At 38.4% G+C, this 126,537-nt stretch overlaps 3 protein-coding genes across 4 annotated transcripts; 1 reads left to right on the top strand and 2 right to left on the bottom strand.

The window, feature by feature from the left end:
- The first annotated feature begins 12,218 nt into the window (after positions 1-12,218).
- Positions 12,219-14,518, top strand: LOC104228765 (early nodulin-like protein 2). 2 transcript variants are annotated; one of them, XM_009781298.2, is made up of 4 exons: positions 12,219-12,637; positions 13,038-13,499; positions 13,631-13,759; positions 13,882-14,518. In XM_009781298.2, exons 1-4 carry the CDS (start codon positions 12,466-12,468, stop codon positions 14,289-14,291), a joined length of 1,173 nt encoding a protein of 390 aa, XP_009779600.1. In that variant the 5' UTR covers positions 12,219-12,465; the 3' UTR covers positions 14,292-14,518. The 2 variants fall into 2 exon arrangements, with proteins under 2 accessions (XP_009779600.1, XP_009779599.1); XM_009781297.2 differs by having other exon boundaries at positions 12,222-12,637; positions 13,879-14,518.
- Positions 14,519-45,909: 31,391 nt separating this feature from the next.
- LOC138870481 (uncharacterized) lies at positions 45,910-46,874 on the bottom strand. Its single transcript, XM_070148289.1, has 2 exons — positions 46,432-46,874; positions 45,910-46,258 (listed from the first exon to the last, which is right to left on the bottom strand). The coding sequence occupies exons 1-2, from the start codon at positions 46,872-46,874 to the stop codon at positions 45,910-45,912; spliced, it is 792 nt and encodes a 263-aa protein (XP_070004390.1).
- A 61,442-nt stretch (positions 46,875-108,316) lies between these two features.
- Positions 108,317-118,080, bottom strand: LOC104241650 (uncharacterized). The gene is made up of 12 exons (XM_009796595.2): positions 117,772-118,080; positions 117,211-117,275; positions 116,258-116,356; positions 115,698-115,830; positions 114,879-114,938; positions 112,962-113,021; positions 112,451-112,573; positions 111,115-111,186; positions 110,902-111,039; positions 110,332-110,487; positions 109,146-109,253; positions 108,317-108,695 (listed from the first exon to the last, which is right to left on the bottom strand). The coding sequence occupies exons 1-12, from the start codon at positions 117,994-117,996 to the stop codon at positions 108,660-108,662; spliced, it is 1,275 nt and encodes a 424-aa protein (XP_009794897.1). The 5' UTR covers positions 117,997-118,080; the 3' UTR covers positions 108,317-108,659.
- Positions 118,081-126,537: the final 8,457 nt, after the last annotated feature.

Raw genomic sequence — 126,537 nt, 5'->3', positions numbered from 1 at the left:
GGTCCCAGGGGCCTCAGGTGAGTTTCGGGTGGTCAATCGGACCATTCCATGATGTTTGGAATTGCACAAATTGCTGATCAGTGTTGCAGAGAAAATGGCCTTCGCGTTCGCGAGTAGGCCCTCGCGCTTGCTAAGGGTTAGCTGGTGAAGGCTGGAATTTTAGCCTTCGCGTTCGCGAGTGAAGGGGTGCGTTCATGAAGAATTGTCTGAGGAAGCATCGCATTCGCGATGGGCAGGTCGCGATCGCGAAGAGGAAATTTTGGTCAAAGTTGATTTGTGCTTCGCGAAAGCGAGGCATTGACCGCATTCACGAAGAAGGAAATGAGGTCTGGGCAGAATGTTTAAATAGTCGTCTTGTCCGCAATTTTGGGGTTTATTTCTACCATGTTTGAGCATTTTTGGAGCTTTTTGAAGTGGATTGAAGTTAAGATTCATGGACTTAATACTCGATTCTAATGTGAAATCTACCTAATTAATCATGGAAATTAAGCTTAAAATTGAAGAACTAGGGCTTGAAATTGGAGACCTAGAAATTGGGATTTGAGGGGTCGTTTGTGGTTGGATTTTTGTGCTTTTGGTACGAATGAACTTGGGGAGTGATAAGGAATCCATTGATGTGAATTTTATCGACTTCTGAGACGTGGGCCCAGGAGTCGGGGTTTGGTAATTTCGGAATTTAAGTTGTAAATTGATTATTTTCGCTTGGGCTTCGTTCCCTTAGCATATTTTGACGTCGTAATTCTGATTTTGGATATATTCGACGCAAGTGGAGGCCGATTCGAGGGGCAAAGGCGTCGCAGGCTAGAGTTTAGACCGGATTGAGGTGAGTAATGATTATAAATGATGTCCTGAGGGTATGAAACCCCGGATTGCACATCGTTGTGCTATATTGAGGTGATGCACACGCTAGATGACGAGCGTGGGGTCGTGCACTATTGGGGATTGTGACTTAGTCCGTCCCGAATGGCTAATTTACTGCGTAGTTGACTGAAATCTATTTGTGAACATCATGTTTTGGGTTGAACGCCATATTTGGGCCTCGTGCCAACTATTTGAACCCTTAGGGGATTTTTATTGATATTTCCTTACTGTTTTGACTTTATACTTGAACTCAGTCATACTATATTCTACTGTTTTCATAACTCAGCCATGTTTACTTTGGTTTAATACTTAAATGACATTTTAAATGATATTTTGGGCTGACCACTATGTTTTATTGTTGCCCGAGAGGCTGAGAGATTCTGACTGAGTAAGGTTGAGGGCCTATATTGTGAGGAAACATGGATAATGATTATGAGGCCGAGGGCCTGAGATTTATATGCCACGAGATGGCTTGTTGATATGAGGCTGAGAGCCTAGTGATGACGCCACGAGATGGCTTGATATTGCGCTTGGGCCGTAAGGGGCCCATCTAGGAGTCTGCATACCCCCAGTGAGCGCGGGTACCCATTGTGATGTGAGATATAGCCCGAGGGGCAAATTTATGACACTGTTCCCGAGGGGCAATCCTTTATGTGTTTATCTTTCCTAATTGCCTGTCATTTACTTGCTTAATTGTTAAAAAGGCGTATTATGAAGTTTAAATTGAACTAAAATGAATTTTTGCATATTTTCACTGTTTCCTTACTTTTACTGGCTTTTACTGCTTCACTATAGCCTGTTATGTGTCTTACGTGATTTCATATTTCTCAGTCTTTATTTATGATTATTACTCACTGAGTTGGAGTACTCACATTACTCCCTACACCCCGTGTGCAGATTCAGGCGTTGTTGATCCTGCTACCGAGAGTTGAGAGCTCCCGGCAGATTTCAGAGTTCATGAGGTAGCTTCTTAGCGTCCGCGGTCCCGTGTTTCTCCCCCCTTTATCTCATTTCTTTTTCCTTATTAGTGACTTTGTAATAGTTTTGTAGACTTTTCAGACTTGTACTAGAATTGATAGATGCTCATGACTGGTGACACCCCGGTATCGGGCTGTGTTGGGTTTATTTTTCCGCAAACTGTAATGTTCACTAGCTTACTCTTGGATTATTTACTACGTTTTAGACTTAATTCTTATTGTTTAACTGCTTAAAACTGAAATGGGAAAGTGTCGGTTGGCCTTGTCTTCACGAGAGGCGCCATCATGACCGGGTCCGGGTTTAGGGTCGTGACAAAACTGGTCCCCATGCCTGGATCTGCATAATTAAGTACATAGTGTAGTATGAGTACAACCGACCCAATGTACTCAATAAGTATCGTAACTAAACACGGCAAGATAAAAGAAGCACAAATTATTAATGATACTAGTTATCACCTGTGTAGTTTCATCTTTTAACAATTACAAAACAGTATTGAAATCAAATCCTCATGTTTAGTAAAAAGACATCTGTGTGTGTGTGTGTACAATTTATCAAATATTCTGCTCAGTCAATATCTTGGCATATAAAGGTGATGTGCAATTAAATCAGATAAATAATTAAGGAAATTACAAGTAAAGATGAAATGAAAAAATCCAACAACAAACTGGCCAGATTCCCTCACTTTTCCATATCCCTTCCAAACCACTGATCAGTATTTCCAATATCCGCATGTACACCATTAAGAGAGAAACATGAGAGGGTGACTCTAGGGGGATAGATACATATCCACACGCTGTACGGACAACTCACGTGCTACACAAACAACTCATGTGCTAATAATAGAACCCGCACGGACATCTCACATGTTCCACGGATAACTCACGTGCCAATAACATCAATATATGGATCCGCACGGACAACTCACGTGACAATAACACAATTCGCCTGGTATGGTCATAGGCACAACAACACAATCTGTCTGACATGGGTTTATCCCCACGCATGTGCTCACCAAATAGCATGTAGTATCACAACAATTTAGGCAATAGTGCCTCAACCGAGTTTAAATAAGATAATTACCTCAAATAAATCAAATCACTCCATGCTAGCAAGCCCTTCCTATGTGTATCGACCTCTAGAAGGCTTGAATCTAGCCAAAAATAATGTAATACTATCAATAGAAGCTATAAGAATTAAGTCCAAATGAAAAGGCTAAGATTTTTAACCAAAGTCAAATAGTCAACCCCGAGCCCACGTCTCGGAATCCAACAAAATTTACAAAACATGAACACACATTCAATGGTGAGTCCAACCATACTAAAATTATTCAAATCCGACATCAAATCACCTTTTAAACCCCCAAAATTTGGCCTAAGAAGTTTCACCATTTTCCCCCAAATTTTCCAATTCAATAATTAAATGACAAAAATAACGATGCATTCATGTACAATAGCCAAATATGAGTTAGAATCACTTACCGCAATGAGTTCCTTGAAAATCCCTCGAACAATTGTTATAAACTGAGCTCTCTAGGTCCATAAGATGAAAATGAATTCAAACCCTCGAACGCACCTTAATTGACCAGTGATTCCGCTTTCGTGACCAGGAGGTCCGCTTCCGCAGAACTGCTCCTACAAAAAATGGAGTGCACCTGCGCATCCCACTCAAGACTAGCCACTAAACTTCAGCGAAAATACGCCTGCATCTGCGCACATGTGTTTGCGGAGGAAATGTCGTACCTATGACCATGCCCACTCCTACGCTTCCTTTCATCATAGAAGCGACTTCGTTTCTACGGAGACTTTCACGCTTCTGCGGACCTAGCGTCTCCCACACACTTCCGCACCTACGGCCACTCCCATCACATATGCGATCATACCAAAAGTTGAGCAATCTCAGCAATGTTCCAAGTCCAAATTTCGATCCGTTAACCATTTTAAATCCACCCAAGGCCCCCAGGATCCCATCCAAACATATCAACAAGTCCTAAAACTTGATACAAACTTATTCGAAACCTCAAATCACGTCAAACGACATCAAAGACACGAATCACACCCCAATTTAAACCTATTAAAACTAACAAATTTCTAACTTGTACAATCAATACTGAAATGAATTTCCAACAGACATATTAGAACTTTTGAAACCAAGATCTAGGCCCGGTAACCACATAGCCAACTCTCGGTCAAACCTCACAACTCTCCAAATTTCAACTTTTTCAATTTTCACCAATTCAAGCCAAAATCACCTATAGACCTCCACATCAATATTCGGACACACTCCTAAGTCCAAAATCACCATACAGAGGTATCAGAACCATCAAAACTTCATTCTGGAGTTATTTACACATAAATTAATATCTGGTCAACTCTTTCAACTTAGGTTTCCAACCTTGAGACTAAGTACCCAATTCATTCCGAAACATCCCCGGAACCAAACTAACAACCTCGGCAAGTCACATAACAACAAACAAACACAAAACAAGCAATAAATGGGAGAATGGGGCTATAATACTCAAAATGACTTGGTGGGTCATTACAAGAAGGATCCCCAAGAAAAGAAACAAGCTAAATACCAAGAAAGGAAAACGGTTCTGCAAGAATAAGGAGAAAAGCAAGATGAAGTGCTACAATTGCCACGTTCTAGGGCATTTTTCTCGTGAGTGCGTTGAGCCGAAAAAGGTAGCATTTCAAAATGCATCTCTTAGTGCTATATATGTTTCTAGGCTCTAGCACTGTTTTACCAACTGAACCTTATCTTGTGTGGATTGAAGACTCAAGGGCCACCGACTATGTGAGCCGTGATAGAGAAGCATTTATAGAATTTCGTCGAATTTCACCTGGATCAAGGCATGTATATGTGGGAAATAATGCAAAGTTTGAAGTCAAATGGATAGGCACTAGTAGAATGGACATTCGTGGTAGCCGATCTTTAATGGTGCGTGACGTCCTATATGTTTTAGAGATTCGACGAAACTTAGTCTATGTGTCTGTTCTTCTAGATTTTGATTTAGATTTCAATTTGATCTTTAGTCACAGTGGTCTTAGAATTACTCTAAACAATATTTGTTATGGTTTTGGACATTGCTATGATGGTTTTATATTGTTATATTGTAATCCTTCTACGTATAATTATTATGTTGATTGTTGTGTTATGACATGTTATTCTCGTAATAATGGTATTGATGTTATTACATGGCATGCAATATTAGGTCACATAGGGTAGGCTCGAATGAATAGAATGGCTAACAAAGAACATTTAGGTTCCTTCTCCAAAATTAAAATGTCAATTTGTGAAAATTGTCTTGCGGGAAAGATTATACATAAATCATTTAGAAAGGCAAAGAGAGCTGATTTTACATTGAAATTAATCTATTCTGATATATTTAGTTCAATGAATATGAGGGCTAAGTCTGGTTTTTATATTTCAATACGTCTATTGACGAGTTCAACCGCTTTAGCTATGTCTATTTGATTTCTCATAAATCTGAAGCACTAGAATGCTTTAAGACATATTTTAATGAAGTTGAAAATCAATTAGACAAAAGGATTAAGACCTTAAGAACTGATAGAGGGTGTGAATATCTATCAAAACAATTTGGAAAATTATATAAGGAAAGAGGCATCACAAGACAGTTAACTATTCCTTACATACCTTAACAAAATGGTATAGCAGAAAGGAGTAATAGAATGCTATTGGAAATGTTAAGATCCATGATAGAATAGACAAATTTACCTATCTCTTTTTGTGTTGCATATGTAAAAGATTCTATAAGCAAATTTTGTAAATTAGGTCCAAAAGGCAAAAAATATATCTTTATAAGATATTCAGAACGCTCCAAAGGGTATGTGTTCATTGGTGAATTAGAGGATGAGAGTGTTACTGGGATTGAATCACGAGATGACACATTTATAAAAAATAATTTTCCAAAGAAGGGTGAGGTAAAGAATGGAGAGCCTCTTTATGAAATGTTGAACTCATAGAGTCAGCAAGTGTCGTCTGACATAGCTGATAATCAAATCGATCAAGATCTTGTTCTTGATCCGAGTGGGAGTTCTCAATCCCAAAATCCTTCTAAAGAATATGAATTTCAACTACGAAAGAGTACCAGGAAAAAACATACCTAAACATACTTATGAGATTGAAGATTATATTTTCTTTGTATCTCCCACAAAAATGGATGAGCCAAAGTCTGTGACTGAGGCTTTATCGAGACTTGGAAAAGATGAGTGGATGAAAGTAATGAAAGAAGAATTATATTCCATGAAAACCAACAAAGTTTGGGATCTAGTTGACCTTCCGCCTCGGCTTAGAGCCATTGGGAACAAATGGGTGCTCAAAGTTAAACGCAAAGTGGATGGGTCAATAGAAAGATACAAGTCACAGTTAGTGGGAAAAGGTTTTACTTAAGGATCTAGAATAGATTATGAGGAAACATTTTTGTTAGTTGTGAAGTTTACCTTAATTCACTTAATTTTGGCTATTGTTGCACGTTTGGATTTGGAATTACATAAAACGGATGTGAAGATAGCTTTTCTAAATGGAGAACTAAACGAAGAAATCTACACAAAATAACCTGTAAGATTCATTGTTAAAGGTAAAAAAGAGAAGGTCTATAAATTGAAAAGATCTATTTATGACCTGAAGCAATCTTCAAGGTAATGGTATTTGAGATTTCACAAGGAGGTGATCTCGTATGATTTTACCATGATCAATGAAGACCATTACATTTATGTGAAGAAGTCCAATGGGATATTTGTAATTCTTTCTCTTTACATGGACAATATTTTATTTGCCGGAAATAATTTAGAATATTTGAAAACTATCGAGTCATGTATTTCAAAGTCATTTGATATGTGGTGTAGACTATATCCTTGGAGTTAAGATCCAAAGAGACCATTTTAAAAGTTATTGAGTTTATCTCAAGAAACTTATATAAAAAAATTTGGATCATTTTTGCATGAATAGTTGCAAATCCATGGACACTCCTATAGCGAGAGGTAAAATATTAAGCCTTGAAATGTGTCCCAAGACTGAAAATGAAAAGGAAGACATGTCTCGAGTTTCGTATTCAAGTGTTGTCGAGATCTTGATATACGTTATGACGTGTACTCGCCCAGACATTTGTTATGTCGTAGGTCTAGTTAGAAGGTATCAATCTAGTCCTGGAAGAGATCATTGGAAAGTTGTAAAGAGAATTTTTAAATACCCTAAGAGAACTACAGATTATTCACTATGTTATAGTGGAAATAATTTATAGGCCAAATGGACTCCTGACCGCTTAAATTTGCATCAGTTTGCAAATCCGATTTACAAACTTATACTTTTCTCATTTGAACACTCCAACTTAACGGAATGAGTACTAATAAACATATTCAATAAAGCGTGTATATCAATTGCATTGACATATACAACATGTCATGTGCTAGACTATTTATTACTTGACATGTATTATTTGTGGGTCCCATTTTTAAATTTATTCATCGAAATTTAATTTTACTTTTTTACTTTTCTTGTCCACTCAAACACCTCTCTTCAAATCAGTAAAAGAAGCTACTACAGAAAAAAATCCGACAAACCCTAAACCCAAAATAGTAGACAGACCCTTTTCCTCCATAATCTCCATAATCATCATCAGGAACCCATTCTCCAATAAAATCTCAAGAACCCAAATCAAATAAGAATAACTTGAAAGTTTCCAAAATAAAGGTTCTAAAACTCATAGACCCAATAAAGATCAAATTTTCTAAAAAGTTCTTCGTCAAATAGTGGTTGGTATAGCAGTGAAGAAAGAGATTGAATTAGTGGTAAAAGAGATGATGCTTTTTTCAGCTTGTCTTCAGTCGAAAAACAACTGAAATTCGTCTGAAAATTATTCCGGTAGAGAAGTTTGATTATTACAATAACTTTACTTATCGGGCTACAATATGTTGTTAGAAAATTAGCTATATCACAATGTATATAAGATTTGAAAGATAATAAGAAGAACATGATAAAAAAAAGGTGTACTGACATGGGATAAAGGGGGAGGGTAGAAGAAAGAAAAGGGAGGGGAGTCCTAACGGGATCCTTTTATAACTTTTTTTATTCCTTTTAATTTTATTATTTTTTAATTAGACTATTATTTTCACACACATTTTCTACGTGATGGGCACTTATTTTGTCCACATCACCTATGTCACTACCACATAAGCATAGTCAACGATCAAAGTAGTTTATTCATACTCATTTCGTCAAGTTGGAGAGTTTAAAGGGTAAAAGTGTAAGTTTATATATCAGGTTTACAAACTGGTACAAGTTTAAGTAGCCACAAGGTCATTTGGCCTAATTTATACTTGAGAAGATATATGGATGTCGATAGGGCTGGTGACCAGAATAATAGAAAATCAACATCCGGTTATACTTTCTTACTTATTGGTGGTTCTATTTCATGAAAAAATCAAGAAACAAACTTATACGGCCCTTTCGACGATGGAAGCTAAGTTTGTGGCTTGTGCGTCTGCAGTACAAAAAGTTATTTGGTTGAAGAAATTATTTGAGCATCTAGATATTACAAAGAACTCTCAAAGTCCCATAACTCTATATTGCGATAGTCAAGAGGCTATTGCATACACAAAAGATCCTAAGTATAAAATCAAGAAACAACACATTGATATCAAGTATAAATTTGTGATAGACATGGTAGTAAGTGGAGAGATAACTTTACAGTACATTCCTAAATGTAGTATGATAACTGATCCTTTTACAAAGGCGATATCTAGAGACCTTTTTGAGAAACATGTTATGGCTCTAGGTTTGTGAAGGATATGACCAGGTTTATGTATTTTAAAATGACTTGATTATTATAATATGCTCATCAATATTTGACTCTTGAATTTATGTTCATATCTAGTATGCATGTGATGATATTTTGTTGATAAAGTGTGTCAAACAAGTCACGAGATTGACTCTCTCACACGAGCAATCGCCTATTACGTTAAGAATCGTGAAGAGATGAGACCTTATAGAACCTTGGACAATGCGAGGTTATATTTGCTTGTAAAGGTAGGTCCTGCCAACCAGTCATACTTATAAATTTTTTCATTCGATTATGACTTGTTTTGTAAGCCAGATGTGAGTTTCTCCTAAAGTTAGATTTGAAGATTATTGAAGTGAGAAACTCGGGCGGGCAAGACATTTAAAGGTGTCTAGACAAAAATCTGAACGGTGTTAAATGATTAAAAGAATAAGACACACGCACCAATATAAGGCGAGAACACCGTAACATATGTTTCATATCATATGTATTATCGACTAGTAGGATAATGGAAGAATGAATCCTTGCTTCTTCATTATGTGAGATCCCACAGAAGTTATATTAACTTTTATTGAAATACTATTTTACCTTTTACTGTCTCTTGAAGTGACAATCAGTGTTCCTACTTTAACATGTCGCTAATAGCCATGAGTTATACGCCAATGCAGTGCATGGCAAGGAAAGTTGTTGATTTGGAATGAAAAGATCCGAGTACAAAGGGAAGACAACTAAAAATTTAGTAATTTAACTTGTATTCATAGGTCGATCATTACACCTACATTAGGGTATCAAATCGATACAAAATTAAACATAAACTCGAGTTCACCTCTTTCGAGGATGATGGATTAGATAAATAGCTATGGGAATAGCAAATAATGTTTGGGTATTGTGCGTAATAAGATCCTCATGTTAGTAGTAAATTCCTTCCGTATGTGATATAAATTTCTACATGGAGCTATTAAACAACCTTAAAGGATTAATAATATTATAGCTCTCGAGCTCGCAGGTCGCACGAACTATTTGTCAGTATAAATTACGTGTGTTATTGTCATGGTACTAGTTTGGGTCAAGTCCACCATATTCGAAGTGGGAAATATTGGATATTGGGTTTGGGTCGCACATATGGACTGACCCGACCCGTTTTAAAGGAGATATGATTAAAGAAAGTTATCTAGGGAAACTTTAACCCCTAAAAATAAAACTACCGTACGTTGCAAAGAAAGTGGGAGTGTGGGAATAAATTATCTGATCGGTAGTTTTTCTTTGACAACTTTCCTTCTCTATATAATCAAGGCTCTACTTCAACGAAGATTTGATTCTGTATAATTGTCCCTAAAAAGAAAGAACCACACCAAAAGAAAGAAGAAGGCGTCTAGTTTGTGAAATAGTATTTCGTTTTCAAGAGAGACGAAGTCGGACTTGAGCAATTGATCGAAGAATATTCTGCAAAACTTCTGCTACGGTTAACAAGTACAAAAATCGATGTTCTTGTTACTATTTAATTTAGTTTAACAATCTAGTGGTAGCATCATTAAAACCCATGTTGTTACTTATATCAATTGTTTGAATTTGTACTTACGATTGCCGAAGGTGATTGTAATGGGAATGAGAAATTATGCATACGGTCAAAATCGGGGAGTTCGACTTTGGGGCTACTATGACACTCCACGCCTGACCTCGAAAAACTCGAAGCAGAATTTAAAGTGTGACCCCGAGGTTCGTCCCTCAAGGGAGCATATCGAAGGTTCACTATGGTCAATCTCGGAGCAGTACAAATCGATGATCGTCATGGAAAGGCGAGAAAGCTCCCAAGGACACGTGGTTAGAGCTGACCAGGTTTGCAAGGATAGTACAAATCCGTACTGAGCCATTATACATATGTACCAATATCATTTCCTCATCATTATTAGACATGTACTATGTTGGGATTCCCCCTCCTATATAAAGGGACCCTTGTCATTTTGTAACGGGTGGATGGATCTTGAATACAATAGAACATTTTCTGCTTTTCTCACGCTCAATACTGTCTTTCAGCTTTATTATTTTTTGCTCATTATTCTTCATTTATTGTTCTTCATCTACTGCTATTATCGGACCCGAGGTCCCTGATTCCATTGAGTTCGAGATCCCAGTCCTTCATCTACATTGGTTTGGCTATCTTATTCTCTTTACTTACACTTAGCATCTATTGCCTAACAACTAGTATTGAAACAAATCACATATTTTTAGAACTACAAAATCAATATAATTGTTAAGACCATTTTCACGGAAAACAAATTATTAAGACAATTTAACATGAATACTTATTTGAAGGTTTAATTGGATACGAAGAAGTCTTACTTATAAGCTCAAATTGAAAATACAAAATAATTAAATCGATTAATATGAAATCGAACTTTCAAAAATCAAACCAATCCGAGCAGATTTAGTTTGGTTTTAAATTTTAATCTGTTTATTCGAAATTCGAAAAACTCAAACCAAAGTTTCCATAATCCAATCCAAACTGTCTGAACCAATCCCTAGAAAATGCAACAACTATTATAAGAAATAAAAAGATTAGTTAACAAGATTATTAGCTTATTAATTAATTTAATTGCATAGGAGTAACATTTTTCACCAAAATAGTTTCGTGGCTCAAAGAGGATAACGTGGGAAATACGAGTGAGGATGTCAACTACATTACTATCTGTACTAGAATGGAACAAGGCATTAACCAATTGGGCTAATGTAACAGCAATCCGCGTCGGCTATATAGTACAAGCAATGAGTCTTTGACATAATCACATTCGTTAAATGTCAATTAATATGGATAAATAATAAATTTCAAAAAAAAAGTATATATAACTATAAAAAAATAATACTACTAATTGAATTTTACACTTATTGATAGTTGATGAAAATAAATTCCTAATTAAATACGGCTTATCCCATACGGTTGATATGTGGACAACTTTTCTCCACGCGTAATATTCTATCCATGAGATTTCAAACATACCCTTCCATTTTACTCGGGCGCGTTGCAATTGGTACACAGGTATAGATATTATTTTTGCCTACCCTTATTGGCCCTCACTCCTTACATTTTTCGAAATTCCTTTTATATTATCTTCACCTCACATGTATTTTTAAATTTTTTAATGTTTTGACGAATAAAATCTTTTCACCCTTAATAAGTGGACTCGAACTCGAGTCATGATAAGGAACGTTACCATCTTTAATGAACCCATGTGACACGACTCCGGATTAATAGAAGCTCTAATGCAAATGTCGAACATTACAACAATAACAAACACAATATAATCTCACACGTGAAGTCTAAGAAAGATAATGTGTACGCAGATACCTCGAAGGTAGAGGAGTTATTTCCAATAGACCCTCGAACATCGAACACTAACAAAAAATTTAACATATGCTTTACTTCTTAAACATATAAAATTATACTAAGAGTATTTATCTACATACTTCAACACAAATTTATTACAATTTGTATTTAGGAGGGTATATTAACTCTTTGCAACGGTAACCTCAACTACTAGGTCCTCTTTTAACTCTCTTTAAGTGTTGGTCAGTCTATATAAACTTCGTCGTCAGCCTATAATCTTTCCTTCAGCTACCAAACTTTCCTCTTTACTGATTTTTTAGTTCCTTGTCCATATCTTTGTTCCCCCTTTTTGCATTTCTATATTTCTCGTGAAAGCTTCTCTTTCCCATTTCTCCCCTCTTTCCTTTCTCGTGTGCTCGTGATCACTCTTTTGTGTATTTATACATTTGCACTTACAAAGTCTCCTACTTTTGTATAGCTCCATTGGAACAGAGAGAAGAAAATAGCCATGGCTTTGCAGAGACATTTTTCAGTGTTGCTTCTGCTCTTGGCTTGTTTGATTGGATCTTCGCACTCTTATCAATTCACAGTTGGTGGTAAAGATGGTTGGGTTCCTAACCCTTCTCAAAGTTACAATGAATGGTCTCAACATATGAGATTCCAAGTTGGTGACACTGCTTGTAAGTCTTCTCCTCCCTTCCAGTTTATGTAGAAAACACACAAACTCACGTACTTACACACTATAAAATAACTTTTCATTATCAAATATATATAGTCGCTCATAAAAAGTGAGATTACAACAACAATCATCCAGTAAAATTTCATAAGGAGGGTTTGAGGAGGTAGTGTATACGCAGACCCTAATTTGTCTTATCGACTCAAGAAGACAATAGATAAGTGTCAACAACGGAAAAGCAAAAAAAATAATAACAGCATCTTAAGATCTCCCTTAATTTTCAAATTAAGGTAGTTTGTGTGCTTAAAATTGTACTCCTAATATGTGTTAGTAAGTTACTATTATATGTTACGTGCAACATTTGATAGTTGTTAATTTTCTTGTTTGTTGCGTGATTATAATAGTGTTCAAGTATAAGCAAGGATCAGATTCTGTGTTGGAAGTAAACAAGGATGATTATGACAAATGCAATACACAAAGCCCAATCAAGAAGATGGAAGATGGCAACTCCGTTTTCACTTTGGATCACCCTGGTCCTTTCTACTTCATTAGTGGCAACAAAGATAATTGCAACAAAGGACAAAAGGTGCAAATTATTGTAATATCTCCTAGAGGTAAAACTCCTACTACCCCTTCTTCACCCACAACTCCGTCTCCTTCTGGTTCCGCCACCCCTCCGTCTCCTTCTGGTGGTTCCGCCACCCCTCCGTCTCCTTCTGGCGGTTCAGCCACCCCTCCGTCTCCTTCTGGCGGTTCCGCCACCCCTCCAACTCCTTCTGGGGGTTCCATCACTCCTCCGGCGGCTGGTTCGCCTAAAGGATCATCTACACCATCACCAGCGGGATCACCGCCATCTCCTTCTGCAGGTAAACATCACAATATCAATTTGATTGGTTTAAGTATTAGGTTCTTTGCATTGTACGCTTTAAAATTATGAGTTCAAAATTTAATATTTATTGAAATTTTAATGATTTTTCGCGTGTGTACTACTATGCAGGTTCTACTACCCCACCACCCGCAACTTCAGCACCTTCAGCCACCACTCCGGCAGGTGCTCCGTCTAAAGGATCGACCACACCCGGTACATCATCACCCAATGGGGCACCAGTAGTATCTCCACCAGCAGGTAAATAGAAGCGGTTTAGAATTTAAATTTAAGAAGTTTCGTGATTTTTTACACACACACTTATATATACTCAGTAAAATAAATTTTAGTTATATATATAAATATTACATTCGCCTCAGCAGGTAAATCACCAACCTCATCTCCTGCACCTGCTGGTTCAATCGTATCTCCGGCAACTAATGCTCCGGTGCCGGCAACAAGTTCTATGACTCCAACCGGATCTCCGGCACCGACAGGAGGAGCTTCTGATTTATCGCCTTCACCATCATCAAGCTCATTAGCACCAGGTTCATCTGCTCTTTCGCCGGGAGGTATTGCACCAGCCGGAGGACCAACTTCATCAATGGCGCCGGGAAGTATGGCTCCGGGCGCCGGCGCCGGTAGCACTCCGGCGGACATTAATTCGCCAGCTGGCGCACCATCCAACCCAAATTCATTTGCAGTAAAGGCATTTACTCCATCAGTTGTCCTTTTGTCAACCGTTTCACTCATCTTGACCATGGCTTTTGGAGAATTTATTATTTCACCTTAGGGTAAAAAAAATTTAGTAGAATTACTGTGAAAACTTCGTTCTCTATCTTCTGGTTATTTTTATTTGGGTTTTTCTTTTTTTGTCTCCTATTGTTTTTATTTCTTTAATAATTCAGAGATTGGAGATGTGTTTAGTTGTTTTTTCTTTTTATTTTTTTGTGGGTGACAAATTGAATTTATATATGCGAGTATGTATGAACTTAATTCTAGTCATTTTTTTTTCGGCAATGTATTTGTCTTTCACATATAAAAGATAATTCATTTTATATCACATAACAAATAAATGTTATTTATGAGCCATTTTTGTTGCTTGACAAGTGGGATTGTAGATTTCACTAGTTTGCTGAAAATAAATAAGGCATGTGGTTTGGAAGGAATGGAGTTTAGTGGATAAATTCTGCAGATAAGCAGTAAATTAATATTTCACACATTTCTCTTAGCCAAGAAATCTCATAAGAGATTGTTTAGTGAAGCAACAACAATAATAGTACTTTATGCAGTGCGGTCTCACAGTGTGGTCCCATAAATTGATATATATATAAACTAAGACATTGTTTTCAATAAATTATCGGCTCAAGAATTTAGTGATTGTTTTTAAATACTTGATTGTTTTAATTTGGAAAACATTAGATATTTTTGTTTCCTTTTTAGTTTTATCTCAAGTAAACAAGGCATTTTGTAGGTTAATACGCTTTTAAATTTTGAATGCAAAAATATTGCTTACTTTACTTGTATTGCTATTCCCTATTAGAACAAGGTACAATAAAATAGGAGGGATACAAGTATGTAATATGTTTCAAATTTATGGCAAAATAAATAGCTATAAAATTAAATTCATTAAAGTATCGAAAGTTATTTTCTTCATCTAATATTTTTCGTGCTAATAAAGTAGTAATAATAATAATACGACGCAGAGGAAAACCGCTTTTCGTTGACCGACCTTCCTAAATTTAATGTGATTTATTGATCATAAAAATGGTCCAACGATAGCAAGGGGGTAAGAAACTACTTCATCTGTAACAAAATTTTGGAATTTAATTCTTCTCGAAAAATTAGATGAATAGTAGTAAGTATTTTGAAAGGTATTCTTAATAGGAATTTACTGCTTTTTTTGACTGGCCATCCTAGATTTAATGTTAATTAATTGCTCATATAAATATTTCAACCATAGCAAGGGCATAAGAAATACTCATATTTTCCCTTCTCAGATTTATATTAGATAAACTTGGTCAACGTAAATGTATTCTTTCATCCTTGTTATATGAAAAAAATAATGTTAAAATGTTATTTATGTTCACTTTCGTTTATCTTCTAAATACCTAAATTTTGATTTAAAAAATGAATTAACCGTATTTTTTTCAACTTAAAAAAGAGAGTGGAAAATATTTCAGTAATACTTGCCGAGCAAATAATAGGAATAATTAGGGGTGGGCGTTCGGGCAGTTCGGATTGCATATGAAATTTTGGTTTGGATTTTCAATTTTCGGATTGACGAAATGAAAATCTAAATCCAATCCAAATAAGTTCGGATTGGATCAGATTTTTTAAGCTCGGTTTCGGATCAATCGGTTTGGATATTTTGGATTTTCGATTTTGAGCTTATAAGTTGAAATGTCTCTTCTTTTTACAAAAATGAATATCCAAATGAAGTACTCATGTTAAATTGCCTGAAAAGTTCTTCATTCTCACCACAATCATCTAAATGAAATATTAAAGTAATGAAATTATTATATAAAAAATAAAAAAAATACAATAGAGACGTTAATACGATAAATAAGAAGTGAAATAGTAAAAACCATATCTAAATAGAAAGTATTCTCATAATAACTTAGTAACTAATATTGAATATATATGATAATCTTTAATGGGTAGGGTATTGAACTTAGTACTATTGACATATGGATAATGGACTAAATATAAAGTATAAGAATTTCGGATTTTCGGATATCCATAAATTCGAAGTACCAAATCCAATATCCAATCCGAAATCCAAAAATTTTAAAAATTAAATCTAAAATCCAATCCGTAATCCAAAAACCCAAACCAAAAATCCAAGAAATTCGGATTTCGGTTTTGGCCAAAGTATGGCCACCCCTAGGAATAATATCAGCTAGCAACAACTCATATTTTGGTTCCTGTCCTTTCTTCCGTCTAACTTTCTTACTATTAATTTGGTGGATACAATCTTTATTATAGTGCGCCACTTAGGTTTGTGCTAGATATAGGTCATAAGAATACATTAAAAAATATTCTGTAAAATACACGGTGAAAAAGAATAAATAAATGCAACTTATGGAACTAGATACTCCTACTTGTATGGTGGCACGTGGATATCAGCTCCAAATTTCCATGAAATTATCTAAGTTTTTAATTTCTTTGATTTTAATCATTGTATAATTGAAATTTATTGGGAAAAAAATCAGAATAGTCATATTTACAACTCGTAATTAAAAAATAGCCAAAGTTTCAAAAGTAATCGAAATTTAGTCATTTTTTCATGTAAAGATAAAATTTGAACAAAAATACCTTAAAAATCCGAAAATTTACAGCATAACATGTTGGAGTTCGAACTTTTTACATATGATATTCCAACACATTGTGTTGGAGTTCCAACATAATATGCTGGAAGTTTATACACATGAGCTTCATAATCCAGCATATTATGCTGTAACTTTTCGTGTGCTGGAGTTTTAACATATATGCTGGAAGTTTATACACACAAGCTCCATAATCCAGCATATTATACTGGAACTTTCCGTGTTTCATCAAAATAATAACTATTTTTCAATAACTTTGCAAACGATGATAATTTTTCAATTTACCAATTCAAAAACTAGTTAGCCCGTTCTATTTACACAAATTTATTGGCTCTGGTAATTTAAATTTGCGTGAAAAGACCTATTAAGCATATTTTGATCGAACTCAAAGGGAATCCTATTCTCGAAGGCATTCTATTTGACAAAAGGCATGAGAAAGCACTTTTAGAAAAAGAGCATCTTCGTTAATTCAAAAAAAAAGAAGCATTAAATAGGTAAGAAACATTTATTTAACTTTAGCAGGGAACATTAGGAAAAGTAAAAAAGCAGTAGAGGAACGCTTTTCTTCGGTATTATTGTCTCAGTGAAGGAGGGTGCCGACCAGAACCTTACTAAAACATACTGTCTCGTTCACACTTTTGTTTATTCAATTTGAACTTTTCAAGCCCCTTAAAAATAAATAATTGTAGTATGTACAATAACAATAATAACAACTCACTATAATCTCACTTAGTAATAGAAACCTGGTATCCTTCCCTCCAAGAATTTCCCACCTTGCTTTTGGGGAGACTGGACTCATAACTTCTTAGTTAAAAGTGGAGGTTGCTTACCATCAGAGCAATCCATGTTGTCTATATTGTAGTATGTATTTTATTATAGTATACATACATTATAATATGTATTTTATTATATAATCATAATAATGACAGCATTTTAAAAAATCTTGGAAAATAAATTGGGGAACGAGTGATTCATAATAAGGGTAAAACAAGAAAAAAATTATTTTTCTCTTGATTTGCTAAAATGGACAAGTAAAAGTCAAATTTATTTTTAGTATAATGGAGCAAAAATGAATGGAGGGAGTATTTTTTTTTTTTGTGCTTAATATAGTCCTGGTGCTTGCCATTCCTTTATGGGTCATTTGGTACGATGGACAAGCAAAAATAATCTTGGGATAAGTTATTCTATGATTAAAAATAGTATCAGCATAACTTATATCTGCCAAATGGTGGAATAGTAATCTCAGAATAAGTTATCTCATGATAAAGCTGTAAAATTGATAATCCTAGAATTAATACAATATACCAAATAATTAATAAGAAATAATATCAGAATAATTAATCTCAGCATAACTTACCTCAATATAACTAATTAACTTGTCTTCAAATCAAACGACCCCTTAGTTAATTACTACAACCAGTCTATGTTATCTGTCTTTTAAAACTTTTGTACTCTTGAAACAGGATATTCAATTATAACTTTAATTACAAGAATATTTATCTACTCTATCATTTTTCTCTTTTGAACGACTAACTCAATTAAGACTTCACTATTAGAGCAATAACAGTAAAATTAGAAAATATAATAAACACACCTTTTATTCTAAAACGTCACATATTTTAAAACAAATTCAATCTATCAAATAAACTAATTCATTTCAAAAAGAAAAAAAATCCATTCTAAACTCAAAACTAATTTAGTTAAATTTTCCATTTTATTCATAATGAAAAATAGAGTCACATAAAAGTTACTATATGTTTAAGACTACAAGTTTTAACGTAATTATAGCCACATAAATACTATGACATGCTTATGACAAAAAATTTAAAAAGCTTCTTTTCTTTCTTTAACTTCATATTCAATCAATTTGATTCACGTAATGAAACCGAGGATACAGTATTTAGCTATAACATCTTTGTACTCCTTGTATATGTATTTGTTTGCCTTAATTAGTCGCTAGGAGAAAAAATCTCAACAGAAATGCAACTATCAATGATTTGGATCTTGCGATGTCGTGACATGAGAGTGTTACACATGGTCTAGAGAGGTAACATCAATAGCAATATAGCTTTTACAAGTGGACAAATATAAGCTATTGAGATGAATGGGGCGTCTCGACTATTGATTGACTTGTCATAAATGGTACCCTTTGACGTGTTGCTTCCTATGTGAACTGTCACACTGTTTTCTTCTAACAAAAAACAATAATCAAGATGCCCTACTTTCTTAAAGGAGATTAGATATGCACCTAAAAGTCCAATGGACATTATCACATCCCTTTTCTTGAAAATTTATGTCAAATTCACTAGACCTAAAATTTACACCAAGGGCGGCAAACGAGCGGGTCGGATCAAATATTGATGGGTCAAAACCAGTAATAAAAAAATTAATAATTTATCCGCTTCAATCCAAATTTAATACGGATAGAAAATAGGTTAACCGGCGGATAATATGAACGCTTTGAATATGATTATTTTTGGGAGAATTTTAGTCTCCCAAACTTGAGGAATCCCAATTTGTGTCTTTGCAAATGTAATAGTTGCTTTCCATTAATTATCTATTTTTTAAGTGGATAATATAAATCTAGTCCATATTTGATCCATTTTTAAAAAGTTAATTATCTAATCTATTTTTTAATGAATAATATAGGTCGATAACTAATTTTTTAATTTATTTTGCCACCAATAATTTACATCGATGTGAATTGTGATATTATGTTGATCACAATATTAATTAATGATCATTATTGTGCACTAAGTAACTTAATAGATTATAGGAGTACTAGATTTGATAAGTTATATATGAATGATTTTGATGATTTGTCAAATTTCATGGAAGAACCAGATAGGAACTTAATACAATCAGATTTTTTGTACTCATTGCAACATACCTTGTTGTCTGGTTTCATTCTCAAGATAAACAAACAAGGGAGCTGCAAAGGGAACAAATAGGATCATGTCTTCAGGTCAATGCGCAAGTCAACTCTACAGCTCTTAAAGATGTTATAATGTACTTGCACAACTGCAATTTGCTAGAAACTAAAAATGCCCTTGCAACTACTCTCGTGATCTCACATACATAAACAACATGTTACAAAATTTTGACCTAACACTTGCAAATACCAACATATATTCTATCAAATGCGCAGCCAGCTCCGTTTCCTCAGGTGCAATGAAGAACAAAGTTGCTACAAAATAAAAGACCTGATCCCAGCATTGAATATGTCTTATGTCCTTTAGTTTGTGTATCTATGTCTTGTGTTATTTACTTGTATTCCTATACGACTTTTTAGAAGCATTTAGTAGGACATCATTTAACCAATATTGTTTTTGGTTGTTTGACTAAAGCTAGTCAAGTGTGTGGCTTTGTAATAGAGTTATTACAAAGAGCTTACAATAGAGTTATTGTAAGAGGTGAGAGATTAAGAGCTTAATTTCTAAATTGCAGTAGGTTGTAATCTGCAGTTTGCTCAGTTAGTGAAGTTGAAATCCTACTAGGGTAGGTCATGGTTTTTAATCCTGTGAGCAGAGAGTTCTTCACGTAAATATTATGTTCTTTATTTACAGTTGTTTGTTGTGGGAGCTGATAGAGAACCTGATTTTCTATACTGTTTGGTAGACCCTTAGTTTCTATCAATTGGTATTAGAGCAGGTTCTTTCTAAAAGGTTAATACCTAGAAAGGATCTTCATGGCTGCTCCACCAAACTTCGAAGATAGACAACCAACCGATAGACCACCAAGATTCAACAGCTAATACTATGGTTAGAGAAAAACATGAATGCATGATCATATCTGAGGACTCAGAGCTGTGGGATGTGACTTGTGATGGTCTATCTGTTCCCATAAATATTATTGGTGAGGAAATAGTTACAGTCCCAAAGACAAGAACGGAGTACAACGATATTGATAGAAAGGCCATTGAGAAGAACTTTAGGGCAAAGAAGATTCTTGTTTGTGGGATTGGACCAGATGAATACAATCACATCTTTGCTTGTCAGTATGCTAAGAAGATTTGGGAAGCTCTCCAAACTGCCCATGAGGGAACTACTCAGGTTAAGCAGTCCAAAATAGATATGCTTACTACCGAGTATGAGTTTTTCAAGATGAAGGAGGATGAGTCCATTTAGTACATGTATACACATTTTACCTTTATTATCAATGAGATTCACTCCCTTGGAGAAGTCATCCAAAGAAACAAGATGGTCCAAAAAATTCTCAGTGTTCTACCAGGCTTGTGAGAAAGTAACGTAAATGCTATCACTAAAGCCACGGATTTGCAGAAGCTAATCATTGATGAACTCATTGGAAATCTCAAAACTTATGAGATGAAGAAGAAGAAAGATCTTGAAATAAGAGAGCCCAAAAAGGAGAAGAACCTGGTTCTCAAGACTAACAATAGTGACTCAAGTGGTGATGAGACAGACATGGCCTATCTTACTCAAAGAGAGAAAAAAGATAATTAGAGAAATATCATTGATAAGATTCATCCACAAAACATAAAAAGAAATAAAGTACTGAACCATGAGAAAAAAGATAAAAAAAAATCCCAGTTGGGTCACTGGTTACAAACTAGGTTAGGCAAGGTTTAAGACTGGGAAAGACCAGGTTCATGGTTTTTGGCCAGAAGCAGCTTCAACATGTCTCGAGGAATGCCATCATTCTTCTCTTTCTCCTTTACAAGCTTAGACCTGAGAGAGTCTCTCTCCATTTCTGCTGCAGTCACCCTCTTCTTCAGCCTCTCAATTTCAACATTCTTAGCCCAACTATCCTGCTCCAATGCTCTCACTTTTTGTTCCTGGGCACCCTCTTGGATGAACTAGGTTCTTTGAGAGCAGTAAGGACTTCATAGTCACAGTCATTCAAGGTGTTGGCCCCAAAGAAATCTTTACTTGTGCTAACATCCTATTTCTTGAGGGGAACCTTAAAGTGAGCAAGCACAATAGTGAGTATGAACCCATAGGGGATGTCATGAGTTCTAGTGCCACAAACCACCCTATTTCGGAGCTGGATGATGAACCTTGGCCAATTTATCTGCCTCCTATTATCCAATCAGTCCATAAGGATCAAGTCCATAAAGGTGGTAGTGTGCTTTCTCTCCTGCCTGGGTAGAACCATTTTGTTGACAAATTCAAAGAGCATTTTATGGGCAGGTTTCATTTCACTCTTATAAACAACATTGGGTTGTAGCTCTATGTCTCTATCAACAAACTTCTTGGTAATGGCAAGTGAGGTAGGTAGATTATCTAGATTAGGCTACTTCAACTTTTTGTAGTCATTGTAACCCTCAGCGGGTACCCCCATAATCTCTCCTAGCTCTTTATCATCAAAGCTCACCTTCACTCCTTTCACTACAGTATTTACCCTTCCATTCTCTATCTCACAATTAGCAAAGAATTTCACAATTTCAGCTCGGGCTAACCTCCCTTCCAACTAAAGAACCACGTCCTTCCAGCCCTGAATCTCCAACTTTTCTGACAGAAACACCATTCCTTCCTCTTCTAGATCTGTGAGAAGCCTCCCCTTCAGAATTGTTCTTTTCCCAAACTTGACCACCTTGTCCTTTTCTTCATCAGTCTCCTTTTATTTAATTTCTTCCTCTACAATTTTCACTTTCTTAATTTCCTGGTAGACCTGGTTCTTTTTGCTAAGGCCCAACTATCTGTATCAACAAACTTTGCAGGAGACTTCTTTTTATAAGTCTTTCTCTTTTGGCACTTGGAGTACTTTCCTCTGCTTCATCCTCATCATGAAGGACCGGGTCCATCTCTTCTATCTCAATGGTTTCACTTGGTTCACCCATATTTTTCTTTCTTTTAGCAACAACTTTCTTTTTACTCTCAACTAAGGCCTTTTCTAGGTTAGCCTCATTATGCTTCCTCTAACTCCTTGTAGTTCTTCCTTTTATGGGAGAAGTCTCTACAGAGATAGAAGAGGTAGTCTTTCTATTTTTGCCATCTATAGCAGTTCCAGTGATTTTAACTCTTGAACCATTTTTCTTCTTTGGATTGTAGCTATCATACTCCTTTTCAGTAGGTCGTGAATGGGTTCGTTTCTAGATCCACATGTTCTTGAAACCTTTTCCTTAGCCTAACCAGCCCCATCGCTGCACTTGCATTCCAGACCCATTTCCTCCTTCTTCTCTTAGACATTCTTCTTCCTAAAAAGCCTCCTCATTCCATAACATCATAGACCATGTTTCTTCAGTTAAACCAACAGGAATGGATGAAGAATATTCAACCACTCCCCCTTATTCCTTTCCCCTCACATCTACTTTGACACCCTCATTACTTTTTTTCCTTTTTAATTTTACCGCCAATTTATCAGACTTAGATTCTACACCAGCAATTGTACCAATCAAAACAAAACTTTTCTCAAGATTTTCAGCAACCTAAGAATCAACATTAGAGAATTTAAACCTAGAGGTTACCTGTTCAGCTTCAGATGAAACTGGTTCTTCTCCCTCAATTGCAGACTTGAAGGACTCATCTAATTTTTGGGATTCCTCTACTTGACTGGCATTTTACTTCTCATTTATTTTCTTGGTTTGTTCACTACTAGCAACTATTTTACAAGCAAGCATCTTAACATGCCCTTTCTTAGGGGTAGGGGTGGTTGAAGGTGTGGGTGATGGTTTTTTTGGTGGCGATGAAGGGTTCTCAATCATCTTGGTATTTTTAGATGGGTTTTCCATTTGATGAGTGTAGAAAAGATGAGAGAAGGTTGAGAGAATTTGGAATCTTGATTTATCAAAGATTAAAAGCGAAAAGACAGGTAAGGTCCATTCAATTTAAAGAGGGAAGAGTTAGAGTGTGTAACGACTACTTTTTGGAGTTTAGAAGTCTAATCATCCTAGGAGTGTCAGTTTGAATAGACGTTGGACTCCTCCCCAAAAGTTTAGGTAATTATGGTGGGTAGGAATTGTTTAGTGAAACTGGTGCATACCTACCAGATTGGTTCAAAAAGAGGTTGGGATTGAGTGGAACTTCTTTCAGATCATGATCCAAATATAATTATTCTAAAATATGCGCAATGGAGAATACATACCTTATAATTTTGATGAATCAGGTTCTTTACTGACAGTTCTCTTGTGTAAGACTAAATTTTCCAAGAAAATAAGGATAATATAATTAAAGATCAGTGAGACATTTTAGCACATGGCACAAGAGTATACTAATGAAAGTATGATACTAAGCAATATCTAATCTAATTATTTACAAAATTTACAAATTATCTAACCAATCGTTGAGCTAGAACTAATTTCTTTTAGGTGATATTAATTATCCCTAATTCGAACATTTTCCTTTCAAAGTGATCTCTACTCAAAGCTTTTGTGAAAATGTCAGTTATTTTCTTATCAGTAGCACAAAATTCTATAGTGATCAAACTCTTCTCATAGTTGTCCCTTAAAAAGTGATGCCTAACATCTATGTTCTTAGTTCTTTTGTGATGAACCGGGTTCTTAGTCATACTAGTTGCACTAGTGTTGTCACAAAAAATGGGTATACAACCTACATCAATTACAAAGTCCATTAATTGTTGTTTGATCCACAACAATAAGCACAATATGAGGCAACAACCATATACTCAGCTTCAGCAGTAGACAAAGCCACATAATTTTGCTTTTTGGTGGCCCAAGACACAAGACATGAAGAAAGTGTGCTATACCTGAAGTGCTTTCTATCCACAAGAAAACATGCATAATTAGGATCAACATATCCCACTAAATCAAAATTACTACCTTTATGATACCATAGGCAAAGATCAATGGTGCCTTTTAGGTATCTCAAAATCCTCTTGACAGCTTTCAAGTGAGACCTTTGGATTACTTTAAATCTGGCACAAATGCCTACACTGAAAACAATATCAGGTCTACTAGAAGTGAGATATAACAAAGATCAATCATTTCCCTATACAACTTCTGATCAATACATGAACCTGGTTCATCCAAATCCAATTTTGTGGTTGTTGCAATATGAGTGTCACTTTATTTGGTATCTTCCATTTTAAACGTTTTAAGCAACTCTTTCACATACTTTTGTTAATAGATCATAGTTTTATTTGAATTTTGTTTAATTTGTAAGCCTAAAAAGAAATTAAGCTCACCCATTATACTCATTTCAAAACTCTCCATTAGCTTAGCATATTGTTTACTTAACTTATCTGTAGTTGCTCCGAAGATTATATCATTAACATATATCTGAAATACCAAGAGATCTTTACCTTTTTCTTTCAAGAATAAAATATTATCAATTTTACCTCTCTTGTATTCATTCTCAAGCAAGAACTTAGATAATCTTCAAACCATGCTCTTGGAGCCTACTTGATCGCATAAAGTGCCTTGTTAAGCTTGTACACATGATCAGGACATTCCTTGCTTTCAAAGCCAAGAGGTTATTTAAAAATACTTCTTCCTTTAGATATCCATTGAGGAAGGCACTCTTGATATCTATCTGGTGGAGAGTGAATTTCATGTAAGCAGCAAAGGCTATAAGGAGTCTAATTGCTTCCAATCTTGTAACTGGAGCAAAAGTCTCATCATAGTCTATGCCCTCCTCTTGACTATATCCTTGAACCACCAATCTTGCCTTGTTCTTTGTAACTGTTCCATCTTTATCAAGTTTATTTCTGAAGACCCATTTAGTGCAAAAAATTGTTCTATCCTTGGGTCTTGGTACCATATGCCAAACTTGACTTCTCTCAAATTGGCAGAGTTCATCCTGCATTGCATTCACCCAATCTGCATCCTGCAAAGCCTCAAAAATATTTTTAGGTTCAATAAGAGATAAAAATACATCAAAAGCACGGAGGTTCTTTAAAGAAGATCTGATTGTGATTACCAAGGTTGGATAAGTGATTATGTTCTCAATGGGATGAGAACTTTGATACTTGTAAGGTTTCACAACCAAATGGTTTTCTCTAGATGTTCCTTCAATGTTTTGTTGCTGAGGAACAAGTTCATGGACAGGTTCCCTCGAGGTTTGAGGATCCGTTTTCTCTTTTCAGTTACCCCTATTAGGTTGCCTAGGGTATAAGGACCTGTGAATCACCTGTTCCTTTATGTGGTGCAGCTTCAGGCTGGACTGTTATTTCATTTTAGTTTGTTACCAGCCCAATTACTTCATCATCCGGTTCCTGCCTCTCAGAAAGAATTTTAATTTCATAAAAAAATAACATGTACACTTCTACACACATATTTCTTTTTTTATAGATCTTATAAGCTTTACTATGTGAAAAATATCTCAATAATACTCCCTCATCACTTATGGGATCAAACTTACCTAAGAAGTTTATTCCACTGTTATGCACAAAGCACTTGCGTCCAAATTCCCTAAGGTTGGATATATTTGGCTTTCTTAGTTTAAGTAACTCATAGGGAGTCTTATCAACAAGAGGTCTACTCATGCACCTATTTATGATATAGCATGCAGTGTTTACAGCTTCTGCCCAAAAGCTATAAGGCAATTTACTAGCAAGTAGCATAGTCCTAGCCATTTCTTCCAAAGTCCTATTCTTTCTTTCAACTACCTCATTTTGTTGTGGAGTTATAGGAGAAGAAAAATTATGATATATGCCATGCTCATAAAAAAATTCAGAAAATTTAGCGTTCTAAAACTAAGTGTCATGATCATACCTAATTGATGCAAGTTGATTACCTAGTTGTTTCTGAGTATTCCTAACAAATGAAGTGAGCATGTCAAATGCTTCATCTTTAGATGTTAAAAAAAGTGTCCAAGTAAACCTAGAATAATTGGGATAAAACTCCAGGTTCTACAAGCTAGCCCCTAGATAGTGCTCACACAACCCCTTTTGATCACCCTATTACTATTCCATTGGATATTATTTACCCTAAAATGAGGTCTATGTTTGAGGATAATTCTGGTGAGAGTGATGATGTTATTGATGATCTACATGTGATAAGGTTTATAACTACTAGGGGTGGGGGAAAAGCCAAAAAGAATTCTGTTCTCAAATAGCCTACCACTAGACAGCAGAGCAAGGCTGAACCTGACTATGCTCTAAAGATGAATAAGGAGAAGAAGAAGAGAAAGAGACTTTTGAAAAGCCAGTGGATTGATGAGGAGGATGTGCCTCTTATTGATGTAGTTGAGGTGGATGATGAGGAGCATGTTAAGGAACCCGCTCCTCTTGTCAGGAAAAACTCAAAGAAAATCATTGCTACTAATAAAGAACTTGTAAATGACAAGGACAATGAAGTAGAGGAGGAAGGAGAAGTGGAGAAAGAGAAAGTAGAAAAGAAGAATCCTCTAAGAAAGCGGTAGAGCACTAGTGAGGACCCTGGTTCTTCCAAAAGGCCAAGAAGGGAATTATCTGAATTGGAGAGAAGGGCAAATCTGAAGAAGCAAAAGGTTCTGCAGGGTCGAACTTTTGATCCTGAGATCCTTGAACAACCAGGCATGAGACAGCGGGTAGAAATTGTTGAATTCTAGAAGTTGACCCATCTCTTAGAAATCAAAAGTCCAAAAGTCAATGAAAATGAGGTGAGAAGATTTTATGCTGACTTGTTTGTGGTAGATGGGGATACACTTTATTTGAAGGTGAATGGAAAAGACTTTGTTATGGATGAGGTAACTCTTGGTGAGATCATTGATGTCCCTACTGCTAGGCTGAAGATTGTGGAGAGAACTGGTTCCTCTGACTTTAATTAAGAAGTTGATCATCAAGAAGCAAGCAGTTCAACTGGGGGAAAGAGTACACAAGAAAACTCTTAACCATAATATCAGCTGTTGTTTGAGCTGGTTAACAAAGGGCTATTGTCTAGGGCTGTGAGATATTCTATCATCTTCATTGCGGACCTGGTTCTTCTGGAAGAATTGGGATCTTTCTCCTCTATCAGTCTGCCTGAGATTATGATTGAACATATGCTGAAGGTGGCAGACTTTAAAGATGGTAATCATGGTCTTCCCTATGAGTTTCTCCTAACTAGAGTCTTAGAACACTTTGAGGTTCCTTTGGGAAAAGCATTTGTGGGGACTAGAAAGCAAATGTTCACCATGAATACTCTAGAAGAGTGTGAGTGTGTAGTAAAAAAGGGAGGAGTAGGAAGCAACTCAGCTATCTCTCAACTGATCGATGCTCAAGAGGCTGCAAATGAAGAGATCAAGCGTCTTAAAGTGCAAAATGTCATTCTGGAGTCTAAGCTTACTCAGGCCAGTAAGGAACCTGGTTCCAGCTGTGCTCAAGGTGAAGATATTTCCCGTTTAAAGACTGAGAATGCTGAGTTGAGGAAACAAGTGGAGAACCTGAAGGAGTAGCCGATCAATGATCAAAGGGTTGTTAATGCTCAAATAGATAGTTTCATCAAGTCTCTTTCTCCCTAATCCTTCATGTCCTATATCTAGTGTCCCCTATTTTGCACCCCTTCCCAGTCCTCTCCTAATCACGTCCTCTTTTAATCCTATTTTGTGATTGTGGTACTTTAGATTTTTTATTTGTAATATTTGTTTGAATATGGTATGTTGATACCTAAGTTTTCCCTATAATACTTTTAAGTGCATATATACCTTCAAAACTATGCATTAACATCAATTGATATTTTTTCATAATTTCTATATTTTAAATTAATTTATCCTAATATTTTGTTTATATAAATAATTGCAAAATTGCATCACAAATGACTTTATAGCATTCCATGATTTAATATTACTATTTATGGTCGTATTAAGTTCAAATTATTTCACAAATGGCCAGATTTATATCTTTTGGTTACAATTGCAATAATTTTATAATTATAGCCCATGTGTACATTATCATATTATTTTAACAGAAAATAGCTCATTGTATTTTCTAAATATGTAGTAATTATTTTAAAACATTTCTATGCATGAAAATTATTTTTATAATTTGTTAATTATTATAAAATATTTTTTTATAAATTGTTTGGGTATTTAACAAATAGCCTATTTTATCCTTAATATTTTCCGGACCTAACCCCTCAAACCAGCCCATATAACCCTCTCAAAATTGGTCCAATCCCCTTAAGCCCAATACATATCTGCCCGACCCAATACCCTCATCTAATCCTGACCGTTGATCGTTTGGATCAACGGTCCACAACCCTCTTTCCATACTTAAACCTAAATGACCCCCCTAACCCTCTCATTATCTCCCTCACACGTTGTCCTCATCTCCTTCTTCTCTCAAAACTCTCTCAACTAAACCCTAGCTCCCAAGCACCGTCACCGGCGTATACCTCCACCCCATGAGGTTTCCATGGCTTCTCCGACCAGCCCTGGCCTTCTACACACCATGACTCCTTGATTTCTTGGATCCTTGAGAAGATCTCAAAGAACCTAGTTGGTTCTGGTTTGAAACTTTGCTTGTTAGCCTGTCTCAGGCCATTGTTCGACCATGAGTAAGAAATTTCTTATTATTTTGTAACGAATCTATGGTTTCTAAACTTATGCTCTCATCTCTGTTATGTTTTCTAAAAACCCTAGTCTATTACCTTCGATCATTTCCAGATCTATGTAGATCTGAGATGAATCGAGCACTGTTACATGTTTTTCTCTGAAAATTTCTGGTTTTAATCGACTATTGTTACTTTTCCCTAAAGCTAGGGTTCATTACGAGTTGTTTTTTATAAGGTTTTCTGATTTCTAATGTTTAATCGATCCTCTTTTCATCTTCTTGACTTACTTGTGCAAAAGATACTCAAACCCTAGTTGATTTCATGAGATAATTTGATTTTCTGATCTTTGCTTCGACTTTGAGTCTTTCAGTGTTACCAACTGTATTAATTCACCCTATATTTTCTGACTTACACATTTTTCTTTGTCAAACCCATTATTCTATGGTTTTTGCCCTAATTAATCTCTATTACATTTTGCATCTGTTTCTCGTTAATTTTTATACTTCTTGTGAAGTTTTACTTAGCCTATTTTCTATTTGTGGAAGTTGATATTTCTTTCCCGAAATAAGTATTACTTTGAAATTCTGGCTGATTGATTTGCTCTTGATTGTTTCCTTGTTTATGACCTTAATTTGGTCATTCATGCCTTATTTAACTGGCTGTATAATTGCGAATCTTTGTTGATTCTTTACATACTACGATTAAGGCTATTTCCTGAATTAGGCCCCTATATTACCATTTGATCAAGGAGTCTATTCTGAATTCCCTTAATTGGTTTGAACTCCTTGCCTTATTTAATCCCTATTATTACCGTTTGGCTAATTGCCCTTAATCAAAGGAGGTCTATACTGAACTCTTTTGTATGATTGGATTCGGTGACCCCTTAATTGCTGGTTTCTAATTCCTTTACCTTATTTGCTCTACTCTTGAACTACTATATAAGCACTCTTATTTTACCTTCTCAACACGAACACTAAGTTCAGAACACACTCACACTCAAACTCTCTTTTCTTTCTCTGCTACTTGTGATAACTATTGGTCTAGCCGGCTGAAAGCCAAGGCTAGACATTGGAGCTACACCTGTTTTACACTCTGCACTTTCTTCTTTAACTGGTATGTCTCTAGTTAAATTTTGAAACTCAACTCCATGTGTTCCATTCCTGCACTAGTTCAATTGGCTATGTATCCAATTTGTTTCCCTGTTTGCTGTTTTATTAAGCATGTCTAAATTTTGTTTTCTCTTGTTCAATGTGTAATCAGCATGTATAACTTCACTTGGTTATTTGATACTTGCCCGGCATGTTTACTTAGTCCCTGCTTACCCCACTCCCCCCTTGACTGATGTGATCATGTTAGCAACTTAGCCTCCTAATGTACTTGATTGACCCTAATTGTATGACTAATGCACTCCTGTTTCCAACATGATTTTTTTTGCATTCCTGCTCTATGTTCTCACTGCCTATTATCATGGATAATTTGTTAAGTCTCTGAGTTAACAGACTTCTAAGTATTCTGTGCATTTGTTGTCTATATACTTTTCCCTTCAGGTATCCCTGACATAAACTCTATATGTCCCCAATCCCCTTTCACCCTTGTGTGTAAACTGTTTGTTAAATGGTTGTGATTCTAAGTGTTCTGAGTCTGTGTGATTATATCCTTGCTCTTCTTAGAACTTATTTCAAAATTGTTTCCTCTCTTAATATTTCTTAAATTTTTTCTAAAAATCTTTCATTCCTAAAGGTTATCTCTATACTGTTTTACTAAGCCAATCAAAACTATGTGAAGCACTCTCACTTACTCTTAGACTATTAGGTTCTACCCCTCTGGTGTATGTACTGCTTAGGGATCCTTGAGATCCCTATGAACTCTGGCATATTAGGGCTGGCCCTTCCATACTACACATAATCAATCCTCTACTTGAGAAAGGTCTTGGTGTGAGCACTGCCTGGGATCCCTGAGGTCCTTAGGGAACTCTGACACACCAGGACACACTATTGGCTATGAGATTTTTGGCATCTGAGATTGTGTTGAAGGCCTGGCATTCCCAGCTTTACTTTGGGCCAGATTTAGGCTCCCTATAGTGTAACTTCATTTATTTATGTAATTCATTTGATCCTGGTCTGTAATAATATTCTTTGTAAACAGATATTGGGGTAATTAGTAAAAAGGGGAGGGTTCCTATATATTTTGTGGAAACGGGTAGAAATCCTGTTTTAGCTTTACATTACGATGATTTGCAATAGAAATTATGCTTTAGGATTATGTTGTGCTTATCTGCAATAGGAATCATGCTTTAGGTATGTGTTATTTGCATTAGAACTCTTGCCTTAGGATATTCACGTTTACTACCTTTGCATATTAGAAAACGTGTTACAGTTCATCACTTCTTTTTTTGATTCTGCATAAGTTGGCATCACTTGTAAATCCTGTCATTAAACTACTACTGTAATCACACTTGATAAAATGACCATCTAGAAATCCTGCCTTAGGACTCTATTTGCATTTGCTTTAAATCGTATCTATGTTGCTTAAATGAATGTCTGAATAAAAAGGTTTTAAAACAGCCCAACACAATATCATGTCCTAGTATAAACATGCATGAAATCAGTTTTGTAACATTAATCACCTAGATCAGCATGCATATAGGACTGAATAACTTCAAGTTATTTTAATTAGTTCCCAGACTATGATTGCATACAGACCAGCGCCTAGGCAAGCCTTAGGCAATTAATGGTCTTAAGACTATGAAATCGTACTCTGCTTATTTGTAAAATTATCCAGTTTTAACAGGCTTTTAAAATTAGTAGGCAAACTGATTAGGATTATGTCATTTTGCCTTAAAATAATGCTGCATATTCTGTGTTTGTGATGCTTACCTAGATACCATGTTCTAGGACTTCTTTGAAATTACCTGAATTCTATATTTAAGACGTGCTACTTATTTGTTTATGCGTGGAGGTAAATATGAGCCCCCTGACTGTTTTTCTATTTGATAGTCCTATATGTTCTTTGTGTCACATAGATTTTACCTTTTAAATACCTAGAAGTGTCTAGAACTGCCTATGTATAGAGGTCCTAAACACCTTCAGGACCACTAGAAAGGGACGGGTAAATCATGCTCAAAACCCGTTAATTAAACTCACTTATATAACCGCTAAAAGGAGGGTAATGGGTAATAACAGGATATGATGACATATGCGCTAATGCCATATGTAACCCCTCTATTTGAGGCAGGCTTACCGGGTATTGTACAGATGTAATCCTATAGGCTAACCAACTTAGGACTTCCCTTCCTCAATTCACACATGTGTGCTATGACTGTCTAAACTCCCTTAATTTGCATATGACTGCCTAAAATTTCTTAATTTGCAAATATGTGCTTAGACTGCTTACCTGTTAAATGACTAATTCACATAATTGAGTTTGGCCGGGACCCGCCGTTGTGGACCATGAGGGGTGCCTAACACCTTTCCCTAATCTCTGGTAATGCAAACTGGTTATATGAGTTAACTGCTCTAGGTGCCCTAACGCACCTTAATCCGTTAGGTGGTAATTCTTCAAATATCCAATTCCCAAAAGGAAACGAGTTGTTCCCAATGAATGTCTAACCCCGGACTCCGCGAGGAAAAACGGGGCGCGACATGGTACTGCTACTCTTATATCTTTTTTCTCTCTCTTATAATTAATAGGCATGACTATTTATTTTGCGCAATGTTAATCCTTTGTGTTCTATTTTTAGCCATGTTGTGTGCACACAAGTGGCATGAATTAATGTTGCTAGACTTCTTTTTAAATATGCTTGTCTAATTTTTTTTAATGATGTCAAAAGGGGAAGAAAATTGAAGGGGCAGGAAACTGGTTCTCAGGGGGAAGGCGTCTGATTCGTAGGGGGAACATGTGGCAATCTAGTTCTAGAAATGGGATATCAATTCTAAGTTTATTATCCTCAAAAAGGGAGAAATTAATAAGTTATACAAGAATGATCTTAATGATTGTCGAATTTCATGGAAGAACCAGACAAGAGCTTGATATAATAAGATGCCTTGTGCTCATTGCAAATACCTTGTTGTATGGTTTAATTCTCAAGAAAAACCGACAAGGGAATTGCAAAGGAAACAGATAGGATCAAGTCATCAGGTCGCCACGAAAGTCAACTCTACAGTTGTTAAAGCTGTTGTACTGTACTTCCAATAGTATAGAAGTACAACTGCAATTTGCTAGAACCAGAAATGCCCTTGTAGCTACTCTTATGATCTCACATATATAAACAACATGTTATAAGATTTTGACCTAACACTTGCAAATTAAAAAAAAAAATTCTGCTAAAACTTGCAAAAAAGCTCTACATCTGTCTGTTCGAGTTAGCGATAGGCCAGCAAACTTTGGCTCCCCACACGGTTGTGGCCGGCTAAGTGTGCAGCCGCCTCTGTTTCCTCAGGTGCATTGAAGAACAAAGCTGCTACAAAACAAAGGACCAGATCCGAGCATTGAATATATCTTGTGCCCCTTAGTTTATGTGTCTTTGTCTTTTATTACTTACTTGTATTCCTACACGACTTTTTAGAAGCATTTAGCAGGACATCATTTACCTAATATTTCTTTTGGTTGTTTGACTAGAGTTAGTAAGTGTGTGTATAGAGTTATCACAAAGAGCTTACAATAGAGTTATTGTAAGAGGTAAGAGATTAAGAGTTTAATTCCTAGATTGCAATAGGTTGTAATATGAAGTTTGCTCAATTAGTGAAGTTAAAATTCTACTAGGGTACGTCGTGAATTTTAATCTCGTAAGCAAGGAGTTTTTCACCTAAATATTGTATATTCTTTATTTACTGCTGCTTGTTATGGGAACTGTTGAATAACCCGATTTTTTATTAAGCTTGATGGACCTTAGTTTCTACCAAAATTGCAAAAGCCTTTTAATTCTTCGTAATAGTTGACGAAGAAAAGCTTATAAGGACATAAAGAAAAAAGAATAAAAGCACATTTTCCTACATCTGTGGAATAGCTCAGCGCACAAAAAGAAAATATCCCAATTTAAAGTAGAGGTGTCCACCCACAGCCACACAACACTATACGTGACTTTGGATTTTCTTTTCTTGTTCCTTTCTCTTTTGTCGGAATAGTAACGGGCGAGTTAGAGCGTTTGCTAGAACTTAATTACTAGTGTCTTCGTTTACTTTTACTTGTCTAATCTAAATTTCTCATGCTCCTTAAAAGTTATAATTATAGTACATATTTTAGCAAATCTTCTCATAATGATAATATTTTAAAGAGTCTTGGAAAATAATTTTAGAAATGAGTAATTAACGATTAGGGTAAAACAAGAAAAAAATTGTCTTTGTCTTAATTTGCTAAAATGGACAAATAAAAGTGAAAATATATTTTTAATATAGTTGACAAATAAAAATAAACGGAGAAAAAATATTTATGTGTGCGCGAAAAATAAATATAGATAGAATCAGATATATATATATATATATATATATATATATATATATATATATATATATATATATATATATATATCGTTGATAATTTCTTTTGAGTAAAGCATTAATAATGGTTTCCATGACTAATTGTTCAGTCACGGATTCAAGATAAAAGCATATATACAACTCTAGTAATTACTTCCTAGTTATTGTTGTCTCTAGGGCTGTTCAAAACTGCACTGAAACCGTTAACTGAATCGATGACTTATTGGCTTATTGGTATCAGATTATCAGGCTAATGGGTGGTGAACGGATTGAGATTTTATAATTAACGACTTAACGGTTTGGGGGTGGATTACTCAATTTTCTTATCGGGTAAACCGTTAACTTATTAAAAAATTTTATATTTACACTTTTACCCCTATGTATATAAAGTATTATTGAAGCCCTAAATGGCTAAATCCCTAATTTCTATTTTCTAATTCTAAATTGTCTGCCACCACCAGAGGCAAAGAAGTCGCCAGTCTCGTCTCTCTCTTAAACTGAGAAATGAGAAGTTGAAAAATTGAAATCTGAATGACTAATACGTGTATGTCCATATGAGTAGTCTTGATGATATTGAAAAATTGGTTAATACGTGTATGACACTATGAGTAGTCTTGAAGACTCTTCAATTCAAAAATACCGTTTGGTTAGATCTTAGATGGTATTACAAATTTGGTATTGATTGAATGATTGTTCAAAAAAAATTCTTTAGTTTATTCGATAAGCCGCCCGATAATTGTTAATCTGATACCAATTCGTCCGTTGTCTTATTGAATGACTAGCGGATTACTACATTTATAATCCGATAACCGTTAAGCCGAACCATTAAGCGTAATTATCCGTCTGATCCGCCTGATAAGCACCCCTTGTCTCGTTAGTCTTTCTTATTATATATCCTTAACTATGTAACAGACGAAAAAAGAATTAAATGATAAAATTTCAAGCTAAGGCTTAGTCAAAGAAATATACATTCTTCACATGAGTGTGTCATTAAATTGTAACCCCAAACAAGCAGGCAGGCAGATAGGCAATCCTAACGCTGAAAGAACAGAAAACAAACCGAAAAACAATGCTAAGGTTCTAAAAGGAATGTCTTATACGTAGCCAAGTTAATTCAGCTTGTAGCGGATTCAGGAATTTGAGTAAGAGAATTCAAAACAATATAAAAATCTCACACATAAGATATGAACTTAATTTGTCAAAGGAATTTAATAATTAGATATATGCAACAACAACAAAAAAATCTTACCCTTTTTTATAATGTAAATGGAAATTCAATTGAATCCGTACATAAAAGGTAGCTCCACCACAGAGTTTTTTTTTTTTTTTGGAAAATTAGCAGGAAAACTTGCGGAAGTTGCTGGTGAGAGGAATCGATCCCAAATCTCCGACGTGAGAAATCACTCACCCAACTAACTAAGCAAAAAACGCGTATATGTGAATATATGCATCCTTGTGGGGTGGGACGACAGAAAATGTTGACTGCTGGCTAACTGTTAATGAACAATTGTTTGGTCAAACCTAAAGTTCTTGCTGTCGGCAAGCCAATTAGTAGTCATTTAATTTTGTGTGTTTATGTGTAATTACCAATAATCATCTCTTCTATTGCATTGTCATCATTATTGTAAATGCCTTGATTAGTAGGGTAGAATATCAAGGCGGGGCCAAAAAGTAGGAACACTTTATGGAAGCAATTTGTCAATTGCGTTAAAAGTACACTCTAGAGCCTTCACACTTTTAGTGTTATGATATGTGCACTGATCATATCTGATTCTTGATATGATTCGTTTGGAATCGAATAGATTCACCATCTACCTTTTAGTAATAATACTTAAAAGTTTAAACTATTTCAATATTGAATGACTCAACTTAGTGGAACAGTAGAAAGATGACTGGGATAGAGATTCGTCCCTATTTGATTAAATTGTTACTAAATATAGAAATATATAATAAACCAAATGTACAAGTAAAGCAAAGATCAACTTTGATATTCACAAATAAGAGTTTGTTACAAAGACTCTAGAAGACGTCGACAAAAATACACAAAAGAGTTAAACAAGAACTATTGGCCATCGCCATCACGACCTTCAACATCCTCGTCAGCTCAATCTTCAACGTACCACCCTAACCATCGACACCATCACCATCCCGGCCTCCAGCATCCTCTCCATTATCGCCCTGAGGTAAACATAATTATATCAGGCGTCCTCCTCAAGGCGATCTATGCCATCCTCCTCCTAGTCATCATTATCGCCAGGCCGAGGTGTAGCAGAGCCATAGCCACAAGCAAGCCGAGCCCCGCGAGCCTTAACCCGAGCATCCTTAAGACCCGCCTCAAAAACGGAACTTGTTGCACGCAAGTCACGAAGCACATCCAGTCGGGCCTCGGCATGGATCCACTCTTTGTACAGCTCTCGTTGGACATTAGGGAAGTCAAAAGCATTAGACGAAGAAGGTCGTGCAAGCATTTGGGCTTTCTCGACCTCTAGAATGGCAACTCGATCATAAAGATCAGAGTTTTCCTTGTCTAGCTCTCTGATCCTCTCCTCAAGCCGGTCCTCCTTAGCCCTCGTCGTTCGCAGGTTGTTCTCCCGCTCGGAATGAAGGGTTCGGTTCGCCAGCTTGAGGATTTCCACTTTCCTCTAAGCATCCAATCGAGAAGACTCCGCCTGCTCGAGCTCCTCCTGCTTCTCGGCGATCTCATCCCTGAGAGCCTCCACTTGAAATTGGCATTCATCTAAATGGCCTTGCAGCTGGGCTACTTGAGCTTGAAGGTCACTACATTGGGCCTCCACGCTCTTGCTGAGTTCCAGCTCCTCCTCCTTGGCCCTCAACGTCTCCTCAAGAATGTTGAATATCTCCACGGCTTCCTGATCGAATCCAACCCTACACCACTATAGAGTGGCAAGAGCGGTTGATGCAGCTTTTATCTGAAAAGGACAGGATCGAATTCACAGGGAGCTAAGATATGTTTGAAGTTAGATTCCTATCTAATCTAGCAATGTGCAGTGTTCTTGATTGCACTTCCAATCATTCCTTGTTTGTTTGCTACTTCTAATTTAATACTAATGATGCACGAAATTAAGCTAAGTAGATATTTTTGTAGGGTTTTCTAAATTGGTAAAAAGGCATTAGAGAAGTGACTTACTCCTAGGTGGGTATCTAACGGTATCTAAAACCTAGGGCAATAATATTATAGTTGGGATCATGATATAGCCAATTCACGTAGATACTCACTCTATACCTCTCGGTAGTTTGAGTGACTTTGGCCTAATTGGCATTCTCAAGCCCAATTGGGTGTTCAATTTGTGCAAGCAAAGTTGGCTCAAGTCGGGTATTACTATCTCTAGGTTTAACCATTTAATTGGGGATATCAATCTCTTGAATACTCTCCAATTCCTTGTTGGCCTGAATTTCCTATACTTAAGCTCTCTTTCTCAAGAAGAACCTAAGTCAAAGAGGCACAAATTAGTTTTTGCAACCACCAATTCAACATAAAAGAATCAATCACCCATAAACATCTGAGTCCTAAAATAGGAGACCTATTAAATACCCACACCTGGGTTGAGCCACAACCCTAGCTAATGGGTTTAGCTACTCATAATTGAAGAAGAAATCATAGATTGAGATGAAATAGAAGCCATAAAATATAATTACAAGATAAGAATCTAAGATTAATTATTAAACAAACTCTAAGATTACTCAAAAAGGGTAAAAACGGCGTTCACGTGCTCAGCTAAACAAAAGATGACCTAAAAATCTGAAAAAGAAGTATTTATACATAGCTAAATTTTTCGGACAAAAATGCCCCTGACGGAGGTATCGCTAATAGTGGAAAATGGACCGCTGCAGTGGTGAGGCTACCGCGGCCGCATAAAATCAAGCGCGGACCGCGGTCTTCAACTTTCAGCTCAAGTTCAGACTCTCTGAATCTCTCCTCTGTTGACCGCGATAAAAGGACCTCTGTCGCGGTAGAGGCACCGCTGGCAAAAGCACCGCGGGCAATGGTAACCTGCAATCCCAAAAATACAGCTCTCTGAACCTTGCCACCGTGGACCGCGAGATCAAGACTGCCTCAGCGGTGAATCCTCCACATCCGCGGTTGATTTTCCGTTGTAGCGCTCAGTTGACTCAGCTTTGACTTGTGCAGGTTTCACTCCCTTTTGAGCTGGTTTTGACTTTCTTGTCTCTTTTTGACCAAACACTGCAAGCAAGCACAATAAGTTAGCTTTTGGGAATACTTGTACACACTTTTAATACAAAACTCAAGCAAAAAAGAGCATAAAATAGACTAGAATCCCTGGTTATCACTGCCATTAGCTCTTCGTCTTTCTTTTTCAAATCTTCTCTTAAGGCCAGCACGTCACCTCCTTCACAAAACCGAACTCGAAGCTCCTGGTAATTTCTACGACACACAGTATAATTGTCTTTTAGCTTCACATATTTCTTTACACCTCTTCTCCCGCCGAGTACTCTCAATCTCCAGAATAACCGTCTACAAAATAGAAGAAAAGATGTTAGAACCTGAAAAGAAGGTAAGGCATAAGGAAAAGGACGGATAACGATCGTACTTACCCTAAGAGCAAGACCAGCGATATTGTTCGACAAAGTATTGTCGGTTATCTCCTTGAGGGTCTCTCCCTTGGCTTCAGAATAAAGAAGACCGAAAGCAAGGACTACATCCTCGATAGTCATAAGCAAATTACAATCCATAGGGATCGTGATGGTCCTAGACCCCTCCTCCATCCTCACCTTAAATTGAGTGAGCCCCTCATCAATCATTCTCAGCTCGTCCAGGTCCATGTCAGAATCAGATTTGATGTCCTCTCCGGTGATAGTTTTTCATTGACACTGGTTGACGAATAGACACCTACTGAAGCCTTGAAGGATAAAGCCTCCTCTTGTCTCGAAATTACAGGGCCTGCATCAGAAGCCCCCTCTTCGATCACTTCCCCCTCGAGATGCACCAGTGCGTCCATGTTCGCCTCTTCAGGTTGTGGGGCCTCGGAGTCCACCCCAGTACTTTCTCCAATATGTATTATGGTCGTATCTCGAAGAATGAAGTTGCTCTCCATTGAGTCGACGGCCATCAACATTTACCCCTCCTTTCCCCTACGTATACGACTCTCCTCTTACGAGGCCTTAGATCTCCATCATCGGGGGAGACATCTGTCATAACCCAAACCGATGGGCCGCGACGGGTGCCCGAGTCCTACTTGTCGAACACCCTTAAGCATGTGTTTAAGATATAAACATGAATAAGATATTCGAGGGAAACCTGTCCAAAAGACATATTTACATATATATGTAGAAAATACAGTGAGGTGAGCTGGCAAGGCTACTTACTATCCAGCTATACATAATTGCCAACAGACCTCTAATAGAAATACAACTGTACAAAGATGGGACTAAGCCACGTCATACCCATATATCTATATACAAATATATCTTACCAAAATCAAAAGCAGCTCCAGATCAAGTGGAGCACACCAACTCTCGTTGATCAATGATCCTAAGAAAAGGGATCATCGACTTGCCTACCTGCACTTGCGGACATGAAATGCAGACCCCAAGAAATAGGGTATTAGTACGAATAATGTACTAAGTATATAAGGCATGAAAACCATGTAAATCTGAATAACTATGTAAATTCTAAAATATTTATAATGCCATGCACATGCATATAAATGTCATGTCATGCATAGGTATAGGTGTATATAACATCATCAAGCCACTGAGGGCATCCCATCATATCGTCTCGGCCACTTTGGGCAACATCATTAACATATACCAACTGATCAGGTGGTGGTGCGTATATAACGCCGTAATGTTTTTCTTCGTATCCCATATAAATATAATATACATATATATGTGTATATAACGCCATCTGGTTATGGGTCAATATACATGTATAAATGCATGAAATGCATAAGAAATACGTTAATAAGATTTTCTCGGAATGCCATAAAACTCAATATGACTTTCAGATAAACTTTATCAAATACGCATTTTTCTGAGACCCATGAACAGACTATAGAATAATAACACTTATGGGAGAATAAGAATATACACATTTCTAGAATTTCTATAAATAGATTAATTTATAGAAGTTGTGCATTTGCTCGTTTCGTTTGTGTCGTATAGATCATGCCAAAAAGAAAGAAGGGATAGCCTTAGCATACCCGAGTCAATTCTCTTGAGAAAGATTACACTATACTCCTTTAGTATTGCAAAATCTCACGTAAATTCGAATTTTTGAAAGCTTGGGCATAGAATATGTGATATGCAATATGCATTTGCATATTAGAAATGTTTAACGTGCTTTCTTTGTAAGGAAGCTTGCTGGACTATTACTTTTGAAAGCAAAATTTTCCTAAAGCTTGATGAACCCTTTTCAAAAGATTGTTTAACTTTTCAAAAGAGGTGGGCAAATCTTAGTGTTGACAAGAACGACTTGTGTTCTATGTCAAAAGTGGGCTGTGAGCGGACTGTGTTCATAGCAAAGTGAGGGTCCTTTGTATATTTTCCACATTAATGCAAAGGTTGGGATTTTCCCGTATATGTGTGTGTTCTTATTTGAATTGCTGTCTAAATCTCGTTTAGGCCAAAGGTGCGCGAAAATTGGCTAAGTATTTGGGAAAGGCTGAGTCAAGTGTACGACTTGATTGCCGCGCGGGTTTGAGTTTTGACTGACTAAAATCACCCCCGTGACAACTGGTATCAGAGTGATGAACGACTTGATGCATTTTCACAAGAACGACTTGTGTTCTATGTCAAAAAGTGGGATGTGAGCGGACTGTGTTCATAGCTAAGTGAGGGTCCTTTGTATATTTTCCACATTAATGCAAAGGTTGGTCCTTTGAAAGCTTGGGCATAGAATATGTGATATGCAATATGCATTTGCATATTAGAAATGTTTAACGTGCTTTCTTTGTAAGGAAGCTTGCTGGACTATTACTTTTGAAAGCAAAATTTTCCTAAAGCTTGATGAACCCTTTTCAAAAGAGGTGTGTAGGGAATGATTTTAAGTTTTTGAGATTGTTATTCTTATTTGAGGTGTGTAGGGAATGATTTAGGTGTGTAGGGAATGAACCCTTATTAAAAGCTTGGTGTCACTTTAAGGTGTGATACCTTATCCATCTTTCTTTTTAGTCATTTAGAGAGTTAGGAAAGCTTTCCACGTTTGGGGGGAGAATTTTAATCATTATCCACTAAATTTATTAATTAACTAGGTAATGTCTCGTTACTCGATAATTAACCAATCACCTGCATAATTAATAATAATATCAAATTACTTAAAATACTACTCATTTTTAATATATTTTATACATCATACTATCACGGTCATGATACCTTGTATGGTACTAGTCCATAAACATCGAATATTATAGCTCGGACCGTATTTTATCCCAAATTGACAACCTTTAACGAAACTCATTTTTTTTATTCGTGTACCCTTTATCATTCATGGCACTTACTTATCGCTTGTAATAAATAGCATACATACGTCAACCTCAAAATAATCTTATCCCCGAGTCTACGTCGATTAGCTGAAACCAAAACTTTAACATACGAAATGCGAGATGTAATATCCTTCCCCCCTTAGAAATATTTGTCCTCGAATGTTCAACTCCCCGGGATCTATATAAATTTGTCAGAGTCGCCTTTGTAATAATACTACTAAAAACTCTTCCTGTAGAAACCCAATAATTCAACGCCACATATGACCACAATCATCAATAATGATAATGGCCTCGCACGACCAATGACAATAACTAACATAAGAATTCATACACGTACCTTAAGGTTGTGATATCTCAGTCGGACCCGTCTCTGGAGGAGGAAATAAATAAGGATATCTAGACTTCATGTCTTCTTCGGCCTCCCAAGTCATTTCTTCCACATTGTTGTTTCTCCAAAGTACTTTCACCGAAGCTACGTCTTTAGTTCTCAATCTTCGAATCTATCTGTCTAATATAGCAATGGGAGTTTCTTCATACGATAGCTGCTCTGTGACCTGAACATCGTCAATTGATATTATTTTGGAAGGATCTCCGATACATTTACGGAGCATAGACATATGAAAGACTGGATGTAGAGATTCCAAGTCTGAAGGCAAGTCCAACTCATATGCTACCTGGCCTACCTTGCGTATGATCCTATATGGTCCAATGTACCGAGGGCTAAGTTTTTATTTCATACTAAACCTCATGACAGATTACCTTTAGGAATACCTAGTCATCAATCTAAAAATCCAAGTCTCGCTGTCGATTATCTGCATAAGCCTTCTGATGGCTTTGAGCTGCCAATAGCCTTTCCTGTATAAGCTTAATTTTCTCGATTGCCTGCTATACCAATTCTGGTCCTACTAACGTAGTTTCCTCAACATCGAACCACCCTATAGGCGACCTACACTTCCGTCCATAAAGAGCTTTGTATAGGGCCATATGAATACTAGAATGGTAGCTATTATTATATGCGAACTCAGTAAGCGGCAGATGATCATCCCAGCTACCCTGAAGTCTATCACACAAGCTCGTAATATATCCTCAAGTGTCTGAATAGTACACTCAGCTTGTCCGTCTGTTTGGGGATGAAATGTTGTACTAAGACTTTCCTGTATCCCTAACCCATTTTAGAAAGACCTCCAGAAAGTAGCTGTAAATTGAGCTCCTCGATCTGACATAATAGAGATAGGGACACCATGCAGTCGTACTATCTCCTTAATATAAAGCCTTGCATGATCCTCTGCGGAGTATGTAATCCTAACGAGCAGAAAATGGGGTGATTTTGTAAGCCTATCAATAATCACCCATATAGAATCGAACTTATGCTGGGTAGGAGGTAAGCCTATGATGAAATCCATATTAACTACTTCCCATTTCCAAGTCGGAATCTCCATAGCCTGCAATAATCCACCGGGTTTTTGATGCTCAATCTTAACCTACTAGTAGTTAGGACACTGAGCAACAAACTCCGCTATATCATTTTTCATTCTGTCCCACCAATATACTTCTCTGATATCATGATACATCTTTGTCGCTCCTGGATGGATAGAAAAACGAGAATAGTGAGTTTCTCCCATAACCTGCCGGCGCAACCCTAAAACATTAGGGACACATAATCATCCTCGATATTTGAGGACCCCATCTTCTGTAACCTTAAACGGTGCCTTCTCCTTCTGAGGGATGGTATCCCTATAATGAACTAACACAGAATCCTCGTACTAGCGTTCCTTCACTTCGGTTACTAACGAGGATGTTGTCGTATCCTGAATAGTAATTCCAATATCACCTGAGTCCAGTAATCGAACTCCAAGACTAGCTAGCTGATGAATCTCATGGGCTATTCCCCTCTTCTTTGGCTGTAAATATGAGAGGCTACCCATAGATCTAAGGCTGAGGCATCGGCTACTATGTTTGCCTTCCCTGGATGGTATAAAATATCAACGTCATAATCTTTAAGTAGCTCCAACCACCTCCTTTGATGTAAATTCAATTCCTACCACTTGAAGATATATTGGAGGCTCTTACAATCCATATAGATATCAACATGAATGTCATACAAGTAGTGCCTCCACATATTTAGTGCATGAATCACTGCGGCTAACTCTAAATCGTGGGTCGGGTAATTCTTCTTGTGCTTTCTCAGTTGTCTATAAGCATAAGCTACAACCTTACCATGATGCATCAGTATACAACCCAAACCAACGCCCAAGGTGTCACAATAGATAACATAACCATCGGTCCCTTCTGGGAGCGTTAGAACCGATGCATAAGTCAATTTGTCCTTCAATGCCTGGAAACTCCATTCGCAAGCATCAGTCCATTAAAACTTTTTTCCCTTCTGAGTCAACTTTGTCAAAGGTGCTGAAAGGGAAGAAAATCCCTCTACAAATCTCCTATAATAGCCTGCCAAATCAAGAAAGCTACGGGCCTCCGTTGGTGTTGTGGGTCTAGGCCAAGTCTTTACTACCTCAATCTTTTGTGTATCCACCCAGATGCCTTCACCTGAAATAATATGCCCAAGAAAGCTATAGAGTTCAACCAGAATTCACATTTAGAGAATTTTACATAGAACTTCCCTTTTTATAGAACTTTGAGCACAGTACGCAAATGATCTGCATGCTCAGCCTCTGACTGATAATATACCAATATATCATCGATAAATACAATTACGAATAGATCTAAAAAGGGCCTAAACACACGGTTCATCAAATCCATGAATATTGTTGGGGCATTGGTCAAACCGAACGACATAACACAAAACTCAAAGTTCTCGTATCTGGTCCTGAATGCTTTCTTCGGAATATTTTCCTCTTTAACCCTTACCTGATGGTACCTGGACCTCAAGTCTATCTTTGAAAAATACTTGGCACTTTGCAACTGATCAATTAAATCATTGATCCTCGGGAGCGGGTACTTATTCTTGATTGTCACCTTATTCAATTGTCCATAATTAATACACATCCGTAAGGAACCATTTTTCTTCCTCACAAATAACACAGATGCTCCCCACGGTGATGTACTAGGTTTGATAAAACCTTTTTCAAGCAAGTCTTTTAGTTATTCCTTCAACTCTTTCAACTTTGCGGGGGCCATTCTATAGGGAGGAATAGATATTGGCTGAGTATCTGGTAGTAGGTCAATAGAAAACTCAATTTCTTGCTCTGGCGAAAGACCTAGAAACTCATCGGGAAAAACATCGGGAAATTCCTTAATCACAAGGATGGACTGAATGGTTGGTAACTTTACTTCAACATCCTGAATCCGAACTAATTGATAAATACAGCCCTTTCTGATCATCTTCCTTGCCTTGAGATAGGAAATAAATCTACCTCTCGGCGACGCTGTATTACATTTCCACTCCAAAATAGGATTCCGTGGAAATTGAAATCGGACTATCTTTAATCTACAATCAACGTTGGCATGACAAGAATTCAACCAATCTATACCTATTATAACATCAAATTCTACTATATCTAACTCGATTAGGTCTGTTACAGTAAATCGACTTTGAACCACTATTATACAACCCTTATATACTTGCTTAGCTACCATTGATTCCCCAACAAGTGTAGATACCTCAAAAGGTTTAACCAATTTAGGTTATTCCAAACTTACTAGCAACCAACAGAGTAACATATGATAAGGTAGAACCTGGGTTAATCTGTGCATATACATTATATGAGAAGACTGATAATATACCTGTAAAAACATCAAGCGATGACTCCTGATCCTATCGTCCTGCCAACACATAAATGCGATTTTGAGGACTGCTTGAGCTAGAAGCTTCGCCTCTGCCTCTACCACGACTTATTGGTGCTTGTGAACCTTGCCCAATGGGGCGTACTGATGTTGACAAACCAGCTACAAATCCCGTTGGCTGAGCTATGCTTTCATCACCTCTCATTGGACAATCCCTCAAAATGTGGTTCAGATAACCACAAGTATAACAGACACCCAACCTCATACGGCACTGCCCGACATACTGCTTACCACACTGAGCACATCCTGGCAAGGGCAACCTCATCTGACTTGACTCACCCCTATATTGAGAACCTGAGGCCCTGAAATTCTGACCAGACCTGAATATGTGGAACGATCAAATCTCTTACTACCAAACTGAGAGGGTGCGCTAGCCGAGGGATGGGCTGGATAACTTGGGTATTGTTGTCTCTGACCACCTCAAAACTCACCAGGACCCAAAGATCTTGCTCTCTTATTCTAGGACCTATCATGCTCATGATCCATTATCTACTTCTGCTTACGCTCCTCTACATTCTGAGCGTATTCCTGAATATGAGTAATATCCATGTCTGGCTGAAGTGAGACCGGCATACAATCGTTAAGCAAGTGCGGTTCTAACCCCATCACGAACCAGTGAACCCGATCCTCCATCTTAGATACAATAGCGGGAGCATACATAGCCAACAAATCAAACTGAAGACTGTATTCTCGAACAGTCATGTTACCATGTTGAAGGGTCAAAAACCTATCAATTCTGGCCCGTCTAAGCTCTGGTGGTAGATAATGACGAAGAAAAGCTTTTGTAAACTCCTGCCATACTGCTGGAGGGGCATCCTCTCCTCTGGACAATTTCCAAGACTCGTACCAATTAACTGTGACATCTTGGAGTCTATAGGAATCTAGCTCAACTGACTGAGTCGTAGTGTCCTTCATTACCCTTAATGTCATTTGCATTCTATTAATAAATACCTGAGGGTCCTCGTTTGGATCTGCCCCAGTAAATACTGGAGGGTCCAAATTAATGAAATCACGAACCCTTGCATTGATGGACCTATCTGCATGACCAATACCTACTTCCTGACGCCGAGCCTGCGCGGCTACTAATCAAGTTAATAGCTGAATAACATCTCTCATCTCCTGACCCGGTGTATCTAGCTGAGGGGCTGAACACACAGGGATGGGCGCTGGAGCTGGTGTCCCCCGAAACTCTTCTAGAGAGGGCGGGGTATGTGAAGTCTGAGATGGAATCTCATTATGAGACTCTCCCCGAGCCCTAGTAACTCGTGGTGCTCGACTAGTAGTCCCACCATCCATGGACTTTCCCTTCTAGGCAGCTGTAGTCTTTGGAGGCATCGCTGAAAATGTAACATATTGTTAGGAACATGAATTCTTATATCGCACGATCTAAGATAAAAATAGAGGATAACATCTTATATGCCCTATAGCCTAATGTCTATAAGTGTGGTGTATAACACACCCATAAACAAGAATTTACTAGACACGGTCTGTAGATAACCCTAAGGCTGAACTGCTCTAATACCACTTTTGTCACGACCCAAACTGGTCCAGGATCCTAAGAAGGGGGACCGTGGACTTGCCTACTTGTACATGCGGGCATGAAACGCATGCCCCGAGAAATAAGGCGTCAGTACGAATAATGTACTGAGTATGTAAGGCATGAAAACCAGTACATAAAAGACATAGATGAAACATGGAATAAAGAGATCCATCTGTAAATCTGAATAAATTTGTAAATTCTGAAACATTTATAATGTCATGCACGTGTATATAAATGTCGTGTCATGCATAGGTATAGGTGTACGTAACATCATCAAGCCACTGAGGGCATCCCATCTGTTGGCCCAAGTAAAGGTTAAGTTTTGAAGATTGACAAAGGAACTCAGACATAAACCAAGTCTATCCCTCAGGTGCACAAAAACGGGCAGATTCGAGCATGTGGGTTGCACGTGAAGGAGATAAGCTTAACTTGGTGTATTTAATATCTCCTGATCAAAAAGGTTGCATAATTGATAAGGAGAAGGACTCTTTAATCAAAGATAATACTATCCAAGATAGGGAAGGAGTTAGAAGTTGAAATCAACTAGAACTCTTCCACCAAGGAAGAGTTGCATCAGAACTCTAGTTATTTCTTCATCTACTAACTCTATAAATTGCATGATGTTCTCACATTACAAGTGTTGCATAAAACGCAGAAGTTAAACGTGAATTGAGAGCAAAATAACAAGGTATTTTGCAAGCAATTCGTGTATGATTCAAGTGTGCAAACCTGAAGCTACATGAACCAGATTGAAGAACCAGCTCCATAAAGAGTTTTATGTGTATTTCCTTATTTCTAGTTCAATTGTAGTAGGTGTTTTCATATTGTACCTTTCAGCTTTATCTAGAAGCAATTGTAATAGGTACTTTGAGTATTCAAGTTAGAGTTAACTTGAAGTTGTCGCAACAGTTAGAGGTTGGTTGCTACAATGGGATTAGATGTAATCCTTAGGTTTACAAAGAGTTTTGTAAATGCTGTTTTGGCTCAGTGATTTTAGTGAAGTGTTGGGGAAAATCCTACTAAGTAGTAGGTCATGGTTTTTTCACCTTTTGAGCCGGGTGTTTTCTATGTAAAATCTTTGTGTTCTTTAATTTCTGTACTTATTATTCCGCAACAGTAGTAGTTGGAACATATAGAAGAACCAGGTCCTTCCATAAACAGTTTAATCGAAAAATTGGTCACCACACAAATCACCCCCCTCTTGTGTGGTATTGAAGTCTAAAACATCAACTGGTATCAGAGCAAGTTATCCTTGAAGAGGCTAACACCTTAGGAATAGATCAAGATGAGCGTACCACCTGGAAACTGGGAAGGGTAATCCACTGATAGGCCTCCACTCTTTAATGGCCACTACTACTCTTGGTGGAAAAACAGGATGAGAGATCACATCATCGGAGAAGACTATCAGCTATGGGACATTGTCACTGATAGTCCCCTGGCTACTATGAAGAAGAATGCTGAAGGGGTAGATGTGCCAAAAATAAGAGCTAACTGCAATGCTGAGGACTTGTGGAAATGGGAAAAGAATGCTAAGGCCAAGAAATGGCTTGTGTTTGGACTTGGTCCAGATGAGTACAGTAGATTTCAAAGTTGTACCACTGCTAAGAAAATTTAGGATACTTTGCAAGTGGCTCATGAAGGAACTCCTCAAGTGAAGAGATCAAGAGGAACATTGTTGTATTCTCAATATGAGAATTTTACCATGAAGGAAGGAGAAACCATCTAGGAGATGTATACAAGGTTTACCACACTGACAAATGAACTTAAGTCTCTTGGAAGGGTTATTCTTAAAGAAGACAAGGTTGAGAAAATTCTGACAAGGGTTTTGCATGTTACTTGGGTAAGCAAAAACACTGCTATTCAGGAATCAAAGAACATTTCCACTCTTAACTTGGATGAGCTAATTGGAAATCTCACTGCCTATGAACTTAGAAGGCAAACCATGAAAATGGATACACCCAAGAAGGAAAGGAGCCTGGCATTCAGAATCACTGAAGGTGCTGATCTAGAGGAGGATGAAATGACCATGATCACAAAGGACTTCAAGAAGTACCTAATAAGAGGAAAGGGTCCTTAAAGAAGTGGAAGCTACGACAAACTAGGGGTTCCTGAAAAACAAACCAATAAGGGGTGTTACAAGTGTGGGAAGACTGATCACCACATCGAAAACTGTCCTCAATGGAAAATTGAATGGAAGAAGGAAAAAGCTGAACGAGGGAACAGAAAGAAGGAACAGGTTCACCCCAAGAAGAACAAAGGATCAACAAAGGCTATGGTTGCTTCCTGGGGAGAAAGCTCAGATGGGACTCAAAGGGTGAAGATGGAGATAAACAAGCACTTATGGCAATTGGATAATCCGATGAGGAATCTGAGGTAAGTATAATTCATCTCAAAGACAAGATTAAATTTTTGTCTAAAGAAAGGCTATCTGAGTTACTCCTGGATTTCATTGATGAATCTGAGGATCTAAATAATGAAAATGAATAGTTATCTAAGGAGTGTGTGAATTTGAAAGCTAAGTGCAAAAATCTAAAACTTAGGGCTAGTGAAAGTGAAAGTAAAAATGCTGAGTTAAAGAACCAAGTTCATGAATTTGACACAACTATCCTAGAGCTTAAATCTAAAAATCTAAAATTGAAATTAGGAACTGGTAAAAAGAATGCTGATCACACACAACTCACTTTAGAAGAAAATATAGCAAAAATGAAAGATGAGTTGTACAAAAGAGATGAGCAGATAAGAGTCCTTAAGAAGGATCTAAACAAGGTTAAGCACGAGCTAGACATAACTGTAAATGGAATAGGTCCTCCGATGCACTTTCATGACTACATGAACACCATAGTAGCAATAAGAGGGGACTTGAATACGGGACCCCTGCACCTAAGTGGGATCCCAAAAGCAAGTACCTCACACTCCCTGAGAACATAATTTGCACATACTGTGGTAAAACTGGTCACTATAAATCTAAATGTATTGCAAAAGAAAAGGCTAGTCAAAAGAATAAAGAATTTGTTCAAGGGAAAAATAGGCTGCCAGGTTGGGCTAAAAAGAATCTGATTCACCATTTAGCATATAGAAAGGAACCCAAACTAGTTTGGGTTCCTAAGACTAACCCCTAATTTCCTTTTGTGGGTCCAAGTGAAGGGGAGCAGCCAAATATTGTACATGGATAGTGGCTGCTCAAAGCATATGACAGGAAGCAAAAACCAGTTCCTTTTACTTGAGGACCTCAAGGGAGGTAATGTCTTCTTTGGAAATGGGAAGAAAGGTGAGATCATTTGGTTGGAAAGGTAGGTAAGACTGATTCTCACTCTATTGAAAATGTCTACTTGATAGATGGCCTAAAATACAGCCTAATAAGACAATCACAATTGTATGATAGAGGTAACTTGGTAGCATTCACCTCTACCAAATATTTTGTGATTAATCTTACCACTGACAAGATTGTTTTGTAGAAAAAAAGAGTAAACAATATATACATTGTAGATTTGTCCACACTTTCAAAAAATAAACTCACTTGCTTAAGTGTGTTGGACAATGATCCCCTCCTTTGGCACAAGAGACTTGGACATGCCAGTCTAAGTCAACTCAACAAACTAGTCTCCAAGGACTTGGTGATAGGACTGCCTAACATTAAGTTCAAGGAAGACAAAATTTGTGAGGCTTGTGCAAGGGGGAAGCAGGTAAGATCCTCTTTCAAAAGCAAAAAAATAGTAAGCACCACCAGAACGATGAAACAGGTCCATATGGATCTTTGTGGTCCAATGAGAATATTAAGTAGAGGTGGTAAAAGATATGTGATGGTGCTTGTTGATGATTACTCTAGGTTTATTTGGACATTGTTTTTAACAACTAAAGATGAAGCATTTGACATGTATACTTCTTTTGTTAGAAAAACTCAGAAACAACTAGGTAATCAACTTGCATCAATTAGGTCTGATCATAGAACTGAATTTGAAAATGCTAAGTTTGTTGAATTTTTGCATGCTACATCATAAATAGTTACATGACTAGGCCTCTTGTTAAGAAGATTCTCTATGAGTCACTTAAAGGGAAAAAACTAAACATATCCCATCTTAGGGCATTTAGATGCAAGTGCTTTATGCAAAATAATGACAAAGACTCCTTAGGAAAGTATGATCCCAGAAGTGATGAGGGACTATTCTTGCGATATTCTTCACATAGTAAAGCTTATAAGATATACAGTAAAAGAACTATGTGTGTAAAAAATGTATATGTTATTTTTTAAAAAAACTAACATTCTTTCTGAGAGGCAGGAACAAGATAATGAAGAGATTGGGCTGATAAGAAATTCAAATGGTGAAACCACAGTGTCACGACCCAATTTCCCGAATCCGGTCGTGATGGTGCCTCTCGTGAAGACAAGGCCAGCCAGACCAAAATAGACCACCTCTTTTAAACAGTTAAATACCATAAGTAGTTCTAAAATATGATATTATAACCATAATTTGCGGAATTAATGATAACAACAATAGAAACCATCCCCACACAGCCCAAATCGGGGTGTCACAAGTCATGAGCAACTAATAGTTTCGGATAACAGTCTACTAGATACGAAATTCGTTATAAAAGTTCAAGAACATGAAAATAGTAAGATAAGGGAGGCACGGGGGCTGTTGACGCCAACAGCTACCTCGTAGTCTTCGAAAATACTGCCTGGACTGGGAGGATCATCACTCAGGAGTGGACTCTGCGACACCTGAATCTGCACACACGGTGCAGGGATTAATGTGAGTACTCCGACTCAGTGAGTAATAATCATAAATAATGGCTGAAAGCAAGAAAACACGTAAAGGCACAAAGCAATTCTATATCAAGCAGTAAAATCACTTAAGGCAGTAAATCCATGAAGAAATCAAATGAAGTTCCTTTAAACCAAGTAAAACAGGTAGTTTAGCAGGTGAATAACAAGTAGAAATCCGCCCCTCTGGCACAGTAACAATCACTTATAACAATATCAGCCCCTTGGGCTCACTCTCAGTACAATATCAGCCCCTCGGGCTCACTCTCAGTACAGTATCAGCCCCTCGGGCTCACTCTCAAATCATGATGGGTACCCGCCCTCACTGTAGGGGTGCAGACTCCAGAGAGGGCCCTTACGACCCAAGCGCAATATCAAGCCATCTCGTGGCAATAAAAAGTATCTCAGGCCCTCGGCCTCATATCACTTAGCATATCCTCACATATGGCCCTCGGCCTCACTCAGTCCGTAAATCATCACAAGCCCCTCGGGCATTAGTAAAACAGTAGTTCTCAGCCCAAAACATCATTTAGAAATATCATTTAAGTTCAAATGCGAATAAAAGTGGCTGAGTTTGTAAAACAGTAAATATCAACAGGACTGAGTTCAAGTAATAAGTCAAATAGTGAGGAATTAGTGATAAAAATCCCCAGAGGGTTCAAATAGTTGGCACGAAGCCCAAATATGGCAATCAACCCAAATCATGACGATAACAAATAAGTTTCAGTCAAATATGCGGTAAATTCATCAATCGGGACGGGCCAAGTCACAATCCCTAGTAGTAAAAGACCCCACGCTCATCACCCAGCGCGTGTCTCACCTCAATACAACACTACAATGTGCAATCCGGGGTTTCAAACCCTCAGGACATCATTTACAACCATTACTCACCTCGAACCGGCTAATTCTCTAGCTCGCGACGCCTTTGCCCCTCGAATTGGCCTCCACGCGCGTCGAATCTATCCAAAATCAGAACGAATACGTCACAATATGCTAAGGGAACATAGACCAAGCGAAAACAATCAAATTACCACAAAATTCTAGAAATTGGTCAAACCCAACCCCCGGGCCCACATCTCGTAATTTGGCAAAATTCACAAAACTAGAATCCTTATATTTTCACGAGTCTATCCATACAAAAATTATCCAATTCTGATACCATTTGGTCCTTCAAATCATCATTTAATATTTTTGAAAGATTTCACAATTTTCTTCCCAAATTTCATCCCAAATCATGAATGAAATGATGAATTCCATGATAGATTCATGTACTCTAGCCAAATCTGAGTTAGAATCACTTACCCCGATGAATTTCTTGAAAAACCTTCGAAAAATCGCCAAAATCCGAGTTTCTAGGTCAAAATATCAAATAAAACCCAAATATTTGTAGTTATAGAGTACCCACAGATTTCCACCTCCGTGGGCCGCACAAAAACGACCGCGGTCGCACAAGCTTTCCTCTGCAGTGACAGGCTTTAGTATTTTGGTCAGACCTTTCACTATAGATGTCCAGATTGTGATATCTTTACCTTTATGGAAACTAGACACGAAGGGCTACAACTTTCCTTTCTAAATCATATCAAAATTCCCTGAAGATCAAACGATATGAGCTTCCGAAGTAGGACCAGCGGAATGTTCTTCACCGCGGCCGCACACCATTTTGTGCAGTACGCACAACACCTACCGCGGATGCACTTCATTTTGTGCGGTCCGCACAACACATACCGTGGCCGCACTTATTTTTGTGCGGACCGCGCTGGTGAGTTCTGAGGCCTGCAACCCTTCTGGACCTGCTACAGCTATGATTTTCGGCCTAAAACATCCCGGAACCTACCCGGAACTCCCGAAACTTCAAACCAATTGTACCAACACATCCCATTACATCTTTCAAACTTGTTCAAAACTTCGGAACGCTCACAACAACATCAATCACCAATTTAACATATCATTCAAGCCTAAGGACTCCAAGAACTCTTAAATTATGCTTTCGATCAAAAAGTCTATCAAATCTCGTCCGAATGACCTAAAATTTTGCGCAAACATCCCAAATGACACAACGAAGCTACTGTCACTCTCGAAATTCCATTCCGACCCCTATATCAAAATCTTGCCTATCAATCGGAACTGCCAAAATATCAACTTCGCTAATTTAAGCCTAAATCTTCTCTACAACTCCAAAACCCATTCCGATCGCGCTCCTAAGTCACAAATTACCTCCCGAAGCTAATCGAACCATCAAAACTCACTTCCGAGCCTTCTAATACATAAGTCAACATCCGGTTGACTTTTCCAACTTAAGCCTTCTTAAAAGAGACTAAGTGTCTCATTTCTTACCAAATCCTCTCCGAACTCGAACTAATCAACCCGATCACATAAAACACGGATGACGAAGTGTAAAGAAGCTAAAATAGGGGAAAACGGAGCGGTAACTCATGAGAAGACTGGCCAGGTCATCACATCCTCCCCAACTTAAACAAATGTTCGTCCTCGAATGAGTCAAGAAACATACCTGAAGCCTCAAACAGGTGAGGATATCTGCTCGCATCTCCCGCTCAGTCTCCCAGGTAGCCTCATCCATGGGCCGACCTCTCTACTGCACTTTCACTGAAGCTATATCCTTTGACCTCAACTTTCGAACCTGACGATCCAAAATTGCTACTGGCTCCACATCATAGGTCAAATCATCATCCAACTGAACCGTGTTGAAGTCCAAAACATAAGACGGATCCCCAATATACTTCCGGAGCATAGAAACATGAAATATCGGATGCACATTCGATAGGCTGGGTGGCAAAGCAAGCTCATAAGCCACCTCCCTAATCCTCTGAAGCACCTCAAAAGGCCAAATGAACCGCGGACTCAACTTTCCTTTCTTCCCAAATCTCATAAAACCCTTCATGGGCGAAACCTTTACCAAGACCTTCTCACCAACCATGTAGGACACATTTCGAACCTTCCGGTCCGCATAACACTTCTGTCGCGACTGCGCTATACGAAGCCTCTCCTGAATCACCTTCTCTAAGTCATCCTGAACCAAATATGTCCCCAATAGCCTAGCCTCGCTGGGCTCGAACCAACCAACTGGAGATCTACACTGCCTCCCATACAAAGCCTCATATGGAGCTATCTGAATCCTCGACTGGTAGTTGTTGTTGTAAGCAAACTCTGCAAGCAGTAGAAACTTATCCCATGAACCTCCGAAATCAATAACACAAGCACGCAACATGTACTCCAATGTCTAAATAGTACGTTTGGACTGCCCATCCGTCTGAGGGAGAAAAGTTGTGCTCAACTACACCTGAGTACCCAACTCTAGCTGAACAGACTTCCAAAACTGGGAAGTAAACTGAGTACCCCGATCTGAAATGATAGAAATTGGAACACCATACAACTGAACAATCTCTTGGATATATAACTCTGCTAACCGCTCTGAAGAATAGGTAGTACAGATAGGAATGAAGTACACGGACTTGGTCAACCGATCCACAATCACCCAAATAGCATCGAACTTCTTCAAAGTCTGTGGAAGTCCAACAACAAAGTCCATAGTGATCCTCTCCCACTTCCACTCAAGAATAAACATCTGCTGAAGTAAGCCACCCGATCTCTTATGCTCATATTTCAAATGCTGACAATTGAGACACCGAGCTACAAATCCCACAATATCTTTCTTCATTATTCTCCACCAATAGTGCTGCCTTAAATTCTGGTACATCTTCGCGGCACCCGGATGAATAGAATACCGCGAGCTATGGGCCTCCTCCAGAATCAACTCTCTCGGCCTATCCACATTAGACACACAAATCCGGCCATGCATCCTCAACACCCCATAATCACCGATGGTCACATCTCTGGCATCATCATGCTGAACTCTGTCCTTAAGGACAAGCAAATATAGGTCATCATATTGCTGCTCTTTGATGCAATCAAATAAGGAAGACCGAGAAACCACGCAAGCCAACACCCCACTAGAATATATGCCAAACTTCCCATACTCATTGCCTTTCGGCTCAAAGCATCGGCCACCACATTGGCCTTTCCCGGATGGTACAATATAGTGATATCATAATCCTTAAGCAACTCCAACCATCTCCGCTGCCTCAAATTAAGATCCTTTTGTTTGAACAAATGCTGAAGACTGCGATGATCAGTGAACACCTCACAAGATACGCCATACAAGTAATGCCTCCAAATTTTCAATGCATGAACTCTGGCAACCAACTCCAAATCATGAACGAGGTAGTTCTTCTCATGGGGCTTCAACTGACGAGAAGCATATGCAATAACTCTACACTCCTGCATCAATACACAACCAATCCCAACTCTCGAAGCATCATAATACACGGTATATGAACTTAAGGCTGATGGCAAGACCAATACTAGAGTTGTGGTCAAAGCCATCTTGAGCTTCTGAAAGCTCTCCTCACACTCGTCCAACCACACGAATGAAACACTCTTCTAAGTCAATTTGGTCAAGGGCGATGCGATATATGAGAATTCCTGAACAAACTGGCGATAATAGCATGTCAACCTAAGAAAGCTATGAATCTCTATGGTTGAGGACGGTCTAGGCCAAATCTGAAACGCCTAAATCTTCTTTGGATCAACCTGAATACCCTCGCTGGACACCACGTGCCCCAAGAAAGCCACTGAACTGAGCCAAAACTCAAACTAGGAAAATTTTGCATAAAGCTTCTCCTCCCTCAATCTCTGCAATACAACTCGCAAATGCTCTGCGTGCTCCTCCTGACTACGCAAGTACACCAGGATATCATTGATGAATACTATAATGAATGAATCAAGATAAGGCCGGAACACGCTGTTCATCAAATGCATGAACGCTGCTGAGGCATTGGTTATCCCGAAAGACATCACAAGGAACTCATAATGACCATATCTGGTCTTGAAAGCAGTCTTAAGAATATCTAACTCCCTGATCTTCAACTGGTGATAGCCCGAACGGAGATCAATCTTGGAGAACACTCTCGCTCCCCGAAGCTGGTCAAATAAATCATCAATGCGAGGCAAAGGATACTTGTTCTTAATTGTTACCTTGTTTAATTGCCTATAATCGATGCACATTCTCATTGTGCCATCCTTGTTCTTCACAAACAAAATCGGCGCACCCCAAGGTGACACACTAGGCCGAATGAACCCCTTATCTAGGAGTTCCTAAAGTTGTTTCTTCAATTCTTTCAACTCCGCTGGTGCCATACGATACAGCGGAAGAGAAATGGGCTGAGTGCCCGGCATTAGGTCAATACCAAAATCAATATCCCTGTCCGGTGGCATGCCCGGCAGGTTTGCAGGAAAAATATCGAGAACTTCCCTCATAACTGGGACAGAATCAATACTAGGAGTCTCAGCTCCAACATCCCTCACAAACGCTAGATATGAAAGGCAACCTTTCCCAACCATACGCTGGGCCTTCAAGAAAGAGATCACTCTACTAGGAACATAATCAGTCACACCACGCCACTCGATCCGCGGTACACCCGGCATAGCCAAAGTGACGGTCTTAGCATGACAGTTTAGAATAGCACGACACGGAGATAAGCAATCCATGCCCAAAATGACATCGAAATCCACCATGCTCAATAGTAATAGATCCACTTGTGTATCCAGACCCCCAATAGTCACCATACATGACCAGTACACATGGTCTACAACAACAGTATCACCCATCAGGGTAGATACATGAACAGGTAAAGCAAGAAACTCACGGGGCGTACCCAAATAACAAGAAAAATATGATGACACATAAGAAAAGGTGAAGCCGGGATCAAATAATACAGAGGCATCTCTGTGGCAGACTGAAACAATACCTGTAATGATAGCGTCTGAAGCAATGGCATTTGGCCTGCCTAGAAGTGCATAGAAATGGGCCTAACCGCCCCCTGATCGACCTCCCCTTCTGGGGCGAACCCTGGTTGCCTGACCTCCACCCCTAACTGGCTGGGCGGGTGGTGAAGTAACTGGAGCAAAAGTCGAGGGCTGACCCCTCTGCTGGGATGAACTAGCAACACAATGAGGACACTACCTCTACACATGGCCAAACTCTCCACACTCAAAACAACTCCCAGGTGCTGGAGAAGGGGACTGAAGGGAACCCCTCGCACCGGAGTGACTAGCTGACGCACTTGGCATAGAAGAACCCTAAGTTGACGGGGCATGAGATGAACTCTGAGCTGGGAGGGCACTAAGTGATGACTAGCCCTGTTGAGTACCATGATAACCATGACCCGAAGATGCCCCACGATAACCTGGGCGGGCTGATTGAGCAAGCTTGAAAGAACGACCTTTACCATGCTGGAACTGGCCCCTCGAAGGAGCACCATTGTAACTGCCATATCCTCAAGGCCTATTGGACTCCCTCTCCTCCCGATCCTGACAGCAAACCGTCTCAATCTCGCGAGTGATATCAACCACCTCCTCGAATGTAGCACCCAACACTCTCTCTAGTCATAAGAATACGGAGATGGTAGTTAAAGACATCAACAAATCTCCTGATCCTCTCATGATCTGTCGGAACCATCCAGACGGCATGACGAGCCAACTCAGAAAACCTCGACTCATACTATGACACAGTCATATCCCCCTGTCTCAACCACTCAAACTATCTACGCAGCTCCTCTCTATGAGACTGCGGCACATACTTCTCCAGGAAGAGAACGGAGAACTCATTCCAAGTAAGGGGCGCTGCTCTAACCGGCCTACATCTCTCATACGCCTCCCACCAAGTGAAGGCAGCCCCAAAAAATTGAAAGGTAGTAAATGTCATACCACTAGACTCAAGAATCCCTGTTGTACGGAGCATCCCCTAGCACTTATCCAAGAAACCCTAGGCATCCTCGCCCTCTGCTCCACTAAATGTTGGAGGCTGGAGTCTACCAAACCTCTCAACACGACGCTGCTCATCATCCGGCATAACTAGCACAACAAACTCCTAAGCTGATGCAACCGGCTGGGCTGGAGGTGCCCCCGACGTCTGAAGTCCCTGCACTACCTGCTCAGGTGTGCGAGCAATGGGGGTCTGATTGCCTCCCCCGTCCTGTGAAGTAGCTGCTGCTGTCGTGGTTGAAACTGCCTGAGCCAGGCCAGTGCAAACTGATAAGATCTGTGCCAAGGCCTCCTGAAGACCCAAAATCACGATGGGCACAACTGGTGCCTGAACTGGTGCTGTTGGAGCATCCATAGCTAGAGCTTGATCCGGAGCTAGGGCAGCTGGTGGATCTACAGGTGCTGCCCTCGCTGCTCTGCCTCTACCGCGACCACGACCACGTCCACGGCCTCCAGTGGTCTCAGCTGGTGGCACTGGTGGTCGTCTACCTCATCTGGTAGCTCGCGTCCTCACCATCTGTAAGAGAATGGAGTAACAGAAGTTTAGTACTTGGACCAACAAGTTCGCACGACAAGAATTTCAAGAATATGAAGTTTTTCCTAAAGGTTCTACAACTTCTCGAGGATAAATACAGACGTCTCCATACCGATCCGTGAGAATCTACTAAACCTGCTCATGACTCATGAGACCTAAGTAACCTAGGCTCTGATACCAACTTGTCACGACCCAATTCCCCGAACCCGGTCATGATGACACCTCTCGTGAAGACAAGGCCAGCCAGACCAAAATAGATCACCTCTTTTAAACAGTTAAATACCATAAGTACTTCTAAAACATGATATAATAACCATAATTTGCGGAATTAACGATAACAACAGTAGAAACCATACCGACACAGCCCAAACCGGGGTGTCACAAGTCATGAGCAACTAATAGTTCCGGATACCAATCTACTAGATACGAAATCCATTACAGAAGTTCAAGAATATGAAAATAGTAAGATAAGGGAGACACGGGGGCTGCGGGCGCCAACAACTACCTCGTAGTCTCCGAAAATACTGCTTGGACTGGGAGGATCAGCACTCAGGAGCGGACTCTGCGACACCTGAATCTACACACACGGTGCAAGGAGTAATGTGAGTACGCCGACTCAGTGAGTAATAATCATAAATAATGGCTGAAAGCAAGAAAACACGTAAAGGCACAAAGCAATTCTATATCAAGCAGTAAAATCACTTAAGCCAGTAAATTCATGAAGAAATCAAATGAAGTTCCTTTAAACCAAATAAAATAGGTAGTTTAATAACAAGTAGAAATCCGCCCCACGGGCACAGTAACAATCACTCAAAATAGTATCAGCCCCTCCGGCTCACTCTCGGTACAATATCAGCCCCTCGGGGCTCACTCTCAGTACAGTAACAGCCCCTCGGGCTCACTCTCAAATCATGATAGGTACCCGCGCTCACTATGGGGGTGTAGACTCCGGAGGGGCCCCTTACGGCCCAAGCGCAATATCAAGCCATCTCGTGGAAACAAAAAGGATCTCAGTCCATCGGCCTCATATCACTCAGCATATCATCACATATGGCCCTCGGCCTCACTCAGTCCGAAAATCATCACAAGCCCATCGGGCATTAGTAAAACAGTAGTTCTCAGCCCAAAACATCATTTAGAAATATCATTTAAGTTCAAATATGAATAAAAGTGACTGAGTTTGTAAAACAGTAAATATCAATAGGACTGAGTTCAAGTAATAAGTCAAATAGTGAGGAATTAGTGATAAAAATCCCCGGAGGGTTCAAATAGTTGGCACGAAGCCCAAATATGGAAAACATCCCAAATCATGATGATAACAAATAAGTTTCAATCAAATACGCGGTAAAATCATCAATTGGGATGGACCAAGTCATAATCCCCAGGAGTAAAAGACCCCACGCTCATCACTCAGTGCGTGTCTCACCTCAAAAAGCACTACGATATGCAATTCGGGTTTTTAAACCCTCAGGACATCATTTACAACCATTACTCACCTCGAACTGGCTAATTCTCTAGCTCGGGATGCCTTTTTCCCTTGAATTGGCCTCCATGCGCGACGAATCTATCCAAAATCAGAACTAATACGTCACAATATGATAAGGGAACAAAGCCCAAGCGAAAACAATTGAATTACCACAAAATTCCAGAAATTGGTCAAACCCGACCCCCGGTCCCACATCTCGGAATTTGACAAAATTCACAAAACTAGAATCCTTATACTTTTACGAGTCTATCCATACAAAAATTATCCAATTCCGATATCATTTGGTCCTTCAAATCATCATTTTATATTTTCGAAAGATTTCGCAATTTTCTTCCCAAATTCCATCCCAAATCACGAATTAAATGATGAATTCAATGATAGATTCATGTACTCTAGCCAAATCTGAGTTAGAATCATTTACTCCGATGAATTTCTTGAAAAACCTTCGAAAAATTTCCAAAATCTAAGCTCTCTAGGTCAAAATATCAAATAAAACCCAAAACCTCACAGTTATAGAGTACCTCACAGATTTTCACCTCCGCGGGCCGCACAAAATCGACCGCGGTCCGCACAAAAACGGCCACGGCCGCCCAAGCTTTCCTATACAGTGATAGGCTTTAGTATTTTATCCATAACATTTGTTAAAGATGTCCAAATTGCGATATCATTACCTTTATGGAAACTAAACACGAAGGGATACAACTTTCATTTTTGAATAATCTCAAAATTCCTTGTAGATCAAACAATATGAGCTTCCAAAGTCGGACCAGTGGAATGTTCTTCACCACGGCCGCACACCATTTTGTGCGGTCCGAGCAACACCTACCGCGGCCGCACTTCATTTTGTGCAGTCAGCACAGCACATACCATGGCCGCACTTCTTTTTGTGCGGACCGCGCAAGTGAGTTCCGAGGCATGCAACCCTTCTAGACCTGCTACAGCTATGATTTTCGGCCTAAAATATCCCGGAACCTACCCGGAACTCCCGGAACTTCAAACCAATTGTACCAACACATCCCATGACATCGTTCAAACTTGTTCAAAACTTCGGAATGCTCACAACAACAGCAATCACCAATTTAACATAGGATTCAAGCCTAAGAACTCCAAGAACTCTTAAATTATGCTTTCGATCAAAAAGTCTATCAAATCTCGTCCAAATGGCCTAAAATTTTGCATACACATCCCAAATAACACAACGAAGCTATTGCCACTCTTGGAATTCCATTCCGACCCCAATATCAAAATCTCGCCTATCAACCGGAACCGCCAAAATATCAACTTCGCCAATTTAAGCCTAAATCTTCTATACAACTCCAAAATCCATTCCGATCACGCTCCTAAGTCACAAATCACCTCCCGAAGCTAACCGAACAATTGTAACTCAATCCCAAGCCTTCCAATACATAAGTCAATATCTGGTTGACTTTTCTAACTTAAGCCTTCTTAAAAGAGACTAAATATCTCATTTCTTACCAAACCCTCTCCGAACTCGAACTAATCAACCCGATCACATAAAATATGGATAACGAAGTGTAAAGAAGCTAAAATAGGGGAAAACGGAGCGGTAACTCATGAGACGACTGGTCGAGTCATCACACACAGTCCAGACTAAAGATGTATCACATGAAGGAATAGGTGATGGAACAGGTCCTTCCACCCAGGGCAACATGACAGGGGGAACTGACTAGAAAGGTATTGATCCTCAAACTTCGAGGGAACCTGTCCATAAACCTATTCCTCAGTAACAAAACTAGGAAGGAACATCCAAAAAAATTAACACTCCTATTACAACATCCACGAAATTGGATATAGATGAACCTGATTCATCTGTTGATCAGAAGTTGTATAGGGGAATGATTGGTTCTCTTTTGTATCTTACTGCTAGAAGATCTGACATTGTTTTTAGTATAGGTATTTGTGCTCAATTTCAGGAAAATCCAAAGAAGTCTCACTTGACTGATGTCAAGAGAATATTGAGATACTTGAAAAGCACCACTGACCTTTGCCTTTAGTATCCAAAAGGTAATAATTTTAACCTAGTGGGATATGTTGATTCTGATTGTGTAGAGTTCCTTGTGGATAGGAAGAGCACCTCAGGTATGGCTCACTTCCTTGGTTCATGTCTTGTGTCATGGGCTACTAAAAAGAAAAATTTAGTGGCCTTATCTACTGCTGAAGTGGAGTATGTTGCTGTTGCTTCATGTTGTACTTAATTGTTGTGGATCAAATAATAATTATTGAACTTTGGAATTGATGTTGGTTGCATCCCTATTTTTTGTGATAACACTAGTGCTATTACTATGACAAAGAATCTGGTTCATTATAAGATAACTAAGCACGTAGATGTTAGGCACCATTTTTGAGGGACAACTATGAGAAAGGCTTGATCATTGTGGAGTTTTGTGCTACTGTCAAGCAAATTGCTAACATCTTCACAAAAACCTTAAGTAGAGATCACTTTGAGAGGAACGGGTTGGAATTAGGGATGATTAAGATCACCTAAAAGGACTAGTTCAAGGTTAAACGAAAAAGAAAATTGGTTAGAAAGTCTGTAATTGTGTATAATTAGATTAAATCTTGCTCAATCTCATACTTTTCATAGTATACTCTTGTGCCATTTGTTAAAATTACTCATTAATCTCTAATGATATTTTCTCTATTTTGGCAAATTTAGACTTACATAAAAGAATTATCAATGAAGAACCTGGTTCATCAAGATAACACGATATGTTTTCTACATTCTGCATAATTTGAAATAACAATATTTGGATCATGAGCAGAGTCCTACCAAATACCAAAGTTAATTTGAACTTATCCGTTACAAGTGAACCAGTTACGTTCAAGACTCATGACCGTATTAAACTACCTAGATTTTTTTAAGTCTGCTACTCAGGGGGAAGAAAGTGGTTCTTCCGACACTGAACAGGTATCTTTTGATTCTAAATTTTCTCCTGAGATAATTTCTAAAGTTGCTGCAAATTTGGAAAATAGATTTGTAGGATCTATAGCAGGTGTTGAGACTATAAACTCTGGAGAAGTTGGTGGTAAAAATGAAAAAAAGGAGAGTAAAGGTGCTAGGAGTACTGTGAGGGGAAAGGGGACAAGAGTGGCCGATTCTTTACCACTCCTGTGAGTTTAACCAAAGATGCAGGTGCAATGGTCGGTTGGGGAGATGAGCCTGGTTCATCTGTAAAGGAAACCCTCGCAGACCTGCTAAAAAGTGATTGAAAGTTATAATCCAGCTTCTTGATAGAGTTATCAATGGCACCAAAACTCATACCATTCCATATGGATTCATTCTCACAACCATGCTTGCACATTTCAATATACCTATGAAAAAGTGAGAGGTACCAGTGAATAGAAAGGTCAGAGCCTTGGTGCAAGAAAGTGGGACTAAGGATGCTGAGATTGAAGGGCTGAAGAAGAGGTTGGTTGAGATGGAGACTAAGAGAGATGCTCTCATAATTGAGTTGGCAAGAGAAAAAGAGAAGAATGATGGCATTCTTCAAGGTATGCTGAAACCCCTTCAAGTCAAAAACCAAGCACCTAGTTCTTCCCAGCCTTAAGCCTCCTAGCCTAGTATAGATCAACCTCTGACCCAGTTCGGGACATTTTGTTTCTTTTGCTCATGTTTTCAGTATTTTTAATTCTTCTTATGCTTTGTGGTAGAATCTTATCAATCATCAATGAAATTCACTGTCTTTTGCTCTAACTATTTGTTTATATTTCTTTGATGGTTAAAATTCTTAGCTTGATCTATGATGATTAATCCATGATTGCATTTGAAGTAGCCTCAGTGGCCATGAGTAAGTTTTAAAATATGGTTATCTCACATTTTATGCAACTTTTCGATGATGCCAAAAGAGGGAAAAAGGTTGTGCTTTACACTTTGAACAAAGGTTGTGTTTTACACTTTGAACAGTGATGCTTATAACCTAATGTACCTGGTCCTTGATGATAAGAGAAAAATTTTCTAACTTTACATTGATGTTAAGTTGAGTTCTGGAAGGGCCTAAGTGTATGAAAAGCACAGAGTTTGTCATCATCAAAAATAGGAAATTTGTTGTCCCAAGTAAAGGTTAAGTTTTGAAGATTGATAAAGGAACTCAGACATGAACCAGGTCCATCCCGCAGGTTCATCCCTCAGGTGCACAAAAACGGGCAGATTCGAGTATGTGAGTTGTACGTGAAGGAGATAAGCTTAACTTGGTGTATTTAATATCTCCTGATCGAAAATGTTGCATAATTGATAAGGAGAAGGACTCCTTAATCAAAGAGAACACTATCCAAGATAGATAAGGAGTTAGAAGTTGAAATCAACTAGAACTCTTCCACCAAGGAAGAGTTGCATCAGAACTCTAGTTATTTCTTCATCTAATAACTCTATAAATTGCAAGATGTTCTCACAGTGTTGCACAAAAACATAGAAGTTAAACGTGAATTGAGAGCAAAATAGCAAGGCTTTTTGCAAGCAATTCGTGTGTAATTCAAGTGTGCAAACCTGAAGCTACATGAACCAGATTGAAGAACCAGCTCCATAAAGAGTTTTATGTTTCTTTTTTTATTTCTAGTTCAAGTGTAGTAAGTGTTTTTATATTGTACCTTTCAGCTTTATCTAGAAGCAATTGTAATAGGTACTTTGAGTATTCAAGTTAGAGTTAACTTGAAGTTGTTGCAACAGTTAGAGGATGGTTACTAAAATGGGATTAGAGGTAATCCTTAGGTTTACAAAGAGTTTTGTAAATACTGTTTTGGATCAGTGATTTTAGTGAAGTGGTGGGAAAAATCCTACTGCGTAGTAGGTCGTGGCTTTTTCACCCTTTGAGCTGGGTATTTTCCATGTAAAATCTTTGTGTTCTTTAATTTCTGTACTTATTATTTTGCAACAGTAGTAGTTGGAACACATAGAAGAACCAGGTCCTTCCATAAACAGTTTAAGCGAAAAATTGGTCACCACACAAATCACCCCCCCCCCTCTTGTGTGGTATTGAAGTCTAAAATATCACCATCATATCATCTCGGTCACAATGGGCAATATCATCAACATATACCAACTGATTAGGTGGTGGTGTGTATATAACGCTGTAATTTTTTTTCCTGTATCCCATATAAATATAATATACATATATATGCGTATATAGCGTCATCTGGTCATGGGTCAATGTATATGTATAAATGCATGAAATTCATAAGAAATACGTTAATAAGATTTTCTCGGAATGCCATAAAACTCAATATGCCTTTCGGATAAACTTTATCAAATACGCATTTTTCTGAGACCCATGAATAGACGATAAAATAATAAAACTTATGAGAGAATAAGAATATACACATTTCTAGCATTTCTACGAATAGAGTAATTTATGGAAGTTGTGCATTTGCTTGTTTCGTTTGTGTCGCATAGATCATGCCAAAAAAAAGGAGTAGCCTTAACATACCTGAGTCGATTCTCTTGAGAAAGATTACACTGTACTCCCTTAATATTGCAAAATCTCACGTAAATTCAAATTTTTGAAAGCTTGGGCGTAGCTTATGTGATATGCAATATGCATTTGAATATTAGAAATGTTTAACGTGCTTTATTTGTAAGGAAGCTTGCTGGACTATTAATCTTGAAAGAAAAATTTTCCTAAAGCTTGATGAACCCTTTTCAGAAGAGGTGTGTAGGGAATGATTTTAATTTTTTGAGATTGTTATTCTTATTTTAGGTGGGCCCCTCATTGAAAGTTTGGTGTCACTTTAAGGTGTGACACCTTATCCATCTTTATTATTAGTCATTTAGAGAGTTAGGAAAGCTTGCCACGTTAGGAGGGAGAATTTTAATCATTATCCACTAAATTTATTAATTAACTAGGTAATGTCCCGTTACCCGATAATTAACCAATTACCCGCATAATTAATAATTATCTCAAATTACTTAAAATAATATTTATTTTCAATATACTTTATACATCATACTATCATAGTCATATGGTACCTTGTATGGTACTAGTCCATAAACATCAAGTATTATAGCTCGGACCGTATTTTATCCCAAATCGACAACCTTCAACAAAACTCATTTTCTTTGATTCGTGTACCCTTTTATCCTTCATGTCACTTACTTATCGTTTGTTATAAATAGCTTAAATACGTTAACCTCAAAATAATCTTATCCCTGAGTCTACGTCGATTAACTAAAAATGAAACTTTAACGTACGGAACGCGAGATGTAACAACATCATCGTCTTCATCAACCAACGAGAAGAGTTGAGGAGCAGGAGAAGCAGTCAGGATAGAGGAAGAACCGAAAAGCGCAACAACCGGGATAGGGGCAGGTACAGCAGGCTCAGCAGCCACGATAGGGGTAGAAACTAAAGACGTAGTAGTCCTCATCTTAAAGGAAGGAACATGTGCCCAACTCCTTCGAGAAGACCCCCTACCTGGGAAAGGAAGAGACAAAGAAGTTAGCAAAGAGAGCCAACAAAAAAAGGTGCAACGATCACGGCCAGGGAAGAGAAGTTACCTGTCAAAATAAGAGCCGGGCTGAACTTCTTAAAGAAGCTCGGCCAGTCGTGTATCCCTACGGCATGAGGGAGAATCTTCTCGACCCAATCGGCAATGCGCATAACTAGAGAAGGAAGTTGGTTGTTGAGTGCAAGGAAAGAAAAATAATTTAATTAGATCAAAATAAGCAAAGATATGCGATAGATGAAAAGAGAAAAGCTGAATTGGCGAATTGGCGACTGGCCTTGTCGTCCATATTCACCACCAAGGACTTACCTCCACTGTGGCGAAGGTTCAACATCGTCCCCCTGTAAAAGCTAAGGACGAATAGGTGCAACAAGTGCTGAAGCGTCACTTCGAACCCAACAAACTCGGGAAATTTGGTCAGAATCTTGATGACTTTGAAGACATAAAGAGGGAGCTGAGTGGGACAAATACCATAGTGGCGACAAAACCCTCCCACCAGCGGAGGAAGAGGAAGCGAGTAACCAACAAGGAATGGGTAAGCGTATGGAGCGCAGTATCCAAGGTGGTGAACATGCACTTCGTCCCCTTCCGCAGGGATCCGTTGGATGTGGTTGGGGAGGACGAACTATGCTTTAAATTCATCTAGTTGTTCGGACTCTATCGTGGATATGAAATGCCCAGGTGTCGTGTCCGGTGATCGGTAGAGACCGAACCTGGCTTCGGGGTTGCGGGAAATTATCTCCTCCACCAGCGGAAAAGCTCCATCCTCAACAATGGCAGCAACATTCTCCTCATAAGTAGGAAATACAACCGCTAAGGGAGTGACGCGACTCCCTTCACCAGCATCAGATGATAAGTTTGACATGGTTGTGAGATAATGAAGAAGAGTACTGGAAAGAGAAATTGGGATACAGTGTAGGGAAACAAAGCGGAGAAGAAGGGTTTAGAGAGGAAGTTTGAAATCTCAAAACTTTGGGAGAGTAAAATTTCAAATTTGGATTTGACAACTCTTATTTATAAAAATTGAGGCACCAAATCTGAAACGTTTTGTCTTAGTGGGTAAATCGAAGCGGCTCATCATGATTGGCAACCGGAATCAAAATGGCAGATCCAATCAAAGGTCGCACACAAATTGACACAATGCGTCGGGAACAAGCATCATCATGATGCATGACATCATGACATCATCCCTTCTCTTGGATCAGACGGCTCCAACAAACCACTCGGAAATTTAAGGGATTTGAAACACGCGGCCCACAAAGAGCCACGTCGCATGCTTGCTACAACGACTACGACCCACGGTATCTACTCAGCAAGCTTGACCATGAACGACATTATCCGCTTATCGAGCTCGCCTGCGAGGACGACCTCAACAAGCGGATAGACTAACTATGTGGGCCAAAAATAATAAAGGGGATCCTAGTGATTTTACATTTGAGAAATATCAATATCTATACCAGAGATTGCTTTTAGCTATCTTAGTTATGATTAGACCATATCAGCATTAAAAAGGCCTTCAAGGGCTACCATGTGCCACCAGTATGACTTCGACAAAGGCATGCTCAAGGTCAAAGTGGTCTCATAAGAGATGAAGGGCGGGGTCGAGAAGTCAACGTAGATCAAGGTCGAGGACGAGGACGAGCACTCATCTTAAAAGAGTAATAACGACTAGTTTTAGGATAAGACTCTAAAGAGAATATTTCAGTGAATGTTCTCTGTACCTGTACTATTAGCGTTTTTAGGCACATGTTCTCTTATAAATAGAAAAAGTCATAGTTATAGGAGACATGAAATATTTATTTGTAAGACAACACATTGACATTCTCTGTAGAATCTTGCTTTATTGCACACATACAAAATAGACCTTTTTCTTGAGATTCTTGTCTAACATTTCCCCCACGATCCAAGAACGATCCGAATATTCAAAGGCTCATCAATCCTTCATTATTGTCAGAAAGAATATCCATGAATCTCACCATTAATCTCACCATTTTCGGTGACTCACACGTTCTTATTTGTTTAAATGTCATTCATTGCTATTTATTGTTATTTAATGCTATCTCCTTCCTTTTTGGATCATTAAATATTGCCGGTGTTATCATTATTTATTGCTATTTAGATAATATACGTATTATCTTAGTACAAAATCAGTTAATATATCTTTTGGACATTAATATGGCTAAGATTGACTCTGTTTTATTAAATCTAATTGTTTAAACCCATATCTAACTTTTGGGTCAAACAAATATAAATGTAAAAAAACAGCCAACAAAAAGTCTGTATAGTATATTAGTACAAATCTGCAAAGTGAAACTTATGTGTATACTTCAGATGAATCAAAATGTTGTTCCAAATTGCCTCCTCTGCGTATGCATCCATGCCGTGTAACTTTGTCCTTTACTTGCTCAAGGTTGTAGTATGATTTGTTAACTACTTCTGACGATCCCTTATAATTGTGCATTTGTGAGTTGCCATTCCTTCTACTCATAAGAGACTGCCAATTGATGTTGATGAGATGACTTGTCATGACATAAAGATAAGAACGTCTTTGTCCTCATCTATATATCTATATTATATTAAAAGGAGAGTAGTTTGCAATATGGTTAAGCCAAGTGGTTTATTGAGAAAATGCCACTTGGCATTTTTAAGACAAAATCAAAATAGATTTTAGGACAAAATCTAATACAGATTGACAAGATTAGGATAAAAATAATATGAAATATGATATATTTAGGAACATTATGCTTATTAGAAGAATACCAAATCTGTAAATTTTTCAAGAAATTTTTATGTAGTAAATATTTTTATTTAAGGAAGATTCTTTCTAAAAGTGAAAAACGAAAGGATTGAATTTGGACTGATTTTCCTTCACGATACATTTCCAACTAAAATTTAGGTGATATTATTTTTTTAATTTAGGTACATATTAACAAAATATTTAGTTTGACAAATATGATATGAAATGTCATAATTAATCTCTCTCTCACACCCTCTCTCTCTCTCTCTCTCTATATATATATATATATATATATATATATATATATATATATATATATAGAGAGAGAGAGAGAGAGAGAGAGAGAGAGTTTGCATTGTAATTAAGTCAAAGGAAAAACTACTATAAAGTCACTTAGGATAATATTATTATAATATTTAAATTAAATTTAAGAGTAAAATTATTTTTTGAATTTAAATGAAAAAATATTAAATAAGATTCTTTTGAATCTTAATAGAAAGAAAGTTAATATTTTTCTAAGATACAACATACTATCTTATCTTTACTGATAAGATTTTAAAAAAGATAAAAATAATAACTACAAGTAAGAATAAAAATAATCTATATATGGTCTGTTAATTAATTTTCTTAAACTGAATCAACTCAATTCTTTTTCAAGCTTTTGAATTGAAAAACATATAAATCGGATTATATCCAAGTTTTTGAATATGAAAAGAAAACTTCAAGGATGAAAAAATATGAGCAGATACTCTTTTATTTTTTTAAATATATTATTGACTTAAATACTAAATAGAATAACTTTATAAAATTTATAGTAGGAAAAATAATAAAAGAGGAGGGGGCGGAGATAGTGTGTGAAAATTTATAATTTACATTACATAATAAATAAAATAAAAATAATAAATAATACTAAATAATATTATTAATAAATTTAATATTAATCTAAGTAGTAGAATAAAAGTTAACAAAAAAATTTATTACAGTAAAAAGAAAAACTAAACTCATCTATAATATATTACAATCTATTTATATTATATTAAAAGGAGGGTAGTATGCATCTGTATCTTCTGTATTATCTTCTATATTTGCTTATTGCATGTAGTACAAAAATAATAATTATTAAAAATATATAACTTAATAGTAAAGATCACATTCAAATTCACAATTTAATACTGAATATTGATAGGTGAAATTCTAAATGAGACCAATCAATTAAAACATCATATAAAAATGTACAAAGTGAAGGATAGAGACAATTTGTTGATATTTATAATATTTATTAGTTTATAATAACTTTAGAGTTTTGAAGATGAATGTAACAATGGAATAAAAGTTTCGAGAAAAATTTTAGGAATAAGAAAATAGATATTTATGTTATATTAAAAGGAGAGCAATTGAGAAAAATATTAAGTCAGACAAGCTAATAAAACGTAATGAGATAATATTAAGTATAGCAGATTATGTAATAAAGTAAAATAATGAACTGAAAGTAATTTGATGACTATATGAATCCTTTTATAACTTTATAAGATTCTTTTATTGGGTATGTTTCCTTGGGTAACAAGAAAGTAATTAGAATTTGATTCAAACAATATGATATAATTCACATTCTTTAATATTATCTGCGCACCGCGCGAATACTAATACTAGTATATTATTAAAAGGAAGGAAGTCTACCTAGGATTATGACAAGTGGCAGCATAGGAGAATGTCATGTGTTAGTTCTTAGGACAAAACTTAGTTAATTAGTTGATTAGTTATTAGTTTTTAATTTTAAATTAAAATATTTAAATATCTATTATTTGAAGTAGGGGTAGTTATTTACCCAATTCAAATAAGTAATTAATAATTAGGAAGTTACCATTAGAAATAAAATTTCCATGGTTGCATAAGAACATATTATTAAAAGGAAGGAAGTCTAGCCTAGGATTATGACAAGTGCAGCAGAGGAGAATGCCATGTGTTAGTTTTTAGGACAAAACTTAGTTAATTAGTTATTAGTTTTTAATTTTAAATTAAAATATTTAAATATCTATTATTTGAAGTAGGGGTAGTTATTTACTCAATTCAAATAAGTAATTAATAATTAGGAAGTTACCATTAGAAATAAAACTTCCATGGTTGCATAAGAACCTAAAATTAAGGAGCACATCTCACGAACCCCACCCCCAAAATGTGATATGCTTCCCCTCTTTTTTTTTATCCGTAAAATTTTTTAATACATTAACTAATTATCATTCTAAAAGATATTACAGATTTTTACATTAACTTTTTAAATTTAAAAATAAATTTTAGTTATACTTTTTAAATTAAAGACAGTTACAACTTATATTCACGTTTTAGGATTATCCAAAATCTTATGTACTTGAAGAAAATTGTAGGCTTCTTTCTTATGTTGCTAGATAAGAGCATTTATCAAGAATTTTTAGGAACATAAGGTTAGAAATTTGTGACGACCCGGCCAGTCGTCTCATGAGTTACCGCTCCATTTCCTCCATTTCAGCTTCTTTACGCTTCGTTATACGTGTTTTATGTGATCGAGTTTATTAGTTCGAGTTCGGAGAGGATTCGGTAAGAAATGAGACACTTAGTCTCTTTTAAGAAGGTTTAAGTTGGAAAAAGTCAACCGGATGTTGACTTATGTGTTATAAGGCTCGGAAGTGAGTTCTGATAGTTCGGTTAGCTTTGGGAGGTGATTTGTGACTTAGGAGCGCGATCAGAATGGGTTTTGGAGTTGTAGAGAAGATTTAGGCTTGAATTGGCGAAATTGATATTTTGGCAAATTCCGGTTGATAGGCGAAATTTTGATATAGGGGTCGAAATGGAATTCTGACAGTTGCAGTAGCTTCATTGTGTCATTTGGGATGTGTGTGCAAAATTTCAGGTTATTCGGACGAGATTTGATAGACCTTTTGATCGAAAGAATAATTTAAGAGTTCTTGGAGTTCTTAGGCCTGAATCCTATGTTAAATTGTTGATTTGATGTTGTTGTAAGCATTCCAAAGTTTTGAGCAAGTTTGAACGACGTCATGAGATGTGTTGGTACAATTGGTTTGAAGTTCCGGGAGTTCCGGGTAGGTTCCGGGATGTTTTAGTGCAAAAATCATAGTTGTAGCAGGTCTACAAGGGTTGTAGGCTCCGGAACTCACTCACGCGGTCCGCACAAAAATGAGTGCACCCGCGGTGAGTGCTGTGCGGACCGCACAAAAGTGGGCGCAGCCGCGGTAGGCGTCGCGCGGACCGCACAAAAGTGGGCGCGGCCGCGGTGAAGAACTCTCTCGCTGGTCCTACTTCGGAAGCTCATATCTTTTTATATACAAGAAATGTTGAGGTGATTCAAAAATGAAAGTTGTATCCCTTCGTGTCTAGTTTCCAGAAAGGTAAAGATATCGCAATTTGGACATCTATATCAAATGTTATGGCCAAATTATTAAAGCATGTCACTGTAGAGGGAGGCCTGTGCGGCCGCGGCTGCCTTTGCGCGGACCGCACTGGCTTGCGCAGACCGCGTGAGTTTTGGTGCGGCCCGTGGTAACTGAAACCTGAGTAGTACCTATAAATACGAGGTTTTGGGTTTTATTTAATATTTTAACCTAGAGAGCTCGGATTTTGGCGATTTTTCGAAGGTTTTTCAAGAAATTCATCGGGGTAAGTGATTTTAACTCAGATTTGACTAGAATACATGAATCTATCACAGAATTCATCATTTAATTCGTGATTTGAGATGGAATTTGGGAAGAAAATTGTGAAACCTTTCAAAAATATAAAACGATAATTTGAAGGACCAAATGGTATCGGAATTGGATAATTTTTGTATGGTTAGACTCGTAAAGTTATGAGGATTCGGAAATGTAAATTTTACCCGATTCCGAGACGTGGGCCCGGGGCTCGGGTTTTGCTAATTTCGGTTTTTTTGATATTTTTTCAAATGCTTTCGCTTGAGCTTTGTTCCCTTAGCATATTGTGACATATCTGTTCTGATTTTAGATAGATTCGACGAGCGTGGAGGCCAATTCGAGGGGCAAAGGGCGTCGCGAGCTAGAGAATTAGCCAATTCGAGGTGAGTAATGGTTGTAAATGATGTCCTGAGGGTTTGAAACCCCGGATTGCACATCGTAGTGCTATATTGAGGCAAGATACGCGCTGGATGATGAGCGTGGGGTCTTTCACTACTGGGGATTGTGACTTGGTCCATCCCGATTGATGATTTTACTGAATATTTGATTGAAATTCATTTGTTATCATCATCATTTTGGGTTGATTGCCATATTTGGGCTTCGTGCCAACTATTTGAACCCTTCGGGGATTTTTATCACTGTTTCCTTACTGCTTGACTTATTATTTGAACTCAGTCCTGTTGATATCTACTGTTTTACAAACTCAGCCACTTTTACTCAGATTTGAAACTTAAATGATATTTCTACATCATGTTTTGGGCTGAGAACTACTGTTTTACTAATGCCCAAGGGGCTTATGATGATTTCTGGACTGAGTGAGGCCGAGGGCCATATGTGAGGATATGCTGAGTGATATGAGGCCGAGGGCCTGAGATACTATTTATGCCATGTGGTGGATTGAGTGATATGAGGATATGCTTTGTGATGATGCCACGAGGTGGCTTGATTTAGCGTTTGGGCCGTAAGGGGCCCATCCGGAGTCTGCTTACCCACAGTGAGCGCGGGTACCCATGTGATTTGAAACAGTGGTAACAATGACACTGTAAGATGAAATTTGGTCAGGTAATAATGGCTGACCATTATGCTGAGTGATTGTGAGGTAGCCCGAGGGGCTGATACTGTACTGAGAGTGAGCCCGAGGGGCTGATACTATGCTTAGCGATTGATACTGTGCCCGAGGGGCGGATTTTTACTTGTTAATTACCTATTAAATTACCTGTTTTACTTGTTTTAAAAAGGAATATCATTTGATTCTTCACTGATTTACTGCTTTAAGTGATTTTACTGCTTGATATGGAATTGCTTTGTGCCTTTACGTATTTTCATACACTCTGCCATTATTTGTAATTATTACTCACTGAGTCGGAGTACTCACATTACTCCCTGCACCGTGTGTGCAGATTCAGGTATAGCAGAGTCCGCACCTGAGCGTTGATTCCTTCCAGGCTAGGCAGTGATTTGGAGTTACGAGGTAGTTGTTGACGTCTGCAGCCCCTTGTCTCTCTCTTATCCTCTATAATTTATGTTTTCTTCAGACAGTTGTATCGGATTACGTACTTTGTAGACCTATAGCAGATTCTGTAGTAGCTCATGACTTGTGACACCTCGGTTTGGGCTGTGTCGGGATGTTTCCTGCTGTTATTATCGTTAATTTCCGCAATTTATGAATATTATATTATAAGTTACTATTGTTTATGATGATTAACTGTTTAAAAGAGGTGTTCCGTTTTGGTCTGGATGACCTTGGCTCCGCGAGAGACGCCATCACGACCGGGTTCGGGGATTGTGTCGTGACAAGTTGGTATCAGAGCCTAGGTTACTTAGGTCTCACGAGTCATGAGCAGGTTTAGTAGAGTCTCGCGGATCGGTACGGAGACGTCTGTATTTATCCTCGAGAGGCTGCAGAACCTTTAGGAAAAATTTCATATTCTTGAAACTCTTGTCGTGCGAACTTGTTGGTCCGAGTACTAAACTTCTGATATTCCATTCTCTCACAGATGGTGAGGACGCGAGATACCGGATGAGGTGGACGACCACCAGTGCCACCCACTGAGGCCACCAGAGGTCGTGGACGTGGCAGAGGCAGAGCAACGAGGGCAGCACCTGTTGATGCACCGGCTGCCCCGGCTCCGGATCAGGCTCCCGCTATGGATGCTCCAGCATCACCAGTTTAGGCACCAGTTGTGCCTATCATGGTTCCGGGTCTTCAAGAGGCCTTAGCACAGATCTTATCAGTTTGCACTGGCCTGGCTCAGGCAGTTTCAGCCACTACAATAGCAGCTACTTCACAGGCCGGGGGAGGCAATCATACCCCTGCTGCTCGCACACCTGAGCAAGTAGTGTAGGGACTACAGACACCAGGGGCACCTCCATCTCAGCCGGTTGCACCAGCTCAGGAGTTTATTGTGCCAGTTATGCCGGATGATGAGCAACGTCGTCTTGAGAGGTTTGGTAGACTCCAGCCTCCGTCATTCAATGGTACCGAGGGCGAGGATGCCCAGGGTTTTCTTGATAAGTGTCAGTGGATGCTCCGTACAGCAGGGATTCTTGAGACTAATGGTGTGGCATTTACCACCTTTCAGTTTACTAGGGCTGCCTTCACATGGTGGGAGGTGTATGAGAGGCGTAGGCCGGTTGGAGCAGCGCCCCTTACTTGGCAGCAGTTCTCCACTCTCTTCTTGGAGAAGTATGTGCCGCAGTCCCGCAGAGAGGAGCTGCGTAGTCAGTTTGAGTGGTTGCGACAGGGGGATATGACTGTGTCACAGTATGAGTCGAGGTTTTCTGAGTTGGCTCGTCATGCCATTTGGATGGTTCCGACAGATCGTGAGAGGATCAGGAGATTTGTTGATGGCCTTAACTATCACCTCCGTATTTTTATGACCCGAGAGAGGGTGTTGGCTGCTACATTCAAGGAGGTGGTCGATATCGCTCGCGAGATTGAGACGGTTCGCCGTCAGGATCGAGAGGAGAGGGAGGCCAAGAAGCCTCAAGGATCTGGCAGTTATAGTGGTGCTTCTTCGAGGGGCCAGTTTCAGCATGGTAGAGGTCGTTCTTTCAGGCATGCTCAGTCAGCCCGCCCAGAGTATCGCGGGGCATCTTCGGGTCATGGTCATCATGGATCTCAGCGGGGCCAGTCATCACTCAGTGCCCTTCCAGCCCAGAGTTCATCTCGTGCCCCATCAGCTCAGGGTTCTTTTATGCCGAGTGCATCAGCTGGTCACTCCGGTGTGAGGGGTTCCCTTCAGTCCCCTTTTCCAGCACTTGGGAGTTGTTATAAGTGTGGAGAGTTTGGACATGTGTGGAGGCAGTGTCCTCGTCGTATGGCTAGTTCATCTCAGCAGAGGGGTCAGCCTTCGACTTCTGCTCCAGTTACCTCACCACCCGCCCAGCCAGCTAGGGGTGGAGTTCATGCAGCTAAGGGTCGCCCCAGAGGGGGAGGTCGATCAGGTGGCGGTCACGCCCGTTTCTATGCACTTCTTGGCAGGCCAGATGCTATTGCTTCAGATGTTGTCATTACAGGTATTGTTTTAGTCTACCACAGAGATGCCTCTGTATTATTTGATCCCGGTTCCACCTTTTCTTATGTGTCATCATACTTTGCTCGTTATTTGGGTATGCCCCATGAGTTTCTTGTTTTACCTGTTCATGTATCTACCCCAGTGGGCGATACTGTTATTGTAGACCGTGTGTACCGGTCATGTGTGGTGACTATTGGGGGTCTGGAGACCCGAGTGGATCTGTTGCTATTGAGCATGGTGGATTTTGATGTCATTTTAGGCATGGATTGGCTATCTCCGTGTCGTGCTATTCTATACTGTCATGCTAAGACAGTCACTTTGGCTATGCCGGGTGTACCGCGGATCGAGTGGCGTGGTGTGACTGATTATATCCCTAGTAGAGTGATCTCTTTCTTGAAGGCCCAACGTATGGTTGGGAAGGGTTGCCTTTCATATCTAGCATTTGTGAGGGATGTTGGAGCTGAGACTCCTAGTATTGATTCTGTCCCAGTTGTGAGGGATTTTCCCGATGTTCTTCCTGCAGACCTGCCGGGCATGCCACCGGACAGGGATATTGATTTTGGTATTGACCTGGTGCTAGTAACTCAGCCCATTTCTATTCCGCCATATCGTATGGCACCAGCAGAGTTGAAGGAATTGAAAGAATAGCTTCAGGAACTCCTAGATAAGGGGTTCATTCGTCCTAGTGTGTCCCTTTGGGGTGCACCAATTTTGTTTGTGAAGAAGAAGGATGGCACAATGAAAATGTGCATTGATTATAGGCAATTGAACAAAGTAACAATCAAGAACAAGTATCATTTGCCTCGCATTGATGATTTATTTGATCAGCTTCAGGGAGCGAGGGTGTTCTCCAAGATTGATATCTGTTCGGGTTATCACCAGTTGAAGATCAGGGATTCAGATATTCTTAAGACTGCTTTTAGGACCAGATATGGTCATTATGAGTTTCTTGTTATGTCCTTCGGGCTAACCAATGCCCCAGCAGCATTCATGCATTTGATGAACAGTGTATTTCAGCTCTATCTAGATTCGTTCGTTATTGTATTCATTGATGATATTCTGGTGTACTCGCGTAGTTAGGAGGAGCACGCGGAGAATTTGAGAGTTGTGTTGTAGAGACTGAGGGAGGAGAAGCTTTATGCAAAATTCTCCAAGTGTGAGTTTTGGCTCAGTTCAGTGGCTTTCTTGGGGTACGTGATGTCCGGCGAGGGTATACAGGTTGATCCGAAGAAGATAGAGGCGGTTCAGAGTTGGCCCAGACCATCCTCAGTCACAGAGATTCGTAGCTTTCTTGGGTTAGCAGGCTATTATTGCTGGTTTGTTCAGGGATTTTCATCCATTGCATCGCCCTTGACCAAGTTGACTCAGAAGGGTGCTCCATTCATATGGTCGGACGAGTGTGAGGAGAGCTTTCAGAATCTCAAGACAGCCTTGACCACAGCTCCAGTATTAGTTTTGCATCAGCTTCAGGTTCATATACTGTGTATTGTGATGCTTCAAGAGTTGGGATTGGTTGTATGTTGATGCAAGAGGGTAGAGTTATTGCTTATGATTCTCGGCAGTTGAAGCCCCATGAGAAGAACTACCCTGTTCATGATTTGGAGTTGGCTGCCATAGTTCACGCATTGAAGATTTGGAGGCATTACTTGTTATGGCGTATCTTGTGAGGTGTTCACTGATCATCGTTGTCTTCAGCATTTGTTCAAGCAAAAGGATCTTAATTTGAGGCAGTGGAGGTGGTTGGAGTTGCTTAAGGATTATGATATCACTATATTGTACCATCCAGGAAAGGTCAATGTGGTGGCCGATGCTTTGAGCCGAAAGGCAGTGAGTATGAGGAGTTTGGCATATATTCCAGTTGGGGAGAGACCCCTTGCAGTTGATATTCATGCCTTGGCCAATCGGTTCGTGAGGTGGATATTTCAGAGCCCAATCGGGTGTTGGCTTGTGTGGTTTCTCGGTCTTCGTTATATGATCGCATCAGAGAGCGCCAGTATGATGATCTGCATTTGCTTGTCCTTAAGGACAGAGTCCAGCATAATGATGCCAGAGATGTGACCACCGGTGATGATGGTGTGTTGAGGATGCATGGCTGGATTTGTGTGCCCAATGTGGATGGGCTTAGAGAGCTGATTCTGGAGGAGGCCCATAGCTCGCGGTATCCTATTCATCCGGGTGTCGCGAAGGTGTATCAGGATTTGAGGCAGCACTATTGGTGGAGAAGAATAAAGAAAGATATTGTGGGATTTGTAGCTCAGTGTCTCAACTGTCAGCAGGTAAAGTATGAGCATCAGAGACCGGGTGGCTTATTTCAGCGGATGGTTATTCCCGAGTGGAAGTGGGAGAGAATCATTATGGACTTTGTGGTTGGTCTTCCTCAGACTTTGAAGAAGTTCGATGCTATTTGGGTGATTGTGGATCGGCTGACCAAGTCTGCGCACTTCATTCCTATGTGTAGTACCTATTCTTCAGAGCAGTTGGCAGGAATTTATATTCGGGATATTGTTCGGTTGCATGGCATTCCTGTTTCCATCATCTCAGATAGAGGTACCCAGTTTACTTTGCAGTTTTGGAGAGCCGTACAAAGAGAGTTGGGTACTCAAGTAGAGTTGAGCACGGCGTTTCATCCTCAGACGGACGGACAGTCCGAGCGTACTATTCAAATATTGGAGGACATGTTGCACGCTTGTGTTATTGACTTTGGAGGTTCATGGGATAGGTTTCTACCACTTGCAGAGTTTGCTTACAACAATAGCTACCAGTCGAGTATTCAGATGGCTCCATATGAGGCTTTGTATGGGAGGCGGTGTAGATCTCCGGTTGGTTGGTTCGAGCCCGGCGATGCTAGACTATTGGGGACAGATTTGGTTCAGGATGCCTTAGAGAAGGTAAAGGTGATTCAGGAGAGGCTTCGTACAACGTAGTCATGTCAGAAGAGTTATGCGGACCGGAAGGTTCGAGATGTGTCCTACATGGTCGGTGAGAAGGTCTTGCTGAAGGTTTCGCCCATGAAGGGTGTTATGAGATTTGGGAAGAAAGGCAAGTTGAGTCCTCGGTTCATTGGGCCTTTTGAGGTGCTTCGGAGGATTGGGGAGGTGGCTTATGAGCTTGCTTTGCCACCCAGCCTGTCGAGTGTGCATCCGGTATTTCATGTTTCTATGCTCTGGAAGTATAGTGGGAATCCGTCTCATGTTTTGGACTATAGCACGGTTCAGTTGGATGATGATTTGACCTTTGATGTGGAGCCAGTAGCTATTTTGGGTCGCCAGGTTTGGAAGTTGAGGTCAAAGGATATAGCTTCAGTGAAGGTGCAGTGGAGAGGTCGGCCCGTGGAGGAGGCTACCTGGGAGACCGAGCGGGAGATACAGAGCAGATATCCTCATCTGTTTGAGGCTTCAAGTATGTTTCTTGACTCGTTCGAGGACGAACATTTGTTTAAGTTGGGGAGGATGTGACGACCCGGCCAGTCATCTCATGAGTTACCGCTCCATTTCCCCAATTTCAGCTTCTTTACGCTTCGTTATCCGTGTTTTATGTGATCGAGTTTATTAGTTCGAGTTCGGAGAGGATTTGGTAAGAAATGAGACACTTAGTCTCTTTTAAGAAGGCTTAAGTTGAAAAAAGTCAACCGGATGTTGACTTATGTGTTAGAAGGATCGGAAGTGAGTTTCGATGGTTCGGTTAGCTTCGGGAGGTGATTTGTGACTTAGGAGCGCGATCAGAATGGGTTTTGGAGTTGTAGAGAAGATTTAGGCTTGAATTGGCAAAATTGATATTTTGGCAAATTCCGGTTGATAGGCGAGATTTTGATATAGGGGTCGGAATGGAATTTCAACAGTTGCAGTAGCTTCATTGTGTCATTTAGGATGTGTGTGCAAAATTCCAGGTCATTCGGACGAGATTTGATAGACCTTTTGATCGAAAGCATAATTTAAGAGTTCTTAGGCCTGAATCCTATGTTAAATTGGTGATTTGATATTGTTGTGAGCATTCCGAAGTTTTGAGCAAGTTTGAACGACGTCATGAGATGTGTTGGTACAATTGGTTTGAAGTTCCGGGAGTTCCGGGTAGGTTCCGGGATGTTTTATTGCAAAAATCATAGCTGTAGCAGGTCTACAGGGGTTGCAGGCCCCAGAACTCACTCACGCGGTCCGCACAAAAATGAGTTCGCCCGCGGTGAGTGCTGTGCGGACCGCACAAAAGCGGGCGCGGGCGCGGTAGGCATCGCGCGGACCGCACAAAAGTGGGCGCGGCCGCGGTGAAGAACCCGCCCGCTGGTCCTACTTCGGAAGCTCATATCTTTTGATCTACATGGAATTTTGAGGTGATTCAAAAATGAAAGTTGTAGCCCTTCGTGTCTAGTATTCAGAAATGTAATGATATCATAATTTGGACATCTGTAGTAAAGGTTATGGCCAAATCATTAAAGCTTGTCACTGCAGAGGGAGGCCTGCGCGGTCGCGGCTGCCTTTGCACGGACCGCACTGGCTTGCGCGGACCACGTGAGTTTTGGTGCGGCCCGCGGTAACTGAAACCTGAGGAGTACCTATAAATATGAGGTTTTGGATTTTATTTAATATTTTGACCTAGAGAGCTCGGATTTTGGCGATTTTTCGAAGGTTTTTCAAGAAATTCATCGGGGTAAGTGATTTTAACTTAGATTTGACTAGAATACATGAATCTATCACAGAATTCATCATTTAATTCGTGATTTGTGATGGAATTTGGGAAGAAAATTGTGAAACCTTTCAAAAATATAAAACAATGATTTGAAGGACCAAATGGTATCGAAATTGGATGATTTTTGTATGGTTATACTCGTGAGGGTATGAGGATTTGGAAATGTAAATTTTACCAGATTCCGAGACGTGGGCCCGGGGCTCGGGTTTTGCTAATTTCGGTATTTTTGATATTTTTTCAAATGCTTTCGCTTGAGCTTTGTTCCCTTAGCATATTGTGACATATCTGTTCTGATTTTAGATAGATTCGACGCGCGTGGAGGCCAATTCGAGGGGCAAAGGGCGTCACGAGCTAGAGAATTAGCCAGTTCGAGGTGAGTAATCTTTGTAAATGATGTCCTGAGGGTTTGAAACCCCAGATTGCACATCGTAGTGCTATATTGAGGCAAGATATGCGCTGGATGATGAGCGTGGGGTCTTTCACTACTGGGGATTGTGACTTGGTCCATCCCGATTGATGATTTTACCGAATATTTGACTGAAATTCATTTGTTATCATCATCATTTTGGGTTGATTGTCATATTTGGGCTTCGTGCCAACTATTTGAACCCTTTGGGGATTTTTATTACTGTTTCCTTACTGCTTGACTTATTATTTGAACTCAGTCCTGTTGATATCTACTGTTTTACAAACTCAGCCACTTTTACTTAGATTTGAAACTTAAATGATATTTCTACATCATGTTTTGGGCTGAGAACTACTGTTTTACTAATGCCCAAGGGGCTTATGATGATTTCTGGACTGAGTGAGGCCGAGGGCAATATGTGAGGATATGCTGAGTGATATGAGGCCGAGGGCCTGAGATACTATTTATGTCATGTGGTGGATTGAGTGATGTGAGGATATGCTGAGTGATGATGCCACGAGGTGGCTTGATTTAGCGTTTGGGCCGTAAGGGGCCCCTCCGGAGTCTGCACACCCACAGTGAGCGCAGGTACCCATGTAATTTGAAACAGTGGTAACAATGACACTGTATGATGAAATTTGGTCAGGTAACAATGGCTGACCATTATGCTGAGTGATTGTGAGGTAGTCCGAGGGGCTGATACTGTACTGAGAGTGAGCCCGAGGGGCTGATACTATGCTGAGTGATTGATACTGTGCCCGAGGGGCAGATTTCTACTTGTTAATTACCTGTTAAATTACATGTTTTACTTGTTTTAAAAAGGAATATCATTTGATTCTTCACTGATTTACTGCTTTAAGTGATTTTACTGCTTGATATGGAATTGCTTTGTGCCTTTACGTGTTTTCATACTCTCAGCCATTATTTATAATTATTACTCACTGAGTTGGAGGACTCACATTACTCCCTGCATCGTGTGTGCAGATTCAGGTATAGCAGAGTCCGCACCTGAGCGTTGATTCCTTCCAGGCTAGGCAGTGATTTGGAGTTACGAGGTAGTTGTTGACGTCCGCAGCCCCTTGTCTCTCTCTTATCCTCTATCATTTATTTTTTCTTCAGACTGTTGTATCAGATTCCGTACTTTGTAGAACTATAGCAGATTCTGTAGTAGCTCATGACTTGTGACACCCCGGTTTGGGCTGTGTCGGGATGGTTCCTGATGTTATTATCGTTAAATTCCGCAATTTATGAATATTATATTATAAGTTACTATTGTTTATGATAATTAACTGTTTAAATGAGGTGTTCCGTTTTGTTCTGGCTGGCCTTGTCTCCGCGAGAGGCGCCATCACGACCGGGTTCCGGGATTGGGTCGTGACAAAATTCTTCTCTAAAAGAATCTCTTAATTAATCTTTGTTATTCCTATATCATCATATTTGATTTTATAATTTAATTTGAAATTATTGTCCAGTATTTAGCACCATAATATTTAATTTTTGTCTGCAGGAAAAATAAACTTACAGTCAAAAGATATCCTTAATAAGTGGGTAACCTATATAGATTATTCCTTTTAGATTATTAGGTGAGGTGTATATGCTATTTACATGTAAACAATTTCAAATATAAAAGTCTTTCTATTAAAAGTTTACTAGTATCCGTACTCGCGTGATACGCGGATCGTATCAAAGAATATTAAATTGTGATCGAATTTATTTGAACATATTGAATTGTACTGTTTCAGTAAATTTCCATGATCATTTATCAGTAATCAATAATATTTATTTGTGCTATTTACTTCATCTTTTTAAAAAAAAAAATTAAAATACAACATTGCCATTATTTCTATCTCCTGTTTGTGTATTTTTCCTATTTATCGATGATTATTTTTTTCAGTTAGTTACCTATAATTTAAATAATATGATATTTAAAATCTAATTAAGAACTTTGAATTCTACAATAATGAGATAACAATCCTAGTTCTTTTGAAAAAAACCTTGGTGAAATACGAATTTGAATTGATTCATGCTTAATGTTAAAAATTTTGGTAACCAACTCTATGAAGAAATCTTAAAGTGAAAGCTAATCAGTTGTTGCAAAAAGAATAATTCAACTAATTCATGCACTTATAATATGACTATTGTTTGGTGTAAGTATTACAAATTTGTTCTTCATCTGTAAGATTATTAAGTAGATAAACTTTTTAAATTTGATGTAGTTGATGAGCCATATGAAATTACACATAAATTACTTCTAAAAAGTATAGTCATTACACGTTACCTTTCTTTTTTTTGGTTGTAAATATGAAACTTTATTATAAACTAAGTAACATTACATAGGGATCTATCATCCATCCCATTGGGATCGAAACTGATAGAGCTTACAAAAGTACTAGAATTTTGCATGGCATTTACATTTCCCATACTAGCCAAACTATTACAAACTTCTTCCGAAATAGAACTAAAGTACTGTCTTTCCACAGCATCATTCTTCAAAACTGCCTCCACCTCCTAGGTAGGTGCATGATGAATGATTGTTTTATTCATAGACTTTAGCTTCTTACTATTTTTTGCCAAAAGATGAGCTACAGAGTTTGCTTCACGGAAGTTATGCCTGAGCATTGTTGCTCCCAGCTGTGCCATTAACCACCTGCATGAGGAGATAAGGTGATCATAAACTTGGTGGTCTTTATCAAAGAGAGATATTACCTCAGTGGAATCTGTTTCTATTTCCATAGGATGAAGCCTGAATTGGACCGCCACTTTGAGACCTGTTTCTAGTGCCAGAAGTTCCGCATGAGTGTTGCCAATGACATTAGTTAATTTTTGGTATTCCACTATCCATGTGCCATGACTGTTACGAAGGACTCCTCCCAAGCCACCAATGCTGGTGTTATTTGTGTAAGCACTGTCGCAATTAAGCTTATAAAAGTCCTTAGGGGTTTTTGCCATTTGATAGGAATAATAATGGTATTTAACGGAGTATGGTTGTAACCAGTGAGGTATTTGAATTCAACAGCTTTGTTGAGAGTCAGTGTGACTGAGACCCCATTGAAAATATTATTAATGTTGTTGTTATTGCGGTTGAGCTAAATATTCCAAAGGCAGAAAGGGTAGATATCTTTCCACTTTAGGGATTTGAACGATAATGAAGGATTTAGTAGTCTAATGGATTCTAACCAGTGCCCATCTGTTGAGGATGGGGGAGTGATGCCTAGGTCAACCCAGAATTTTTGGCAATGTGACAGTTTAGAAAGATGTGATGAATGTCTTCCTTATTTTTTCTACAGGCTGGGCACACATCATCTATATTAAGACCTATGTGCATGAGGTAGGATCTACTAGGAAGTTTCTTATGATGGCAAAGCCAAAGAAAGTAGCAAATTTTCCTAGGAATTTTGAGTTTCCAAACCCACGAGGTGTTCATGTGGGGAGCTTTAAGAGGAGCTAGGATTTCGATAGTAGACTTTATACTAAAGACACCATTATTGGAGAGTTTCCAGTAGGCTCTATATTTAGCAAAGGTTGAGGAACTTATATGTGTGCTTAGAATAGCATTTCGAATGTCAATAGGTATAGAAAAAGGAGAGTTTGTCCAGATTCCATTTGTGATCAACAAGAATATCACTTACTAGCATGTGATCCTCATTAGCATTGAGGGGGCCATTTATTAGAGTTCTAAGAGGGGGGAGGTTGAGAATCCAACTATTATCCCAAACTCTAACCTATTACACGTTACCTTTCTACACATGACAACTTGAAAATTACACAATGTACCTCTAATGTGAAGAACTTGAACATCTTTTTCTGACATAAATTGCATAATTTTAAACTCCAGATCCTTGAAATGGCCCATCTTTCACAAATCTTCGCAAAATTAAAACTTTCATACATTAAATAATAGAATTTAGGATGAACATATCCTAAAAGAAACTAAATGAAAGACATCTAGGAAAAGATGAGAGTCTTGTTGAAGATCTGATCTCCATTCATACCTATAAAAGCTTTATTTTTGCAGTGTCCATTAGAGTTTCCTGAACCAAAAAATTATGAATTGATATTATCTTTAACAAAGTAAAAGCCAAAACGATACACAAAGAAAGAAGAAAATATAAGAAATCATATCGAAGCCTCTCTAATTTTGTCATCTTTGCAAATTTCATAACACTTCACTTCATCATGAATTGCTAAAACCACTAACCCATAAGGACAAAACCTACAAAAGACAATGCTAAAAAATAATACTAACATCTACTACTAAATATTATTTGAAAAAAAATTAATTTTCTTGATCAAGATTAAGCCTTTATAAAATCCGAATACGTGTCGATCGTAAGACAACACAATCAATAAGAGAAAGAAGTATACAAATTTGTTGACTTGAGAATTTTGTATGGAAACCACAATAATTGTATAAAATTAAAAATATATTATCTCTTGTATAGCATATCGTTTAATATTACAGTCATTCATTTTAGCACTCAAATTTCAGTAAATAAGTACATGCATAACAATTTAGGCTAAATAAAATATAATGTTTACAGTTCAAATGAAATGAAAAAAATATTTTCATTTTTGTTCTGAAATTTGTTGGCTCGTGAAAGCAGTCAGCTACGAGAACTCTTATTTCAAATTTAGAACTTCTATTACCAAGACGAATTTCAAAATTCTAATACAGAAGAATCAATTTCTTTTTTCATGTTGAATGAATACAACTGTAATCAAAATCCGTTTATTTATCTATTTACTCCGCAAAATCTTCTCGTCCATCTCTTTACCTCTCTCCTTAATTAATGTATCCCGACAAAAACTTTGAAAAAGGATAAACTATTATTGCCGTTGAACTTTTAAACAAATTAAAGAAAAAAGAAAGAGAACGTACCTTTGCATAAAAGACACAAATAGACGTTAAAAAGATTGTGTACATTTTTCACGTGAGAAGGGCAACCGAGATAATGTACTTGGTCTTAAGCATATCGCCAGGCAAGTGTTCAACAGGATTAAGCAAATACATATTATATGAACTTCTATTATATTATGATTATGCCGCCACTAAATTTGTTCAACTAATAGCATAAAAATATAAAAGAAGAATGAAACATTCTTGATGACTTTTTGCATTTTCTGCATTTCAAAAACTTATATTGCAAGTTAATGCATTACAAATCTACCACCGTTATTCATCATCTTATTATAAATAAAAATAATTCCAATCACACAAATTAAAACCTGACCATACTAATTCAAAAGCTAACAATAACAACACTCAAATATAATATTTTTTTAGGAAGGTAACAATGTATAACTATTAACCAATAACTTAAACACCCTAATACTAAAATAATAACAACAATAACATGGCTAGTGTAATCCCACAAATGGAGTCTTGAGAGAGTAAGATGTACGTAAATCTTACCTGTCACGACCCGAATTTTCCACCCTCGGGGTCGTGATGGCGCCTACTAATAGGAGCTAGGCAAGCCAACTTAAATTACCTTCCATTTAACACACATTCTTTTCCATAATTATCAACATGTAATAAAGGCAACATAATTAAAAATTTCAAGCGGAAGTCTTAACTTATATAAAAACTGAATAGAAATGCGGAAAGTTTAACATAATCCTCTACCCAAGATTGGTGTCACAATGCTCACGAACTTCTAAGATTTACTAAATACAATCGTCTGAAAGAAAATTATAAACTGTTTGTTTCGGTATAAAAGATAACAAACTGAATAAAGAGAGAGAGAGACTCTGGGCCTGCGGATGTCAGCAAAGCTACATCGGTGTCTCTGGACTGAAGTCAGCTCCCGATCAAATCCTACTGCTGAGGTCCAAAAGTTACTCCTAGATCTGTGCAAAAAGATGCACAGAGTGTAGCATCAGCACAACCGACCCCATGTGCTGGTAAGTGCCTGGCCTAACCCCGGCGAAGTAGTGACGAAGCTAGACATGACCTACCAAAAACAACCTGTGCAAATATATGCAATAAAAGGAAATATACAGAATTTAAACAGTTAAGAGGGGGAGCATGCTATGGGGAGCTAACAGTTTCAAATAGAAATCCTCAATAACATAAAGAAGTAACAAAGCCAGAATGTCAACAAGAATCAAAAATCAACAATTTGCATGGCATCACCCATCGTGCTTTTACTCTCGTCCTCACCGAAACAGTACACGGCATCACCCTTTATGCTTTACGCTCTTCCTCACCCAAACAACAATCACAAGGCAAACAGGGTAAGGAAATCTATAACCTCGAAGTAAATCAAATAAGAACAAGTAATGAAAGAAACAACATAACTCGGTTATCAACAAAGAATCAGAAAGCAACAAATACACGACATCACCCTTCGTGCTTTACGCTCTCGTCCTCACCAAAGCAATCATAAATAAAATATGCACGGCATCACCCTTCGTGCTTTTACTCTCTTTCCTCACCATATAATCAATAAAATCGGCACGAAATGGTACATCGTGCGGCACGGCATCACCCTTCGTGCTTTAACACTCTTCCTCACCCAAGCAACAATCACAAACAAGGGGCAAGGGAGTAAATAAATAATGATAGAAATCCCGGCAAGGGAATACAAATAAACAGCTAACTCCCAGCAAGGGAGCACAATTAAGCAGTTAAAACCCCAACAAGGGAACAATATTAATAATCGCAGCATCCCGGCAAGGGAGATAGTCAACAAAGCAACAAGTATCCCGGCAAGGGAGCAATTCAATAATTCTTTCTCTTTCTTTCACTTTTACCTCTTATCTCACTTTACCACCTGAGCCAACGCTCCAAAGGGGTTCAATCATTTCATATACTTTCACGCTTTATGATATACTCGAGCCAATGCTCCAAGAATGTACAAATCATAATTCTTCCTCAAACTCTTCACATTATATGAAATTTATCAATTTAAAAAGGAAGAGGTATCACAAAATCCGAATAAACACAAATAAGACTCATGGTCATGCTAGACTCTGGTGTATAGATACTCGTCACCATGACTATATACCATACTCAACAATTAGCAAATAGCAAACAACACTCTAATCCTATTCCCTCAAGCCAAAGTTAGAACAAACACTTACCTCGGTCCAAAGAATAGCAACCAACCCTCAAATACCGCCTTTCCTTTATAATCCGACTCCAAAACAACGATATCTAGGCATAATTAATTCAATAATATCAATAAAGACTCTATAACAAAATCTCATAGCTTAGATATGAAGTTCCTAGCATTCTTCCAAAAATACCAAAATTCGACCCCGGGCCCACATGGTCCAAACACGAGGTTCAGACCAAATTCATATCACCCATTCATCCACGAGCCCGAATATATAATTTGTTTTCAAATTCGACTCCAAAACGAGGTCCAAATCAAGAAATAGTAAAAATCCCTAACTCTACCCCCACTCCCCCAATTTCTACCCTAAATTACATGTTTTAGGCCAAGAAATTCAGTAGATGTTGATGAAAATGGAAGAGAATAAGTTAAAGATTACTAACCCAAGAGTTTATGGTGAAAGAATGCTTCAAAGATCGCCCTAGAACTTTGGAGAAGAAAGAGTTTGTGAAATTTTTTAAGAATCCCGTAAGGCTACTGTTCTGGATTTTAAAATTTAACTGGGCGAATTTAGCCTATGCGATCATAGACAAAGGAGTGCGATCGCATAGAGTAAATGAGACAGGGCTCTGCGATCACTAATGACACTATGCGATCGCATAAAGGAAATAGTGAAGGCTGGCTAACACACTGCGATCGCAGAGGAAATAATGCGATCGCGTAGAGCAAAATATAGGACCTCTCAGGCTAACACTATGCGATCGCGGGAGGAACTATGCGATCGCATAGAACAAACTAAAACCCTGAAAATTTACACTATGCGATCGCGGACATAGATATGCGATCGCATAGCACAAAAGACTGGACACCAGCAGACAGCAGTTCTGCAATTTTTCTAAGTCTAAAACAATTCCGAAACACATCCGAAACACACCCGAGCCCTCGAGGCTCCTAACCAAACACATGCACTAACTCAACAACACCATATGAACTTATCTGTGCGATCAAATCGCCTAAATAACTTCAAAAACAATGAATCAAACCTCAAAATCAAGAGTTTTTTCTCAAACTTCATCAAGTTTCAAATTTAGGAATTCAAGTCCGAATCATGTCAAACGACGTCCGATTTCAACCAAATTTCACAGAAAGCGCTTAAACCACATATAAGACCTGTACCAGGCACCGGAACCAAAATACAGGCCCGATACTAATGCTTTCTAATTCATTTTTATTTCAAATTTTCATATTAAATTTCAGAAAACAATTTCTTTTAAAAATTTATTTCTCGGGCTCGGGACCTCGGATTTCGATTCCGGGCATACGCCCGAGTCCCATATTTTTCTACGGACACTCTGGGACCGTCAAATCATGGGTCCGGGTCCGTTTACCCAAAATATTGATCAAAGTCAACTTTAACCATTTTAAAGCCATAATTTATCAAATTTCACATAATTTAACACATAAGCTTTTCCGGCTACGCGCCCGAACTGTGCACGCAAATCGAGGAAACTAAAAGTGAGGTTTTTAAGGCCTCGGAAGCACAGAAAAAGGGATAAAACCGGTGATGACCCTTTGGGTCGTCACATTCTCCACCTCTAAAATAACCGTTCGTCCTCGAACGGACATAAGAAGGAAGTACCTGAGTCGGGGAAAAGGTGAGGATAACGGTCCCGCATATCTGACTCGGACTCCCAGGTCGATGCCTCATGAGGCTGACCTCTCCACTGAACACGAACCGAAGGAAAACTCTTCGACCTCAACTGGCGAACCTGCTGGTCTAGAATAGCTACCGGCTCCTCCTCATAAGCTAAGTCCTTGTCCAACTGGACAGTGCTAAAATCTAACTCGTGGGATGGATCACCATGATATTTCCGAAGCATGGACACATGAAACACTGGATGTACGGCTGATAAGCTCGGTGGCAATGCAAGTCTATAAGCCACCTCTCCCACTCGATCAAGAATCTCAAATGGACCAATGAACCTAGGGCTAAGCTTTTCCTTCTTCCCAAATCTCATCACGCCCTTCATAGGCGACACTCAGAGCAATACCCGCTCACCAACCATGAAAGCCACATCTCGAACCTTTCGATCTGCATAGCTCTTTTGCCTGGACTGAGCTGTACGAAGTCTATCCTGAATGATTCTGACCTTGTCCAAAGCCTCTTGAACCATATCTGTACCCAACAACCGAGCCTCTCCCGGCTCAAACCATCCAACCGGAGATCGACATCGCCTACCATACAAAGCCTCATAAAGAGCCATCTGGATACTCGACTGGTAGCTGTTGTTGTAGGCAAACTCTGCTAAAGGCAAGAACTAATCCCATGAACCTCCAAAGTCAATGACACAAGCTCAGAGCATATCCTCCAATATCTGAATAGTCCGCTCGGACTGCCCATCCATCTGAGGATAAAATGTTGTACTCAACTCAACCTGGGTGCCTAACTCTCGCTGGACTGCTTTCCAGAAACGCGAGGTAAACTGCGTACCTAAGTCCGAAATGATAGATACCGGCACACCATGAAGGCGAACAATCTCCCGGATATAGATCTCAGCTAACCTCTCAGATGAATAGGAGACTGCCACAGGAATGAAAAGCGCTGACTTGGTCAGCCTATCAACAATGACCCAAACTATGTCGAACTTCCTCCGAGTCTGCGGGAGCCCAACAACGAAGTCCATAGTGATATGCTCCCACTTCCACTCGGGAAGCTCAATCCTCTGAAATAAACCACCAGGCCTTTGATGCTCATACTTAACCTGCTGACAATTCAAACACCGAGCCACATAGGCAACTATATCCTTCTTCATTCTACGCCACCAACAATGTTGTCGCAAGTCCTGATACATATTCGCGGTGCCCGGATGAATAGAGTACCAGGAGCTATGGGCCTCCTCTAAAATCAACTCTTGAAGCCCATCCATATTAGGCACACAAACTCGACCCTGCAATCTCAAAACTCCATCAGCATCTAAGGTAACCTTCTTGGCACCTCCACGCTATACCGTGTCCCTAAGGACACACAAATAGGGATCACCAAACTGTCGATCACGGATACGCTCTAATAATGAAGAACGGGCGACCATGCTAGCTAATACTCTACTAGGCTCAGAAATATCCAACCTCACTAACTGATTGGCCAAATCCTGAACGTCCAAAGCTAGCGGTCTCTCGCCGACCGGAATATAAGCAAGACTGCCCATACTGGCTGACTTCCTACTCAAGGCATCAGCCACCATATTGGCCTTTTCCTGTGATATAGGATAGTGATGTCATAATCTTTCAACAACTCCAACCACCTCCTCTGCCTCAAATTCAACTCTTTTTTCTTGAACAAATACTGAAGACTCTTATGACCCGTGAACACCTCACACGCCACGCCATACAGATAGTGCCTCCAAATCTTCAATGCATGAACGATGGCTGCCAACTCCAAATCATGCACTGGATAGTTCTTCTCATGAACCTTCAACTGCCTCGAAGCATAGGCAATGACCTTGCCATCCTGCATCAGCACTGCACCAAGTCCAATACGAGATGCATCACAATAGATTGTATAAGGCCCTAAACCTGTGGGCAAAACCAATACCGGTGTCGTAGTCAGAGCTATCTTAAGCTTCTGAAAGCTCGCCTCACACTCGTCCGACCATTTGAACTGGGCTCCCTTCTGGGTCAACCTGGTCATCGGGGCTGCAATAGATGAGAACCCCTCCACGAACCGACGATAGTAACCTGCTAACCCCAAGAAACTCCGAATCTCTGTGGCTGATGCTGGTCTAGGCCAGTTCTTGACTGCCTCAATCTTCTTTGGATCAACCTAAATACCCTCTACTGATACAACATGACCCAGAGATGCAACCGAGCTCAACCAGAACTCGCACTTTGAGAACTTAGCATATAACTGACTATCCCTTAAGGTCTGAAGAACCACTCTAAGATGCTGCTTGTGCTCCTCTCGGCTGCGGGAATATATCAAAATATCATCAATGAATACTATCACGAACGAGTCCAAATAAGGCCTGAATACTCGGTTCATCAAATTCATAAAGGTTGCTGGGGCATTGGTCAACCCAAATGACATAACCAAGAACTTATAATGCCCGTACCGAGTGCGGAATGTTGTCTTAGGGACATCGGATCCCTAATCCTCAACTGATGGTAGCCAGATCTCAAGTCAATCTTTGAAAATACCTTGGCACCCTCAAGCTGATCGAACAAATCATCAATCCTCGGTAGTGGATACTTATTCTTAATTGTAACCTTGTTCAATTGCCGGTAATCAATGCACATTCTCATCGAGCCATCTTTTTTCTTTACAAACAGAACTGGCGCACCCTAAGGCGATACGCTAGGTCTAATGAAACCCTTCTCAAGCAAGTCTTGCAACTGCTCTTTCAACTCTGGCGGGGCCATGCGATATGGAGGAATAAAAATGGGCTGAGTGCCCGGAGCCAAATCGATGCAAAAATCATCGATTTGGCTATCGGGTGGCATCCCTGGCAAGTCTAATGGGAAAACCTCAGGAAACTCACGAACCATGGGCATAGAATCACTAGAGGGAATCTCAGCACTGGAATTACGAACATAAGCCAAGTAGGCCAAACACCCCTTCTCGACCATACGCCGAGCCTTCACATACGAAATAACACTGCGGGGTAGAATGACCAGGAGTCCCTCTCCACACTAAACGGAGCAAATTCGGTAAGGCTAAAGTCACAGTCTTGGCATGACAATCCAAGATTGCATGATACGGGGACAACCAATCCATCCCTAATATAACGTCGAAATCCACCATATCTAAGAGCAACAAATCAACACGAGTCTCAAGTCCCCTAAACACCACAACACAGGAATGATGAACCTGATCAACCACTATAGAATCACCCACTGGTATAGATACATCCATAGGAATACTCAAAGCCTCACTAGGTATAACCAGGTAGGGTGCAAAATAGGGCGACACATATGTATACGTAGATCCGGGGTCAAATAGCACTGAAGCATCTTTATCACAAACCAAAATAGTACCTGTAATAACAGCATCAGATGACTCAGCCTCTGGCCTGGCTGGCAAAGCATAACATCGGGGTTGGGCCTCACCTTCCTGAATCACATCCCTGGGACGATCGGCTACTGGCTGACCCTTACCTCTGGCAGTATGAGCTCCACCTCTATGACCTCTACCTCCACCTCTATGTCCTCTACCCCCGCCTCTAGCTGGCTGGGAAGGCTGTAGAGCAACTGGTGCCTGAATCATAAGACGAGGACCCTACTGCTGAGAACTACCTGAAGCTCGAGGGCAAAACCTGGCAATGTGACCCATATCACCACAAGTGTAACAAGCACTCGGTTGCTGAAACTGCTGACCCTGTCACCCTGAATGACCACCTCGGGAACTCTAAAGCGGCGGTGCACTGATGGGAGCTGGTAGTGCACTGAAGGACTGCTGATCTAAATAATGCGTCTGAGAACCACGACCATGTGAGATACCATGTGATACCTGGAGAGCTGACTGAAAGGGCCTAGGAGGATGGCCTCTACCATACAAATCTCTACCTCCAGATGAGGTACCACTGAATCTGCCTGAATGACGGGGCCTCTTATCCGACCCATGACCACCTCCTTGTGCCAGAACCATCTCAACTCTGCGGGCCACATTGGCCGCCTCCTGAAATATGATCTCGCTCCCGGCCTCCTTGGCCATCTGAAGACGAATCGATAGAATAAGACTATCAATAAACCTTCTCACCCTCTCTCTCTCTCGGTGGGAATTATGATGAGAGCATGGTCAGCTAAATCGATGAACCTGGTCTCATACTGGGTAACAGTCATAGAACCCTGCTGCAGGCGCTCAAACTGCCTCCGATAGGCCTCTCTCTGAGTAACGGGGAGAAACTTCTCTAGAAACAATACTGTAAACTGCTTCCAAGTCAAAGATGGCAATCTGGCTGGTCTCGCTAAGTAATAATCCCTCCACCAAGTCTTGGCGGATCCAGACAAGCGAATGTAGCAAAATCAACCCCATTGGTCTCAACAATACCCATGTTTCTGAGAACCTCGTGGTAGCTATCTAGATAATCCTGGGGATCCTCAGTAGATGCACCAGCAAAAGTAGAAGTGAAGAGTTTCGTGAACCTATCCAGTCTCCACAAAGCATAGGCGGACATAGTCGCTCCATTGCCGGTCTGAGCTATGGCACCCGGCTGAACTACCCCAACTGGCTGAACCGCTGGAGTCTGAATCTGGGGAGCTACCTGCTCCGGAGTGCGTGTAACAGGAGTTTGAGCCCCTCCTCCAGCCTGAGAAGTGGCTGGTGCTACAAGAAGCAAACCTGTTCGGGTGACACTCTCCATAAGGCGCACCAATCGAACCAGGGCGTCCTGAAGAACTGGGGTGGCAATGAACCCCTCTGGGACCTGAGCTGGGCCCATCGGAGCTACTGGAGCTGGAACCTCCTCATCATAATCAACATGAGGCTCCACCTCTGGAACTGTTGCTCGGGGCTGAGCTCTGCCCCTGCCTCGGCCTCGCCCTCTGCCCCTAATAGGAGCTGCTGGTGGGGGCTCGGGCTGCTGCACGGTCGATGAGGAAGCGCGTGTCCTCTCCATCTGCGAAATAACGGAGTAGAAATTCAATCGGTATTGGGGAAACAGAACCGCACGGCAAGAAAGAACATATGTGAAGTTTTCCGAACTCAGTAGCCTCTGCGGAATAAATACAGACGTCTCTGTATCGATCCCTCAGACTCTACCGAGCTTGTCCGTGAGTTGTAAGACCTAAGTAACCTCGTGCTCTGATACCAACTTGTCACGACCCGGATTTCCCACCCTTGGGGTCGTAATGGTACCTACTAATAGGAGCTAGGCAAGCCAACTTAAATTACCTTCCATTTAACACACATTCTTTTTCATAATTATCAACATGTAATAAAGGCAACATAATTAAAAATTTCAAGCGGAAGTCTTAACTTACATAAAAACTGAATAGAAATGCGGAAAGTTTAACATAATCCTCTACCCAAGATTGGTGTCACAATGCTCACGAACTTCTAAGATTTACTAAATACAATCGTCTGAAAGAAAATTATAAACTGTTTGTTGGTACAAAAGATAACAAACTGAATAAAGAGAGAGAGAGACTCCAGGCCTGCGGACGTCAGCAAGGCTACCTCGGTGTCTCTGGACTGAAGTCATCTCCCGATCAAATCCTACTGCTGAGGTCCAAAAGCTGCTCCTGGATCTGTGCAAAAAGATGCATAGAGTGTAGCATCAGCACAATCGACCCCATGTGCTGGTAAGTGTCTGGCCTAACCCCAGCGAAGTAGTGACGAGGCTAGACAGGACCTACCAAAAACAACCTGTGCAGATATATGCAATAAAAGGAAATATACAGAATTTAAACAGTTAAGAGGGGGAGCATGCTATGGGGAGCTAACAGTTTCAAATAGAAATCCTCAATAACATAAAGAAGTAACAAAGCCAGAATGTCAACAAGAATCAAAAATCAACAATTTGCATGGCATCACCCATCGTACTTTTACTCTCGTCCTCACCAAAACAATACACGACATCACCCTTCATGCTTTACGCTCTTCCTCACCCAAACAACAATCACAAGGCAAACAGGGTAAGGAAATCTATAACCTCGAAGTAAATCAAATAAGAACAAGTAATGAAAGAAACAACATAACTCGGTTATCAACAAAGAATCAGAAAGCAACAAATACACGGCATCACCCTTCGTGCTTTACGCTCTCGTCCTCACCAAAGCAATCATATAAATAAAATATGCACGGCATCACCCTTCGTGCTTTTACTCTCCTTCCTCACCATATAATCAATAAAATCGGCACGGAATGGTACATCGTGCGGCACGGCATCCCCCTTCGTGCTTTACACTCTTTCCTCACAATAGCAAACAATGCACGGCATCACCCTTCGTGCTTTATCACTCTTCCTCACCCAAGCAACAATTACAAACAAGGGGCAAGGGAGTAGACAAATAATGATAGAAATCCTGGCAAAGGAATACAAATAAACAGCTAACTCCTGGCAAGGGAGCACAATTAAGCAGTTAAAAACCCGGCAATGGAACAATATCAATAATCTCAGCATCCCGGCAAGGGATATAGTCAAAAAAGCAACAAGCATCCCAGAAAGGGAGAAATTCAATAATTCTTTCACTTTTACCTCTTATCTCACTACCACCTGAGTCAACGCTCCAAAGAGGTTCAATCATTTCATATACTTTCACGCTTTATGATATACTCGAGCCAATGCTCCAAGAATGTACAAATCATAATTCTTCCTCAAACTCTTCACATTATATGAAATTTATCAATTTAACAAGGAAAAGGTATCACAAAATCCGACTAAACACAAATAAGACTCACGGTCATGCTAGACTCCGGTGTATAGATACTCGTCACCATGCCTATACACCGTACTCAACAATTAGCAAATAGCAAACAATACTCTAATCCTATTCCCTCAAGCCAAAGTTAGAACAAACACTTACCTCGGTCCAAAGAATAGCAATCAACCTTCAAATACCGCTTTTCCTTTATAATCCGACTCCGAAACAACGATATCTAGGCATAATTAATTCAATAATATCAATAAAGACTCGATAACAAAATCACATAGCTTAGATATGAAGTTCCTAGCATTCTTCCAAAAATACCAAAATTCGACCCCGGGCCCACATGGTCCAAACACGAGGTTCGGACCAAATTCATATCACTCATTCATCCACAAGCCCGAATATATAATTTATTTTCACATTCAACCCCAAAATGAGGTCCAAATCAAGAAAAAGTAAAAAGCCCTAACTCTACCCCACTCCCCCAATTTCTACCCTAAATTACATGTTTTAGGCCAAAAAATTCAATAGATGTTGATGAAAATGGAAGAGAATAGGTTAAAGATTACTAACCCAAGAGTTTATGGTGAAAGAATGCTTCAAAGATCGCCCTAGAACTTTGGAGAAGAAAGAGTTTGTGAAATTTTGTAAGAATCTCGTAAGGCTACTGTTCTGGATTTTAAAATTTAACTGGGCGAATTTGGCCTATGCGATCGCGGACAAAGGAGTGTGGTCGCATAGAGTAAATGGGACAGGGCTCTGCGATCGCTGATGACACTATGTGATCGCATAAAGGAAATAGTAAAGGCTGGCTAACACAATGCGGTCGTAGAGGAAATAATGCGATTGCGTAGAGCAAAATATAGGACCTCTCAGGCTAACACTATGCGATCGCGGGAGGAACTATGCGATCGCATAGAACAAACTAAAACCCTAAAAATTTACACTATGTGATCACGGACATAGCTATGCGATCGCATAGCACAAAAGACTGGACACCAGCAGACAGCAGTTCTGCAATTTTTCTAAGTCTAAAACCATTCCGAAACACATCTGAAACACACTCGAGCCTTCGGGGCTCCTAACCAAACACATGCACTAACTCAACAACATCATACGAACTTATCCGTGCGATCAAATCGCCTAAATAACTTCAAAAACAATGAATCAAACCTCAAAATCAAGAGTTTTTTCTCAAACTTCATCAAGTTTCAAATTTAGGAATTCAAGTCCGAATCACGTCAAACGACGTCCGATTTCAACCAAATTTCATAGAAAGCGCTTAAACCACATATAAGACCTGTACCGGGCGCCGGAACCAAAATACGAGCCCGATACCAATGCTTTCTAATTCATTTTCATTTCAAATTTTCATATTAAATTTCAGAAAATAATTTCTTTTAAAAATTTATTTCTCGGGCTCGGGACCTCGGATTTTGATTCCGGGCATACGCCTGAGTCCCATATTTTTCTACGGACCCTCTGGGACCGTCAAATCACGGGTCCGGGTCCGTTTATCCAAAATATTGACCAAAGTCAACTTTAACCATTTTAAAGCCACAATTTATCAAATTTCACATAATTTAACACATAAGCTTTTCCGGCTACACGCCCGGACTGCGCATGCAAATCGAGGCAACTAAAGGTGAGGTTTTCAAGGCCTCGGAAGCACGGAAAAAGGGAGAAAACCGGTGATGACCCTTTGGGTCGTCACATTACCCTTACCTTTGTAGGATAGAGAGACTATTTCTGATAGACTATTTTGTACAATACTAATACACCTAAATAACCCGGAAAATTATATTGAATTTATGCATGTTTCCTTATATGTTTCCTTCAATAGAACACAATTCATTTTGCTACTATAAAGAGATTCCTTCATTTATGTATATTTTACATAATATCAAGAAGAAAAATAAACTTTTAATAGAAAGACTTCTATATTTGAAATTGTTTATATGTAAATAGCATACGCACCTCACCTAATAATTTAAAAGGAACAATCTATATAGGTTACCAACTTATTAAGGATATCTTTTGACTGTAAGTTTATTTTTTCTACAGACAAAAATTAAATATCATGATGCTAAATACTGGACAATAATTTCAAATTAAATTATAAAATTAAATCTGATGATAGAGGAATAACAAAGATTAATTAAGAGATTTTTTTAGAGAAGAATATTGTCACACCTCCTTTTTACCTACCCCGGAAAGGGTATAAGGGAGTTTTTTTCCAACTTAAAGTGACAATCGAAACGTGATTATTTGTCTAAGAATCAGAGTCGCCACTTGAGATAATTTATGGTGTCCCAAGTCACTGGTTCAAATCCCAAATCGAGGAAAAGATTAACTCTGTTTTACAGTCCGCGAACACAGAAATTCGAGTAAGAAATTTTGTTAACGTGGGAGAAGGTGTTAGGCATTTCTGAATTTCGTGGTTCTAGCACGGTCGCTCAACTGTTATATTTGGCCTATTTACTTGATTTTAATACATGTTTTAGCTTATGGTTCAATTTTAACCTTATAATCGCTTTTATTTAAATATTTTAAGTAAGATTTCAACGTCATCTAAAACACGTCTTTGGATCGCACCACATGAAATGCACCCGCAGTTTGAGACACATTTTATTTAACGTTGTTAGGATTTCGATTTGGGTCACATGAAATGCACTCCCGAGCTTAAGGAAATTAAGTTAAATTGCGCGCCTAAAATAACTATGCACTTTCAAGTTTGCGAGGGCCATAGAAAATTCAACTAATGGCACATCCCGAATTGGGTATCATGACCATGAATATGTCATGGGAACCATACCCATAGTCACAATGATTTATTAATCACGACTAAAGCAAGCTACGATGTATTTATAATCTGAGTCTATTTATAATCTGAGTCACAAACTTTTCTTTAATGCAGCCTTTGACTCGTGGCTTATTAACGAAACAAACAGTGGATTTTCTAAAACCCATCTCCCATTCTTTTGTTCTTATCACTTATGTCTCAACAGATTAAATTCATTTACACATCAATAACTTAAAGTTTGTTGTCAATCCTACAAATGTAGACACCATTTCAAAAGGCCATCACGATGTATCAAATACTTAAAAAAAATCTAAAAGAAGCGGAAAACAGAAGAGGCTATGAACTTGAAAGAGACAATTGAGACAATTCAACTAGCAAGCATAATAAGCTTAGCAAACCAATGCATTTCATCTGTACAGGTGCTATTTCAATCGGATCCAACCTTTAACTATATGATTAAGCTCAATGATTCAAGGTGGCAAGACATAGAATACAACATTTTTGTAAAACTCATTTGCAACTCATATTAGGACTTATGTTAGGCACATGAAAATTATCAATTTATACTAAATTACTAATCAGTGATTCAAATTCTGGACTACTTACGCAGGCCACCAGATCGGTGCTATTCATTTTCATAAAGATACTAAGATTTACAACATACTCAAAAAAAAACAATTTCATCAAGCACACAACCTCAATTTGCAAACAATGTAGTTAACAAATAAAATTGAATGAGAACATATGTGCAGATTTAATAGCACTAGAACATCAAACAGTGATCATTTTATTATTACAACCGCAAACGTACCTCATATAGCAAAATACAGCTCAACATTAGCCAAAAGAAGCTGAAATCGAAGACTAAGGCTCGAAGTGCTCAACAGAGTGTTCAACAGCAGCTAAAACAGTGATTTCCTCAAAGGAGCTTTCCGAAAAAAATGAACTGGGCTACTACCAATCGAACCTAGGAGCAGATTTTCGAGTGGAACCTCGAACCAGCCGCAAACACTCGAACAAACATACTCGATTTTGGCTCTATCGAACTCCATTCTTAAGAACCAAAATCAGGGAGGAAGGAGATGAGATTTTGTGTTCCTTTTTTCTAATTTTTTAAAAGAAAGAAATCAATTTCATTTCATTTTTTTTATGAACGAACTGGAAAAGAACAACTTCAAAACTCTTTTTTTTTTTACAAATCCCTTCCCTTTTTTATTGCTCTATCTGTTCCTGTGCGTTTTAGAGTGTGTATGGCTGATTTTTGAAGAAGAAGCAACAGAGGCATTGAAGAAGAAACAGAAGGGTTATGTGTGCGTGTTTCGCACAGTGAGGTCGAAAGGGACTGGAGGGTGCTGGGTGTTGCTGTGCGTAGGGGGGTCTCTTGGTTGTGTTGATAGCTGAGGAAGATGAAGAACGAGAGGGAGGGGTTCTATTTTTGGGGTCCTGCAGCGCTGGTCCGATGAGATGATCCCCCCTCTTTGGATTTTAGGCGTAGGTCTATATAGATATAGGGTCTAGGCTTATATTTTGTGTATTTGCTCTTAGGTCCTTAGGGTCTTTTTATTTATTTTTTGTTCCAAAGAAAAGTATAGAAGGATCCCTAGGATTAGCTTAATGAGTATTGGGTATTGGGCTTAAGGAATGAGCTAGAAACTTGGGTTTTTATGACTAGCTATGCTTAAAATTAGCTTAATTAACTAAAAATTTATCCATATAAAAATATTATCAAAAATATTAATTAACCCTACTTAAGTAAAAATAATTATTAAAATAAGACTGACCGTTAACAGAAAAATTATTTTTGGTATTTTTCAAGATTTAAAAGATTTAATATTTTTCAACATTAATGAACCTATTTTTTTTGTAATTTTCGTTTTCTTGTAATAAAATAAAGTAAAAGAGTAAAAATGAGTTGAAATAGCTATATTAGGCCTAAATTAAATATTTACGTGCTAAAATATGAAAAATCTTGGGGAGGGTCAAAAATCACATGTCTACAAATATCTAACCTTATGTTGCTAAAAATTCTTGATAAGTACTCTTATCTAGCAACATAAGAAAAAAGCCTACAATTTTCTTCAAGTACAGAAGATTGTGGATAATCCTAAAACGTGAATATAAGTTGTAACTGTCTTTAATTTAAAAAGTATAACTAAAATTTATTTTTAAATTTAAAAAGTTAACGTAAAAAATCTGCAATATCTTTTATAATGATAATTAGTTAATGTATTAAGAAATTTTACGGATAAAAAAAAGAGAGGGGAAGCAGATCACATTTTGGGGGTGGGAGTTCGTGGGATGTGCTCCTCAATTTTAGGTTCTTGTGCAACCATGGAAGTTTTATTTCTAATGGTAACTTCCTAATTATTAATTACTTATTTGAATTGAGTAAATAACTACCCCTACTTCAAATAATAGATATTTAAATATTTTAATTTAAAATTAAAAACTAATAACTAATTAACTAAGTTTTGTCCTACAAACTAACACATGGCATTCTCCTATGCTTCCACTTGTCATAATCCTAGGCTAGACTTCCATCCTTTTAATAATATATAAATTTTTCTTCTTGATACTATTTAAAATATACATATATGAAGGAATCTCTCTGTAGTAGCAAAATGGATTGTGTTCTGTTGAAGGAAACATATAAGGAAACGTACATAAATTCAATATATTTTTCCGAGTTATTTAGGTGTATTAGTATTGTACAAAATAGTCTATCAGAAATAGTCTCTCTATCCTACAAAGGTAAGGGTAAGATTTACGTACATCTTACTCTCTCGAGATTCCATTTGTGGGATTACACTTGCTATGTTATTATTGTTATTATTTTAGTATTAGGGTGTTTAAGTTATTGGTTAATAGTTATACATTGTTACCTTCCTAAAAAAAATTATATTTGAGTGTTGTTATAGTTAGCTTTTAAATTAGTATGGTCAGGTTTTAATTTGTGTGATTGGAATTATTTTTATTTATAATAAGATGATGGATAGTGGTGGTAGATTTGTAATGCATTAACTTGCAATATAAGTTTTTGAAATACAGAAAATGCAAAAAGCCATCAAGAATGTTTCATTCTTCTTTTATATTTTTCTGCTATTAGTTGAACATATTTAGTGGGGGCATAATCATAATAGAATAGAAGTTCATATAATATGTATTTGCTTAATCCTGTTGAACACTTGCTTGGCGATATGCTTAAGACCAAGTAAGTTATCTCGGTTGCCCTTCTCACGTGAAAAATGTACACAATCTTTTTAACATCTATTTGTGTCTTTTATGCAAAGGTACGTTTTCTTTCTTTTTTCTTTAATTTGTTTAAAAGTTCAACGCTAATAATAGTTTATCCTTTTTCAAAGTTTTGGTCGGGATACATTAATTAAGGAGAGAGGTAAAGAGATGGACGAGAAGATTTTGTGGAGCAAATAGATAAATAAACGGATTTTGATTACAGTTATATTCGTTCAACATGAAAAAAGAAATTGATTCTTCTGTATTAGAATTTTGAAATTCGTCTTGGTAATAGAAGTTCTAAATCTGAAATAGGAGTTCTCGCAACTGACTACTTTCACGAGCCAACACATTCAGAACAAAAATGAACAAATTTCAGAACAAAAATGAAAATATTTTTTTCATTTCATTTGAACTGTAAACATTATATTTCATTTAGCCTAAATTGTTATGCATGTACTTATTTACTGAAATTTGGGTGCTAAAATGAATGACTGTAATATTAAACGATATGTTATACAAGAGATAGCGTATTTTTAATTTTATACAATAATTGTGGTTGCCATGCGAAATTCTCAAGTCAACAAATTTTTATACTTCTTTCTCTTATTGATTATGTTGTCTTACGATCGATACGTATTCGGATTTTAAAAAGGCTTAATCTTGATCAAGAAAATTGATTTTTTTTTCAAATGTTATTTAATAGTAGATATTAGTGTTATTTTTTAGCATTGTCTTTTGTAGGTTTTGTCCTTATGGGTTAGTGGTTTTAGCAATACATGATGAAGTGAAGTATTATGAAATTTGCAAAGATGACAAAATTAGAGAGGCTTCGATATGATTTCTTATATTTTCTTCTTTCTTTCTGTATCGTCTTGGCTTTTACTTTGTTAAAGATACTATCCATTCATAATTTTTTGGTTCAGGAAACTCTAACGGACACTGCAAAAATGAAGCTTGTATAGGTATGAATGGAGATCAGATCTTCAACAAGACTCTCATCTTTTCCTAGATGTCTTTCATTTAGTTTCTTTTAGGATATGTTCATCCTAAGTTCTATTATTTAATATATGGAAGTTTTAATTTTGCGAAGATTTGTGAAAGATGGGCCATTTCAAGGATCTAGTGTTTAAAATTATGCAATTTATGCCAGGAAGAGATGTTCAAGTTCTTCACATTAGAGGTACATTGTGTAATTTTCAAGTTCTCATATATAGAAAGGTAACGTGTAATGACTATACTTTTTAGAAGTAATTTATGTGTCATTTCATATGGCTCATCGACTACATTAAATTTAAAAAGTTTATCTACTTAATAAACTTACAGATGAAGAAAAAATTTGTGATACTTTATCAATGCATGAATTGGTTGAATTATTCTTTTTGCAACAACTGATTAGCTTTCACTTTATGATTTCTTCATAGAGATGGTTACCAAAAATTTTAACATTAAGCATGAATCAATTCAAATTCGTATTTCACCAAGGTTTTTGTCAAAAGAACTAGGATTGTTATCTCATTATTGTAGAATTCAAAGTCTTAATTAGATTTTAAATATCATATTATTTAAATTATAGGTAACTAACTGAAAAAAATAATCATCGATAAATAGGAAAAATACACAAAGCAGGAGATAGAAATAATGGCAATGTTATATTTTAATTTTTTTAAAAAGATGAAGTAAATAACACAAATAAATATTATTGATTATTGATAAATGATCATGAAAATTTACTGAAACAGTACAATTCAATATGTTCAAATAAATCCGATCACAATTTAATATTCTTTGATACGATCCGCGCATCGCGCAAGTACGGATACTAGTTTGGTATTTATATGGAGAAAGTTTCTAGCATGCCTATTCATTTGGTACCTAACATAATTCTACTTGAAATAGAGGCGGGTTTAAGATTTGAATTTTATGGCTTAAATTCGCAATTTTACCACATCTCATCTAATTTAATGGGTTCAAATTTTATTATCTGTACAAAATTAATAATTTTTTTAGTAAAAATATAGAATATGAGTGAAAATTATGGGTTCAGATGAGCTAATAGCATGTGCACGATATGCCCTTGACATAAAGAAATGGTGAAAAGAACCTCATACATCTATTAATTTGGCGCAAAGATTCAATGCAGATAAGTTATCATCATATTGTTGCGTTATTTTTTGAGTTCTCGTTCCTCGGTCAAAATGTTGAAGTGGATGTTCATCATGAGCATCGACCTTCTTTTATAGGAGGACTCAATTTCTGGACCTTCTTTCCCTTAAATTGCCTGCCCAGCCAAATTAGGACAAGTCTCTTTCATAGAGCAATTCCACCTTTATGTTAGATACAACTACTCACACTTGGTGTGAGAAAGGCCTTTTTGTGCCAAATCGCATGGGATTTTTACCTATCTATACCATATATCAAACCTTATTACCAAAAATGTTCATAATTTGTTATTTACCTGTGTAGTCCATACTTTTACTACAAATTATATACCAATCCAAAAATAGGTAGATTTTGCCATAAAAAACGCGCTAAAATGAAGGCACCAGATCTGCGTGTGATTCTGTCAACATTAAATTCGAATTGCTGCGTAATTCTCTCCTTCCTCAACGGAAAGAGATCTCTCTTCTCTCACTCAACTACAATTCTCAAAAAACGCAAGCTACTGAAGCTCTAGCAATCAAACGGAAAGGAGATTTCTGTTCTTCATCTTCATCTTCATCTTCATCTGTTCTTCCATATATTTTCCACCATTGATAGCCATTAAAAAGCTTGAAAGCTTTGAATTCAAATTTGGGTTTTCAAAAATCATTATTTGTTTGGATTGGGTGTTGTTGTAAATAATTCGGAATATGTTTAGGAGTTTATATCTCAATTTTGAGGGGTTTTGGTGAAGATTAGACTTGGTTTTGACTGAATTTTAGATTGAAACTCGAAGAAGAAGAAGAAGAAGAAGAAGAAGAAGAAGAAGACGTATTTCCAGAAATTGTAGATAAATTATAGTTAAATTGTAGAATTGTAGATATATTGTAGATAAATTGTAGATGAATTGTAGATTGGGAAGACTAAAACTTCTACAAATCTTCTACAATTATGTCGAAAATGCCAATTATGCTACAATTGAAATGAGAATTTGGATATTAAAATTCAATGTATCTATTTTGTAGATATCTTGTAGATAAATTGTAGATTATTTGTATTCTGATTGTAGATGCATTATTTTCTGTTTTCACAAATCCAAAACGACTAAAGCTTCTACAAAATCTTCTGCAAAAAACAGTCTACAATTTATCTACAATTTTTCTAATTTGACTACAATTTGACTACAAAATATCTACAAATTCTGGAAATATGTCTTCTTCTTCTTCTTCTTCTTCGAGTTTCAATCGACTGTGTTAACCAGTAACCTTCAACCACTGCCCAAAAAAAAAAGAGGTCAAAGAATTTCGAACTCTCTGCCATTATTATTTCCAGTGGGAATTCAAGCGGTTCGATCAAAGAATTTAAAATTTTCTTGTGAATCTGAAAATATGATATTCTTCGACGGTGGTGGGCAGTTGGGGATGATCAATGAGAGGAAGCATAGGAGCATCGTGAGTTGTGTGTGTGTTGTGAACAGTTGAGATGAAAGGAAAGAGAAAGTGGGAAGATACAGTCCTATAATTATGCCTAATATAAATGAACCCTTAATTATATCCCTAATTTGAATTATGGTATAGAAATGGTAATTTGGTATGCTTAAATGTAATAAACACAAACCTTAAACATTGAGGGTAATAAGGTTTGATATATGGTATAGGTAGGTAAAAAAATTCAAGCGGTTCGATCAAAGAATTTAAAATTTTCTTGTGAATCTGAAAATATGATATTCTTCGACGGTGGTGGGCAGTTGGGGATGATCAACGAGAGGAAGCATAGGAGCATCGTGAGTTGTGTGTGTGTTGTGAACAGTTGAGATGAAAGGAAAAGAGAAAGTGGGAAGATACAGTCCTATAATTATGCCTAATATAAATGAACCCTTAATTATATCCCTAATTTGAATTATGGTATAGAAATGGTAATTTGGTATGCTTAAATGTAATAAACACAAACCTTAAACATTGAGGGTAATAAGGTTTGATATATGGTATAGGTAGGAGGGCCTAAGATACAATTGCTCCCAACTGCCTACCAAACTAGGTGACTTAAAATGAAAATTAATTTGGTAGGGGAATGAGAACCTGTAGCTATTAAACGCAAAATCTGTCCCCAACATTAAACGACAAAAGAAAGAAAGGAATAAAATTAAAAAATTAATACCGAAACCAAGTTTGAATTGTTTCGTAACAAACTGTTTCTCTACGATGGAAAAAATAATAACAGAGGAAGGAGGAGAAGGTAGGAGGGAGAAAGAGTAGGTAGAAATTCATATAGTCTGCTTATGCATATTGTTGTTTTGTAGGGTAACATAGCATAAATAGAGAGAGAAAGGGAGGGAAAGAGAGACTACAACTTTACTTTGCTACCTACAACAGACACTTGAATAGAACATAAAACCAGGAAAAAAAAGAAAAACAAAATGATGCAATCTACCAAAAAGCTGCTATAAGCATTAGATATTGTACTGGCTTTAGCGAAGACCATCAGAACAACCACCATCTCCTTCGTCCATGCTTTTTCTGCACCAATTTAACAATGAGCTTTAACAATGAGTTAATAAAGCTAAAATATGCTTAGACACCGTCTACTTTTCGTTGGAAATGTAGCAAAGGGAACAGATAGTGAGGATCCAACAGAGACCACATAGCAGACAGTTGATGTCAGAAAGTAACGACCACAAATTTTCAATGTTTCGTGACATGGTCCAATTCAAATATTTGCATTCATGTGTAGCAAAAGGTGAAGTGCTGGTGTATACTGATTTACGTAATTTCAAAACGATCTGCAAACGCATTACTTCCAGTGTCTAAAGAAATCTGAATCTGAAGTAAGCGTTTGGCAATCTGTTTTAGTGGGATAGTGTTAACACACTTTACCATCACTCCTATCAAGTCAACTTATTTTATTTTTTTAAATGCATCATGCATTTTAGGTATTTTTTTACTAGATACCCAAGAAAACAAAAGTACCTTTTGATCCTGATTTCTTTCAGACTCCATAACGATAGGCTGAGGAAGTACAGTATTGTCAATATTCTGAATGTATGGACGGACCTTCTCCTCCAACATTTTGTTAAGCTGAGATATGAACAAATGAGAGAACATATCAGCAACTAATATCAGTAACATAGATGTTTATAGTTGTACGAAGATACAGGAAAAATATATCAAACAATTGTAGGTTCGATCAAATTGCAGAGACCAGCTACGCACACAAAAAACATGTATCCAGCATTGCCGGTCATCTGCATTCCAGAAATATGACTTCAAAGGACTGCATTTCCTAGAATGCTCTTAAAATTGTTTTCATGAATTTCAAGAATTTACAGATTACAGAATATAGCTCTGAAGGAAATAACCAAGAACTTTCAGCTAGACAATCATTTAGTTAAGGTGCAACTTTATGATATGCTGTAATATTCGGCCCTACAAGTTGTGTTTCATAAACTTAATTCATATACTTTTAGAAGAGTATGCTATGAGACTTCTCTAGGATTTAGTAAAAAATAAATTTAATAGAAGAATATCCCACCAAGGAAAGGAGTTTTTATTGAGGCAAAAGAAATATTGACTATCACGCAAATGCTTAACCAGTTCAAACTTGAAGGGACATGCTAGCCACCATAAGAATGCAAATTTGTACTTCAGTACAGCCACTATGTAAAATGATGGACCATGCATACTTCACAAAGTTCGCAAAGACCAAAGAAGCCACAGGAAGTGGGACAACAAAGCAGAGGGACATAATCATATACATCTAATATGGAACTTTGAAGTTATTTTACGAAGCTAGGGCCATACATCTAAATCGAACTTACAAATTATTTTACAAAACTGGGGCCATACATCCAAAAAAGGTTTTCCCTTCTATGACAGAACAACAATGCCAAAAGCTATCCATCATAGCAGCTTTTTTTGAAATGGTCAGTATTGCTTTCCATATTAGCAGTTATACCAGTAAAATTGTTGGGAAAATTAAAGTGTTTTATGGGAAAAGGCCAAATTTGTCTAGAGTGAAAAAAGAATGAGAAACCTCCATGTTCAACCTATTTGCCTTTATACCTCAAGAAAGGACAATACATGCAAATTGCTGTATTGGTATGTCACAGTAACCATGCTCAAGCATAAAGTTCAACAAAACTCTAAGATGGCCAACCTTTTCTTCTCTCCACTTTGCTTCCCACTGAGCATCCAGCATCTTTTCGGCAATTTCTCTTTGGGCATTCAGAAGAACTGTCATCTCATATAGTTTTTTTGGATCTTTGAGGTCCTCTTCACTCCAAGAAGATGCGTCTAGTGGAAGGTTCAACTCCTGCCAATGTTTGTATCACTCCATATGAATAAGGAAAATAATAACAATAGAAGAACAAGAGAATTTTCCCATAAATCAATTACACGCTAGCCTTCTGAACTAATTACTTAAACTTTTGCTATAGAGGAATTTAAAAGCAGACATAGGATAGTAGATAGAAGCATAGCTTTCTCTAATCTCTATCTTTTAGTTGCAACCTATAAAATGATTTTATAGCAAAAACAAATCCTCTATTGTACAACAGTGATTTATTAAATAATCCAAGATAAACTTCTAACATCCTTCCAAAATTTTACTTCATCATTTAGATAGGTTGCTGGTTAGCCAAAAAGGGTGATGAACCATCCAGAAATTAGCAGGCATTTAAACAAAAACCAGAAATAGTAAAAACAAATTAGTGAGGATAACACACACCCCCCACTTTTGAGGACGCGGCGGGGGCTCAAGCTTCATGACTTCTGCCTCCAGAGCTTTCTTGGCCTTGAAGTAAGGAATGTTCTTCACAATAACAGGATCTTCCCTAGCTCGGCTGGGATCAATAGAGATCAAGGCCTGTAAAGATAAGATAGTCAAGAAAATTGATCTGACCATTATCAAGACATATTTAACACAAGAAAAATGCCATACATCTTGCAAATACTCCCATCCAGGTTTTTTCTTGGCCACCACATCTCGAAGTTGATCATATCGCATAGATTCCTGGAATGCAATAAGACTACATGAGCCATCAACGAAATCTTGGCTCCTTGTCAATATGCTAATTCCGCAAGATACAACAAATTTTTGAACTTCATTAATAATCATAGACAAAAACTATTAAGTCATCTTCTTCAATGAGTTTAAGAGTCCATATAGCTTTTCACTGGATTCTGTCACAGCTCAATTGCTCATAAAATTCAATGGTGAGACTCCTCCATAGCAAAAAGAACCTTAGTAATCCACATTGAAGAGAATTAGGTTAATTCAATCCTTAAAGAAAGGAAGAAGAAGAGAAGAACAACAAAGAAGTCAACAAAAACATGTGATAACTTAAGACTGAGTGGTGGATGTTTGTAAATAGAGATGAATGGAGAAAACGGATTCCTGTATCTCAACCCAGCAATGGGATAAGGCTGACTAGTGACTTCAGTTGAAAGTCTACTACGGTTAATCTTTGGTGAGAATTTTGTAAAAAAATAATCATTTGAATAATCTTTGGTGAGAATTTTGTAAAAAAATAATCATTTGAATAGAATGACATAGATGAGTAAAGAACATGATATTTCTTGCTGATACATCATTCTCCAATTCTTAAAGGAGTACGCTTAGATGAACATGTTTCCGCACAAAGAAAAAGAATACCAAGCATGCTTGGGAATGAAAAAACTCAAATTACAGCGTCTACCACAGGCCATGGAATAGCTACATGCAGAAGTCCTAAATTTACAATCTATTAGATAATGAACTCTTGATGTTTAAGTAGATTCCAAAACTTATTTGCGCATTAAAAAGATAAACAAAGAGAAATTGTATGATTTGCACTGGGAGACTTTGAGAAGATTCCAGAGATTGCTTTCAAGCTTATTGTAGAGTCCAGAACTATCCTGTGTATACTTTAGTGGACAAACTTCAATCTACCAATATAGTAAATTGTGCTTGATGCTTTTGCAAGTAATATAAGAAAGTGAGTTCTACGAGTTCTGTGTTATCCTTTCCAATTTTGCAGATATGATTTTCTTTTGAACATTGGGGATATAGTTACAGTGCATAGGGAGCAAGACTAGAGAAGAATGTAATCTTGACTGTTGTATAGGCTTCCTTTTCCTTTCCTGTTTCAAACTGATCAATAATAGCGCTCAAAATTTACAGGCATTTAAGCATTTATCATGGCTCTGCAGAAAAGCTCAACATCTGACAGAGCAATTACAAATCGTAAGGGAAAAGCGAAGAAAACACTCTTGGACAACCATAAGATAAAGTAAACCTTATATTGCCACCAAATCTTCTGCTTGACATCATCATCATATTCAAATCCACCCACTATCTGAGGCAAGGTAATCAACCAAAATGCAGCAATGCTGGGGTCCTTCATACTATCAACAATATGCTGCAACAGTAAATAAGGGGTAAAATGTTACTTTTTTAAAAAAATATCTGAGAAGTGCCACATATCTACAATAGAGCAAGACACTTTGGTAAATAGGATGATCATTTCACTAGAGGAAGAAGAAACTGATTTCCTTTACACCCCACAGAATAGAGGGATTTTCTCTATAAAAAATAGGAAGGCAATCATTCTTCTTTATTTTCCCCTCCTTTCTGCACCTCCTAACTAAAGCATAAGATTCTTTAAAATGTTATTTTCACGCAGTGATGTATGAGATCAAACAAGAAGCTTCATATCAAAGAAAGTTAGATGCAAGAGGAAACCCCCATATTATGGTAATCAGTAACTCATTGCAAGAACATGGAAATAGGGGTGACAAAGCACTAGCCTCATAAGGATAATCCATCTTTCTCATGATATTATAAGCTTTCCAAGGAGGCTCCATAATCTGTAGCATTCAAAGATAACACAGATATTAGAATGACTATAAATAAAGCAAAACTGAAAGCAATGATAAAAACAGGTTTTCCCTAGTGTTGAAATTCATGCCATTAAGAACCCCATTGGGGAAAAAGCGGGACAATATCTCGCTCTCATTTTATTTTCCATTCTTTTTTTTATCAAGTTTTATTTTCCAATATTTCTATTTTTCCTTGGTCCAGAGTACAGAAAACTATTCCCAGTTCACTAGATTCATAAGATTTCCCCATGGATGCATTTTTGTGACTCATGCTGAGTCCTTGTCTGCCTTACAGATAGCTTATGTACTCCATTTCAGTGGTATTAACCAATATAGCGGAACAGATTTATGCCAGAGAAATCTTCTAAATAAACATCTATCAACTGTGAAGAAATCAACCACAGATGCCATTATCTTGTTCATATATTTTTATTTTATTTTAGAGGCACACAAATGGACGAGCAAAACAAGTGGAATTTTGTCAAGACAAAACACTCTCCCACTTATGGAAGCAGGCCTCATGGCTGGTTGCAGGTTTTGTCTCTAATTCTTATCACAAATAGAAAAAGGATATGAAAGGGTAGGGATGTCAATGGGGCGGTGCGGGTGCGGGGCGGTGCGGGTTTAGACACATGCGGGGAGGTGTGGGTTTTAACATATGCGGTTGCGGGGCGGGTCAAAATAAAAACATTTAAAAGTTATGCGGGTGCGGTGCGGGTTTAAAAAGGGTATGTGGGTTTAAGTACAGCTATATATTTACTGATATTTGTTCTGCTCTTTTTGCAAGTGACCCTTCAACTTTTTTACTCTTGCATTCTATAGTCCCTTTTGTTGTTTGTCTTACGGCAGTTGTGTTTTTACATGAAATTGCGCCTTCGTCCCCAATAGCTGTTTTTGGTGAAATATTTTGGTGTTATTAATGTTGTTGCTGTTTTTATAGCGGTTTATTTGTTAGCTTTTGACATTTCAGGGCCTTATGGTATTGTTTTTTTGCAAATATTTGTTGTTATTCTTCTAATCCTATTAGCATCGTCTATTTTCATTCCTCTGTATATAATGGTCAAGAATTTTATCTGTTCGAATTTGGAAATTTAGTATTTCTAACGAAAATATCTATTAATTGATCTTCACAAAGATTTTTTGTATTTCTAACGAAAGCTTGAATAGGGTAAATTAACATATATACTTTTAACAAATATAAAAAGTTAAAAAACAAAGAGGTATTATGATATCAAAGATTTTTGTTAAGTAACTTTTATTGCATATGTGCAAGATTTAATTCTCTTAAGTATCTTATCTTCTTCTTTCCATAACTGAAGTTTTCCGTAATCTTTAGAATTAATAAAAAGCACAAGTACATATAGTAAAGGTGTAAAAAAAATTCCAGCCAAAAGATTAAAAAAAATAATTAAAACTAACAAAATGAAAAAAAAAATCACTTATGCAGGGCGGGTGAACGCGGGTGCAACTGCTATGCGGGGCGGGGCAGGGCGGGTTGAAATTTTGCGGGTTAAGAGAAAACCCGCCCCACACCCGCACCGCTTGCCATCCCTATAAAAGGGTCAAATGACCAGAAAACAGAAGAACAGGGAAATTGCATATGAGAAAGCAAACACAATAAAATCACTGGACTTGAGTTCCAAGTTGGTCTAACACTTCACAAAGTGTTTCTATGAAAGGAATGGATGAGGAAAGTGCACTTAAGAAATCTTGAGAAGTAAAAATCACTGCCGTAGAATTCCAGAAATGCACCCACTATAAAAGCATGATGTAAATTCTCAATTGTTTTTAAGAAGTGGAGAAGAAAAAGGAGCATAGAACAGGGCAAAGTCGAATAGAACTCACATCATCTGCAGATATCCTGATTTGCAGCTTGTCTTTGCAATCCGGGCACTTCATCACCCCCTGCAGAATAAGTAGTATTATCAGCAACACCAATTGCTTAAGTTTCAAAAAGAACATTTTTCACTTAAGACCAGGCAGAGGTGAATATGAAAGATCACTGTGAAGCATAGGCATAAATGAAAACAGTGTATCCAAGAACGAAATACAATTCTTAACTAAAAACATACTAGATGAAATAGGAGCATAATGCATCCTATAATTTGCACTCTCTTTAACCAGGTAACTGAATAATAGGATAAGCTCCCAGCCAACTCAAGTGTGCTTAAGTTTCATCCAGCATATTTGAGGTGATATTAAAGCTCAAATCAGGTTACTGATAAATGTGTAGCTCTAGGCAATCTTAAAATTCTCTCCTAAGCTAGGGCTTAAGGTTCTTGAGCAGGATTCAAACCTATTTACCTAATATTGTACTTAGGCACTTAAAGTCATCTTGGAAGTCCATACACCTAACTAACATACATTAACTTTTACCTAGTAAAGGCATGGCAAAATACAGTTAAAATCAAACGAAAATACATTTACACGTCCACATAACATAACTCACGTGAGCTAAGCCGCTATCCGGTCAGGCTTGGCTTTACTTATTCAATAAGCCCTATTTTTAAAATTGGGTTGCTGTCGTGAATAAACCCTATTCTATTACCCTACATTTAGGATACTTTCTCAAGCCAAAAACTTGCTGGCATGACTCACTCAGTTCATTTGCAGCAATTAAGAAGCTTGCTATTTTATGAGAGCTCGAGAAGTTACAGTTCTCACCGATCCATCACAATTTGGACATTCTTTAGATGGCAGCGGCAAGTGAAGGTCAACCGTGGAAGGAAGATGCACCAACTCAGCTCTGTTATCAGCTATGGCATCTGCAATGGATTCTGCTGTTGCCTTCTCTCCCCTGCAGAGTAGTTTGGAACCTTTAGATAGACATAAGTACTCAGTGCGTTTGACACTTTCTTCCTGTATTTCCAGGTAGAGGGTGGAATTGCACAACTAAGATGATAAATAACCACTTAAAACAAGAAGGCAGAGTTCAGTACACAACATAACAATGGTGATGCAGCTAGCTACCAACTGCAAGTAACTAGCTGCGTCATTGCCAAATCCAAGATAACAAAAGCTGAAGACTAGAATTATCAAAAAAAAAGTCACATAGGACAGTGGCAGGGGAAAATAAGGGGAAGATAGCAGATTGGCGTATCTTCTATGCAGTTTAGAATATGATAAAGGCCATTGCAATAATATTCAAAAAATTAGATTAACTATATTATTTGAACAGGAATTTTTTTTAACAGAAAAAGTAAAATCCGTCAATGATAACCTACCTTTTCAATGTATAGTTTTTCACTTGATAATGCACCTTGCCTGACCCTTTGCACATTGTGCATCGCAATGCCTGCCATCCGTTACATGTCCGACAGTCCCTGCAATTAATGAACCAAGCATCTTCTTTTAACTACACATACCATCACCTTCTATAACAAGACATGCCAAACGATTTTACATTTGACAAGCATCTCGGCTGCCCATCAGTAGGGAAAAATAAGATGCTCTCTGGCTTTTCGCTTGATTCGTGATTACAACATCAGCTTTTGCATAAAGACATAGAGACCACTAATGAGCAAAGAGAACAAATGTTTTATATCTATCAAACTCTTAGTCCAGTGGAAATTAAAACCAATGTTGTCAAAGGCGAAAAGCTCTAAAAAGCGCTCCAGGTCTAATGGGGTTTTAAGCGCAAAGCGCAATTAAAGTGTGAACTTGATTTAAAAAAATATGCAATGAAGGATAAATATAAAAATATATATGTAATTCAACAAAAAAAGTAACAAATTCATTCATAATGTTCCCTTAACAACTAATACACTTCTTTGCTGATTATATTTATTGTTTAGTACCAGTTAATTCAAGATAGAAATCATTGGAAATGATGCTCACACCTTAGTGCCCTGCCTACACTAAAGTGCAGCTTAAGCGAGGCGAAGCGCCTTCTCTGAGCTTCAGGGCTTAAGCGCGCCCTAAATGAGCCTTTGACAGCACTTTTAAAACATGGATTCACTTACCAAGACTGAAAAAATCTGAGCATCCAGAACAAAACCTTAAGACAATGGATGGAGTGGTCCAAGAGTATAAACCCTTTCATGACCTCTACAGACAACACCTTTTGACATGGCCCATTAATTAACTTCATTATTTCACATAAAAAAAAACATACTTCACATTCAGAAATATAATATCTAACAAAAAGTAGCATGAGCTGAGACTATGAGGAGGGCACCTCTGGCAGAGCACCTTCTTTCCTAGCTCCATCGCAATATCATAAGTACCCACAGTAGCCACCACCTGCAATAAATCAACCAAATATCTCTGTGAGCAAAAAACTTATCCAACTAACACTTTCAGCCCAAAAATCCTATTAATTGCGGTCCATGGCGTCTCTGTGATATATTAACATACACTTGAAGACCCAGTTCAGAAAAAGATCAAAATCACACTTTCCCATTCACGGGCATCTCTGAATATGCTAACAATTCAAACTTTCCGATTCATGGCTTCTCAGTGACATATAAACAAACATTTAACGACCCAATTCAGAAAAAAATTGCTGACAACTAGACTTTCACATTAACGGCCTCTCAGTGACATATAAACAAACAGTTAATGACCCAATTCAGAAAAAAATGCTGACAATTATAGTTCCCTATTGTGGCCTCTCAGTGACATACGAACATAAATTTGAGAACACAGTTCAGGGAATTCTAACAATTTAAACTTTCCAATTCATGGTCTCAGTGGCATTTTAACAAACATACGACCCAATTATAAAAAAAATGCTTACAAAGATGGCAGAATAAGAGAGCTTAGAGATGAACTCGGGTACACCGAAACCCCTAGGGGCGGAGCCAGCAATGTCATAAGCAAGAGTGAAAGGGGAGAGAACGAGTTTTATAGGGAATTCGAAGATGTCGATGAGTTGCTGTCCATAGCGGTTAGTGAAGTGCTTGTACTGAAGGTCTGTGAATTGTTTCAAATTCTTCAGTAGCTTATCAGTCCCTCGCGACATTGTGAACGAGAAGTAGAGAGGGGGATAGCCGTATTTTGTCTTGCTTTATCTGCTCCTTTTTTTTTCTTTTTTCTTTTCTTCTCTTTTGCAGGGAGGGTGTTTTTTTTTTTTTTTGGGTTTAGAGACGCTTAATGTATATAAGTTGTGTATAAGTTGTGGTAATCTGGTGTCCTAAGGGATAAGAATGGAGTGGATATACTGGTAGATAGCCATCTTAGGGAGTCCGTGGTAGAGGTCAGGCGGGTGAATGATAGGCTAATGACTATTAAGTTGGTGGTGGGTGAGGGTACTTTGAATGTCGTTAGCGCGTACGCACCACAAGCAGGCTTGGATGAGGATATTAAAAGGCAATTTTGGGAGGGGTTGGATGAGATTGTTCGTAGTATACTGCCTTCTGAGAGGTTATTCATAGGAGGAGATTTCAATGGTCATATTGGGTTATCTGCAGGTGGGTACACTGAGGTGCATGGCGGATTTGGTTTCGGAGAGCGGAACGGAGGAGGCATTGCGCTGTTGGACTTTGCCAAGGCTTTCGATCTAGTCATTGCAAACTCGAGTTTTATGAAGCGGGATGAACATTTGGTTACTTACCAAAGTTCGGTGGCGAAGACTAAGATTGACTATCTCCTCCTCAGGAGATGCGACAGAAGGTTGTGCGAGGACTGCAAGGTTATCCCAGGTGAGACCCTCTCAACGAAGCATAGGCTTTTGGTGATGGACATTTGTATTAGGATAAGGAGGAAGAAGAGGTCAGTACGAGGACGCCCCAGGATTAGGTGGGGCGCCTTAACTAAGGATAAAGCTAAAGATTTGGAAGGAAGGTTATCGGCAATGGGAGCTTGGAGAAGTAGTGGGGACGCAAGCACAATGTGGTCGATGACGGCGGACTGTATAAGAAAGGCGGCGAGAGAGGTGTTAGGGATATCTACGGGCCACTATGGTGGACACAAAGGAGATTGGTGGTGGAATGCAGTTGTCCAAGGTAAGGTGGAAGCAAAGAAGGTGTCTTACCTAAGGTTAGTAGGGAGCACTGATGAGGAGGAGAAGAGAGAGAACAGTCAAAGGTATAAGGTAGCTAGGAAGGAGGCGAAGATGGCAGTGACGGAGGCTAAGACGACAGCTTTTGCTCGTCTGTATGAGGAACTAAGGAACAAAGGTGGGGAGAAGAAGTTATTCCGACTCGCTAAGGCGAGAGAGAGGACAACTCGGGATCTGGACCAAGTGAGGTGCATAAAAGATGATGACGGCAAAGTTTTGATGGGAGATGACCAGATTAAGAGGAGGTGGCAGACCTACTTTCATAAACTTCTAAGTGAAGAAGGGGATCAGGATATTATACTTGGGGAATCGAGGAATGCCGACAGTCACCATGAAGTAAGTAATTGTAGGGACATTGAGATCGATGAAGTCATGGAGGCAATGCATAAGATGAGAAGGGGCAGAGCTACCGGGCCAGACGAAATTCCGGTTGAACTGTGGAGGTGTGTGGGTAGAGCAGGCTTAGAATGGCTTACTGCATTGTTTAATGTTATATTCAAGACTAATAGAATGCCTGAAGAGTGGAGGTGGAGTACAATGGTCCCGCTGTATAAGAACAAAGGTGATGTCCAGAGCTGTAACAACTATAGGGGCATCAAATTATTAAGTCATACCATGAAAGTTTGGGAGAGAGTGGTAGAAATGAGAGTGCGAAGGACGGTGTCTATTTCAGACAACCAGTTCGGGTTCATGCCGGGACGATCTACCACAGAAGCTATCCACCTTATTAGGAGGATGGTGGAACAGTACAGGGATAGGAAGAAGGATCTCCACATGGTGTTTATTGATCTGGAGAAAGCGTACGATAAGGTTCCTAGGAAGGTCTTATGGAGCTGCTTAGAGGATAAAGGGGTCCCGAGTAACTATATTAGGGTGATTAAAGACATGTATGATGGAGCTAAGACTCGGGTTAGGACAGTAGGAGGCGACTCTGAACACTTTCCAGTTATTACGGGGTTGCACCAAGGGTCTGCGCTCAGCCCATTCCTATTTGCCCTGGTGATGGATGCACTGACTCATCATATTCAAGGGGAGGTTCCATGGTGCATGCTATTTGCTGATGACATTATTCTAATTGACGAGACAAGAGGCGGCGTCAACGAGAGGCTAGAGATTTGGAGACATGCTCTTGAGTCTAAAGGTTTCAAGTTGAGTAGGACGAAGACGGAATACCTCGAGTGCAAATTTGGAGTTGAGCCGACGGAAGCGGGAGTTGAAGTGAGGCTTGACTCTCAAGTCATTCCCAAGAGAGGTAGTTTCAAGTACCTTGGATCGGTTATTCAGGGGATCGGGGAGATTGACGAGGATGTCACACACCGTATAGGGGTGGGGTGGATGAAGTGGAGGTTAGCGTCGGGAGTCTTGTGTGACAAGAAAGTGCCACCGTTACTAAAAGGTAAGTTTTATAGAGCAGTGGTTAGGCCTGCCATGTTGTATGGAACTGAATGTTGGCCGGTAAAGAACTCACACATCCAGAAGATGAAAGTAGCAGAGATGAGGATGTTGAGGTGGATGTGCGGGCATACAAGGATGGATAAGATTAGGAATGAAGATATTCGAGAGAAGGTGGGTGTGGCCCCCATGGAGGACAAGATGCGGGAAGTAAGACTCAGATGGTTCGGGCACATTCAGAGGAGGAGCACTGATGCACCGGTGAGGAGGTGTGAGCGACTGGCTGTAGTGGGCACGCGGAGAGGTAGAGGAAGACCTAAGAAGTATTGGGGAGAGGTGATCAGACAGGACATGGCGCGACTTAGGATTACTGAGGACATGGACCTTGATAGAGAATTATGGAGGTCGAGCATTAAGGTTGTAGGTTAGGGGAGAGTGTGAATAATTCTACAGCACAATAGAGGGAGACTATCCGTTAGGAGTTAGACTAGGAATGTCATTGGTCGTCTATCGATGCAGGGCTTTACCTTCTAGTTGTACTATACCAGCCATCTATTTCGTAGTTCGTATTTCGTATCCTGTATTTCATATTTCATATCTCTTATATATTGTTGTTATTTTTATTACGCATTTTTATGGTACTAATATATCATCTCCTGTTGCTTTTTTGAGCCGAGGGTCTCCTGGAAACAGCCTCTCTACCCTTCAGGGTAGGGGTAAGGTCTGCGTACATATTACCCTCCCCAGACCCCACTTGTGGGATTATACTGGGTCGTTGTTGTTGTTGTTGTTGTAGACGCTTAATGTAAGAATTAATAGTGCATAGACAATTTTGACCAAAAAAAATAATGCATAGACAATAAAAAGTAGAAATTAGTAATGCAGAAATTATAATAAGGGGTCATTTGGTTTGAATACGGGATAAGTTATATTGAAATAAGTTATGCTTGTATAGGTCAAAATCCGACCAAGAAAATTCGGCACGAAGAGGTGCTTATCGTAAGAATTGTAACTTATTATGGACAATTTGGCCGAGGTCGATCAGTGGTTAACAAAAACAAGTCGTTGAATGGCTCATCAAGGCCGAGGTCGAGCAGCAGGGACAGAAATTAGCTTTGGAACTTTCAAAGGGAATATCCCGTTAAATATTCTTTTTGTTGTACCTTTTAGGGTCCTTTGGGAATATTCCATATAAATAGTAAGAGAGATAAGACAAAAGGCATGTGATTTTCCGTTAGATAAGAATACTTTTGAAAAGTAAGCTCTCTAGATAAGTACAAAGAACAACTTTCTGAGAGAGATTCGATCTTTATATTCTATCCATTGAATTTTCCATCAGATCCGAGAAAGTATATAATATTCTCTCATATAATTGTCATTCATCACTGTCAGAAGAAAGAATCATTCACCTCTTTCATTATTGAGGGAATCTTCTTCCTCGTTTACATTTAGTGTCATTTATTGTTATTTATTGCTTATTCTCATCTCATTAAATAACAACAACATTTATTACACATTGCATTAAATCCTCTATAACTTGGTCCCATATTATCCACATAAAACTGATTTTAGATCTAGGGTTATTATCTTTAACTAGGATTAATCCCTTATTCTTTTACTTAATTAGTTTAACAAAGAGTTTTATACTTTTTGGTCATATAATTTGGCGCCGTCTGTGGGGATATTCTAGTTAAAATTTTAGTTTCTTCTAGATCTAAAAAAAAGACGCAAAAACCCTATACTTCCTTATGTGCACGATGTCACACCTCCTTTTTCACCTACACCCTAGGAAGGGCGTAAAGGAGTTTTTCCATTTAAAGGACAATCGGAACGGGATTTAATTATTAATTATTCAGAGTCGCCACTTGGGAGATTAATGGTGTCCCAAGTCACCGGTTGAATCCCGAACCGAGGAAATTTATGACTCTGTTAACAGTCCGCGAACCAGAAATCCGAGTAAGGAATTCTGTTAACCCGGGAGAAGGTGTTAGGCATTCCCGGGCTCCGTGATTTTAGCACGGTCGCTTAACTGGTGTATTTGATTTTATCTGATTTTAATATATGCTAGCTTATGTGCCTTTTGTTAATTTTACACCGCTTTTTATCATTATTTATTTTATAAGAATTACGATGTCGTGAAAACGCGTTTTGAACCCCGTCGCAATCAATGCGCCCGTGGTTGTTGACACATTTCAAATTCATCGAGATTTGGATTTGGGTCGCATCAATGCGCACCCGAATTTAAGAACGTATTTTAATTAAATCGTGCCTAAAGATGCTAACGTAGTATTATTTTGGGGAAAACCCATGAAGTTCGCTAAACGGCCATCCCAAATTCTAATTATTTCGATAATTATTTATTGAGGGCCCCACATTTAATTATTTTTGTGCGGTGAGGCTCGTCTCAATTTGTGAACCTCTTTTCTATCATAATTTATTTTATAAGAATTACGACGTCGTGAAAACGCGTTTCGAACCACGTCACAATCAATGCACCCGTGATTGTCAACACATTTTGACTTTGTCGAGATTTAGATTTGGGTCACATCAATGCACACCCGAGTTTTAAGAAGGTATTATAATTAAAATCGCGCTTAAAGATTCTAACGCATTGTTATTTTGAGGAGGATGGTGAAATTTACTTACACAACCTTTCCAACTTTAGACGGTGAGATAATTATGCTACTAAGCACTTAAGGGTTCTAATTGATTAAAGCCAGTACTTCGTTGAATTTGAATTTGAACATCCAGGTAGAAATGCCGAGCAAATGGGCTCTGAGCCCCTAAGGCCCAAAATCATGCCATTGCACATGTTGCAGGCACAGGCCTTTAGAGCGCTAGGCGTCGGGTATAAGGCAGGCCCAAAATTTTAACTTGCACGTACAGCCCAGGGATCGAATCCTTGGGCACCTTTTGATTTAACTAACTTCTCAAGCCTTAATGCACCTAGGCCCTAATTCGATTTATCACCTAACCAGAAATCTGGGCTACCTGCTAGTACGCCAGGCCCAAAACTGGCCCAGTATGAGGCTGTTGATTGTACAATTCCGGTTAGCCCAAAATTAAAAGCAGTCATGCGTATTGAACTCAAAATCAATTACAACTTTGCAGCTTAACTTCAGCAGACTGTGGAACTTAAACAAACTGAAAACTACAATCGCATAAACACGAAATGCACAGTCTAAACAGTCCACAGCCCTGATTACATACATGAATTTAAATACCAAAGTGCTCACTTACTAATTAAAATGATCAAACTCATGCTTGACAGTTCATCAGTCCCAATTATACAAACCAAACCAGGATTAATCTAGTACCTAGAGGACATGAGCGAGCTAACTGTTTTATATACTAAGTTTAAACAAAAAAAACATGAAAAATTCAAAGATCAACTTCAGACAGCATGTTTACTTCAGTTCCATAAACTTGAGGGTTACAGAACAAGTACCTGGAAATTGAAATGAGAATAGACAAAAGGAGAGGAATCAGCTACTTTCAACAACAACATCAACAAACTCAGCAATGTTACACCACAGAAATACAGGTAGATGGCTTTGAAAACCAGAAATATAAGCAGACTTCCACAGATCAGTTTAGCATACTTCAAATACACCCCTGACCCTCACAGCTGCACCTAAGCACCTCTGTAATAAGGCTAAACCCAAAACCCAAAATTGAAATCCAAGACTAGTAATGAAACTGTGAAGTTGTTTCGGATTTCTCCATTTTTGATGTTTTTGTTTTCTGAATACTCTTAGAATTAAAATGCTAATTGAAATCAAAAGCAGGAATGAAAGCTCAAATTGAAACTCATGGCTGAAGGTAGAAGAAGAGACCAAAACCCCCTTTTCCCAAGGCATTTCATGCCCTTTTATAGGCAACCCCAAAGAGAATAGATCAGTTTCTGATTTTCCAATCAGTCCCTCCCTATTTTCAGTTTGGTCCCTCTATTCCTAACTTGCTAAACAAGTAAATTCCTTACATTTATTAAAATCTACACTTGTACCCCATTCTAGAAGGCCATAGGGTATTCCTCTACCCATACAATACCTATATTGCCCTTCCCTACATCTTGATATTACTATTCTCATCAGAATTACCCTTTTCCATACCCAGATTACCCCTAAAAACCCCTCAAAGTTACTGAACCTTCCCTCATCCTTAACAGCTATAACTAATACCCTAATTTAAATCTAAAACTAACTGAAATTAATTAATTAGTATTCAGAAACTAACTAATCAGACTGACCAAAACCAAATGTTCAATTATACCAACTCAATCAAGCTAAATGAAATTAAACTGAGCTTAAGCTACCATGATCAATATTAAGTGAACTTAAACTAATTCTTAAACCATGAACTTACAATCATTCAACCAAATATCAAACTCAGAATCAACAGTAATTAACAGAACTTAAACTAATACAATTAAATCATAAAATTAACAGAACAATTAACGAAACAACAACTGTAAATAACACTTCAAACGTGCGAGCAAAAGGAAGCAGTAAAAACTCACAAAGGCATGAAGGACTCCGGCCAGTCAGAAACATCTGAATCCTTTCAGATTTTTGACGCGTAACATCCCTAACCATGTGTTCTTACAAGAGAACACATGGTTAAGGATACTACAGTTCGAAATCAAAAGGATTTGGTTTTAGGGTTTGGCCAGAAATTCTTAGATCTAAGATTCGGGCCGTTTCACGATGATTTGAAAGAAAATAGCCATGGATTAGTGTTGAGGAAGGGCAGGGGTTTGTGGGGTGTGATTTTGGACTGATTTGGACGAACTTGTCACTTGGCCAGAAAACTTCAAACCAAGATTCGACGAGTTCCGGCCTTGTTCGAGGTACACCAGTGGGTGCAATGGAAAGAGGAGAGTGAGAGGGATTTGTGGTGTTAACCTCGGAGTGAACGGCGTAGTTTGTGTTCACCGCCGGCGAGGGGTTTGATGGCGGCGCGGGCTAGGGTTTGTTGAGGGGAAGGGTGGGGTAAGGAAGACGAGGCAAATGGGGGTAGGGGAAGTTCGGACACTTAAATACAGGTAACCTAGTTAGATCTGGACCGTTGGATTGATGAGATCCAACGGTCCTGATTTAGAGGCCCCGAAACGACACCGTTTCGTTTAGAAAGAGGGGGGGCAGACCGGGTAGAGACTTGGGCTGGACTGAATTGCAATGATTTTGAGGCGTTTGGGCCTGAGAAATTCCAATGCATTGGCCCAAATTTTGGTCTTTAATAAGACCATTTTTCTACTCTTATTTTCTTTTCTTGCTTTTGCAATTTTTATAATAATTTTTTTATAATTTTTATAAAGATGTAAAACTAACATGAAATCCTGATTGTTTTAAAACAAAGACTATTTAATTCCTAAAATTGTTCAAAAACTATTTCGTGACAAATTCACAATAAAATCATTAAAAATGCAAAAGTGAACTATTTTTGTGATTTTCATGCTTTGTTCTAAACAAATTATCCCTTAATTGGTACTAAATATAGAAATTAAAACCTAAATGCAAATGCATACTCTTTGTGTTTTATATGAATTAACATGCACAAATAAGATGCTAATAATTAACACAAAATGTCACCAAAATTCACAAGAATTGTAAAAATAAAGAAAAAATTATTTTGTTGGAATTTTGGGAATTATTCATATATAGGGCAAAAATCACGTGCTCACAGCTGCCCCTCTTTGCTCGGAAACGCGAAGGGTTTTCGGGCAAAGACAAGTGAGCAAATACGAGCGATTTTTGCCCGTTTGAAAATTCCGTGCGAAGCATTTTTGAAAAGTTTGACCGCATCCTGCTTCGGAGGTTGCCTACATATCCTGGGCTAAACAAGAATCAGGTCAGTGTAGTTCGGGAGTGTCTGGTAGCTGGGACTACCAGGAATTGTGATTGCACTGCGCTTGCTGCTGTTACTGCTGCTGTTACTGCTTGCTGACCTCCCTTATTACATCATGTCAAAGATAAAAGAAACTAAACCAACTATGCTCTATGAATTACCAAAAATCCTATCTAAATTCTTCAAACTTGCTCTTGTACTTCCTTGTTGCCTTGTTGTCTTGTGTTTCCTTGTTGCCTCATTGTCTTGTGCTTTCTCGATAAA

Source organism: Nicotiana sylvestris, chromosome 6, assembly GCF_000393655.2.
Source record: "Nicotiana sylvestris chromosome 6, ASM39365v2, whole genome shotgun sequence".
Classification (NCBI taxonomy): domain Eukaryota; kingdom Viridiplantae; phylum Streptophyta; class Magnoliopsida; order Solanales; family Solanaceae; genus Nicotiana; species Nicotiana sylvestris.
The sequence above is the reverse complement of the archived record's forward strand: the minus strand, read 5'-3'. Positions and strand labels throughout refer to the sequence as shown.

Excerpts from the sequence above, each read along its gene's own strand:
- LOC104241650 (XM_009796595.2), bottom strand. The coding sequence starts at position 117,996 with ATGTCGCGAGGGACTGATAAGCTACTGAAGAATTTGAAACAATTCACA. Across the intron at positions 114,939-115,697 it reads GTCCAAATTGTGATGGATCG|GGGGTGATGAAGTGCCCGGA; the intron begins GTGAGAACTGTA and ends CTTATTCTGCAG. Across the intron at positions 112,574-112,961 it reads AGATGGATTATCCTTATGAG|CATATTGTTGATAGTATGAA; the intron begins GCTAGTGCTTTG and ends TTACTGTTGCAG.
- LOC138870481 (XM_070148289.1), bottom strand. The coding sequence starts at position 46,874 with ATGCAAATGACATTAAGGGTAATGAAGGACACTACGACTCAGTCAGTT. Across the intron at positions 46,259-46,431 it reads GTAGAGGAGCGTAAGCAGAA|GTCTGGTCAGAATTTCAGGG; the intron begins GTAGATAATGGA and ends CCACATATTCAG.
- LOC104228765 (XM_009781297.2), top strand. The coding sequence starts at position 12,466 with ATGGCTTTGCAGAGACATTTTTCAGTGTTGCTTCTGCTCTTGGCTTGT. Across the intron at positions 13,500-13,630 it reads ACCGCCATCTCCTTCTGCAG|GTTCTACTACCCCACCACCC; the intron begins GTAAACATCACA and ends ACTACTATGCAG. Across the intron at positions 13,760-13,878 it reads AGTAGTATCTCCACCAGCAG|CAGGTAAATCACCAACCTCA; the intron begins GTAAATAGAAGC and ends CATTCGCCTCAG.